Below are 116,298 nucleotides of genomic sequence, written 5' to 3' on the forward strand. Positions count from 1 at the left end.
CTATTTTCTAAGACATAGATCTAGAGGAGAAAAAAATTGATTTTTGAATATATATTTTTTAAAACTAGGTATCACACAAGAGTCTAAGATGTTATTTTTTCCAAGATAACTCTCTCTCATCTATTGGATCTATGCTACAAGGTGTTACAAGAACCATGTACTACAGAGAATCTACTTCCCTTAACTAAGTTGTGCATGTAACCAAATGTGTTTAAACTCCAATTAAATTGTACCACATAGACACTTAAATGTTGTTATAAGATGGGACATCATTCTGGATCACGATTCCATATGAAATCATGTGAAAGATTGCAACATCGACTCATTCACACCAATACCCATCTATTTATAAATAGATGAGTGAAGTTGCGTGTGTGCCCCCAAACAATTGACGTCCACACAAGCCATTTTCACCAAAAAGCACTCCAAAATCCCAAAGTTCATTTTCTTGAACACCCTCACCAAACAACTGATGTCGTCACTATCGTGATTTTTATAGAAGTGATGCAAATTCCATAAAGTACTTCTATTAAAACTAGACCTACCCCAATTGATAAGCTTAAAACTTGGAAATTGGAATTGTTGATTAACTCTTAAGGTTTTATAAAGGTTGTGAATCTAATTTTAAACATGCAAAGATTTGAAGAAAGATTCCAACATCAACACATAAACACTTATACCCATCGTGATTTCAAAACACGTCCGAGAGCAAGATGTATCGTTAGAGTTATCTCGATATCAGGCATGGATGAGACGGACAAACAAATCAACTTTTCAGATGAGATTTAAAACCCTATGTTTATTTTTCTCATTTTGAATTACACGTTTCAAACATATCGAAAAACTCATTCGGTGATGCGAAACATAATTTTAAAATCATGATACCCATTTATTTATTAGATGTGCGTGTGCGCTCGCCCGAAACAAAAGTAAAGTAGTGGGAACACAGAGAGAGTGGGAACATAGAGAGATTAGATTAACACCAATTTAATAGCTTTTGGTGTCCCAAAGAGGAAATCTGGTGTACTACTGGGAGCACAGTTTTTCCCTAAAACAGCATAGGTCCCACCAAATGAGATGCTTTAGGTCAAAAAGCAAGTTAATAAGATGGTGTCCTAACCAATTTGACCAATCATTCAAATGGGCAAAAAGTGGAGGATTTGTTTCATTTGCAGCCTAGGCCCACCAAAATGTAGAGTTTGATCGTTCAAGCTATTAGCAGGATAGCACTTATGATACAACAGGGGTGTTTGGAGAGGGGTTTTCATGTAGAGGATGGGGTAGTTTTACGAAGGATTCTATTGCCACATCAACATTTGCTAAAACCACCCCAATTCGTATTTAAACAATTAAAGAACTAGTATTTGGGGTGGCGTTAGCAAAAGTTAGTGTGGGAATAGAAAAAAGTGCTAATATAAGACTCGAAATTATAGGAAAAAACATAAATTAATTAGAGATCAATACTTATGTTTTAAGGATCAATAATGATTTTCTAGAAATCCATGTTAATTCATCGATGATGAAAATCAGATTTTCTATATTTTATAGGATTTTCGGCAAATATCTCACACCATTTAAATCTGATCAGCCCTAATGGAGGGTCCTGATTAGTTTATAAAACAGTTGACTGAAAATTCTCATGATTGGTCAAAGATAATTAAGAGAGAGAGAGAGAGAGAGTTATGAAGGATAAACAAAAGAAAAGATGATGTATTCGTGCATCTTTGATAATACTGTACAACAACCGCTAAATACATGAGCGAATGGCTCAGATCTTCTCAAGGACGGAAAAACCCCTCCAATCAAGCCTCATCATCTCGATTCTCGATGATCTATCAAAATTGGGTCCGGCTCGGCTGAGGCTGAGGCTGAGGCTGAGCGATTTGAGTAGATGAAGAGCGTCGGCTATTGAGAGAGAATAAAACAGCGAAGGAGTTAACCAAACCAATCACAATCCCAGCTTTCACTTGACCCCTCTTTGGAATCGGACGGCCATAAATCTTTTGTTGATTTCCACCGTTGATTGTCATCCTCCTCTCAAACGCCATATCTTCTTTGTTGTTCCTCTTTTTCTTTACCGAAACAAAGCGATACGATACGATACGATGGAGAGAGTAAATGTTGTGAAATGCGGTGGTGATGACTGATGAGTGAGTAAAGGTTTATATAGAGGGAGAGGTCATAAATTGCCCTTGTAATTTGTCAAAATTAAATGCAATGCCACTGGATTTCGACGCATAGTGGAGGGTCAGGTTGTAATTTAAGGTGCAAAGTAGGGTTTTTATAATAAAGAACTTAAAGGATCACGTGGGTATTTTGCCTCCTTTATCGAGGAGCTTTGGCGTTGGTGGCGACACTCAGCAGACGTCAGCACCACTTTTAAAACAGTTGTAATTTCGAACTGGATCAGACCAAATGGGTGTTAATGAACGTGATCACCATGACTTTTAAGTGTTTTAGAAAGCATATAATATGGCTATCTTATTTAAATATTAAAAATAAACTATTATTATAATAAATAAATAATCAAACTTCAATTTTTTTTTTTTTTCAAAAGAAAATTGAACTTTTCTATTCCACTTTTTACCATATTCAAATAAATAAAAAATATTCTCAACTATAATATGCTAATTTTTTTCAAATAATTTTTTTTTTTTTTTTTATAATGAAAGTTGGCGATTAGTGGCCAAAGAATAGAGTGGGTACAATTGGGAGAATACGGCAATAGTAATAATATTTAGAAATATCAACGATGATGACGTAGAGTTTTTTTTTAGAGCATTTTATGTTAATAGTACTTATCATATTCATTTTTATTGAAATTTTGATCTTATTCAAATAGAAACTTAGTTGTTGTATGTACAATTTTATATCCCTAGTTAACACTTTGTTTCTTTTGGGTGATGGGGTTCCAAGCCTGACTAGCAAAGGTGAGGCAACTAATCTCTTAGGGCACCATATCTCATCCAAATCCCCTGGGTACATTTAATACCCCCTCAAACTACACATATCAGATAAGTAGGATAAAATCCTTGTGTGTGGCAAACGAGAGGACTTGTACTCAAGACCTGTGCCTAGTTAACACTTATGGTAGTAAGTTGACAAAATAAGATTCTTCATCAAACGTAGAGTCCCAACATTTGGGATTAGGAAATGATTAACTCTCAAAGTGTCAAGAACAAGATTGAGAGTGAGAGCAACACACTCCTAAAAAAAGATTCAATCACTTGGGATGAAATACAACTAAAATATCATTTTTTTTCCACTTTTGCCAATTTAACATATCTCTCTTTGTATGGTTTGTGGTGTATTTCATATCCCTAAGGGATTTGGGTGAGATTCTTGTTTGTAATTCGAAATACATTAAAAATTCGATAAATGAAAAATATACGGCATATGCTTCAGTCATGTATTATCCATCTCATTTAAAAAATTCGAGAACCAAAAATTCGGTAATATGATAATGGTGTTAATAGTGATGGTGATGTTAACGGTAATGGTGAAGGTGATGATATAGTGGTGATGGTAATAATGATGGAGGTGATAATGAGAGCATTGAGGTTATTGTTCCGTTGGTTATAAAAGAAGACTAAAGTCAAAGGGTAAATCATCAATTTGAAAAAATAAGGTGCAATCTCAAATAAATGTAGAGGGTAATGCCATTGATTTTTTTTAAGATAAAGGGACATTTGTCAGGTAAAAAGTTGGATTCTTCCAAAATTTTGAAGCGTGGCCACTTCAAAGTCGACTTGTGTTACACGTCACAATTTACAAGTTTACACTTTGCAAACATACAACGAGTTACAGTAGCATTTTTTTTCCATTGAGTTTTATGAAAATTCGTAAAATTCATTAAAAAACACATGTTATTCTTTTTTAATTTAAAATGCATGAATTATTTAGAATAGTTCAATAATCCAAAGAATAATACTTTCTATTAAAAAAATGAAAATTTCATTAATTTTCTAGAATTAAATGGGAGATTGCTAACAAGGGGTGAGATACGAAGCTCGTAGGCTACTTGCATCATCCCTACTAGTCGGGCCTACAGGTTTAAAATACAAAATCCAACTATTGAGATAAATCATACATGCCCCTGAATCCATGATACATAAAATATAATATTTGAAGTGAATGCATCTAGACTTCCTACCTTGTGGAAGTGAGGTGAATGAATTTAACTTTAATATTATATTTTACGATATTTAAAGTTATAGTTAGCAATTAGGGTCATCACTCATTCGCATATTAAATCATTTTTTCCCCAAATTTGGCAGCTTTTGTTTGCGGCCCATATTGTGGATTTTGGCTCTTGTAGAATTTGGATTACAATCGAATTGGAATATTTGACTCAATTCCCATTCTTTAACTAGGTTTGGGATATATTGTAATGTAAATGGGGAACTACACTTGGAGTTTGGAGAGAATGCTTATAATATTTATAATGAAAAATCAAAACCATTCAAGTAATGCTTAAAGGGGTAATTCAAAGTTAACCTCTTTCAACTCAGTCTACAATTACAACGGTGATTCCTTCACTCTTTTGTGCAGTGGTGCACCAGTGTGTTACCAACCAAAAATCCTCCAATGCTTAAAAGTCATTTCCTCTAAAAACAATTTTTCCTATCTATAAGTTTATCCCTTTCCTAACTTGGAGGGATTTGAATCTCCTTTCCTCAGATCGAGAGGATCAATTAACGGAAAATCCTTATAAAAATGGAAACAATCTCTTTTGAAGAGAGTGTGATTGACTCAATTAACCACTCATAAATTTTCAGGATTTTCTCCTGATCTCAATTCGAAGAAAGAGTAAGACCCCTAGACCTTTTCTATCATGCTCTGTGCTTAGGATTAGGGGTGCACATTATATCGGGTAAATCCAAGAACCGAACCAATCTAAAGTCTTTTGGATTGGATTAGTTCGGATTGAGCATGGTTTGGTTCGGGTATAGAATGTTAAAAAAAAATCGATTGATTTGGTTCGGTTCTGGATTAGGGATATAATATAATCAAACCAATTTTTATATTTATTATAATATATTAACTTTCTTGCTTTATTTTCTAATTTCTTCATTATTTTTTATTTTAATGTGTTATGCGTGATGCTTTGTTTAATATTTATTTTGCTTAATTTTAAGTTTTAATTATTTTAATTTTACTATTGAAAATAATAAGTATGGGAATCGAGAACTGGGAATCGATTCAAACCATTCTGAACCCAAGTTTATTTGGATTGATTCAGTTCTATAGGGTAATTGGATTGATTTAATTCCAAATTTTTAGAACCGATTATGTTTGGTTCGATTTCAATTTTGCGACAAATCCGAAACATGTGCACCCCTACTTAGGATAGAGCATGTACTCAGTTCTCCTCAAGTTAGACTAGGCTAGATGCGAGTTTGATTACCACTGACTTGAGCTAGATTTCTTTCTACTCAACCTTCATTCTTTCCTAGATCTGGACATCTCTAAGGTCCAAATTGAATTCTACTTTTATTCTATAAAGTGTCAAAATGTCCAAAGAAGCTATTTTAACAAAGAAGTTTTCTAAATCCCAAAATTGATTTCCTTCAACACCCCTACCAAACATTTCAATGTCACTATCATGATTTTGATTGAGGTGATTCAAAGATGTAGTTATATTGAAAGTAGAGGTACACAAAATCAACTTAGACATGGAACCATTGTGTTTCCTAAAGATTTTGAATCTAATTCCATGTGTGAAATATTGCAGCATCAACCCATTTACACCTATATATATATGCCCATTTAGAGAATTTCTATTAACACAACAACTTTCACTTGTAACAAATCAATTTACATATAAACAAGGGAAATTTTTGTAAAATTATCAAAAAGTAATAAACCGGCAGTCCAATCATTGATTTTCAAGTAGACAAAATTACTACCTCAAAAATCAACGGTTGGATCACCAAATTTTTCTATAATAGTCAAATTTAAATTTTTTTTTCTCCAATTTATGCTCCAACGACCACATTTTCCACATCACTCCATGAAAAATTTCACAATAAATAACGTATTCATTCCCATTTTACACAATTTTGCAAGCAATTTTACTAATACTCTCTAATTTCTTTTAATTGTAGGTATATTCTTTTCAAATGTTTTGTAAGAAAAAAATTATATTTTGAGATGGCTACTCATAGAATTACTGTATGCCGGTATGAAGGCTATTGCAAAGATCTGATATAAATTGGTGATAATACTCGAATTTTAATAGTAACGTCAGATATTACATTATCCAAGCTACATATGATGATTGCTTCAAATTACGAGATTAAAATAATTTTTATATTGAACTCAGTTGTTGCAATTCTCATTCAAATTTAATTAATATTTTTAATCAATCTACTTGATATATATTAGAAGTGAATGAAAACTGTCTATATATTTATTTATGTGGTCCATGCTAAAAATTCTTATGGTTCAAAAAATGTTGAAATGGTACAATCGATTTAATATTATGACAATATGAAGGACTTTGTGGGAGCGTTGATGGGACATACATTGGGAGGGAATGCGTTCCAACAATGAATCAACTTTGATATTTAAGTTGAAAAGGTATAGCGCAAAATGTAATGGTTGCATATTTTTTCTATATGTTCTTTACGTATGTCGTTGCTGATTGGAAGGATAAGCAAATGACTTGAATATGTTCTTGAAAACCATTAATAGTTCCAATTCAGGATTTTCTCACCCTTCTGCAAGTTGGTATTCAAAATTTTACTTCTAAACACATATCCAATTATACATCATGAATTTAAAGTACTAAAAATATTATTTTTTATTTGTAAGGAAATATTACTTGATTGACTTTGGCTACCTATTGATGAATGGGTACATGACTCCATATAGGGGGTGTCTGTTACTATTTACAAGACTTCTAAAAGGGTGCATAATAGAAAGGGAAGAAAGAGCTATTTAATCATCTTCATTCCTTGTTGGGTAATGTCATGGAAATGTGTTTTGGGATATTAAAGGTAAGATAGGCAATTCTTAAGGATATACACTCATACTCAATTGATACATAAAGGACATCGTTATTGCTTGCATGAGGTTTCATAACTTCATTCGAAATGAATTTTTGATAGATGTTGAGTTTGTTCGATACAATGAAGAATATTATATAGATGGAATTATGTCTAGAACAATAAACGAACTTGAACGCATGAGACATTCACAATGGGAAGAACATAAAGAAATAGAACACAGGAAATAAGTCATGGTTGAAATAATACAATAACTTTATGATCAACATGATTTAATTATATAATCGTATGAGTTAAATGATACTACTGTAAACAATTTATGTGGTTGTTTAAGTATGGATGTATTTTTCTACTATATGAACATGTTTGTTTATTTTTATGACGATCATGGTTTATTTTTTTGACAATTATAGTTTATTTTGTTGTTAGATATTTTCTTTTCATTTTACATTTGTTGATATGATTATTACAATTTATTAAGACTTTTTATTACTTGTGTGGATGAGAGATGTGATTGCATACTTCCAACAAAAAAGGTAACATAGGTAGACAATTTTATTTATTTTAAAATAAAATATATAATTTTTTTCAATTACAAAATCATAAAAATGATTTCTTATGAATTGATGAAGACGAAAAGATTAATCATGATGATGATAATTACACAAAAAAAAAAAAAATACAAAACCTAATCTTTTAACATGGGATTGATTTTTATATGAATCAATGGGATGCAATATAGTGTATTTTATGGTGATATTGATTTTGTTATCTATTATAATTGTTATGTTTTTTATTAGGTAGTTGTATGATTATGAAACATATTTCTTTGCATTAAGAATACAGTTGGTTGTTCTTGTTACAGTTATTTATGATGGGTTGTAGGTTTAAGAAATCGTTACATAGTTGTGTGATTGTATCTATGATGATACAAGTTATTTTTACTATATTATAGTTGTTATATTTTTTTTAATGTCCAATTTTTATAGGAGGTTTTGTTGAATTTTTGTAAAAAAGAATTGAATATATTTTGAGTTTAAAACGATAATATAACATTTTGTGGATTAAAACAATAACTGTTACTTTTTAGAGGATAATTAGTTGAGTTATAATATTAAAAATAATAACCGATACTTATAAGGTCATTCTGGTCATTTTACCAGAATCTAAAATAGTTCTCAAACACAAAACTCGCTTAAAGTATTTCTGATAGTACTTCTCAAAACTTGCATCCAAACCCAAAACACTTATCCAACTCTTTCACACAATACTTCTAAGAGTACTTCTTTTATAAACACTTTTGGTTCATGCATGCAAACAGGGTCTAAGGTAGTAGGTGGTGAGAGCCCAATTTTTCCTTAAAACAACATAGGTCCCACTTAAGATATGCTTTTGGTCAAAAAAGTTGATAAGATGGTGCCCTAACCAATTTGACCAATCATACAAATAGTGAAAAGGTAGAGGATTTGTTCATTTGCAGCCTAGGCCCACCAAAATGTTGAGTTCGACTTGAAGTGGGTCAGTAAAACCCTCACAACATGACACATGGTCAGTACATCCCTATATTTCCACTAATATTTAGGATACCTAATTGAAGATGCACATGTAATCCAAAAAAGAGGGTTCTATCGAAATTTTGAAGCAGCTTGTAAGGCTACAATTTGACCAATCATTCAAATAGTGAAAAGATGGAGGATTTGTTCATTTGCAGCCTAGGCCCACCAAAATGTTGAGTTTGACTCTTCAGGATATTATTGAGTTCGACTTTGAAGCGGGATAGTAAAACCCTCACAACATGACATGTGGTCAATACATACCTCTATTTCCACTAATATTAGGATACCTAATTGGAGATACACATGTAATTCAAAAAAGAGGGTTCTACCAAAATTTTGAAGCAGCTTGTAAGACTGCAATTTTATTTTATTTTTTTTTTTGGGCGGGGGGGCTAAACGGTCATTTCTGGCATAGTTAACTTGGATTTGACCCCGGGTTCAGTAAAAGAAATGTGGGACTCAAATCGGATTGGGCGCAGACATAAATATTGACCAACTCAATTTGTCCTAACCCGAACTTAATATGATTATAATTTAAAAATATTTCTTATCTTATTTTCTTTCACATTCATAATTTACATTTGAATATGTATGCTTTTGTTTATCTATATATCCAAATTAATTTGTGAATATTTTCATTTGACAAATAATTATTTTTGTTATTGATGATTTGTTTTAAGTGTAATTCTATATTGTCACATAATGATTATATTACAACTTTAAACTCTCTTTTTTTCTTTAAAAATTATAATTATTAATAAAATGATTATTTTAGTTAATCTTATTATTTTTCTTCTCTCTTTAAATTAACTTATAATTTTATGTATATAAATTTTTGAAAAACAATTTTTTTTTAAATAACTAAAAAATATAAGTTCTTTTAGAGGCCACTTATCCTTATATAAACCCTAATCAGTACTGAATTACCTAATATTAATGAGGAGTGTATTATGCTACAATGGGGGGTGTTTGGAGAGGGGTTCTCATGTGAAAGATAGGGATAATTTTATAAATTACAAAATGACTTTTTTTAACCTAAAATCATGTCTGAAGTTCTCAACAAATATTAGACTTAGATTATTGGGGAAAAAAACCTAAATTTCGTAGAAATCAATACTTATGTTTTAAAGATCAATAATGATTTTCTAGAAATCCATGTTAATTCATTCACGATGTAATCAGATTTTCCAAATTCTACAATTAAGGGTTAGTTAGAAAAGTAAAGTTAAGTAATTTTTTTTTTTTTCGAAATCTAAATTCCTTCAAATTTGTTCACAAATCCCAACAAAGAAGTCAAGAACTTTATGATCTAATTTTAAAAATTCAGATTGCGAATAATTAAGATGATTTTGGGCCAATATATCACACCATTTAAATCTAATCAGCCCTAATGAAGGGTCCTGATTAGTTTATAGAACCGTTGACTGAAAATAATCATGATTGGTCAAAGATAATTAAGAGAGAGAGAGTTTTGAAGATAAACAAAAGAAAAGATGATGTATTCGTGCATCTTTGATAATACTGTACAACAACCGCTAAATACATGAGCGAACGGCTCAGATTTTCTCAAGGACGGAAAAACCCCTCCAATCAAGCCTCATCATCTCGATTCTCGATGATCTATCAAAATTGAGTCCGGCTCGGCTGAGGCTGAGCGATTTGAGTAGACGAAGAGCGTCGGCTGTTGAGAGAGAATAAAACAGCGAAGGAGTTAACCAAACCAATCACAATCCCAGCTTTCACTTGACCTCTCTTTGGAATCGGACGGCCATAAATCCTTTGTTGATTTCCACCGTTGATAGTCATCCTTCTCTCAAACGCCATATCTTCTTTGTTGTTCCTCTTTTTCTTTCTCGAAACAAAGCGATACGACACGATACGATGGAGACAGGAAATGTGGTGAGATGTGGTGGTGATGACTGATGAGTGAGTAAAGGTTTATATAGAGGGTAGGGTAATAAACTGCCCTTGTTATTTATCAAAATTAAATGCAATGCCACTGGATTTCGACGCATAGTGTAGGGTTAGGTTGTAATTTGAGTTGCAAAGTAGGGTTTTTATAATAAAGAACTTAAAAAATCACGTGGGCATTTTGGCTCCTTTATTGAGAGTTTTGGTTTTGGTGGCCTCACTCATGACCCATCAGCCGCCATCACCACTTTTAAAACGGTTCGAATTTCGATTTGGATCAGACCGAATCTGTTAAGGAATATGATTTCGATTTTTTTAAGTGTCTTAGAAAAAAGCATATAATATGACCTTCTTTCTATATTAAAAATATATATTTATAATAATAAATGAATAAAAAGATTGGGTCAAGATGAAATGTTAGAATCCTCTATTTTAAAACTTAAAAATGAAATATCACTATAAAATAAATCATTTCTTTATAAATAACTTGCACACTTAGACAAATTATACCTTTTTGGTTAACATGGTTATTTGAACTTTCGTTCAACTAGTGAGATCGGGTGAGTCAAGGCCTGGATCAGGGCATATGGTCCCTGTCCCGGGCACATGCAACACATGCACATCACATGTACTAGGTAAGTGAGGGTACACCTTTGCAAGTGGTCTCGAGATATCACTGCTCATATATTAATACTTAGCAATAATGAATATTTAATATATTTTCTAACCAATGAAAGTTTCTTGAACTAGTGTACATTTGAAAAAAATATAGATCAAGATTTATTATGAAAGAACAACTAAGTTGGTGGTAAGTTGATAAAATGTGATTCTTCATCGAAAGTAGGTTCTTAACTTTTGGGATTTGGGATCCAATATTCTAAAAGGATTAACTCACAAAGCAACATGGCAAGATTGAGAAGGGAAGCGACACACTCCTAAGAGAAGATTCAATCACTAAGGATGAAATATATCTAAAATATATTTCTTTTCTTTTTTCATTATTGCCTATCTAACATATCTCTCATTGATTAAAAATTCTATTATTTATGAACAAATGAATGTGATTAAGTAGGACTACTATGGTAAATTGTAAATTATTAAATCAAGGAATGTTGAGCATAGTGGTCAAGACATCTCTTTAAAAAAAAGGAGGTCTTGAATTCAATCCCTCTCTTTGATCATCTAGAAGGATTTATCTCGACTTACTTGATATGTATAATTTGTGGGGTATTGCATCTTTTCAAGTGTTTCGTCTCAACTAATCGAGCCTTCAGTTCGAACATTCCATTAAAAAAAAAAGAGAGAAATGTGACTCAAATAACAACACGTGATCCACAAATCAAACTATTATACATTACACCTCAAGAGGTTACATCATAACTGAATTTCCACGGTCAAGAGATAGCATGTTATCTCTTACAGTGACGAGTCCCACTGTGTCACTCTCACTCAGATATTTGAAGCACGCTTAGGGTGAATGCATCTAGGCTTCCCATCTTTCATAAGTGCATGAATGAATTTAACTTTAATATTATATTTTATAATATTTAAAGTTATAGTTAGCAGTTAAGGTCCCCACTCATTCACCTATTAAATAATATTTTTTTCCCCAATTGGGGCAGCTTTTTCTGACTCAATTGCCCATCCTTTAATCAAGTTTGGGATATACTGTAATGTAAATTTGGAACTACACTTGGGAGTTTTGAGGAAATGCTTATAATATTTATGTTGAAAAATCAAAACTATTCAAATAATGTTTGTAGGGGTAATTCAAAGTTTACCACTATCAAAAACTCGGTCAATCAAAAATCTTCTCTTCTATGACTCTTTTTCCTATTTATAGGTGTATCCCTTTCCTTAATCATTTCTAATTTGGAGGATTTTGAATCTCCTTTCCTTTAATCGTGAGGATCAATTAAGAGAAAAATTTTATAAAAATTAAAAAATTCTCTTTTCGAAAGAAGATGATTGACCTAGTTAATCACTTTTTGATTCTCGGGATTCTCTCACGATCTCGGATTGGAGAAGAGTAAGACCAACTCCATTTTAACCTTCTTTGCTCTACTCTATTATTTTCAACGCTCAACGTAGAGCATGTGCTCAGCTTTACTCAAGTTGGATTGAGTTGGATGAAACTTTGGGTACCATTGCTCTTTCCTGAATCTGGACACATCTAAGGTCTAGATTGAATTCTACTTTTATAGGCAAATGTCCAAATAAACTATTTTAAATCCCAAAATTCATTTCCTACCAAACATTCAATGTCACTATCATATGGATTTTATTAAGGTGATTCAAAGGGTACTTATAGTGAAAGTAAAGCAACACCAAATCAACTTAGACCTTTTCTAAAGAGTATGAATCTAATTCCAATTGTGTGAAATATTGAAACATCAACCCATTTACACTTATATGTAGGGTGAAATCTCCACTTTGTGCGTTGAATATGACAAAGTTCCGATTTTTATATATTGTTCATTTTAATTTTCAAAACATGCTTTTATAGTGAATTCGTCAGTCAATCTTATAATCAACGAATTCATTAATAAATTACTAGCAATTTCCCCTTATTAGTGATCTCACTGGTGATTTATCAACGAATTCGTTGCTTATAAAAGTGTCCAATTTGTCATATGTATCCATTTAGAGAAGTTCTATTGACTCACCAACTTTAGCTTGTAACACACCAATTTACATATAAACAATCATTCCATATTTCCATTTCAAAAGGATCGATGTGTCATAAGTAAAAGTTGAAGTGCCAATAGAATCTCTCCTTAGTAAGTAGACGGACATATTAAATAGAAGGAGAGATTAGATTTAATATCTTGTAGGTCAAAAAGCAAGTTGATAAGATGGTATCTAAACGAATTTGACCAATCATCATGAAGAAACATTAAATTCATGATGCGATCAGGAGCTTCATATTACAATTCTAAATCTTCAGATTGTGGGTGATTAAGATGATTTTGGGCCACTACATCACACCATTTAAATCTAATCAGCCTGAATGAAGGGTCCTGATTAGTTTATAAAATCATTGACTGAAAATTCTCATGATTGGTCAAAGATAAGTTAAAGAGAGAATAGAATTATGAAGGAAAAACAAAAGAAATGATAATGTATTCCTGGATCTTTAACAGTACTGTACAACAACCGCAAAATACAAGAACAAACGACTCAGATCTTCTCAAGGACGGCAACACACATCCAATCCAATCCAAGCTCATCATCTCTATAATCTATCAAAATTGGGACCGACTCGGCTAAGACTGAGCCTGAGTCTGAGCGATGTGATTGGAAGAAGAGCGTCGCCTGTTGAGAGAGAAGAAAACAGCGAAAGACTGAACCAAGCCGATTACAATCCCAGCTGTCACTTGACCCCTCTTTGGAATCGGACGGCCATAAATCCTCTGTTGATTTCCACCGTTGATTGTCATGAACCTCCTCTCAAACGCCATCTCTTCTCTGTTGTTCCTGTTTTTCTTTCTCAGACAGTAAAAGGTGCTGATGAGGTGTTGTGGTGAGTGGTGATGACTCAGGAGGGAGTAAAGGCTTATATAAAGGAAAGGCTTATAAATTGCCCTTGTTATTTGTTAGAATTAAATGTAATGCCACTGGATTACGAAGAATGGTGGAGGGTCAGGATTGTAATTTGAGTTCCAAAGTAGGGTTCGCATAATAAAAAACTTAAAGGATCACGTGGGAATTGTGTCTCGTTTATCGAGGTGCTTTCATGTTGGTGGCCACAACTGCCAGCACTACTTTTTAAAACGATTCGATGATTTTCAAGTGCTTTAAAAAGACTTACTATTCCTCACCAACTTATACTAACGCCACGCCAACTGTATGCAATTCTTTTATGATTTACACATAAATTGGTGTGGCATTAGTAAAATTTGATGTGGCAATAGCGGCTCTCTTAAAAAAAAACATATGATACGACTGTGTAATATACATATTTAAAAAAAAATAAAAATCAATCTTTCAAAAAAAAAAATAAAAAATTCTTAAAATTACTATTAGCACCTCAACTTTTACTTATTACATTTGTGAAGGATACAACACCGAGCTAATCAATGATAGCCACATGTTATATCAATTAGAGCAATAAAGGTAGAAGGGAGGAAAATTAGTTGGGGTCAAAGAGAATCACCCAAGGATTCAAGATTATACCGAAATACAAGAAATATATTTTCTCTCGACTTAAAGACTAATATTAAGGGAGAAAGGGGTTGGTCTAAGAATCCTAAAGATTGATATGGGATAAGTCAACCAGAAAAGATACGCTTTGAGATTTGACTTTCTTCTACGACAAAATATAATATTAAGACTAATTTGATCGTTGGAGAGATTGTATTGTAAGTCCCCCCCTCTCTCTTGGAAATCTGATGAAGCACTTATTCAAGGTGTCCCAATAAAACTCTGAAACCCTCAGATAGAGCAATTTTGTGTTTCTATAACACTCCAATTAAAAATAAAGGAAATAGTGAATAGTTGAGAATAAGTAAATAAATGGGGTGCCAATAAAAGTTCCCATTTCTTCTTCTTGCTAGATTTCTATTTTTTGAGTTTATGATTTTATATAAATATAATCATAATTGAAATTGCTCGAATGAGGGTTATAATGTTGAGATTATTATTTGAGCCAAAGCCTTGTATTATTTGAAAAGTGTGTTTTAATCTTTAATTGGAGTGTATTAAATAGTTTAGGAAATTGGGTTGTAATAAGTTAAAAGTTAGCTCTCAATTTTTTTTTATCAAATAAAAATTGAATTTTTTTGTCTCACCTTTATATATCATAGTGAAAATTGGGATGTTTCATTCTCCCCTGCAAGTGTCTTCTTTATCAAAGTGTTCTCAATTTTAGTGCTCGGAAGAATGTGATTAGATTCGACAAACCAATCATAAAAATTAAGATAAGATCATCTATAATCCATTATCGATCACATTTCATAGGTTGGGGGAATAATATTATATAGTTTGAAAACAATCACATTTCTTACATCTTGGATTGATTTGAGAGAGAATTTGTTAATTAAAAAAATATGATTCATACAAAATCCAATTATTGGAATAGAACACGAGTCTCACGTGGCATATTCAATCGACTCTCATGACGTGACATGTGTTAAAATCATAGATCTGTACTCCTCGAGATACATAACTCTTCTAATCATTACTCATAAAACATGCATTCTAGGATACATCACATATCTAGATGTTACATCACGACTAATCCACTATAGTATTTTGTATTTCAATAGTCAAGATAGCAATGTTATCTCTTATCCTAAAGTCTGCTACTCTGACTCAAATACTTGAAACACATTGAATATATCTAGACTTCAAAACTTGCATAAGTGCATGAATGAATTTAACTTTAATGTTATATTTTATTATAATTAAAGTAATAGTTGGCACTTAGGGATCACCACTCATTCACATATTTAATCATAATCTTTGTCCACTAGTTAAAAAGCTGATCAAGAAATTTAAATAAATTGGGTCCCACATGCAGTGTACCAAGTCAAGTCATATCGCACCAAGACTTCTAAAACGTGGGAAATTGAGACTAGAACTCTTTATTTTTTTTTAATGGTTGAGAATCTTATACTCCATATATATCTGTAAAGATTTGAAAGCCACAACCACTACTGATATCTCCATCCACACCTTTATTTAATAATATTGAAATAGATGAGTGAAAACATATCTAGTGGGGGGTATAACTTGGAATAAAGAGACAAAAACTTATTACCCTTTTTTTTTTTTTTTGTCTTTTAATCTCTAAAACAGGAAACTTTGGTGAACTCCTCGGAACAAAACTACTCCCCAAGAGGTGATAGGTCCAACTAATTAAGGGGGACTTTTAGGTCAAAAGTCAAGTCCATAATGGTTTAGACTATTGACCAAGAATAATTATTTTTTGACGCCTCCCCTATGACATATGCTCTCATACATCCCCTGACGTACCATGTGCTGGGATCATACATATTCTTTGTTGGGGTAAATAATTGCACATATTTATAGAGATGTGATGTTGTGTATCCCGTGAAATAAGATTTGTGATTCTAACCCGTGTCATGTCAGGGAGTGTAGGGCAAAGGGGTAATTACAAAAGCACGTCCCTTTTACTAATCATCTGACATAAGCCCCCGTACGCTTCGTGACATGGTATGGACGAGAGTCACATATGTTTTTCCTCTATAGTTCTAGCACACGCCATGCCAAGGGGCATCGAAAAATCATTATTCATCAAATAGAGATACAAACATGTAATGAAGAAAATGTTGAATGACCATAAATTTCTTATATCTTTATATTTTAACGGAAATATAAGATATTAAATTATATTTATAGAAAATTCCTTTGGAATGTTGAATGGGAAGAAAAACTAAGAAGATTGAGGTCAAGGAGAGATACAAATACCTTTTCATTGAAAGAGAAGATGGAGACAAGAATAGGTATGTTTGGATATGATAATTATAGCAGATTCTTGTGAATCATGAAAAAACACATGATGCCAATCATTTAAATTATATAATAAATACAAAATCTAAAAGGAAAGATTTATCTTCGAGACAAGTATATGAAGGTTTGTGTTATCAAGATAAGTATAAATCTTAATTGTTGGATTTAGTAATTAGACGGTTGGGATCATGGGCTTTCTCATGAGTCATTAGAACCCCTACCAATAATAATAACAATAATAACCCATCCTAGACCGTCTTAAGGATTTTAATAATTTTGTTGTAAGATTATATTGTTGTGGGTATATCAATTCTCGAAAAAAAATTGTGTACATCAAGGGTGTTTCATCTCACAAAAAAGCTATTAATGTTGGAAAATTTTGGTTTTGTCATCAATTCCCTAATTAACAGATTCCCTGACGAGCTTGATCGTTATAAGACCTCATATTTATGTTAAGAAATCAAGTCAAGAGATAGAGCGAGAATTTGTCAAAGGTTTGTCATCGAAACTGAAAACTATGAAACTTTGTTTAATAAAGTTGATTTTCTAATACTTGTGAGAATCATTTATGTGGGGGACCATATTTGTTACGCCACACGATAGGGACATGTGTAATGAAAGTAGAAACTAAGATTCAACTTAACTAACTTCTACAAACCTATAGACTGAGAAGAATGTCACTAAAATTAGGATCAAAACCGTGAGGAGCATGAGCACAGAAGAATAGAAGGTCACATTTTGTCTTAGGAGTACGGTATCGACCGAGAGCATCTAAATAATAGGATAGAAAATTCAAGAAGATGAAGAACCTAAGAACTACCTACAGACAAACCGAACAATCATTTTTTACATAAGCCGAGCTCAGGATATAATCTGCAAGCACACCAATAAATTAGGCGCAAAATGCACAGACGAAACCCGAGATAAACACTCAAGGCCAAACATGTTAAAGATAAGCTCAAAAAAGATTTGAATGTTCTTGACAAGACGCTATAAGTCAAACATATTTTTCTCCACATTTAATAACTGCAACACTTATATGCTAAGTCCAATCCTAAAGACAGATGATGGGCTCTTTGCGCATAGCAATTGAGTAAGCCTCAAATAGCCTGATTCGTAGATGAATATCTGGATTAATGACATAACAACACTTGTTTGTAGAATTCGTCTATACATACTGTAGATGCATGAATGGCTCTACACTTTCCTTCTCTTTCAGCTTGGGGGACCTGCAAAACAGCCCACTCCGACGATCAAGTTAGTCAAATTGATCAGTGTAATGTGTTTAGAGAAGGAGAATTCGAACCTCTTTTACTCATAGTTTTCTTCCTTATATAGGCGTTCAACTTGATCGTTTTCTGCGCCACCCCTTGAGGTGACTTGGGGTAGTTAGCTTACTCCCTGACATGTCAGCTGCAGGAGTTGTTGCAACTGCCCTATCACTTCTGAGAAAGTCAGAGTTGGTCTGACATGACGTGGGTTGTTAGAAAACTGGCTGTCTATTGCAGGCTCATCTGTCAAACCTGTCATACCGACCTACGAGCTGATGGCACAGCTCCGAGCTTTGAATACATGCATTCGTCGGGGTTAATAAACCGAGCAAGAGTCGTGGTTTGTTCGACCTCAAAATCATTATCCTTGGCCCTTTATTCGAGCCACGTGTCCGTGCTCAAGAATTTCCCCCCACAATACCCCCTCCCGAGGGCTCGGGCAGCATGATCGGGTACTCGGGAATACTAATAATTAATTAGGAAACTGACACGTGGGTGTCTCTCATTGGGTCTCAGCTAAGATTAATGATATCTTTATGGCAAATCGTCACTTTGCCTTTTCACTTTTCGAGGGCGGCGGTCGGTCGGGCTGTTATCGTAGTGTGCGTCCTGTCTGTTGGTTTAAACGGCGCAATTATTGCATAGAGTACACGTGGCGCCCGGTGAGTGGCTTCGATTCGCGTGCAATGGGGCGAACGGTCACATTGGGTTTCTCAGCGTTTAATGCCTCATTATTGACCTGAGAAAACCCTGTCCGTTGATCCTAAGCGCACATCTCGAGGCTCTCCTTGCCTATAAATATCCCCCTTACCTCTTATTTTCATTTTCACTTTCACTCTCCCTGCTGTTACTCTGCCCATTTGCCCCCTCGCGCGATCCCTACCTTTGCCAGTGCCTCCGCCGCGCCCTTGCTGTGCCATTCAGTCGCCTGAGGTGCCCGGTTGTTCGAAGTGCAAGGTCAAAGGAAGGTAACGGAAAAAACAGAGGCACCTCTCCTCTTCCTTCTCCCTCCTCCCTCTCCTTTCTCTATATACTCAAATGGCCAAGGGAAAATCCCACGCACCTGCTCGCCCTCCTCTAGAGGTGGTTAGGGACACATTTGGTGTCCCAGCCAGCGTAGGCATGTCCTACGTGGACGAGGCCTCGTCCCTCAGGTACCACAATAGTACACTGGGGGCAATTCAGGGCAGGTCTTAGAGTCCCTCTCAGCAGATTGACTCGGGAAGTCCTGAATTTCTATAGGAGGGTTCCCGGACAAATGAGTGGAAATTTCTTCCGACTCATTAGCGCCTGCGAGCACATGAACAGCAGGCTGGAGGATGGCCTCCAGCTCGGGCTATGGGACATAAGGGCCCAATTCGTCCTGAAGAAGTGCCCGAACAAACCGGGCTTCTTCTACCTATCTAAAAGGAGAGGGAAGCCGTCCTTGGTTGATCTTCCCGACTCGGACAAGGAATGGTTCTTGTTTCCAATTCGGATATCCGGAGGATGGGAGAGCGTTCCTGGTGACGAGCTTCCCTCTCTGGCCCACCCTTCGTTCAACCCCCAAGGTGAACTTTCCACTTTAATTCCCTTTTCTTCGCCCTTTCAATTTCTTCTTCTTTTTTTTTTTTTTTGGTAACTAACTTCAACTTTTCTCGTTTCCACAGCTTCGAGTAAAGACAAATTCCCGAGTGATTCGGTGGTGATCGCCCACCTGCTATCGAATCCCAAGCTTTACAGCTACGCCACAGCCTTCCTACCGCCATCCATCCATCTTTCGAGCATGGCTCTTCAGTCGAAGCGCCCTCCACCAGTCCTCGCCTCCGACTCTGAGGAGGAAGTTGCCGAGGTTCCCCCAACAATAACAACCTCGACTCCCGGGGTAAGACGCGCCGATCCTGAGGAGGAAGAAGAGGAAGACCACCAACCTCTTCTGAAGAGGTTAAGGAGGGGACCCCGTTCTCCTGCCCCAATGTTCCAGCTGCCCCCTCCTCCAGCTCAGGAGGAGACCCGCCATCCAGCCGAGCCATCCCAGGCGTCCTCGGCTGGATCGGTTCAGAGGGGGGTCGCGCATCCTTCCCCCTGGGTAGTCCAACCCACAGTCAGGGGTAGGCCGGTGTCGGACAAAGATTCAGCCTTATCCGACCCGGCCATAGCAAGGGCAATCTTTGATGCGTCCGCGCTACCGCGGGACGTGGAGAAAGTCCGCAAGAGTTTTGCCGGTGATTCGGCAAAATTCTCGAACGACGCATTCCGAGCTTTGGCAGTGGTAAGCTTTTCATCTTTTTCCTTTATTTTCCTTGGTTCGACACTTATTTCCAGTTTGTTCCTCCATCTAACCCTTTTCTCCTCCTTATCAGGCGCAACACGCCGTGGCCAAGCTCGTGGAATCCCGCGATGCTTCCGTGGACAGCCTTAGGTCCGCGGAAGGTCGTCTTCTTCAGCTACAGGCTGAAAAGGATGCGGCTGCGGCCAATTCCCAGAAGCTCCAATCAAGCTTGGATAGCGCACTATCCGAGCTGGAGCAGAATAAAGATAAGCTAGCTCTGGCGGAGGGGAAGATCTCTTCTCTGGAAGAGCTGGTGAAGGCGAAGGAGGCAGAGCAGGAGAGAGCACTTCAAGATCAGCTCAACTCCCTCCAGGCCCAGCTGGACTCTTCGAAGGAAGCCTGAGAAGCAACTTATAATAAGCTAAAGGCGAAGCTGAAGAAAGCCGAGGCCGCTGCAAAGAGGCCGAAGGTGATCCCAGAAGCCACGCCATCCGCTGCTCCCGAGCCGAGTCCCGAAGTCACAGCTGCACCAGTTGACATCCAAGCCCCCGAAGATGCCGTGGTAGCAATGGAAGCAGTCAAATAGTTTTCCTTTTTCCTTCTTTGCAGCATAATTTTGTAACTCCATATGTAATCTCAATATATATAAATATATATCTTTCGTTGACTCTTGTGCCTCCTTTTTTGCTTTCTCTCTTCTGTTTGTCTTGTTGAGGTTTATTGCTTAAGAAACAAACGAATTAATTAACTATACTTAGCTCCTTAGGCTCATCATTTGTCCAAAACAGAGGTCGTTTCTTGATCGTAGCATTTTAGCATGGGCTTGATGCCAGCAAAGATCCGGGATTCCGACTCTAAATCAGGCTCCTTATTTCGGACCTAGTTTTTAGTTTCAGATGAACCCCTCAGCTAGGATTGGCTATTTGTTGAAGTGTCGAGGCTTCGTCCTTGGACCAATTCCTCTGTTGGGCTCGGCTCCTATGGAGGGGCCGAGGCTTTTCCTTAGACCAACTCCCCAGTTGGGCTTGGTCCCCGTGATGGGACCAAGGCTTTTCCTTCAAACCAACTCCTCAGTTGGGCTCGGCTCCTATGGAGGGGCCGAGGCTTTTCCTTAGACCAACTTCCCAGTTGGGCTTGGTCCCCGTGGTGGGACCAAGGCTTTTCCTTCAAACCAACTCCTCAGTTGGGCTCGGCTCCTATGGAGGGGCCGAGGCTTTTCCTTAGACCAACTCCCCAGTTGGGTTTGGTCTCCGTGGTGGGACCAAGGCTTTTCCTTCAAACCAACTCCTCAGTTGGGCTCGGCTCCTATGAAGGGGCCGAGGCTTTTCCTTAGATAGCAGGGCTGTTGAGCAAAGATGACTTTATTGATAGTATTTCTTTAAATTGAATACATTCCATGGTGATTGAATTTCATCACCGGTCGGAGTCTCCAAGTAGTAAGCGCCGTTTTCCCCGACTTTTCGCACAATATACGGTCCTTTCCAGTTGCAGCCGAGCTTCCCACTATTAATTTCCTTGGTATTAGAAAATACCTTTCGTAACACCATATCGCCGAACCTGAGTTCCCTACGATGTACCTTCCGGTCATAAGACCTCTTCAACACCTGCTGGTACCGTGCCAATCTCTCTATGACTCTTTCCCGTGTTTCATCCAACCAATCCAAATTCCGAGCCACCATTTCATCATTGACCTCCGTCTCTGCCACTTGTGACCTCGTGGTGGGAACCTGTATCTCGGTTGGAATAACAGCTTCCGTACCATAGGCTAGCGCGAACGGAGTGAAACCAGTCGCCCTTCTTGCCGTGGTTCGATACGCCCACAGGACGCTGTGTAGCTCGTCTACCCATCTTCCCTTATGTTCAGCCAGCTTCTTCTTCAGGTTCGCGATGATTGTCTTGTTCGATGCTTCAGCTTGGCCATTTCCTTGTGGGTATCTTGGCGACGATTGCAGAGAACGGATTCCGTATTCTTTGAAGTATGATTGCACGCGGTTGCCCTTGAACTGAGTTCCATTGTCAGAGATCAACGCATAAGGGATCCCGAATCGCGTTATGATGTGCTCCCATGTGAATTTGATAACTTCTTCCTCCCGGATCCGTGTAAGGGGAACAGCTTCCACCCATTTAGTAAAATAATCTGTAGCCACTAGGATGAATAGCTTGCCCCCCTTTCCCCGAGGTAGAGGTCCCACAATGTCCATTCCCCATATCGAGAATGGCCAGGGTGATTTCATAGGATGGAGCTCACTGGCTGGCTGCAGATGCATGGGAGCATGTTTTTGGCATTGATCACAGATCTTTACATACTTCTTACAGTCTTCCTGCATCCTCGGCCAGAAATAACCCTGACTGATAACCTTATTGGCGAGCGACCGTCCTCCCGAATGATTGCCACAGATTCCCTCTTGGATTTCCGCCATTGTGAGCTCGGACTCTTCCTTAGTAAGACACTTAAGAAGTGGCCCCCCGAAGGACATTCTATACAACTCCTCCCCAACGAGAGTGTACTTGCTGACCTGCCGAAGTAACTTTCTGGCCTCCCCTCTGTCTTCTGGCAGTACCTTTGAGCGCAGATACTGAGTAAATTCTTCTATCCATCCCGACGTTCTATCGGCCTGTACGCACTCCCTCTCCACATGTTCGATGCTTGCTTTAGGTAGGTATTCCACCGGTAAAGACCGTCCCTCCGTCTCTCCTAGCATTGAGGCAATGTAAGCCAATGAATCTGCATGCCTGTTCTCATCCCTGGGTATCTGGCATATCTCCACTTGGTCGAACTTCTCAATCTCTCGTTTAACTGAGATCAGGTATCTCGCCATGCGTTCATCCTTTGCTTCAAATTTCCTGTTGCATTGGTTGGCTATAAGTTGGGAGTCGGTGCATAGTTTTACCCGGCCGATTTTCAACTCGCTCGCCATTCTTAGCCTGTGGATGACTGCCTCGTACTCCGCTTCATTATTCGATGCCCCATACCCGAGTTTGACTATCTTTTCCAGTCTATCGTTGCTCGGTGTTACAATTACTATTCCAACCCCCGAGCCTGAGTAGTTCGATGACCCATCGACAAAAATTCTCCATCCTGCCTGCTTGTCCCATAGCTCTACTTCTTCCGTCCCTTCATCCTCGTTCTCCAACTTTTCCCAGTTCGGATCCTCGACCGGGAAGTCCGCAAGGAAATCTGCCAATACCTGCCCCTTTATCGCTGTCCGGGATTCAAATTGTAAGTCGTACTCTCCGAGGATTACGGCCCACCTCGCAATCCTCCGTGACTTTTCGGATCTGTGCATCATCTCTTTCAGCGGGGTGTCCGTCACGACTCGGATGCGGTGCGAGAGGAAGTAAGGCCTGAGCTTGTGCGCCGAGTAAACGAGCGACAATCCTACTTTCTCCGTCCTGGTGTACTTAACCTCCGATATTCCCAATGTTTTGCTGACGTAATAAATAGGATATTCCCGTCCCATTTCAACTTTAAAGAGAACTGAGCTTACTGACGATGAACTGGCCGCCAGATAAATCCCCAGCTCCTCTCCTTCTTCCGGGGAGCTAAGGATCGGCGGCTGCCCCAAATACTTCTTTAGGTCGCTGAAGGCTGCCTCGCACTCCGTACTCCATGTGAAATTCTTCTCCTTTTGCAACAACGCGAAGAGCGGGCGGCATCGATCGGATACCCTGGAGATAAACCTATTTAGCGCAGCTATTCTCCCTGCCAACTTCTATACCTGCTTCTGGTTAGAGGGGCTCGGCATTTCTACCAACACCCGAATTTGGTCTGGGTTGGCCTCAATGCCTCTCCTGATGATAATGTGCCCGAGGAATTTCCCAGAAGAGACAGCGAAGACACATTTCTTCGGATTCAGCTTCATTTTGAAACTCCTCAACCGATCAAACGTCTGCTTGAGGTCTTCCAGATGATCCGCTGCTCGCTTGCTTTTTACCAATAAATCGTCGATATATACCTCCACGATCTTCCCGATCAATCCTTCGAACATTTTCGTCACGAGTCTCTGGTAAGTTGCCCCAACATTTCTCAAGCCGAACGGCATAACCTTAAAGCAAAACAATCCTTGCTCGGTGATGAATGATGTTCGTTCCTGGTCCTCCATTGCTAGGGGGATCTGGTTATACCCCGAGTATCCGTCCATAAAGGACATTCTCTAATGTCCAGCAGTGGCGTCGACCAACCTGTCGATCCTTGACAGCGGAAAATTGTCCTTTGGGCACGCCTTATTCAGGTTTGTGAAGTCAATGCACACTCTCACCCTTCCATCCTTCTTCGGCACTGCTACTATGTTCGCTATCCATTCTGGGTACTCTACTTCTCTGATAAACCCGGCCTTTAAGAGTTTCTCGATTTTCTCATTTACCCCCTGCCTAAGGCGCGGAGATAGCCTCCTCGGCCTCTGTCTAACAGGTCGAAAGCTTTCATCGACATTTAATCTATGGCACGCTACCGTTGGGTCTATCCCGGGCATGTCCTCCAATGACCATGCGAATACGTCCTTGTTTGTCCTCAGGAGTTGGAGTAATGCTGTCTTCTCCTCCTACAACATTGTGGTGCCAATACTAACTAACTGTCCTCCATTATCGCCGAGGTCCACGGCTTCGACTTCTTCAACTGTTACCCGCTGCTCTCGCTGCGGCTGCTTCTGTAATTGCTACGAAGCTTCACCAACAGTTGGAAGTACCTTTCTCTTCTTCAGGGGGACGGCCTCGGGCCCGCTGTCTTGCTTCAAAGCCAGGTGAAAACACCTCTGCGCCATCTCCTGGTCACCCCTAATTTCCATCATTCCTTCCTTTCCCGGGAAACGAATGACTTGATGATAGGTCGACGGGACCGCCTTCATCTCGTGTATCCACCTTCGCCCCAGGATCGCGTTGTAGGCCGAATCCGCATATATTACCACGAATCTCGTCATCACCACTTTTGACCCTGCGGTGATCGGGAGCGTGATTTCTCCTACCGGGATGCTCGGGGCACCGTTGAACCCATAGACGAGGGTCGACGTTGGCTCCAAACTACCTGAAACCCCCATTCTCTTAGCCGCGCTTAGGAAGAGAATGTCCACCGCGCTTCCCGAATCCACGAGTATTCTACGGAGCTCGACGTTTCCTACTGGGAATGCGATTACTAAAGCGTCCTGATGGGGCCCTGCCGTCCCCCTTAGGTCGCTATCCGTGAATACGATTGCCCGCGGATCTGCTCCGTGGTTCGCCGCTCCAACTGCCCGTGCTCCTGATGCCACACTATTAACCCCGACCATATGTCGGATCTTTTTTACCTTCTCTCGAATCTCCCGCCTAGACGGCACTTCGGCCCCTAATAATCCTGTGATGGTATGAACTATCCTACGCTCTTCCGTCTCTCGACGAACTCCTTTAGTTGTCCTTCTTTGCTCGGGCTTTCGTTCGGTTCTATCGGTAATCTCCCCTCTTTTCCTTCCTCCCGCGGAGACATAACCTTTGAGCTTCCCTGCCTCGATCATATCCTGGATGATATGGCGCAGCCTGTAACAGTCCTCAGTAGGGTGATCCTCAGCCTCATGATACTCGCAATACGATTTGCCGGGTTTCCCCTTATACCCCCGTGGTGGCTGGACGAAGTTGGGTTCCCCCCTTATTTGCCTCAGTATCACGGATAGTTTTTCATTGAGTGGGGTATACACCCGGCCTCTCTTCCACCATGATTGCTCGTTCGAATCTCTCCGCCTTTTCTTGCTTCCTTCCCCTCCGAGGTGTGCCGGCAACTTTGCAGCGTCCACTCCCCCTTCACTATTGGCCACTGTTTGAGCGCTTCGTCTCCTGCCCTTTACCGATTCTTCCACCAGGATGTACTTTTCCACCTTCGTATACAGATCTTCCAAACGAGTCGGGTCAGACTTGATCAAGGACTTATGCAACCGTGTTCCCGGGATGACCGCAGCGATATACGCCGCGCAGGCAGTTGCCTCGTCCATGCCTTCTACATCCAGGGCTCTTGTTCGAAAGCGAGTTACGAACGATCTAATACTTTCCCCAGACTCTTGTCGAAGGTTAAATAGAGTGTTAACTCCGACCTTCTTCCTTCGCAGGTGCACAAACTGCCCAACGAACGTTTCTTCCAGCTCGGAAAAGTTCGTAATGGACCCAGCTGGTAAGGCCTGGAACCACATCATGGCCCCGAGCCTCAAGGTTGATGGAAACAGCTTGCAGAGCAATGGATCATCGTTCTGGTACAGCACCATTTGACTTCTGTAGTGCAGTATATGGTCCATGGGATCTCGCGTCCCGTCATAAGTTTCAAACTTTGGCATGTGGAACGACCTGGGTGGTTCTGACTTCATTATCGCCGGCGAGAATGGTGTCCCTTTGAATTCCCGAATTGCGTTCCTTACCTTTTGTGCGGGGTCCTTTCCGCGGGCGAATTCCTCATCCCTTCTTCTGAGCATTTCCTCCACTTCCCTCATCGTCATCGTTTCTTTAACTTCGGAGCTTCCTTGCTGCGTTTTTACTGCTGCTGAATCTTCAGTCCAATCTACCTCCGTTCTTGCCGCTCGAACAGGATGATCGCTACTTTGCCCTGCACCCAAGCCTTCCTCGGTCTCCGCACGCTCACCTAGCCTTTGCCTGAGCTCTTCGTTTTCCCTCTTTATAGTTAATATCTCATCATTTTGTTTATCTAACCCCCTGCGCATTTCCTCCCTCATCTCCGTGAGTAAGTTGTACATTGCAAGCATTGGGTCCGACGCGTTTGGGGGTGAGTCCGCTGGTAGTGGATTTGATGGCTCTCCACAATTTTCGCCTCTAGCTCTTCCCATCTTGGTCATTTTTCTCCTTGTAAGCTTCCCACAGACGGCGCCAAATTGTAGATGCACGAAATGGCTCTACACATTCCTTCTCTTTCAGCTCGGGGGACCTGCAAAACAGCCCACTCCGACGATCAAGTTAGCCAAATTGATCAGTGTAATGTGTTTAGAGAAGGAGAATTCGAACCTCTTTTACTCATAGTTTTCTTCCTTATATAGGCGTTCAACTTGATCGTTTTCTGCGCCACCCCTTGAGGTGACTTGGGGTAGTTAGCTTACTCCCTGACATGTCAGCTGCAGGAGTTGTTGCAACTGCCCTATCACTTCTAAGAAAGTCAGAGTTGGTCTGACATGACGTGGGTTGTTAGAACTGGCTGTCTATTGCAGGCTCATCTGTCAGACCTGTCATACCGACCTACGAGCTGATGGCACAGCTCCGAGCTTTGAATACATGCATTCGTCGGGGTTAATAAACCGAGCAAGAGTCGTGGTTTGTCCGACCTCAAAATCATTATCCTTGGCCCTTTATTCGAGCCACGTGTCCGTGCTCAAGAATTTCCCCCCACACATACTAAGTTGAAGACATTAGATTGGGGGATGGGAATGTTGGGTTGGCAAGATAATCACGAGTTAGAAATATAAGACTCTGTAACTATACTGTTCAACATCTTCCTCGCATTCGTAAGTTTGTTCATTCTTTCATAAGACTATACTAACAAGATCATGGTGGCAGACCCCACAACAGGTCTCTACCCTTCTTTAGCCTCACATCTTCTATCTTGTAAGAGCCTCGAAGTAGTGAAAAAGATCCAAATTGTTGTTAGTAAAAAGAAGAAGTTGAGAAAGTGAAGTAAAATTTGACATAAAAATTATTTAGCCAATTTATCATCAACAATTGAGAAAAATTGGTTTGAGAAGAGACGAGGAAGTCCTAAGTTATCATAGGAAGATAATGGATCAATGAACCGAAACAGGAAAAAAGAAGAATGCAGTTCAAAGCCAAGTTTTTTGACGTATGGAGCCATCTAACCTGCAGGCGATCAAGGACGAGGAGTCGAGTTGCTGCCAAAAAAGAAACCCCAATCATTCCTACTTGAAGCTGAAGTGAATCCAGACTCGGCCGAAAGAGAAAGATGAAGATCAAGGGCGAAAACTAAAGCCACCAACCAGGGAAGTCGGTCATGGTGTAGAAGTACGCGCAAGAAGAGGCACCTTGAGTCATCAACCAATGTGAACAACAACCCTCTACCCGAGGTATACAAGACTAAAAGACTTCCGAGAAGGTTTGAAGGCAACATCAAAAGAGTAGAAGAAAAATTCAAAAATGAGAATCTTTCCAAGACAATCTAAAACAAGCTCGACCACCTCTCCACTCACAACCAACCAAGAAGACATCAGAAGAGCAGAAGAAAGTCAAAGTTTGTCCATCCAAAGGAAAAGACCAGAAAGTCAAGATTGAGCTCATCATCTGAGAGCTATACACATCTCGAGGAGTTGAAAGCCTAAAAACCTACAATTTAGCTTTTATGATATTTTCTTCTTTCCCTTTTCTTTCAAGAAAATAGGCTTTTAGATATAAAATTTCCCACAGGTTGAAGATAGAAATGTGGCTAATTTATTAACACATGCATCGAAAATCGATAAATTTCCAAAATGATGCACTATTCAAATTAATTCCAAAAATGGTATTTTACCTTTTTCAAAAATACATTTTTTTACCAAAACAATAAAAAATAAATTGATTAATTCCCAAAACGGTGCACTATCAAATTAATTCCAAAAAATGGTATTTTACCATTTTCGAAAATAAGTTTTTACCAAAATGATAAAATATAAAATTAGCAATGTTTTATACAAATTTCATTCCGAAAATACCCTTATATTTTGGGTATGAAAAAGGGTATTTTCGGTATGAAATTTTTTAAAAACATTTTCATTTTTTTTTTTTTTGGCTGTTCTGGTAAAAAAAATTTATTCTTCTGAAAACAATAGATTACCATTTTTGGAATTAATTTTACTAGTGCACTATTTTGATAATTAATCCATTTTCGTGCTCTGTTTTGGTAATATCCCCTAGAAACATTCTATTATTCCTTTCAAAACAATAATAATAATAATATTCTATCATTGAATTGTTACTCGAGTTATAGTATTTTGTTAGCTATATTTCATTTCGGAGTAGAACTTAATTTCTTATCTTATCAAGTACGTCATATGGACATCTTGATTGAGAAAGTGTATGTTTCAATCTTGAGATGCATTCCACCAATCTCATGCTATGCAAATTCTTATTTACAACTATTCATTGCTTAATGTACAAATCTCAATTCCCCTCAAGCCCGTTTTTGGCTTATTGTGGGCATTCCCACCCTTCAGGTGAGACTACACCGCTCCCTCGGCAAGTCCTACATGCAATCGGTTGAGTTGAAGGTTTACCGAAGGAATTCATTGTTTCGTGGGGTTTCAAACACTTGACCTACCCTTCTTGAGGAGCTTATCAAGACTCAGCTTGCCACTAGACTTGTGGGAAAATAGGTGTTTTACCAAAATGGTCAAAGTGTTTCGGCAAAATTGCAAATTTGTCTTAGAGCAACTTCCCATTTTGGTAAAAATAAATAAATGCAAAAAAGGTTTTATGACTCTTCTATAAATATTTTAAAAAAATGATGGGGCCAGTAACTTTGGCCTCATACATAACTGATAACTGTTTTTATACTTTCCCCGCAAAACTCGTTCCTTAACTATTACATCTATTTATAAAATCATATAAAGTTATATATACACATACGGTTCTGACAACTGACGTCCCCCTATGATGTATGCATGTATCCCGAGGCAACTGATCTACGATTCTGTGAGGGCGTAGGGGGACATATGTCAAAGGGGGCGTCAGAAAATCATTATTCTTTTTTCAATCTATAGATGAATTTGTAGTAAAATAGATCCATTAAAGGATATCTATTATTAAAGTTGGCTTTTTTTACACATTTTACTTGTAAAGAGAATTTTAAAAAATAAAAAAACACTTGTAATTTTTATATAATTAAATAGATTATTTTGAATGCATGTTAAAGTTCTTTTGTAATTTATAAATATTTTTCAAGGTGGATTTTCATCAACAATACTTAGCAGGATATCTATTTTGATTTAAAATTCTAATAATTATTTTAATAATTTTATTTAAAGTTTCCCAAACTTCAATTTCCTCATAAGATGTGATGGTTACAACCTTGATCTTGTGCGTGCAAAAGAGGGATGGACTCCTAGTTTTCCAGCCCATTAAATTTTACCTGGGCTGTGGGCTTAATCTCACTCTATCCGGCCTTTAATAGAATATTAAGTATTTTCAAGTCCATTTCAATAATGGGTTTTGTTTTTTCAATCTTTCCGATGCTTCTCTTCCATGTTTTACAAAAGATAAAGATCGAGTTCAGCAGCAGTCCTATGGGCCTGCATGCTTCAAAGCCAGACTCTCCCATTACTTTGTTGGTTTGGCCCAACACATTTTAAAGGAAAATGATGGACTGCCTTCGTTGGACACTGTGTTCAACACTGCATTGACGTGGCAGTGCATAGTGCATAGAGAACCGTTGATTCTTTTGACTTGTATCTTGAGGAAATAAATCTATGGTTATTTGTCCACTGCCACGTCAAGGCAGTGTTGAACGTAATGTTGAATAGGACCGGATATGAGTGTGTTCATATCCATATCCAAATATCCAAATTTTTTATCCGAATTCATATCCGGATCTGAACTGATTTGGATCATACTAGTTAAGATCATATACAAATCCTTTTACTTTTATTAAAATCATATTTATTAATCTAGGTCGGTCGAGTTGAAAAATGTCAAACCGTTTAAGATTATTTTAAATAAAATTGTTAAAATGTGACTAAATGGTGACTTAAACTCAAGACCTCTCCAATTTAAAGAGAGACCTTGACCACTACAACCAAACGTTATTGATAGATGAAAAATGATTTAAAAATATAAGAATATATCTTACAAAGTAATATATCATTCGGATCTTGACACATATATAGGGATGGAACTGTATCCGACCCAAATCCAACTCGGGTCAAGGGATATCAACCCATATCCGAATCATATTTTAATTTGGATATATTTGATGAAACCAAGCCCTCTAAATTCAGATTCAGATTTCGAATAAAATCCATACCATTTTAAGTCTTAGTGTCCAACAAAGGCAGTGGTGTATCATGGCTCCATTTTAAAATGTACTTCCCACATTGCTCCCTTTATATGCCATTTCCCTTCGTTATTCAGGTCTAACAAGTCACAAATTGCATCTCACAGTGTTACTCTAACTTGGAGGCTCAAATCAAATAAGTTGCTAAAATTACCTCCTACATACTTTTGAGGAGTGCTGATTTTCTAAATCAATCTAGCAGAATAACTAAAAAACTCACTGAAATGACATGTGCAAGAACTGTAGATTTTTTTTTTTCCATAAAGATACATAATTATACATGTTTATGGAGATATACAGTTGTGTATCCCGAGAAAAATCTATGATTCTTACACATGCCACGTCAGTGAGTTTTTGAGTTATTCTATCAAAGTTGAGTTAAAAAATTATTACACAAGGTCTGTCAAGTGTCCAAATCTCAAACATGTCAAATATAGGCAAGCTTCGCGGCAGCAATAATTATAACACAGCCTTATCTCAAGTTTAAAAGTCTTTTCTTATTGAGAGTGAGCCTTTCTCTCATCCCTGAACTAAAAACCATTATTTAAAAACTCAAAAACTCAACTTTGACTTTGATCTAGACAAGGTTGAGTCAAGTTGGCAACTCAAGAGTCTACTCAAATGAATCAAATAAAAACAAAATCCAATTGAGTAGAATCGACTCGTGTATTTATTGCACTTCAACGTGTGTCCTAAGCGCAGACATTAACAATGCCCATTTTAAAATTGGGTTGGGATCCGTAGACTCATGAAACATGAACTCATATGTTCACACACAAACTTGATCGTGTATATGTGAGATCCAACGGTTGGCATAAAAGATATATCCAGCGGATATATTATGAATCTCTAAGATACATCTGAACCGTTGGATCTCACAGATACACAATCGAGATTGTATGTGAACATATGAGTTCAATTTCATGAGTCTACGGATCCCAACCCTTTAAAATTATGTCAAAACCAACTCTGTTTTAGATGTTTTCCTAGGAGCAATGAAACTGTGAAATTCATTTCCCCATGACCATGAACATAACTATTTTATTTAATAGGACTAGTTTTCTGGTCTTAAACTGGAATTCTAGCAAGTTTCCTCACAATTCCATCCAACATGTGGCAAATTTTTTAAATATGTAATAAAATAATTTAATTTTTAAAATTTTAAAATAATATTTATTGGCTGCTGTACAGTCAGTGAAATAACATTAAATATACATAGCTTAACTAACTTTTTAATCCAGTTTAATACTATGTGTTATACAAATGTGAAATTTAATATATTATTAGTAGAGATATTCCCAAACCCACCCATGAGTTGCCTAAGTGGTAAGGGCGAGCACATGAAGTGTGGGTTTGGCGTACGTCACGGGTTCGATTCCCCTCTTGGATTTTCTCATGATTTAATTGGGGGACGATGGCGGTGGGTTGCTATTGTAGTCCTCCCAGAGATTAGTCGTGGTGCGCGCAAATTAGCCCGGACACTCGGTTAGCACAAGAAAAAAAAAAAAGATATTCCCAAATCCTAATGCCTTCTTCAATGGAGCATATGTGAATCATCAATTTCATATTCCACAAATTTTATAGTTTATGGTTTCGAAATTGACTCAGGATCATACGGTGTTCCGTTCCTATAAAATAAGGTGTAGGTAAGCTTAACTAGCTTGGTCAATTTGACTAGTCAAGCAGCCCGGAAGTCTCAAGACCGATAAGAATATAATTCTCGATAGAATTGAATATGGCAAAATAATATTCATATCACGGATACTAAACTATGGAACAAATACTGAGATTACGACAACAAATTAGTATTATTAAATCATAAGCATGATTCATTCTCGAAGGATAAGACATTAGCAATCTTTTATAGAAATGCACAACGAATTTTGATAATAGGTCCCTCTTACCTAATTTTATTTAAAAATTTCATTTAGTTCTTCATTTGGTACTCTTTTTTGGGTGCCATCTTTTGTTTTTTTTCTCATTCTTAATTTAATAACAGTCCTTTCTTTTTCTTTAAAAAGTTATTTGGCATCATCTCTCAATATCAAATTGGTTTTCTATAGAAATTGAATATGGTCCACAATGAGATAAGTACAAGTGGTCTATTTCTAAGAATCAATCTGAAAGGAAGGAAATTGAATTGTAATTAACTAATTATGAAGGGTAGGTAGCACCCTATGAAATAGTTAGGTGGGTCAGCGGGTCGGGTCATGAACCATTTGGGGTGGGGCAACCTAGTTTTTTGTTTTACAGCAATTTTAGACTTAAGTGGGAGATTATTATAGCATCAAATAATAATCAAATTGATAAGACTCGAGGAGTGTTAATCCCACGACTTAAGTTTAATACCCATGGAACCCACCTTCAACTCTCTCTCGATCGCTTACTCCTTTGCTTGCCTTAAGAGGGTGTCAATGGATTGGATCTGGATCGGATAGTAGTTGATTTGGTACCAATCCGATATGGATCAAATAAGATCCAGAATTAATCCAATAATCATTGAATCGGACCGAACCTGAATTAATTTACAAAATCAAAATAACATTCATATATTTAAATGAATATACAATATAATTTATATACTTTCTAATAAAATATTTAATATGATAAACAAATTCATTTGCCCAACTTGTTTTAGGTAATTGGTGATTTCAGTTCGATTCTACATATACCCAGAATTGAAATTTTAATAAAACATCAATTTTGAATCTATCAATTTCATCTCCAAGTATGAAACTCGAGTAACATAATCAACCCTAAAATAGCCCTTATCTATTAGGTACTCAATAAAATAGACTATTATTTTTTAATGAAAAATAAATAAACATGTAATTTCTCATTTGATAGTCAAAACAAATGAATTCTTCAAGTAAATCAAACTTTTGAAAATAAAAGCTAAGAAAACTAGGATATGGAATATTTATTTATACTTAAAATTGAGAATAAATAGAAAATACAATCAAATGGTTGTATAAAGATAAAGTAATATTGTAGACATCTTAATTTGCACAAACCCATTAGAAAAAGCATAAATTTTTAAAATATCAAGTTGATTTTAATTAAGAGTTTAAAACCCTTCAACAGATCCACAATGCATAATACTTATTATTTAACACATTTCTTCATGTATACATGTATCATATTTTATTAGAAAAAAGTTGTACTATTTTTCTTCATCTTGAAAAAAAATCATCAAATGACTACAACATCACAGCTTCATAAATTATAAATTCAATTTTCAAAACTCCATTATCTATGAGTAGAATAAAAATTTGTAAGAACTTTTGCTAATGATGAATTATTTATCTTCAATATTGATGTAATTTTTTTCCTGTAGAATGTAACAAGTTGGGATAGGATCATTTTTTTCTAAAAGAAAAAAATAAGCAATTTTTTAGATTGGAGTGTAATCGGTTCTAAGTGATGTGTAACTAGTTGATCCTTTATTTTGAACTATCTTTTTGATTAATATTTAACAAGACTACCAAATGTTCTAATGATTAATTTACAAAATAAAACAAAGAATAATGATTTCCCTTTCTGACATACGCCTCCATTATAGAATCATAGATCATTGCCTCAGGATATGTAGAATCATAAATCTTTTTTGTGTATTCCAAGGGAAATGATCTACGGTTATGTATTGGGGGCATACATCAGAAAGAGGAAAGGGGGAGGGCGGTGTCAGTTACGAAGAATCAAATCGAAAGAGTATTTGATCCAAATTGGTAGATCCAAAATCAGATAATGGGCCAAGTGTGTACCTATTCACATACTTACACTAAAGACACGTGACCCCATCCCATTTTGATATAATTGGGTCAATAATTGGAGGCAAGCCATTGACCCATATCTCCCCACAATTGTATAATAATCTTTCTTAAATTCAATTGTGAGGCTGAGATGAGAAGAGAAACAATCTCAGCCATAGGTTTGATAGAGTCTCTATATTATAACATTGTTATTGAACATATAAGAACCTGGTTTTCTTGGTCATGTGTCAACAATGACGGAAAAGTAAATGAAAGGGGGATGAGTTTAGACTTTAGATCTTGATATTTTGGGTGGAGCACCTAATCTTGGAAACAGCAATATAGAGAGGATTTATTAATGCCTTTATTTTGTGCCACAAACGCAGCATCACAGCTCCCACTCCCACATAACTTGATTAATGGTAGAAGAAAACTTTCATCCAAACATGCTGGAATTCCTCTCTTTTCAATCTCTGTTAAATGCCCCTTAAAATCTTCATTTTTTAGGAAATTGGGTTTTTCAGGAATTCCTCTCTCTGGGTGTCACCATAGATTTTCTTCTCCATCTGTTATGGAGAAAGAAAAGGTGGGGCTTGGGCTTGGACTTGGACCCTCTAATTCTGAGAAATATTCTACAGAATTGGATGTAGCTGTTAGAGTCGTCCAGATGGCGTGTTCTCTGTGTCAGAGAGTGCAGGAGAGCTTGGTTTCTAAGAGCAACGATCAGGTTAAATCGAAGGATGATGATTCTCCTGTTACAGTGGCAGGTAATTGAATTTCTCGAATTGGGTTCTTGTTTTTTTTTCGTCGTTATGTTTTGAATTTGGTGTTTGATAATGGGTTGATCTTGGTTTTGCAAAATTGGATTTTTTTTTTGGGGGGGGGGGGGGGGGGGGGGGGGGGGGTGGGGGGCTGCTCTTGAGTGATGGTTAGTGTTGTCTTTGCTTGATTTAACTTTTTCGGAGGAATAGTTTGATCTAATTTTTTGGGTGGGGAAGGGTGTGAGAGATGATATTTAATGGCATAATTCTTTTTTACTTGTCTTTTTTGGGTTTGAATTTAATATTTTAGTGGTTTTTTTTTTTTTTTGCTTGGGAGTTGGAATGATTTCAGTTGAATTTGTGGATTTTGTTGGGAGATGACTCAATTGGGTTGTATTGTGTCTTAATATGATGTATTCACCAAGTAGTGGTGAAATGGGATTCATGTTACCAACCCCAAATGGTGGGATAAGCCGCATGATGATGTAATATTTATTTTAATTTATTTTATATTTGGTTGATTTCAGTTAGACTAGTGGTGAGATAGAATTCGTGTCGCCAACTCCAAATAGTACGATAAGGTGCATGGTGATCCACTACTTTTTTTCTTCAAGTTTATATCGAGTTGGTTATTGTTTGGTTGAATTCAGACTAGTGGATTTCTTTGGGAGATGGCTGAATTGGATTATATTATGTGTTTTAGTAATATTTATTTGAGATGGGATGTCTACAACCCCAAATAATGGGATAAGGCGCATGATGACGCAATGGTTTTTCTATAGAATTTAATGGGAACTTGAATTGATAATTAGGAACCTTTTATCTCCGATGAATGATAAGTAAGAGTACATGATTGATTTCGGGAAGACAGTAATAGTAATCGAGGCAGGTAGTGAGAATGTAAGCAGTTCCTTGAGGATGATATTTTTGAGTGGGAGCTGATGATTTTATCATTTAAGTCATGGAAGAGAGTTAATAGAAGAACCGTGATATAGAACTATTCATGGTAAATTATGCACTTTTTTCTTCGAATATTTTATAAATTATTATAAAAACATGAGACAATTTGCTTATTAAGTGATAAGAAAATCTGATGGAACATTTGTTTAATATCATATATGCTTTTCAACTATTTTGAAATCTGCTCAACACAATGGTGTATAATAAATTAGTGGAAAATAGGAATATTGTTTCTGATATCCTTCTTCTATCTTCTATCATATATTCTTCTTGGAGAAGGGTTGTGGATGTAATGCAAGTATGATGGGTGGTTCATTGAAAGACAGGAGTGGTTGTTCCACCATGTAGTTCAACAGTTTTATTTGTGATTTAGTGTTTAGACCATGAGCTTGTACCAGGGCTATTTGTTTTCCGTCTAAAACCAAAAGGACAAAAAGGTAGAAAAAGAAAGAAAGAAAGAAACAACATTGTGAGCAGGAGTTTATGTGGCTAGAGATTGAGTCAAGATTTAAATTAGAATTTTGGAGTGATGTGTTTGGAGTCCAAGGGCTTTAAAATAAGTAGAACCAAGACCGAATATGTGGAGTGTGACTTTAATATTAACACCCATGAAGAGGAATGTCTAGTACAAATTGATGATTTGGAAATACCCCAAAGCAACCATTTTTGTTATCTCAGGTCTATTTTATATAAGGATGGGGAGATTGATGATGATGTTGCTCATAGAATTAGAGTTGGATGGTTAAAGTGGAGGTGGTCTTTTGGAGTGCTATGCATGGTTTTAAAACTTGTTTTGACGTCTCGTCTCATCCATGAATGAGACTGAGTTGTTTCAAACAAGTTTTCCAATACGTTTGAGTCGTCTTGTTCAACAATGACAAAAATGAACTGTGGTTTTAAACCTCATCCGATGCGTTTGACTTTTCTATCCGTCCCCTTAGTGGACGATACCGAGTCAGACGAGTCATTCGGTCTCGGACGAGATTTGAAACCATGGTGCTATGTGCTTGATACAAACCAAACAAATTAAACGAAATTTTTTATATGACTACAATAATACTAGGCATGCTTTATGGAGCTGAATGTTGGGCAATCAAAAAGCATCATGTTATTAGATTGAGCGTAATAGAGATGAGAGTGTTGATATGGATGAGTTGAAAGATTGAGGAAGATAAAATTAGAAATAAACACATTTACGAAAAATGTAGGAATATAGATCCAACATGTGATAAATTAAGAGAAAATCATTTGAGATGGTTGGAAATGTTCAACGAAGGTCAATTATAACAGATTGAGAGAATGACCTAAAAGAATGTGGATTGAGGTGGTGAAAACTGATATGAACACCCTTTCAATAACAAAATATGTGGATTTAGACAAAATTGAATGGAAGAAAAAGATTCGTTCAGCCAACCCCAACTCTTTAATATAAGGCTTTGATGACGATGGCGATGACGATCGTTATTGCTTCTATAGAAAAGTAGTCCCGGATTCAGAGATTTATTATGACAGGCATGAAGACCATTTCTGTTTTCAAGTTCTTTGAGAAAAAATGACAAATTGAGAGAGGGAAGTGTTCTGAGCGACACTAAAATATTGGAGAAGGAATTGTGGATTTTTATTGGCTTCTGTGCCAGTTTGTGGTACCTGAATTGCTCATACTGAAATATTCATTGTTGTTTGAATATCACTATATCAGACTATTGGTGTAAAAACATGGGAAAGCATGTCTAGATAAAGAAACATACATTAACCATGAATTATAACCATTTAAGGTCCCTGCCGTTATATCATTATATATGTCTATGCTCCATGTTTGATTGGCTAATTTTCTTAATTTATTGCATAACAGACTGGAGTGTGCAAGCAACTGTTAGCTGGGTACTGTCGAAGTGCTTTGGTAGCAGAAATGTATCAATTATTGCTGAAGAAGATGTTCAAACCCTTTCAGGGGCTGATGCAGTTGGCCTATTAGAAGCTGTGGTCAAGACTGTGAATGAGTGCCTAGCCGAAGCACCAAATTTTGGACTTAATGGTCCAGAAAGATCCCTTGAGACATCAGAGGTTCTTGAGGCCATCAGCCGATGCAACTCAACCGGGGGTCGTACGGGAAGGCATTGGGTTCTTGATCCCGTTGATGGAACATTGGGATTCGTACGTGGGGACCAATATGCTGTGGCTCTAGCCATGATAGAGGACGGAGAAGTTGTCCTTGGAGTTCTTGGGTGCCCTAATTATCCAATGAGGAAGGAATGGCTAAATTATCACCATCGATATTATCGGATAATGTCGAAGTTGTCCGTACCTGCATCTGAATCATGGGACAAAGGTTGCGTGATGTATGCGAATAAAGGTAGCGGGAAGGCGTGGATGCAGCCACTAGTCCACAACAATAGTAAGTTTTTGTGGCCAAACTCGGCGAGAGCGATTAGTGTATCATCTATTGATGATCCAGCACTAGCAACATTCTGTGAACCAGTTGAAAAGGCCAATTCAAGTCACTCCTTCACAGCTGGGCTGGCACATAGCGTTGGGCTTAGGTGCATTTACTCATCCCCTTATTCTGAGACTTTTCTATGCTTTCTATTGAGGGCTGCTATTGGCACCCCAACTTTTACTTCTTGCACCCCAATTTCTTTAATTATTTATCACAACCCAATTAATGATTAAAACACACCATTCAAACATTACAAAGGTTTTGGCTCAAATTATTATCTCAACATTACAAGAGATTATAACACTCTTTCAAGCAATTTTATTAGTTGTTTACAATTATGATTTGGCTCATATAAAATCTTAAACCCAAAAAATAGATATATAGCGAAAAAACAAGATCGAGCTTCTATTGGTACACCAACTTTTTAAATGCAGTTCAAGAAAATAGAGTCCGAAAAATGAGAAAAATTAAAATTGTTTTAGTTGCAAGTTGCAACTTGTTTAGGCCTACAGAATAGAAGAAATAGGTTTGAGGTAGGGAGGGAGGGAGTGAAAAAAGGAATAAATATTGGGTTGCTTTTGCTGATTTTTTTTTTTTTTTTTAAATTGCATTCTTCTCTTCTACAAATTGGACACTCGTGTTACTGTCTAGTCATTCAGCTTCCATATTCTGGCTAAATATAGAAGATGTGACACAATGAGAACAAAGGATTTGGGGTCAGCCAAGTGAATCCTATTCCTTCATTCTACTATGTCAAGAGCCAAGTCTTCTGTTATTGGAAGTGAGAAAGATATAATACATGATAAGTATGATAGTTCATTCTAAAGAAAACCCCAAGGGGTTGGCCTAGTGGCAAGCCGAACCTTGATAAGCTCCTCAGGAAGGGTAGGTCAAGTGTTCAAAACCCCACGAAGCAATGAACTCCTTGGGGACACCCTCTGGGGTCCGGTTGACGCTCGACTCAACCAGTTGCACGTAGGACTTTCTGAAGGGGTGGTGCACGTGACCGTGGGATTAGACTCACTTGGAAAATTAGAAAAAAATTACCGAAAAGTTCGGAAATATTATAAAAATACTTAGCATTGTTCAGCTACCCAGCTCAGTTTTCATACAATTTGATAATATGTGAAGGGTTTTGTTAATGTGTGCCCTAAGGTGCATTAAATACACCTTGGCAATAAGCATTTGAGGATATTTTTGGTAAGAAAAAAAATTGAGGGTATTTTTGTAGGAAATTAATTTTCTAAGGTGTATTTAATGCAATTTAACGTGTGTGCCCTTAAGGCACATGTTAACAAAACCCATATAGAATATAACAGGGAAACAGTTATGCTTCATCCATGTTATCTTGAATCACTTAAAACAAGCTGGCACTGCATGGTTTTAGTGAATCTATATATTTAAAATAATCCTCACCCTTTTCACCCCAATGGCAGAAAACGACCATTGCGCGTATACAGCATGGTGAAGTACGCGGCTATAGCTCGAGGGGATGCTGAAATATTTATGAAATTTGCCAGGGCAGGATACAAAGAGAAAATATGGGATCATGCAGCAGGTGTTCTTATTATACATGAGGCTGGCGGTGTGGTGACTGATGCCGGGGGGCGCCCTCTGGACTTCTCAAAGGGTATGTTCCTAGAAGGTCTTGATCGGGGCATAATTGCTTGCTCTGGAGCAATTTTACATGAAAAGATCATCAAGGCTGTTGATGCTAGCTGGGACTCCTCTAGTCTCTGAGTTTTTTGTGTGATACCAATGCATCGATGGCGGACATGGCATCTCTATCAATTGCTCGGGTAAGGATATCATAATAATGAGTCCTACCCATAGTCAATGAATTCACTTGTAACTGAGAATTCATTTCATTTTTTTGGCCTACCAAGACAAAATGTATGTGACTCAGCTTGTCTAAAATATACTGGACCTTGGCATATAAATAAATTAGCTCAATTTTTTCCAATATTCCATTACTTATCTACATCAACAATGTCTTGGTCGAGTGATAGCATTTTCTCAATGAAAGGAAATGCAACGAACATCATTATCCTAGGAGAGAAACAAGAGTCTTCCAAGGAGTGGAGGCCTCATCTCAAGAGGGATTCTTGGGCTGTTAATTTTTTTGGAGCAAACTTTTTTGGGAGTTTAAAGGTGTATTTTTTAATTATAAAAAAGGTGCATTTTTTTACGAGTTTGTCTTTAGATGGGAGTCTGTGTGCCCAGTTAGTTTTTTCCTCTTTTTTTTTCTATTACCTAGGTTGGTCATCTTGACTGCCTGCAGTACATTCTTTCCTTCTTTTTTGAAATAAAATTATACTTAAATAAAAATAAAAATAAATCTAATGAAGCTTTATGAAATAAATAGTTCTTCACATATATTAAATATTTTAAAAACGAAAATGACCCCCGTCTGAATTACTAACTCGCCAGTGTCAGGTTTGTATAGCCGGGCAAGTTGATTCTTAGTCACGAGTTGTTCAACCATGGTATAATAATATGGCTTTCTTGTTTCCTTCATTTTCTTTTCTTCTACTTTTTGTGGCTCAACATTATTTTTGAACTCCCAAAACATTTTGCAGGAGAAGAAAGTTGCTGATGGAGGCCAATAGTATCTTTCTCCCGGTTTCAGACTCTTCATTACAAAGAGTGATACAGAGATGACCTACCAGTTTGTGTTACTACAATGGGTTTGGCTCATCTTTTCTAGAAAGAAGTGTTCTACTTATTCGATGTGCTCCCCAACTCACGAGCATGTCATTTCCTTATAAAAATTGTTTGATTCTTCATAAATGGCATGTCCATCTTCAATAATATATTTACCATTGAATTTATATATACATACATACATAAATTGTCAATACATTGCTGACCATAATCAATTGCATTACTGAATGAATACTGATCTTATAAGCAGTTCTTATTGTTTATGATATGACTTAGTGGTGTCTACTTCCAACCCATGAACATGTATACATTTGGACACTTATGAATTCATGCAAATTCTATGTGATTCATGTAAAACTGAATATATTGAAAGAAAACTGCTAAACTATACATGCTAATTTTATATGTTCAGTCTAATTAATCACTTTCACCTCAAACAGTTTCACATAAAATGCTAATTTTATATGACTCATGAAAATTCATGCTAATTTCTTTTTGGTAACCTCATTCAACTCTTTCTCTTTGGAGGTGTTGGAAATTATCAAGCTCTGTTGAGGACAATCCTTGTCCTGTTGCCTTGGTTTGGCCATCTTTTATACCTTCAAAGATTTCCTTCTTCTTGTGGCTAGTAGCCTTGGATAAATTTTTGACTCATGATCATCTTAGAGCTAGGGGTGTGGTCCTTGTGGACTTTTTTTCTCTTTGTAAGTTCAACAGGGAGTCAGTTAACCACCTCCTCGTCCATTGCGGGGTGGCTTGTTGGGTTTGGTCTCATTTCCTTTCCTTATTCAGCATTTTTTGGTGTGCCCCTAGCTCTGTCCGTTTGTTGCTTGACTCTTGGAGGTCCATGGCCTTTGTAGGATTCTTTGGAATTTTATCCCACCGGCTATCTGTTGGGGTTTGTGGAAACAAAGAAATGGGCAAACCTTTGAAGAGAATGAGTTGTCTCTTCAGAAAATCATTTTTAGCATTGTGGGTTTATTATTTTACCGGTGTAAGCAATTTCATGTGTTTAGGGCATTCTAGTTCGAAGACTTTTTGTTTAGGTGGGAGCTGATTTGTTGTGGGTGATTCCCTTTTCGGGTGGGGCTGAGTTTTTTTGTTTGTTCTTTCTGTTTTGCTTGCTTCTTTGTTTGCTTTGTTTTTTTCCTCTCGATTTTCTATAAAATTTTGCTTATCAAAAAAAAAAAAAAACTCAAGCTTCTCTGGCTGCCAAAGAAAGGATTCTATGGAAGATTATCCCCAATGCCATTTGTTGGGGCCTTCAGAGAGAAAGGAATAGGTGTACCTTTGAAGAGAAAGAAAACTCATTTCAAGATCAAATTTTAAGTATAAACAATTTAGGGAGTTAGAAGAGTTGTTTTTGAGGATTTTTTATTCAAATGGAAAACTATTTGTATTGAGAGTGATTAGTCTGTATTTCATCCTTTAGGACTCCTTGCCCTCGTTTTCAATAAAATTTTCACTTACCAAAAATGACAAAAAAAAAAAAAAGAGGGAGAGAAGAAACCAAAGGCTTCATGAGGGGAGGCCAAGGAAATGGGCTAGCCAAGTCTATAAGAACTCAAAAAAATCAAACACCCCATTTAGAAGGAGAAAAATACGTAGGATTTTAACAAACTACTAATATCATCACCACTGACCCTCTCATGACGCTATCGCCCACATACTGAATCTTGTCATTTCCTCTATTTCTATTGATTCCATGGAACTTCTTTTTCTTCGACAAAGTCTACTTTAGGGAAAACAGTTGATAGGTATTGCAATTAGGTCCATTTAGTGAAGGTGAAGAGCTTATAATTATCCTTATCCAATTTTGATATTGAAACTAAACTCTTCCTTTTTATCCCAACACTTGTTTGACATTTTTGAGTGCTTGAATGGTCCTATCCAACTTTTTCAACCACGCCCTCCAAACCAAACCCACTACAGCTTCTTTATTTGTAGAGTCATATCAGATTGACACTCCCATCCTTCACAAGAACTTAATCAAGACCTATGTGAGAGAGCACTTTTGTTGTGTTGGATTTTGTCTTTCATAATTGTTTATTTTCCAGTTTTGGCATCAATGTTGTAGTGTCCATTGATATCCTCTCAGACCTTAATTTTCTACTTTTCTCTTGTATAGTGTGGCTTGTGGTCCCTTCCTCTTTGGTTTTCTGAGCTATGACTTGTTACAATAATGCTGAAGTGACCTCAACCTCACATCGCACACCCTGACGTGAAAGTGTATGGGAACCATAGATGATTTTCCTCGAGATACGATGAAAAAAAGCATCCACTTTCACGTCAGGATGTGCAATATGTGGTCCAGTCTTGAGGTCACTCTAACAAGACTCGACTTGTTATGGTTTTTGGAATCTGATAATACCTGTGACGTCGATTCAATTTGGTCGACTATCAAAAATCAAGAAAAATGAGGGATTTTAACGAAGTCGCTCCATATTTTTTTGAATGTTCAAGGATCAATTTCTCAGAACTAATACCTTTTACAATTTATTTTGCATTACTTCGGGTACAAAGGTCAGGAGTTACTGTTTTATGAACGCAATTTTGGGATCAGCTTCGTACCCATTGAGGTATTGAATCGAGTTTGAACCAATCGATCCAATCTGTCTTATTAGAGTCAAACTAGTTCGATATTAATTGATGAGATGGAACATTTAGATTTAAATTTTTTTTTAATTATAATCTGAATTAAAAGATGTTATTTGATATATAAAGTTCAATTAATCTAGATCGAACACATGGCACTACAATCTCATTAAGGATTGTATATGTAATTCATGATTCTCCATCATTATCAATGGGGAACTTGTGGAGGCTTTAAGTTTTGAGAGGACTTCGTCAAGGTGATCCTTTATCACCGACCCTTTTAATTTTGGCCGAGGAGGTGTTGAGTAAACAAATTAATAAGGTCATGGGTGTCATGTCCTTCCCACTTGGTTTTCGTTAGTGATATATTACTTAAAAGACCTTGGCGAAGGGCTTTCTTTCTAGTTAGTTTGTAAGTTTTGGGTTGTTGCTTGATAGTCTATTTAGTAAATTTTTTATTTCTTAATAGTCTCTTGACCTCATCTTAGGTTATAATATTTTTCAAATATCCAAACTACCTATTTTTCATTTTTTTCACTTACTTGGGTTTTTCAATGGCGAGTCCAATTATTTCCTACAATTTTTTATTGTGAATGACGAATGAAAATGATATACTTCTAATTTTTAACATTTAGATGTATTTTTGTTTCAACGATTTATAATAGAAAATGAAGAACTAAGTTGAGATTCAAAAAAATTTATACAGTTTTGAAGTCACGACTTTTTATTTATTGTCGAGTTCAACATTTTTATTATCGAGCTTATCAATTTTTATTTATTGTCGAGTTCAATATTTTTTATTGTTGAGTTCAATAATTAGAGAAAAAATATATATCAAACTTGACAACAAAAATGTTGAACTCGACTATAAAAAGTGATGAGCTCTACGCTAGTAAAATCCACCCGTTTTCATTTTTTGAGTTTTTTCTATTAGACTACATGAAAATATCGATTAAAAACTTGACATAACGATTTGTGTAGATGATTTCAAATCAATATAATCATCCTTGATCGATTTTCATCCAAAAACGAAATAAAAAATTTGGAAAAATCCTAACTTTTTTATATACATATTCAAAATACTTGAAAATTGTTTCTTCTTCCTTCTCAAAACCTTTCCATCAAAATGAAATCTCCAAAACTCGATTAAAATGCTGAAAATTCAATTTTTTGGACGAAAATGATAAGTTTGAATTGTTATGTAGTTTTAGCATTTCAATCGTGAGAATTGTAGAGAGTAAGATTCAAGAATTAATTAAAAATAAATATTTTACTAAATAATCCATTAAAAGAAGCACTAAAACTTAGGAATTAATCAGAAACAAATTACGTCGTAACAGTTCTTCAGTAAATTTGCCTTTTCTGGTGATTACGAGAAGCATCAGGCCAATCGATCAATATTGAGAAAAGTAAATTCCACGGTAAGAGAAGTTTTGTAACTATGGCATGCATGGGAGACACTGAGGAAAAATAAATGGTGTTGGACTACGTGGGGGTATGAAAGTAAATTCGGAGGGGGGGGTGGTTTGAATTGGAATGAAAAACATAACGGTAAAATTACATTTTGACTCTCTATGATTTGGCATAATTTCATTTTGACCTCTTAATATTTGATTAATTATACTTACCCTTCTTTCCTAGACGGGTAAAAATTTAGATTTATTTTACTATTTTACCCTCTTATTTTACATTATTTTTTTACCTCTTATTTTACATTATTTTTTATAAGAAAAAGTAAATTTTAAAACAATAATGAAAAAAGAATAACATTTTAAAAAATAGATAAAATGATCTTTGTGAAAGGATAAAATTATCTTTTATTTAGATCGTCCATTTGCACCATCAACGTGCATCCCGATGCATACACGTGATATTATTTGAAGAATATTTTATCTTATTAAGGAAGAATTCCAATGTAAAAAGAATTTTCCTATTTTTTATGTAATTGTTAATTTAGATAAGGAATAATATAGTCAATGATGACCTAATTAAGGTTAGGATCTTTCTTAGGATTTTTCTATTTAAAGGCCTTGGGGCCATTGTAAAAAGGGAAAAAGGAGGGAGGACGAGACTATGTAACCATTACATTTATAATGAAATGGTTCTCCGAACCTGTAGACGTAGGCACGTTTGCTGAACCACGTAAAAAATCTTTGTCTTCCCTATTTTTCTATATTTTTATTATTATTTCGTGATTGAGGTCGATTTATCACAAAATCGAACTTTACAATCTTTATAAAAAGAATTTAATTATTAAATTGAAGGGTAAGTAAATCCCTTGGATAATTATAAGTAGGGGTGCACATGATTTGGATTTGTGACAAAATCGAAATCGAATCAAATATGATCGGTTCTAAAAATTTAAAATCGAACCAATCTAATTACCTTATAGAATCGAACCAATCTCAACCTTAATTCGAATCGATTCTCGGTTCTCATACTTATTATTTTTAAATAATAAAATTAAAATAGTTAAAACTTAAAACTAAGCAAAATAAATATTAAATAAAATATCACGCATAAACAAAGCATCAACTTATTTATTATTTTGAGATTATATATATATATTATAATAAGTATAAAAATTAGTTCGATTCTCAGACTGGATTGGTTCTATTATACTCTTATCCGAAATTGAACCAAATCAATCATTTTTCTTTACAATCCATACCCGAACCAAATCATACTCAATCCAAACCAATCTGATTCAAAAGACTTCGGATTGGTTTAATTCTTAAATGTACCCGATCCAATGTGCACCCCTAATTATAAGGAAGGTAAGTGCAATTATTAAATTATGAGGGTGAAGATGGAATTATGTCAAATTACAAGAGTCAAAGTGAAATTTACCCAAGAAATAATGGAGGTGGTGGTACGTGTCTTGCTATCGTGTGCATCTGTCCTCCATTTAAGATGAGTGAGGGAGGGTGGAGCCTTTTGACTTTGTTGTTTTAAAAACGCGTGCTCTCTGTCTCACCATTCTTTGTGGAATATGGAGTTGTAGAGAGAGAGGGCTTTATAAATGTACACGTGGTCCATTCAACCATTGATCACAAGCTGTTTAACTCTTCTATTGGTGGGAATCTATTTTAATGGGGTTATGAGTTATTATAAATACAATCTCACTATCAAGTTAGTACAAAATTGATAAAGTTTAAAGATAATTTGAAGACTCATACTCGAATGACCTCAAAATTAGATCTCATATCGCATATCTTGACGTGAAAGTGAAAATGACCAATACATGCTTTTTCACTATTATTTCGAAGAAAGAATTTATGATTTCCATACAATTTCATATTAGGGTGTGCGATGTGAGGTCCAATCTAGATGTCGACATTGAAGTATCGCATAATTTTTATTCGTTAGTCCTATATCACTACTTTTACCACATGAAGATTAGTCGATAGAAAATTTTGCTAAATAATATAATATATTATATAGAAATTATGTATCTTTATCTTTATCAATTATATTTATATTATTTTTAAAAATATATATCTATAGGTTATGTGTTTGATACCCAATATGAGTAATATTTTCTCAGGATCACCCACGAGGGCGTTTCCTCAATTATCTGGTGTGTATGATGTGCAGATGTTGCCCATGCTCAAGAGAGGGTACCATATGCCTTGGTCATATCCTTGGCTCATCTAGTCATCCTAATTGGACGTAAGTCCTGACGCCTCCGTCATCGAGGAAAAAAAAGCATTACTTCAACTAAAAATAGTGGTGCATGATTCGTTCGAGATTTTGTAAAAAAAATTCTACACATTAATCGGTTACACCATCATATATTCATTCCTTGTGGTGTATGTAATCGTCGTTTTGACCTTTAAACATTAACGTTCACTTCTTCAAGATCATTTTAGAACTTGCATAGAAAAAGAGATCGGGAGGTTACTCTCTCCCGATTATGAGATTATTGAAGATTGATCTTCCACTGGGAACTAGTCCGCTGTTTAGTTGTAGTAGTTCGGGTTATTGGGGAATATTTTCCTAATCTGACATATTGTGTGATACATCATTAATTTGGAGAGTTAAGAACCGGAAGATTTGGGTCGGCAAGTAATGAGTTATGGGTAGGGAAAGTGAGGGAGAAAAAGATCTCTGATTGGACGCGTGTAAACATCACATTAAATGTACAACTTCACAATCCGAGAAACATATTATGGCAGAATAAAGAGAGATTATTAAAAAACTTTTTATTGAGATCAGCCTGTCGGACTCATAAGTGGTGATGTGTACGGCAATGACCGACCCACATGGACGCCATACTCGAAATTACCTCTCGTATATACCCTCCAAAAATAATTTGCTACCCTATCCTGTACTACCGCCGATGTACCAATGTGTACTACTAAGAATGTTATTGGATACTCAAATAACCCACTCTAATCCAAACCTCTGATTCCTCTATTCTAGGTTTACATAAATTGATGAGGATTTTTTTATTTTATTTTTAAACCAAGAGAACAATTTGGATAGAGTACTGATTTTCTTACGCAATCTAACTGAATAACTCAAAAACTCACTTACGTGACGTAGATTTTTTTTCCCTTGGGTTACACAATTGCACCATGGGGATGTGAGTTTTGTATCTAAGGGAAAAATCTATGATTCTTACATATGCTATGTTAATGAGTTTATGAGTTAGTCTGTCTAAGTTGAGTTAGAAAATCATTACACATTAGGATAACAGGCTTTGATGGGGTATGATTTGACCAATTGCCAGCCATACATACAATGTATATATACCTTAATAATAGTAATAGATTAATTACACTTTCACCCTCACCCCCTTGATTTTTGATATAATTCCATGTTGGCCCTTAATATTTTGACAATTACAACTATCTCTCCTATAATTGTGTAATTGATCCCGTTACAAGGGTGGAATCACGATTTTGCCTATGTGGAGGGTAACTAAAAGAAGATTTTTTTTTTTTTGTGAGGGTAATTAAAAGTAAAAAAAAAAAAAAATTTGTGGGGACAACTTAGAGCGGAAAAAATATTTTTTGGAGGTAATAGTGATGAATTTTTTATCTATCACTAATATACATTGCACTAACTCATTAATTCAAAGACTTTGAAAATTCTTGTGAAGACAAGTGCCCTACTGTAAATTAAAGTAAGATTTATTATTTTGAAACTTATGTGCTAAGCTGATGAACCAATGGCATGAAGTCATGTATATTAAATGAGCAAAAGTGATTGGTCAATGAGAGAAAATTTTAGAAGAAAATTTGGGACAATTTAAGTGTTTTCAACTCAGGACATTGGATCATCAACTTAGCATATAATTTACTTTCGAAGATATTTTATTTTTTTTAAATATTATTATTTATAAATAAAAATATCCATTTGAAAATATATGTTCATCCATAGAGTGTGAATGCTTAGATGAGAATATTTTTAGGATTTTAAATTTTAAGTTTTTTATTATAAAATAAAATAAGAGGGTAAAATAACATGTGAAAGGGGGTAAGTGTAATTGTCAAAATGTAAAGGGTCAAAATGGAATTATGCCTAACAATAGGGGTGAAAGTGTAATTTACCCAAAAAAAAAATATAAAATAGCAAATTAATTGTACTCAACTAAACACTGACAATTTGGCGCTTCTCAACTGCTTTCCAACTCTTCTCTCCTTAAATGCTTTTTTCTCTTTTCAATCCTCAATCCTCAATCCTCGTCACCACCCCCACACCTCTACTTAAAACCCACTCACCATCTCTTCAACCCATTCTCCAACTCAACCAAAAAAAAAAAACCAGACATGAATACCATCAGCGGTTTTCTCATAGTGGTTTTACTCTCCACATCCATTATCTCCACCTTTGCTCGTCCTGACTCCTCCAAAGCTTTCCAAACAGAACTAAAAGGAAAATCAAACAACAACAATAACAACAAGGGTGGTGGTAACGATGGTGGGATAGGCGCTTATTTCGGTCCAGGAGGCGGTTTTGGAATACCAGGTTTGGGTAACGGTTTCGGTGGTGGTGGTTATGGTGGTGGGTACGGTGGTCCTACCGGAGGGTATTCCAAAGGTGGTATCATAAGGCCGACAATGGTGTGTAAGGAAAAGGGTCCGTGCTTTAAGAAGAAACTGACGTGTCCGGCGAAGTGTTTCAGTTCCTACAGTCGGTCCGGGAAGAATTACGGTGGTGGTGGTGGTGGCGGTGGTTGCACCATCGACTGCAAGAAGAAGTGCGTGGCTTATTGTTAAATAAATGGGTGGTTTTCCGGTTGCCGGTAAACCGGGTGGAGGAATTTTACTATTATTAGATGGTTTTTTATTTCCTTTTTTGGTAAAAATGGTAAAAGTGTGCTTTGGATGACTTTATTTGACAGGGAGAGCACGCTTTTTATGTAGTTATTATATATGAGTTATAAATAACATTATGGGGGTATGGGAGTTTTATGGGGTATTTTGGGAAATATGTTTTTTAAATATTATTTTCGATTTTTGTTTTTGTTTTTATATATCTATAAATGAATAAAATTTTATATTTCTAATTTGCTGTAATTAACACACAAAATTTTTGGCCCACTTACGCATGAACAATGGCCTAACTGTCGATGGCCTTCCATAACATAGTCGACATAAGTTGTCATAACGTACAGCTAAAATTCACTTACATGCAAGTCACATGGTTTGTTAACGCGTGCACTAAGGGCACACATTAAAATGCAATAAATACATCTAGAAAATTGAATTTCATATCAAAAATACCCTCATGACAAAAAAATTTTATTACAATACCCTCAGATGCTTATTTCCAAAGTGTATTTATGGCATTTTAACATTAACAAAATCCATCATTTATAAATTTGGGATTTTATGAGTTAAAATTGTATTTGATTTGGATCAAATACATGACACCTTGATATGGATGTTAAAATGGAGATTAGAAATTTCTCTCATTTGTGTCAAATAGAAATGTATTGAGATGTATTTTAATGGGATATGATTTAATATTGAAAATGAGAGGATATGTTGTTTTCGTTGGTGGGAGAATGATCCAAGCTCAAAATCGATCTCATGAATATCAAATATGAATAACCTCTAAGATCAAGTGGAAAGTTAAAAGTCAAGAAACTATAAGGATTTTTCTAAGAAATGGATCTTACTTAATCATCAAAGAATTTCTCGATACCTGCTACATCAATACTTGACAATGTCGAAGAAGATGATTGATATCAAATGTAAAGTTTTGATGATCTCGAGGTGTTGGAAGGATAAAAAAGTTCACCACATGGATGATGGACATCATGCTCAATAAATTACCCAATATTAATCAACGAACTTTCGGCACAATGACCAAGGCCTCTCTCCGAAAAGGAAGAGATCGTGAGTTCAAGCTCTCTCATTGATCAACTCTAGGGATTTATCCATGTTTACCTAATACGTGTGATTTGTAGGTTATTGCATGTAGTTGGGGGCAATTTGAGCAAGATATAATGCTTATCTGCTAAGTGTGATTTGTGGGGTATCACATGTACCCGAGGGATTTGGGTACATGTATTTGGGTGAGATATGATATCTAAGAGGTGCCTTGCCTTTGCTAGTCTAGTCGGGCTTAGTACTCTGGAACCCCCCAACATCAACAAAAACGAAAAAAAAAAAAAATTTATCCAATATTTTAAAATTTCATTTAAAAATATTTGTGACATTTTATAAAGGGTTTCGTTGACATGTGCTCTGAGGGCCCACGTTAAGTTGCATTAAATACACTTTAAAATTGAATTTCCTACCAAAACAACCTCAAAAGATTTTTTTAAATAAAAATACCCCTAACTACTTATTTCCAATATGTATTTAATGCTAAATAAACAAAACCCTTCCATTAATTAAGAAAGGATTGACATTGTGTGACTCATTAAGAAAGACTCATGAAAATGCACACAAGCGTAACCGTTTAAACACAAAATCCAACGATCAAGAATTATATGTAATCCCATAACACACACATCATAAATATACATATCCCAAGGATAAACCCCAACCACTGGATTTTGAATTTACACGATCGGGATCATCTATTTTTTAACGAGTCACCAACCCTGCCCCATAAATGGCTTGAAATGGGGAAGAAATTAAAAGATGGGTTGGTAAGGAAATCTTACACTAATAAATAGACACAATAAAGTTGAGAAGTTCAGCTAACCCATCACTTCCCCATGCTTCAATCGTACCAAAAGAGATTAAATGCATGTTTTCTGATCTCTTCCTTTTCTTAATAACTATAATGAACAAATTTAATTGGACTACCTAAAATTCCCATTTCTTTTTCAGCACTACTTTATTATTAATTAGACAAATCAACCCACATTAGCTTAAGGACTCATTTGGGCAGCAATCCTTCCAACTGAAGTGCTTTTATAAAATGACTTCCCGTGGATTCAGCTACTATAAGAATCGTGATTGTAAAACTGGATATTTGGTGAAATGTTCAAGAAGTATTTTTTTTTAGAGTATAATTTTAGAGAATGACTATTGTCGCACCAATAATCTCACTTTATTGACTTTTCTCTTCTTCTTTTCTAATAATTTTCCTTCAATTTTATTCTTTTTTTCAATTTTTTTTCAAGAATACCCTTTCAACTTAATTGTCTTTCCTCCTCATCCTCTCTTTCGATAGTACCCTTTTTTTTTAAAGCTTATATTTAAATTTAAAATTGCTTTTGACCACCTTTATAACACACCATGATGTCTTAACCAAGTGGGGTAGAGAGAATATGATAATATAGTTTAATCCCAACATGGAATGTGTGTAGATGAGATAAAAGTTAAGCGACTACTTGGTGCAAAATGCATATTATGGATAAAAAGTACATATTATACATGTCAATCTTAGAAGAGAACACCAAAAAAGCTCATGTTAGTGGGTAAATCTGACCTAGTTAGAGCAACTCCAACGGACTCTTTACGTGTCCGAGATGAAGACTTGGCATATGTAGGGAGAGTACTTTGCTCGTTATTAATAAAATTAGAATATGAAAATACTTCCCTTACTACCCTAGTAAGATTTCAATTCTTACTATGGATCGTTGGGCTCATATGAATTATCACATTGACAATCGTACATAACATCCTTCTAGATTTTATGGAAAAAATTTTATTAAAAAAAATTAAAAAAATTATGAGCTTGATCCTAGGTGTTGAAATGGATGGCTACCGAATTCCCAAAATTTAAAATTAAAATTCAACAGTGAAAAATAATGGTGTTTTTTTTTTTTCAAACTTTTTAGAATTTCGTTCTCTAAAAGCATATGGCATCGGATCATGTTTTTGGATTCCAAAATGTGAAGTCAAAACTCTTATAAGGATTTAAGCTAATTTTCAACAAATGAAAATTTTGTTGAGTTTGTTAGAGTACTCAACAATTTTTAGGTTAGTTTAAACAAAATTTGTCGGATTTTGACAAAATATGCTCTTTATTTCAAAGAGCATTGTTAGAGATGCTCTTAATCTATCAAATGCTAGCATGCTAAGTTGGGTTCAAAACCCATCTTCACCTTCAAATTACTAATCACAAACTTGCTTGCTTTAAGAAGCAAAAGAAAAGAAAAAAAGCCTCACCCTAGAAAATGTCTTGGCCAAGACACCAAATAATAGAAATTTTATTGAAGCCTAATAAATAACAAATCCCCTGTTTAGTTCCCCGTTACACTAGATTGCCAGTCTCAAGCCCAGATAAAGGAAAAGAGCTACGGTAGATTAGCAAACATTTTAAAAATCCACTACCATACCATATAACATGAAGGCTAATAACAATTTCCGTTAAAAGAAATCTTCAAATTGAAGATCCTAAAAGAGAGGAGAACCCATAATAATACAAATAGAGAAAGTGAAAGCAGATATGAACTTATTATCAATAACAGAAGACTTGACTTTGGACAGAGGAATGGAAGAAACAAATGACCCAAATCTTTAGGATAAGACTTTGTTGTTGTCGTTGGTTGTTATCTTTGATGATAATCATAGGAGGGTTCATAGAATGTTGGAGAACGATATAGCAGTTCAAAGAGTAAAAAAAAGAATTAAAAGGGCATTAATATTCAGAGCCAAACACGACAATTTCCAAGGATGAAAAAAATGACTAATTTATTTTTCCATAAAATCAAATTACAGGCAAACCAACATCAAAAGAATGGCTATAAAAAGACAGAAGCCTCTCCAATACAAAAAATCACAGTTCAGTATGTCTGCTTCTGACTAATAATACCCAATGAAGCAGCCAAAAAAAATTAAGAATGAAATTAACTATGCTACATTTGTGACAAAACTCTGTTGTGCCAAGATATGTCAAACCCAACTAGTATCATCCATAATGTTGGTAGCACATCATATTGCTGCCCTTATGGCTTCTCTAGTGGCCTCACGCTTTATCTCTGCAGCTTTGCCGCTACCTCGGAAGTACACGTATACTTGCTGCATTCCCCAAGCGACAACAAATATGGCTTAAAAAATAAAAATAAAAAGAGAGAAACATAAACACATAAGCATGCACATAAACACAAGTAAATTATGGACCTGAATAACCCAAATGCTGATCAGTGATTCAAGGCAGAAAAATCCAAATCCAATTAAGTAGAAGATCTGTAAGAAAATAGGAAGTTAGCAAATCAAATGGGCAACAATTCACGATAAAAATGTACATATATTTCTCTCTTCATCCAAAGATAAAACAGTATGAGAGCTACTCACTCCCATGGGGCCGACATCTCCATTTTGTACCACAAGGCAGTCTACTTTTGTGCTTAGGCAAACTAAGAATCAACTTGATTGGTGATTTCTAGCCATTGTATTTGAGCATTTTACCCATTATTGACTTACAACCCACACATGGCCAGGCCAACCAAGCTGTTTTCTGTTTTATGGTTTTCTCTAACCCCTCTTAAGCAAATTCTTTCAACCCAACCCTCAAAGCCAAGAGTCATGAGATATTGAAATCCCGATGGAAAACCCATGCCAAACATTCATGATCTCAGTGGATCAAGAGAATGGGACATGTGGCATTGAGAGATGTATCAAAATTTTGAAGCTTTGTCGAATAAAACAGAAACTTTTCTCTTGAAAAAAGCTTATGTTACTTCACTCGATTACTTTTATCGTATAAAATTAAATGTCTTTCTATATTTCCTAATTCAATAAAATCCAAATCTAAATTTATATTACTAAGCCAAGTGACCTCCCCATAGTTATTTGGTTCTCAAAGTGAAAAGTTACCCCAATCAAAGCATCAAATACACAATTACACCTGTAAAATGAAGGTTGCATGAACCATTCTTGACTTTATTGTTGTGTGTCATATCTGTGGCCCCTAATATTATACACCAATACAGTGTAATAAAAGCATAAAACTTACCCCAACTAAAGCATTATCACTGATAGCATCTATTGCAGGCAGTATACCTCTGTTCCATCAGATCACAAAAGACAAATATCATTAGGAGTAGTGAGTATTGAACCATGGTCCCTTAATTGAATAAATAAATAAATTACTTCCCACTCCCAAGAAATTATTTGTGTCATCAGCATTAACATGCCTTATCCAAGCATTGACTTTGCAATGATTATGCCAAATTGAAGCATTGTTCAAGCAGACGTAATTACGTGTCAGCGGAAAAAAAAAAAAAAACAGAAACGATCCCTCCCTCCCCATTATCATAATCTTTGAAGAACTTTACTATATAGAAATAGGACTCAGCATTGGAACAAGAAACAGGGGAAATCTAATTACAATTTCCTATCCTACACGCCAAATAGTTTTAGAACATAAACTTACGTCATTGATTTCCCTTCGAAAAAGATTGGAGGAGCCACCGCAGAAACGATGCAAAAGCCAATGTGAATCTGTAGTAAGAAGACAGAAAAGGAAGTGAGGCATTTCCCATGACCCTTAAATGTAGATAGCAGAATGCTTCATTGTGAATTAAAAAAATAAAAAATAAAATAAAAAGGTATAATATTTATTAATAAACAAAGAAGTCCGATGGTTGAGGTGACCATAACAATCTATCTAGTGCTGAAAATGCACTTAATTAACTGGGTGGCTTATAATTTGAATCCCAACTAAATAGCAAGTCCTCAAAAAACCGAAACTTATAATAATAATAACTTACCAAGTAAAACAGGAAGAACCACCCAAACTTTAGAGCACTATCGGTCCTGAAAAACAATGAAGAAATAAATTAAGCCAATAACCATAACCACAGTCCATAAATGACTAATCATACAAGGTATAAAAGCAGGATTATGTCTCTGTTGTGGATGCATGGAAGGTTCAATATGTCCAAAATCAAAATGATCAGATTATGGGGTGATACCTCATGGCACGATAAAGAGGGCGATACCACAACACATAGGCTCCAGGAACCCCACATATAAAGTAGATTATAGCTTGGAGCCATATTTTTACACCTTCAGCATAAGAAATAGAAGATCAATATCACATAATACAAAAAAGGGATCCACCCAACCAGGCATCGAGTGGTATAGTGAAGAACAATATGGATTAAAATGCAGTAAGGGAAATATAAAGTAGAGTAGTTTAACTTGTAAGCTAACCTTCTCCTTTAATCCAGGCTGTGGTAACTGCTATGATATTCCAAAGAAGACACACCACCAACCCTGCACCAAGTCTAAAATTAACTACAATACCCTCATAAGAATGATAATTATATAAAATTGCACAAATAAAATACATGAAAGTGATATATCTAACCAGTCTATCAATTATAAAAAGAATAATGATTTTCTGACACCCCCCTCTGATACACGCCCCCTGACGTGGCATGTGCTAGAACCATAAATTCTTTTCATCGGGATACAAAACTGCAAATATTTATGGGTATGTACAGTTGTGTATCCCAAGGGAAAAAAATCTATGGTTCTAGCCCATGCCACATCAGGGGGCATGTATGGGTGCATGTGTCAGAGGGGGAGTCACAAAATCACAACTCTTATAAAAATAATGCTCATGTGGAAGCCATAAGGTATTGGGAAAAATATTACAAGGAGATTGCAATACCCAAAAAAGATGTAAATGCATACTGGAATTTTTTTTGCATGTGAATCATAATCCAGAAATTACAAAATAACCCCAATATCACATCAATTTATGAGGTAAGCATAACGTACCTAACAAAGTTGTAAATGCAACATATTGCAGCCTTTGTAGATGGATTGGTATTTCATTTGCAATATCATGGTGAATAAGGGGAAGAAACGGAGGCCAGTTTTTGTCCTCTATAACGATTCCAGCTACAAAGATAAAAAGGAGGGAAAAAAACCTCAAAATCGTAGATTACATGGCAATACCAACCTAGTTGATTAGTTAAAAATGAAGGTCTAAAATATTATTTTGATGCAATGTTTCGGTCAAGAGTAAATTGAAACGGTCTCAACCGAAACAACCATGAAATATTCAATGTTTTGGGGGTCAATTCACGTCTGCTCTGAGCTGAAATCAGAATGTTCCGCTGAAACACTACAAAATGGTACAAAATTTTGAATCATAGTAAAAAAAAATTACAAATATTTAAAGATTAAGTTCAAAATATAGTGGAGAAATACCTTGTGCAACAGCATCTTCCCTCCGTTTCAGTTCCTGAATAGCATACCATCAAAAAGACTAATGTGATAAATTCATTACTTCGAGAAAGACAGGCTAAACAACATGGAAAACAAAGAGTAATATGAGGAACACATGAACTTGTCAATTGTGTCAAGATGATCTATGAATGAGGCGTGTCAAGAAATGTGCAAGTACTGCTAATGTACCTGCTCCCTTTTCTTCAATTCAGCCTCCTTTGCTTGGAGTTCCTTCTCCTTCTTCTTAAAATCCTAAATTTTAACAAAGTATCATTGAGAAACTGAACTTCATGCTTACAAGGAATATACATTTTTTTTTTTTTTTTGATATTGTGGGTATCCCCATGCTTCAGGTGGGACTAATCCCACGGTCACACGCACCGGCCCCTTGGAAAGTCCTACATGCAATAGGATGAGTCAAGGGTCCACTGGACCCTGGAGGGTGACCCCAAGAAATTCATAGCTTCGTACTCTTCCTGAGGAGCTTATCAAGGCTCAGACCCCTTGGGGGTTTACAAAGAGTATACATATCAATATGCTTACAAAGAATATAAGCGAGTAGTTATACCTTCGTTGCATCTAGACGAATTTCAATTGGTGCACCACGGTCATAGTTGAAATCAGCAGGTTCAGGAGGAAGAGGTGAAAGCCTTGAGTCTTTGGCAGAAGGAACACTCCTGGGATTCTGGAAATCTCACCATGTTAATAGTATGTCCGATGATGTAAAGAAATATACCATATAAGGGAGTAGATATGCCCCATGCAATGATGGCATAGGCAGGAAAACCTATTAAAATTAACAAAAACATGCCTCTAGAAAATAGTATTCACCTACCACAGAAGTGCACAAAGAAATGATGCTAAAATTGGTTTAAAACAAACAATTGAATGACTAATAGTATGGTTTTCAGAGAAAAATGTCAAAAAGCTTGGAAGGTATTAAGTTGTGCTTAAATACTAATAATTTGACAATACTAAGACAACAAAAAGAGAAGCAAGAAATTGTGGTTGCAATAAAGAAGATCCAAACTAGGATTGTTAAGACAACCCATTAGGCATGGTTGTTGAGGTAAGAATTTTGGTATCTCAAATTATGATTTTTGCGAGTCCTTGATACATGTCATGATTCGAAGTCTCAGATGATCACCAAAGAAAGATAACATAAATCTTTAATTTAATTAACTTGTTACCTTGGTTTTTTTTTAACCTAAAAAGAAAAGGAATTGTCTATGGGTTAGGATCCTTTGACTCCTGAGAATGACTAATGAAAAAATACATGATCCCAACACTTTAAATGCAAAATCCAATGGTTGAGATTTATCCTTGGGATAAGTATCCCAGAGATTTGTGTTATCATGATACTCCTAAATGTCAACCATTGGATTTTGTGTTTAAAGGTTTGGGATCATGTGTTTTTTTCATGAGTCATTCTTAGGAGTCAATAGATCCTAACCCTATATATATGAGAATGCTAATAAATGTATTTATTAGGTAAAAGACTAACATATCCTTCTCTTTTTCACTAAAAAACAAAATGAGGAGGGGTATTATTGGAATGTAAATTTGGTGGACAATGCTAACGTCTTCATGAGGTCTTGGACGTTAGCATTCCCCCATATGTATACATAGAGTCACTACGTCATAATTCGTCAAAAACGACTGCCCTTACAGTCGCAAATGGAGTCGTTTTAAAAGGAGTGGTTTTTAAAAAACGACTGTCCTTAGCAGTCGGGAAAAAAACGACTGTAAAATGAGGATATAGCGACGGTCAGTGACCGTCGCTATAGGGTATTTTTTTTTTAAAAAAAAATTTATTTTACACCTACCCCCTCACATGTTGCTGAATATTGGAGATACCCCTATACTTTGAAATTGATGACCTAGAACCCAACTAACAACATGAAAAGACCCAAATACCCCTCGTCTTTTAACTTTCATAACACTAACTATTTTCTAACTACCAATTATGCAAATGTAACTACCAATCCAAATTCTAATCTACAATTTAAAATTATCGAGAATCCCTTATCAGGATAAATCTCAAATGCGTTCTTCAAGTCCAACTCAACTATGTCCAAATCAAGTGTCTTTATGTAGGCTTCGGCTCTCTAGAAAAACGCTTTTACATTGCTAGGTTCAAGCTTCAATACCTGTTTTGAAACAAGTGAAGTAAATAAAACAAATTTATTAAAAGAAAATAACTTTGACGTGGACCAATCAAATGGAAATGCAATCAAGATTACCATTGAGCACAGCTTAGCGGCTTCACTAAACTCCTTCAACTTAAGTTTGCAGGCAGCATTGAAAAACTTCCCCGGTTGCTTCTACTCTTCATTGAAAGTGCTATCGAACTCTACATATTTTGCAGCTTAACCGAAGCAATCATGGAAACCATCTTGCACAATACATTGGAAAATATAAAGGGAATTGTAGAAAGACTATCAACTCACATTGAAAAGATTTCATGAAATCAAACAACCAACAACATTGTAGAAAGACACAATGGATAAGTAACTCTTGCAATGGAACTAAATAGACCATCAAAATAACAAAGACTATCAAAAGATTACCTTCAACTCTTTTTGAATCAACAACCGTATTCTCCTCTCCCAGCAAAAATTTCAAGTCCACCTGAAACGTAGTTCAACAAGTACATCAAAACAAATTCATCTTTTAACATGCATATTTACACAATACAATCAGCAACACAAAATTAGGAAAAATCAAATGGCATTAGGTGCACATGACCGATTTCAATACAATGCAAGTAAAAACTTTGCATCTATTAAAAAAACTGATGTATCAATTTTCAAAGAATTTGTATACCGAATCAAAGTAGTAACTAGGCATCTTATAAATCTTCAGAAAGATCTCCTTTGGAATGTCCATTTTGAAACTGTTCTAAACTCTATGAATAGACTGTTGAATTGAAGATATTAACCAGTGAAGATATGTATTGCTGATTTCTATTGAAATTAATTGATTGCTAATGCAAGGAACTAAAACGGTGTGTTGCCTGGAACTGCAAGAAGACAAATGGAATGCTTTGTAAAGAAATAAAAAGTCAGGGAAAACAAAATAGATTTACTAAGTTAAAGCATACATCTCCAATTTAATTCAGATTTAGTTGCCAAATCAATCAATCAAGCTAACAAGTAATAATTGGTTTAACATCTTAAAAAACAGAATAGAAACACTCACATGGATTATCAAGACTAGGCAATTGACCATTGGGATTTTATTACTATTCTGCATGGAAAACAAATAGACACTCATTCAATAAAGCATTAATTCAAGGCATTTATACACGGTTTCAATGTCTACGTACATGTTTTGGTCGCTCGGCTATCAGTAGCCATTAATAGCACAAATCAACAATCTCCAACTTAATCAAACTGGAAAAAAAAATTCCTTTAATCAATAAATCTTGGTTGAAGATGCGATACCTTTCCAAAAGACTGCCCATACCCGGAATAACCGTATCTGTATTCAAGAGCATTCAAACAGAAAAACTACAGATCAAATTTCAGAAGTAGTTTGAATTCAAAATGCTTACTTTTTGTTTTTTACATGATTTCTACCATTGTAAGCAAAATATCATTAAGTTTCATCCAACCACCATACATAAATTTCTCAACAATACTCCAAGGCATAAGGCAGTCTAATCCTATATACCAAGGCATATCTCACCATCACCTCAACACCAAGGCCTCCTACAATAACATATCGAAGCTAAAGATGACGACATGGTAGAAATTCAAAGCTTTATCCTAAAAAAAATTTAGGATCATCCAAATGAATAGTAATGCAAGCAATATGAAATAACTCTTCTAATTTGAAACAAGACCCCCCTTTAATCAGTCATCAAAAAGGGAAATCACAAAACCAATAAATAATTAGTGAATTATTTGCATACAAATACAAACCAGGTTGATTGGGCTTGTTTCTCAGCAAGTCAGGGTTGTACTCATAGTTAATAAGATGAAGCTACATCAAACTCTAAGAATTTTATAAATGAGCAAAAGAACTAAAGCACAACAAGGAACTAGATTTATTAAATGTAGGGTTTTTTCTTGAGAGGGGTGCTGTCCTTATATCTAGTTAGGTAAAATTGTATATAAATTTCTCCCTAATTCCTCACAATTCCAATTTTAAAGTGTTATGGAGATAAAACCCTGAATTATGGTGTTTGCAATCCATTTCTTGAACACATAGCAGTACAGTTGTAAGTGCAACTGAAAAACATGCAAATTGTAGGAAAGTGATTGATTGCTTATTTGTGATTAGTATCAGGGTTTCATTAGTAAAAGGAGCAAAGTGAGATACTAAAAATGTGGAAACAGCAAAATGAAACAATAGAAACCACTAACTAGCACCTCCTAACAACGATTCCTACTTTTTAAAAAAAATGCTCAAATAAAGAGACCCCCTAAGCACCTCGTGGTGCTGGACACAAAGAAAACCACTTATTGAAACAATTCATGAATCATGCCTTCAAACATAAATTTTTTGTTTAAATGTTGAATAAAAATCTTAAATATTTTGCTTAAAGAAAAAAGGAAAAGAAAAGAAATTGGAAGTCCAACTATGGACACGAGAATTTCCCAAAAAGAGTGCACCTTTCCTTCAGAGACTATTTTGTTTCTCTCTTTCAGATTCTCCAACATAAGGAAAACAGGGTAAAAGACCATTAAATTCTTTTACCTGATTGAAAGTTTTTTCATCATTATTTTACCTATTGGTGATGAAGCAAAATTTTCCACGTCAACAACCAGCATATTGGGCTGCAAGGTAGTGAATTTTACATGAGAAGCAAGTTCCCAGTGAATGCACATATTTTAAAACCAATAACTTCAAAAGAATGAAGTGATAACTTTTCAACAATAGAAGAGGCAAAAATTAATGTGCATGTTGAGCTGCAAGGTAGTGAATTGTGATTGTGATTTCTACTCATCGAACATGGATTTAACATGAAAATGTGCATTAACTGGATCTAAAGAAATTTAAGGTGTATGGGACAAATCCACCAGAACTAACCTGAATAAGTGTTTGTTCAAATGCAGCAGCCATAAGACTATCCTGCTCAAAGGAAAAAAGAAAAGAATAAATAACTAAGGAAAAAAAAAATGCACAACTGCCCAGTAGTTCAATAGGAACAATTGAAATAAGGCTCATGCGTCAAGTAAAGAAAACGTATTTCAAAAGATTTGAATTGCATTATAAAAGGCATTTTAAGCATTGAATGAAATAATACTTCAAGAGGTCATGATAAGAATGTTTCAAAAGATCTTTGCAAGGAAAATATTCTCTAAAACGTAAACCTCAACCTTCTAATCCATTTTTCAAAATAGAGAGCCTTTGAGGTAATTCTCCGTAGTTTATATTATTCTTTACATTGATTTTGGACTTGAACTCGTTTGTTTTCTCAATAATCACTGCAACCTACTTTCTCTTGTGCTTTAGATTTGTCCTAAATTCCTTCTACCATGATATCAATTTTCAATAATAAAAAGTATTTGAAAACTCTCACACAAACATATTTATTTATCTACTGTTCTAATATTAAAAGTGATATTAGCCCATGTTACAGTATTTTTCCCATTCCCATTCCTTAGGATTCTTACGGAAAGCACATACAGAACAAAGAGATTGCAACATATGGTTGATGATAGGCTTCACTGTCATCTGAAAATAGGGTGGTTCAACAAAGCAAATACGCAAAAGCTCAAGGAAAGGCCATTCACAAGAAACTTCACACTGTCCAAGACCTTCAAGTGAGAAGTATACGACCCTAAAGTTAACAAATAGAAAGTTGTAACTCAAGTTTCCTCCCATATCTCTTTACAAGTAAATCGATTTCTCTGTTTAATAGTAAGAACAAGATTTATTGCCCAGAACATAAATCATTAGTTTAAAAAACGGCCCATAGCTCATAATGCAAGATGTTTTTAGGTGTTTATCCAGTTGTTACTACTCATATTGGGTTCCCCAAATGGTTTCTAAGCATAAATCCAATGTTTGCTTCACCAAGGGGAAGATGCACACCGGTGCTTAATCACCAAGTATACTACATAATGTCACCAATGATTAAGGACCACAGATACTAAGCACTCACATCTTTTGGAGTTGAGGTGCCACCATACCACATGCCTCGTGATAAACACTAGGTATGCTACATAATGACACCAATGCTTGAGAGCTTATGCAATGGCATAGAACACCATACTAACCCATATAAGGAGGAGAAGGCACAGTAGTAGGAGTAGGTCTCAAGCAAACAAACCCATTGATTTCTCAATCGACTAACATTTTCTGAAAGACAATGCCACTCTGCTCTACTTAATTATATATCACTTTCCTTTCCAAAATGGACATGGGCATGATGGTGATTTCTTCTAAATATAGAAAATTGGCCACTCCACCCCCACATTGCATATTTAGGTAAAAGAGTCACTAATAAAATGTGATGTGGCCCCACCTCTAAAATAATTTATAGTTATCCTACTCATGAGCATGTCATTGGAAAATTATTTATAATGATTAGCATGTTAAGCAGTCTCACTGAATTCCTTATTACTAACTAAAATATTTCATTAATTTCTATATAATGAAAATCATCCACTGTTTTTCATTTAATGCAACATACAAGTTAAAGTAGCAAGGTGTAAAAAAATGGGATGATGAAAAAATGAAAAGTAGTTGAGTCCTTACATTCATGGTTAGAATCTAGCTGCACATTTCCTTCTTTAAAGTAAGGGGCTCTCACCTGAAACGAACCAAATTAGCTGGCTGGTCTTAGTTTAGGCACAACAACATATGTGTTACAAAAACACACTCAAAGGACCTAATAAAAGCCACACAATCTAATTGATCATTTAATAACTACTACCATTTACTATTATGATCAATCCAAAAAACACCAAGAAAATTAGGGCCTTCAACATATAATGGAAGTGAAATCAATAGAGCAGAATTTGATGCAATCAAGAAAACTTTGAAGTTTGTTCAAGCTTTGGAGTTCTTAAAGAACAACTCACCAACCAATGAAAAATATTTTGTTACACCTCTAGCAATATCAACCAAGAGCTTTTGCTGAAACAGGGAAAGATTGAAATCTTGCCAATAAAAAGGAAGATCTGTAAACAAGGTGGGTCTATCAAAACTTGGTTAAAAATAAACACTTCTGGAACTCTAGTCCTACAATGTGCAAATCAAAAGTTTCTATAAAAAGGGAGGTCTATAGACAAGGTGCATTTATTTTTTTAATCAGTAAAAGGGGAATTTTAATACAAAGAGGGGCAACAAATAGCATAATCTAAATATAATTCAAATATGTGATAATTCTCACCCAACTAACAATATTGGAACATTTTGGTATGCTTATGAGAATTAAAAAATATTTATAAACTAATACATGTTCTAATCCTCAGTCTAAAGAACAAATGTACTTTCATTTAGAAAATTGTTTAAAATAATATTAAGATTTTCTCAGATATTAAATAACAAATAAAAAAAAACATTTTAAAGTAAAATTGGATGGCAAAATTATCTTTGTGTTCGACATTGTATCCAACATGGAAAATTCTTATAAAATGGAGTTTCATTGCTAGATAGCCAAATCTCATATTTTACATCAAAATAAGAAATGAAAAATGATAATTTTCTTTTCTAGATTTGGTGAATCAGAAACAAACTAAGCACCAAAAACATAAAAAGAATCAGAAATTCTACTAATTCACTCTATCCACTCTATTCCAAAAAAAAGCTCCACTATTCTATTTGACTTGAACTATGTTATTTCTTGTTTTTTTACCACCTATTTTAGTCTCTGATGATTGAAGAATAAATACAAGATAAACAAAAAAAATCCAAATTCATGGTTTGTAAACCTACTCCCCCATGTTACTTAAATTTAGAAGAAAGTGATGGTGTGCTAGCAAATACAGAAGAACCGTGTCAAGAAACCTAAACAATTTGCATCTCAAAACCCTATAGAGTTGAAATCGAATGGATCTAACAAGTGAGGAAAATCTAAGGGTACTTGAGATAGATCATACCTTGAAGAGTGAGGAGCACCCTAGCAGAAACTCAGCTTCCAATCTTATAGAGATGGAAACCCAAAAAGTTGAAATCCGCTTCGTCTGAGAGAGATCGAAACCCTTGAGAATTGAAATCCTATTTCGTCTGAGACAAAATTTGAAAGAGATCGAAAAATTAGAGAGTTCAATCCGATTGTGTGTGAGAGATCGAAACCCTAGAGTGTTCAAATCCGATTGCGATTGGGTCTGAGAGATATCGAAGTATGAGTCAAGATAAAATGAAATAAAACCCTAGAGAGTCGAGTGAGAGAGAAGGTAATTCGTGATGATAAGCTGTGGAGAGAGAGAAAGTGTGTGTGTGTATGTGCGTGCAAACCCTAGAGTGGGAGAGAACGAGAGGCAAGGACGAGAGATAGAGAGTGTCGTTCTTCTCCCAAATCGGGGAAGAAATTGTTACTTATTTTAGAGTGGCTATTGGCACCCCAACTTTTACTTATTACTGTACGTAATTATGTAGAAACGACGGTTAAACGACAGTTAAAAACTGTCGCAATTAACGACAGCTTTTAGCAGTCGTTTTTGCCGCAATTCCTGCGTCGCGAAAAGTGCAATATGACGTAGTGAGTAATGATTAAATGACTCCCCAACGTGACAAACTCAATCAACTCCACTGACATGACATGTGCTAAAACCGTAGATTTGTACTCCTTGGGATGCACAACTGCACATCTCCATAAATATGTGTAGTTATGTATCTCAACGAGTGCAGATCTACGGTTCTAGCACATGTCACGTTAGGGGAGTCGATTGAGTATGCCACGTGGGGGAGTCATCCAAGGATTGGATAAAATAATTTATAAAATTGAAAGACAACAATTCCACAAAAATTCCATAAATTTCAGAGTCCCACCTTACCTCCTTTCCAAACAGGGTTCATTTATACAACTAATCTTTTACTTAAATAATTTAAATAAAAAATAAATAAAAAGATTATTTTTCAGCCCATTTGTCTAAATTTTGGGAACAATTAAATTCATAAATCAGAAGAAAATTTTCAGATAAGTAAGAAAAACTTTCTAAAGCAATTAGAAGATCCATCCATGATTCTCATTATTCATTAATGAAACAAATTAGAATCAAACAATCTCACCCATTACATTTAATCAAACTAATATCACATTAGCACCTAAAACAACATTGTTCAAACCAGAAATCTAAGTTGCATTATTATATTTCATTAGATCCAATAATTCAGGAAACCAAACATATTAATGCACCATAAAACAACGAAACATAGATCAAACAAACCACCAAAAAACCTTATAATTACAAAGTTCTTTAAATTATTTCTCGAATTAAAGGTTCAAAACCGAACAAAATTTAAAATTTTTGAAGAAAGAGATTAATGTAGATCGAGAAGACCAACTCACAGCGAATGGATTGACTTCCTCTTCGGCAAAAGGATTGCTATCTTGATGTCCAGCCATGATGAGAGAGAGAGAGAGAGAGAGAGAGAGAGAGAGAGAGAGAAAGAGAGAATGTTTTTGAGTCAGATTAGCCTTCGTGACCTTTGTAGACAAACATACAAATTGCCGGGTCGGGGAGAGCTTTTCGTTTCTTCGTACTTTTTACGACATTTTGACACGAAGATTCTCTGCTGTTTTTGTTTGAGCCCGACTAGCCTTACTACTTTAGTAAGGATTTTAACTTTACTAAGGGTCTTGTGCTCACCTTGTGGCATCTAAAACCATGTTCTGATGCTTCAGGGTTGTAGAGGACAAAATTCTATAAAGAAAAGTATTTTTTTTCCAGAAAATATTGTTTTTCACTGTTGAATTTCAATTTTAAGTATGGGAGTTACGTGGAAGTTCGGTAGCCCTCATTTCTTTAGCAAAGAAATTTTTTATTTGATCAAAATTTTCCTTTTCTTTTTTTTTTCTTTGTTGAAACTCTGTGGTGTTTGGATTGCTGTGGTGGTAATCCATTTGAGCAAAACGAGTCTTAGTAAGTCCTAAAATCTTACTATGTTAGTAAGGAAAGTGTATTTATAAAAATATAATTCCTAGGGATACGTTCCTGGGACTCTCTAACATCCCTACGGTAGTATTGATGGAAGAATATCAACCCATGGTGTCAGGCATGCATTTTCCATGGAATTATGAAGGTACATCTACATGGTGTATTTTTTTTAGGGGCTTGTTTAGGGCACATGTTATGAAGCATTAAATACACCTCCAAACTTTATTTTGAGGGTACTTTTGATAGAAGAAAAAAATTGAGGGCCTTTTAAGTAGTAAATCTTTTTTGAGGTGTATTTAAAGCATCTTAACATGTGCCCTTGGCCACATGTTAACAAGGCCCATTCCCAAGAATACCCTCAAAATGCTTATTTCCAACTAGTATTCAATACAGTTTAACATGTGCCAATGGTAAGCATATTAACGAAAGAAAACACTTTCCTTGCCAATTTAGTAATATTTGAGCCCTAGAGTTCAAATGAATTAACGGATTTACAATAGGTCAGTTGGTAAAGTCTTTGAGTGATGATACCAGAGACCTGGGTTCAAATCCTAAGAGCACCGACTTATTGAACTCACTAAAAATTGGCTTATTAATAATAATAAATAAATAAAAGTTTTTAGCTTCACATTCTTATAATCCTATACAAAATTCTAACCTTTTAAATTATTTTTGATAATTTTTAGAAAATTAGTATTTTTAAAAAATAATAACGAATGATAATTATTTAGAAAAAAAATTATAAATATTACAAATTTTCAAAATTCAAACACACAATAACCACAATAAAATCCTTTGTTTTGTATGCTAAAAAACGCAATATAAAATACAATTCATATTCAAATGTAAGAAATATATGTTTGTGAAGATTGCTAAGAGCATCCTTAATGGATGTGTTGTGTCAAACCCACCAATTTTACTTGTTTTAAGTATTCCAAGGGACTAGTTAAAGTGTGTGTTAAATATGTCAAAAGTTAAGAATCAAGTTAACAATGACCCACCTTTTAACCAGTCACATCAGCAAGTTAAGCCTCATAAATTTTCAATTCAATTGACTTTTATTATAAATAAATAAAAATAAAAATAAAATAAAAAGTAGATGTTAGATTTAAAATTTAGACAAATTTATCAAAACATATACAACATTTAGAATATGTAAATTGAAGAGGGGAACAAATTTGTTTGTTAGCATGTGTTAAAGGTATCTTACAAGACACTTTTTAACATCTCCATTGGAGATGCTCTAACATCCCATTAAGGTATTGAAAGCTAGCATCTCATTCCAAATAATTTTATAATCTTCAATATGTTTGAAATGGTAACATACACACATTTATTTCATAAAGTATATCTATTAAGTAATTTTTTTTTTTTTTTGATAACCGGGTATGCATGTTTGGGCTTTGCCCATTCCATAAACCATGGTCTCAGGGCAAATGGAATGCCCGCACATCACACGCACCATGTAACTGAGGGTGAGCTCTCGCGGGTGGCCCCTGAAGAATTAATGCTCATATCGGATATCGAACTCACAACCTACGGACATTAATCACTTATCAGTCTGAAATTGTCATTCAACCAACCCCTCAAGATTCATTAAGTGAATTGAACTAACACAACTTAAGCGAATCGATAAACAACTTACCTCATCCTACTCTTAGTGTTCATTTTTATTTTTTATCAGATGAGTTAATAATCAGTTCAACCAGTAGTTGCCGGGGGAAACTGATAGCTACTTTATGTTCAAAGCACGACCATCATAAAAAAAAAATTTATTTTAAAGAAATAAAGAGAGCTTCTATTGCCACACTAACCTTTTACTTACAGACCCCTAATATATATTATAATTCTATGGTAATTTACATATGAATTGTGTGCAGTTAGCCAAAGTTGGTATGTTGGTGAGGCGATAGACTCTCTCCAAATGAAAAAAGAACAATAAAATTTAAAGAGATCTACCAAGCAGACCAGTCTGTTACAATTTTATTTCAAAAACTCCCTTGCTCTACTCTGGCAAACCTTACTTTATGAATCAGACTAACGGCTAATTTTATAGGATTTCAAATCTTACTGAGGGTTGTTGAGCTCACATGGATTATCAAATGGGCAATCCAACACAAACAGACTATATTTTATGAAAAAAAATCAGATTCAAAACAAAAAAAATTAAAAATACATTTTCAGCTTGATTAAATCTGTTAAAAATGAAGGGACATCGAACTCCCAAATTTAAAATTAAAGTTCTAAGACTTTTTCCTCTACTACGCTACAGCATCAAATCATGTTTGTGAATGCCAAAAAATTGATGTGGTTAGATGCAGTCTAAGGCTTGTGACTAATAAATTAACAGCCTCAATTTCAATTTTGTGTTGTGGATCACCACTCCGAGGTTTGTTCGGGATAACAAACACGATAAAGTAGGGTTGGCTGTGTAACAAACTTGATAAAATAAGCTTCCCATGGAGTCGTCAGAATTCCAAGGGAGTTTTTATAATAAAAATCCAACAGTTGGGTCTCTTGGGTATCTCTCTCTCTGACATTTACAGATTTTTTTTTTTTTTTTTTTTTTAATTTAAAACGGGAGCAGAAATCAAACTCCTGGGGGAGACATGCTAGATGAATGATTGAATGTTGTACCACAATGTACGGACAAGTATTTTTCTGAAATTATAGGTCCAAACTCCAAACACGTTTTAAAAGTTTTGATCCAATATTTGCATATGCCCCCTTTATTTATTTATTTTTACCAAAAAAAAAAAACATCATACCATTACTATCATGATTTTACCTTTCCTGAAAAAGAAAAAAAAAATCATTTGCTTGAAGAATTTCAGAGTGGGCAATAAGAAAAGAAGGCTTCCTGCCTAAATAATGAATTAAATTATGTGGAATTAAAAGGATTCTCAACAAACTGAATAAGAAGGATAAGTGGGGTAGGAGACTACAACAACATTGAAGTGAGAAAATGAATTAATAATACATGGTGTTAATAAATGTCAAAGATGATGTGTTCTTCTTCTTTTAAATGGATCAACCCAGTCTCTGTCTTTTCTAGCAGCCTCTTCCCACCGCTTTCGAAACATTTGAAGCTCCATTGTCGATTGCCTCCTTACCTGCCCATATTGAATCCATTGTTTGTCAAATAAAAATTTTAAAATAATAATAATCTAGGGCTCAATTTGAGTAGCTCTTAGGAGATCAATTAAGTCAAATATCAACACTGTTATGAGTCATAATCATCCAACATAAACACATTCTTCGATCATATGAAAGGGACAGCATATTATGAAACTCGCTCCTATCTGAAAAGGATTGAGATTATGTGAAATTCCTGGATATGAATTGATCTTGTGAGTATCTTAATCACATCATCTAATCATAATGAATAAACATGATTCGGTGCATCTATATACACCGTAATACAATACGACCTACTGATTCTCTAACACTAACTATTATGATGTTCTCAGCCTATGTTTCACATAATTAGTGCTTGACTTTGGATCAGAGATATGGTGAACCAAGCTCACATGTCCAAGATCTAAGAACTCTTGAAGGAAGATGACTTAGCTCAATAAGGAGTAATGACACAAGATTAGAGTCTCGATAATCTCACCTCAGACCGCACATTGACTGCTGCTACACCTCGTCTCTGAAGACCATGAGTTACAATAAAAACAATTTAATTCGAAATTAAGGACTAGTACAATTGATTTCTTAGGCTGAAAATGTAAATCACATAATTAATGAGTGTGATTTGTACCTGCATGGACTCTTCTTGAGGGTCATCTTTAGATGCCTGCATGTGGAAGCATAAGAAGTGTTTACAACATGGAAATAGAAAGAATGATGCTTGAATCAGAAATGAAATGCAAATATAAACAAATTTAAGAAACGAAAAGATAATATCCCCATCAACTATTAGAACCTTAATGCAATTCTTGAAAGATGAATATGGGTTATCCAAATTGAGTACGAAAATACAGGCAAGTTGTTTGAAATTTATGAAGAATTAACACTGCTAGCACACTCCCCTTCATCATCCATTTCAAGAACAATACTTTAGAACAACATATTTTTTTGTAGTTAATCAGTTTGGCCAGGGACCAGGCATCAACTCTGTTATAAGCATACACCTGAATCAAAAACTTCTTATATCTCTACTTCTCGAAATAACACAAAGTCAACATGTCTCGTAAGATTTTAACTAAATTACATCTTAGAATACTGTCAGGACCATATCTGATCAGTATCAAAACCTAGTCTGTCTTGGTATCACAAAGCAAATACATATTGTGAGAATTTAGGAACTTCATCAGGTACTAGAGTTCCATTGGTGTTTAACTGGTGCCCATATTTGGGATTTGTCAATTTATACCCAAACCCTACCTTCTCTATTTCTTCCACAATAGCAGAAGATCCATTCTTAAATTTGCCAAAATAGTCTAATTTCTCCCACAATTTTTATTAACTTGAAATCAAGTTCATTGTCAAAGTTACCAGGTTGAAAATCTCATGTATCGGACAATTCCATATAAAATTGCCTCATTTCTGGAGAATTGAAAATTTGTGATAAAATTCATAACCAGGTATTGGAAGTAAGCACATTTTCTGGTTGTGGACAAAAGAAAAAAAATAAAATTAATAATTCAAGCAAAATATTAGAACTTAGAATAGAAAGGCATTGACCTTTCTTGGAGACGATCCCCCCAAAGTTTGTACACCTTGATGGACAATGTATTCACTATCAATAACCCCCACCTTCTTTGTTCGGTCACCCTGTAAATGCAGGGTACTGATTAGTGTATCCACAACCAAATAACATTTCTTATTATGTAACTAGAAAAAGTTACAAGATGTACACAAAAAAGCAATAAAAAATTTGCATATGTAGCCCTAAAAATAGTTTTAATCGATTGCCCGTACCATACCAGAAACAGGGCAGACACTAAATAATATGCAAGATACCTCTGATCAAAATAAAGTGAAGATGTGATGCATCTACAAGTACAACGTTCAGAATGACAGCATTCACGTATCTAAATGCAATGAGATCCTACAATTTCTACATCAAAAAGGAGAAAAGGATACTGAGCTGTGACTTCCCCCTACACACCACTAAAAGGCACAGATGTTTTTTTTTTTTTTTTTTTTTGGGTAAAGCAAACAATTTTATTAAGAAAAATATTGTCTTGTCAATCCACTTCATCTCCTGATTGATAAATCAATCTATCTTCCCGTCCCCCTTAACCGTAAATAGGGCAGTAGATTGATTAAAAAATACACTCCAAATGGTCAGTCACTCAAAGGCCTGTTCGGGAAGACCTTAAAATGATCCGGAAAGGTTTTCCCGCCTGACTGGAGAAGGACAGATAGTTTGAATCCCCATTCCTGCTCGTCTGCTCGATCCCAGCTCGCCTGCTTGCTTTTTGAATGGAAGAAAATCCGAGTCACCGACCCGAACCACTATTCCTTTCCGAAGGAATAGAGTAAGGTCCGCCAAAAAAAATCAAAAAATCGATCTTTTTAGCTCAAAGTTTTAGCTCAAAAAGGTTCCGGAGCCAGAGGGGGAGGTGGTTTGTTTGGCTTAAGGCACTCTTATCAGATCTTGGTAAAACAAATACAGATCAAGCAAGAAGCAGCAAACGTCGAAGGTTCATGAAACCAGCAAGCACAACGGTGGCCAAGATGGTCACACAACAACAAAGAGAAAAAAGGAAAACAGGAAAACAAAACACCATTCTCTACAGAAAAGCTCCCATCTAAACAAAAGATCTTCAAAAGAAGTCCCTATAAACTCAAGAAACTGCTTTGCCCAAAATAATATCAGCCCCTATTTGTTGGGGCATCTGATTGGAACGGAACGGTGGGGTGTTCGCTGGGAAGGAGCACTCTTTGTAGAAGAGACACAGATGTTAATAGGGGAGAGAGAGAGAGAGAGAGAGAGTTGTTCTTGAAACATAATAAATCTCTAACAAGCTAACAGATTGTCGTCTGAAAAATATAAGTCACAAAAACAAGGACAAACAGTTTCTGCCCAATATATGTTGGTGTCTTCAAATAGGCATACGTGAAGATAGTCCATAAATTATAACAAGTAAACATGTCCAGAAGAAATAGTTCAATATATATAGATTATAGACAACACACACACACACACCACATTACATAAGTCAAGTGTTACACTGTTACTCACTACTTAAAATTGTTCAAGCAGAACATATTTAACTACATCTCACCTGAGCACAATAGCCAAGTTTCATATCCATTCCCCATCCATGAACAAGATCATTCTGCACAATTCATAACAAAATAAACATGGAATGTGACTCCAAGTCCAAAAGATATAAAAGTGGCCTATGACATAAATATGCAAGGAAATACATTCATTTGCAGGCACGAATAAACAAAACTAATATCAGTCCATTAGGAATGGGGTACAGATAATCTGAAGGGTAGCAAAGAAGAGCTCCAACTGATGAGGTAAGACAAAATTTGTTAAAAGACTGCAGTTTTAGCGCATAGAAGCACATGAGACAGCGAATCTCCATTATCAGTTAAGTAGCCAATGCAATTTAAGGATATAGATTTGGACTGCAAACCTTGTTCCTTCCCTTTTTTGGTAATCAGGCTAGGAAAGAACCAACCACTTCACATTTGAGACGTAACACTCAGAACAATTCATGTGGTTTAGCACAATCCATTCACCATAGTCATACATAAAGTAAGAAGTTAGCAACACGTTATATAAGACCAGAATGGACCAAAGAAGTGTACCTGGATAAGATGCCAAGCACAACGCCACGCAGATCTCGAAAATACTGGAGCCATCCCCTCCACCCATCTATAAATGCAATATAAAATAAATAATAGAAGTGTCAAAGTTATATACTATGGAAATATGAAAGGAAACGTTGTGGCAGACATTTGGCAAGCAAATGCAAGATAGAGTAGATCGCTTCTTTAATAGTTAAGCTTCTTCATCATGCTGTTCGCAGCTTGATGAGGCAACAGGAGAATTCAGGTGTATATCCAAAGATATTTATTAACTAATTCAATAAAAGAACTGCAAAAGAAAAATCTAAATGATATTTAAATATAAAAACATACCCAGTGCATGGTGGTCCCTCGCTAGCATCTGAACACTTAACACTTCCTCGACTCTCATAGATTCTTCTGCGTAATATATTTTAAAATAAGTAATGCAATTCTTTACATGCAGAAATCTGCGCCAATAATTCTGTTAAACAGACCCAATTCACCTGTGGACCTTCTTTGTTTTCTTGCGGATTGTGATTCTGTGATGTATTTCTAAAGAATTAGGATCTAAAGCTGGCTGAGAAATCTCCAGTCCTTCTGATTTCATTATTGCCAAGTATCTGCAAGAGAAACCCTTCAAATGAACCAAAACTACTCTCCAACAGAATACAGATAATAATTTCCAAAACTAAGAAATGGAAGAAAGGTGTATCAAATTGTTGAGTTCACCACACAAGACCAGACAACACTATATAAAATATTCTTACTTTTTTGTTAAGCTAATATTGGGTCATTCTAGCCACAATGCAGTCAGAACAGTAAGAATCACTTATACAATATACCCGATTTATTTCCTAAATGCAGATGAGCTCAAATTGGGTTTTATTACAAATCTAGATTCCATGGAAATATTTAGTTAACAAGATTACGGAGTTAACAAAGAGTTTTGAAGAGGTGATTTTTAAGCATCATTGGAGAGAAACCAATCAATGTGCAGATTATTTATCCAAGCTGGGTTTAGATTCCTCAAATGTAATTAGATGGGTAGATATTGATAATGTGTCTTTAGATCTAAAATATCTTATTGAAAGAGACAGAACATGTACTTTTTAAAGATTTTGTAATATAGGGTGAGAAGCCATCAACCTCAAGGCTTACTCGTCAGGAAAAAAAACCATATCTAGCATGGAGAGAGAAGAATACGACAGATGATGGTGTTTCAGACAGAGGGGTGGGGGAGCTTGAACTATGGATGTATGAGTATCTACTCCTTAATCATGATGAATCAGTAATTTACCAATTCTAGAATACTCCTATCCTACAATTTGTTATACTGTAACAGTCCTATAAAATTTTCACACCAAGACCACACACTTTAGAAAAAGACAACACCTCAACGTGAGAAAGTAATGAACATCCCCACCATACCTTCCTGGGTTGAAATTCTCAACTCCCAAATCTTCATCCCAGATAAATATGTAATCATATATGGACACAATATCGGGATGTAGAAAACGTTTTGCAAACCACCTGAAACAGAAAAAAATATGCCATATAAGATCAGAAAAATATTATTTCCAGTAAACCCAGACGTAAAGCACCCATTGGGGGACTGTAGAACCATCAAGTACTGGATGCCACCCACTATGTGTAATTTGTGCTACGGGTTAAGTTAGATTCCTTACCATTTTGTTTGGTTATGAGCAACTATATGTATGGCCTTGTTATTCCACTCCAGATCCCGCCACCCATCCACATTGCAATCATAGTGGAATAGAATAACAGTAAAATTTTCTGAAAAAAACTGAATTATCTGAGATTAGATGAATGTTCGACTCAAAACACGTGCATAACATAAATAAAACCAATACCTTTTGGATAATGGCATCAACATTGTCCTTCTGCTTAATACCAGCTGAAATTGCCAGTAGATTCCGATGAGCCGAAACATCAACCTGAAAAGTAAAAGCTGCACACAGCATTAATAAACATAGCTTATCCGTCATCAACCAGAAAAACACACCTTGAAATGGTTGTGGAAATAGAAGATCGAAAATTCTAAGGGAACCCATTGGTAGACGATAAGGACATCTGCCCATGCCATACCAGAGTGGAGGGTTCGGAGTCTTCGGGGACGTGCCATTTAATGGAGTTCCATGAATGAAACAGAATAGTCCAATGATGGGAACAAGCCAATCAATCACATTCTTCTGGATAATAGAAAATAAAGCAAAGAGGCCGGAAACAAGTCTACACAATAGACCATCTGATCATCCAATTGGGCCCTAGCCCTCCAGCCAATGAGAGAAAAATTCGCATGCCAAAAAAATAAACACTTCAAACAAAATCTAACCTTCAAACTTGAGCTACTTGTCAACCATAAAGGCCTTAGTTCCAAATCTGAAGTAACTTGAGCTATACCACGAGGTAAATATTTCATCTTGACAGAAGTCTTGTGAGGTTCCTAGAAGATAGCAAAGGAGACCTCTTAAGGAAAGCAATGAAGGTAAAAGAGTAATAGTATATTCAATCAGATGGTTAAACAAAAGCATTTGAGAAGTTCTGGACAGATATGTAAACCAATTCTTACCTTTACTGTGTCAAAGGGCTGCAATCTATCATCCATCTGATAAGTTCAGAGAACTTCGTTAGTTTGCTAACCACAGACCCAAGTTCAATAAAGCAATAAAACGTATAAACAGTTAATGACACATAAATTTTTCTTTGATTGATAGTTGATGACATATAAATCAGTCATACTTATTGGTAACCCTAAAAACAGTCTACCAAAATCATAATGGTCCATATGGAAATGTGCAGGAGTGTGTTCCACATAGGAGATGTTATACAGCAAAGATCAGCCAAATTGGACAATCCTACACATCCAAATTATCCATTTCCATTTTTTTTTACAAAACCATGTGACATTTCATTTGACTGATCAAAAGAATTTCATAGGTAATATGATTAGGAAAATTACAAGTTTACATTAGTACTAGAATATCTCCTCAGTGGGACTATGGCCCATCCTGACAGTCCTTACTGACCTTAAGATTTTCTTACAATATAAAATGCAAAAGATTTCCACTCTCCCCAAGATTTTCCCATATAATAGAAAATGCAAATATCCATATACCTTTGTACGTTGATGCTGATAATTTGTGGTTCTGTACACAATGAACAACATGGTTGTACATAAAATTCCCATAAACGACAGTGGTTTCATCTTTAACCCATACGCTCCCTGCAATCCCCCCACTTACAGTTAGAAATACTAGAAATTACATCAAACTCCATAAATATATACTTCCTCTCAACTTATCAGAAACACATAAAAAGAAAGGGAAAATGGTAATAAATGACCAATAAAAAAGGATTAATATGATATCTAAACAAAATCAATCTTACCCCATCCAAAAAGACACTTCTACTTTTCGACAACCATCTGCATGATTTTGATGCCGTCATAGAAAACAAGGGTACCTACTTAAATCTCATAACAAACTGAGATCACTGGAACATCAGGCATAGTTTTGAGGATTCACGAACAATGGTGCCTCATTGATCTGTCCAAGAAAATAAAGTATGAATCTAGACACAAAATACTTTAAAAAAAAATTAGAAAATGAAAGAGAAAAAAACTAATTTGGAATTTGATCCCAATACCAAATTCGGGGGGGGGGGGGGGGGGGGGGGGGGGCGGGGGGGAGAGATGGCAAAAAAAAAGAAGGAAGAAATCAAATCATTGAAGAGAGATTGAGTCCACTAAATTTCAGAACACGTTCACACCGAACATTTAAAAAAATTGAGATGAATTCATCACAGATGATCATCATATCAAATGTGATAAAGGGAAAAAAAAATAGGTGCAAATATAATAGAGAAATTAGTTTATGTAAGAACCCATGACTCTAAAAGTTTATAAAGAACAGCCAAGCCTTCACTGGCAAGAGGACAACTGTCTTCGGATACATTGAAACTGAAAAATAAAGTTTCCTCTGCTTCAAGTCTTCTTTTCTCACCTTTAAAGTCTAAACACAAATGCAATTCTCAGATATGAAAATACGAAGGTAAAAAAAACAAGGAATCTTAAAATCTGATTTCAATGTTTAAAAAGCAGAGAACAAAGGACTAAAGTGCACATAAAACCCCCCAACACAAAAGCAGCAAAAACCACCAAATTCAACATCAATGATCAAACAAAAATGATTCCCCAAAAAATATAATCAACGGAGTTAAATCTACAGAGGCCCACCAATGGCTTGGGGCAACCCCAGAGGCCCAAATGCCTTACATTTAACCTAAATTTATTTGGGGTTTCTGTAGCAGATGTTTTCTCAGCAGCAATTGTTCTCAATTTCGCCCCTTTTCTTCTCTATTAAAAAAACATAGAGCTGAACAAATGTAACTAAATTGTTCTAACAGAAACCAAGCCTGGAATCTCTAATCTCAGCTAATAAGTGACAATTCATGCTGGAAATGAGCTAAAATAATTAGAAAACATATATGCATTGGGGAAAAAAAGAATCCTTGAGAACTGAGAACCAATTCGACAGATTTTCCAGACAAATGAACCTGGAAAGTACGAAAAACATAGAAAACTCTCAAAAAGAATGATTTTGGGATAGTTTTTTGGGATCTATGCAGAAATCCTTCTTTCAAACTAAAATCTCAGCTTCTTTACCACAAATTAAAAACAAAAATCAACTAAAAAATGGATCTCTGGCTGATTCAACGAAAATACCTAACTCGAAATCGCAATCTCTGCTCTTCTTCCGATCAATCCGCTGCATGTTCTTGGATTTCTCAGAAAAAAAACTTACGATACTTCACTGTTCAAGAAAATCGAAGTTCAGAGAGAAAGAGAAGGAGAATAGAACCTTAAGAAATCTAAATCACGAACTTTACCTCTTCGAACAAAAAAGATAGGGGAAACGATTGAAATCTGCAAAAGAGACACTCTTGGATAGATTTGGGCAAGAAATTGTCAATCTTCAACTATTTTCCAGCTAAATTGCTGCTTTTTTGAGCTATTTTGAGGAAATCAGATCGATTAGATCGAAGAAAGAGACTGAAATTGAAAAAAAAAAAACAAAAACAAACGAAGAAAAGCGAGCCAAAAAAAAGAGAGGAAAGACCGAAAGAGTGCGAAATGTTGAAACACACGACGAGTGTCTGAAGCGCCACGTTTAATACGCTCCGTCGCACCGACGAATTTGACAACGTGTCCTCATTTTCATCGAAAAAACCTCCCCACCTCACTAACTACTCATTTTTTGGGTTTTTTTTTTTTTTTTTTTTATATATTATAAATAAAATCATTTAATAGCTCTCTTAGATCTTAATTTGTTACAACTATCGATCATGTACTACATGAAGTACTCCAAGATCCACGTGGCATTATTTCTGCTAACTGACCTGACCCACATAACAGAATGGGCAAGAAGCTAAAGGTCTGAAATTATCAGTTAGGAAAAAATTTAGGTTTATATATCCACCAAATATCTATTGATCTCTCCATTTTGATACAAAGAAGGGAGCCGGAACGGTATCCCATTCCTAACCAGGGTCAGGTGGCATCTCATTTTATGCCAAGTTGCATTTAGGGGACCCACTGACCGCATGGAATGAGATACCGTTCCGGATCTCTACTCTTTTGATATTTAAAGGAGTCCTTGGCACCAAATTCTGAGCAGGGGTGTCAATGGGTACGTATTTAATTAGACCTAAAATCAAAATTAGTAGTATGACTTTCAATCCCTTTTTCATTGGAACTCGTAACGGTCTAGTCTGTAAGAATGAATTGATTGGAACTGGTGGAAATTAAGTATTGAAACCATTTATAAAAAATAAAAATAAAAAAATTGACAGTTAATTCCATTGATTTGAGAACCAGAACCGAAATCAATAGAAATCAAATTCAAGAAAAATTAATGGTCTATTTTTATTATTAATTATATAAAATTAACTATCCCAATTGTACAACTTTCAATTTGAGAATTTGATGAGGGGATCTAGACTCACCTGTCCACGTTTTCGTGAATATGTACTTGAGATATTATTGTTTTCAAATGACAAGTTTTAATCTACATCTTCAAACTTTTTAGATCCAATTTTCTTCAACTTTTAAACCTCAAAAATAAGATAGAATTTTTGGTGAAATAAATTATAAAAATAGATTTTTGAATAGAAAAATTAGAGATTTTCATCTGAGTTGAAGATGATAGAATACATACAAATTTAAAAGGTTAAAAGTAACTTACTCTCGATGTTTAAAGCTTGAAGACGGTGAGCTTCTAGGGAGAATGATGAAGGCTCTTAACTTGAGGTTGAAGATAAGGATAATTTTATTTTAGTCCATCTTTATTGAGTAGACAAAGGCTAAGACGGTTTGGGTGGGCGTGCATCCATAAAAAAAGACAAGTATTTCACATGTTAACAAAAGCTTCGAGAGAAATGTCTAAATCACCCATTGGAGGACCACTCATTTTTGTGGAAGATTTTTATCATTTAAAGAGCGATTGAGATGGAAAGGTAATCCATGGGATTCGTCAACTATATTGCTCTTACGATATCTACATCGACGCTTATCTTATTGTAGTTAGTTGTTTTGTGGATATTTTCGATGTTGTTAAAACTTTGACAACTCTTCATACATCACTTTCTCAAGACCTAATCGTCATAATCAAAGACTAAGAGACGATGATTACATTACAATCTCAATTGAATAATGTTGAATTGGCCTCAAGATTGGACCTCACATCGCACATCCTGACATGAAAGTGGATATAAATCAAAGATGCTTTTTCACTCATATCTCAAGAAAAAGTATTTATGATTCTAATATACTTTTACGTCAAGGTGTGCGATGTAAGGTTGAATCTTGAGGTCACTCTAACATGACTCATCAATCATTCCATTGTATTTATCGATGCATATATTTTGTTACAATATCAATTTGCCAAGTGTATGATTGGGATTGGCTTTGGTGGGAATAAAAAAAAAAAAGAGACTTGGGATTGAAGACTCCAACTTTTATTTTAAATTTTAATTTGTTTGTCCATATTTTCAAGGTTAAGTGGGGAAGGTTTAGATTCCAAAGTCGTTCAACAACCAAGAAAAAAAAAAATATTATTAATAATAACGTTAGTTTTAAATAAGCGATCATTATGGTAAGCCCCCACAAGGGCCTGAATTGCTGAAGTGAAACCAAACTGGGATTTTGTAGAACTGTAAACCCGTGTCTGGTTTCACACGTGTTGTCCAAATCAAGCGTGTTATTTCTGACTGTCCATACATGCGTGTCCTTGGCATCGGAATTTGTTATTGAACCGAAAATATGCCTACTGACTCGACCGTGGTCGGACCTGGTCAGACCGGTTAGAGAAATTCTATTGGCCGACCAACATTTACTTATAACACATCAATTTTACTTTATAAATCACACACCAACTAAATTAAGAGTCGTGATAATATGACACTCTTATTTTGGACGCCCCCATCACTGAACAGTAGATCATTTGTCTCGGGATATCGTAATAAAATATTTATGGACACTTTTATTTTAGACGCCCCCATCACTGAATAATAGATCATTTGTCTCAGGATACGTAATTAAATATTTATGGTTATGTGTATCTGAGTTTAACTTTGAAAAAACCCTCTTCAATACAAAACACATGGCATTTTGAATTTATTTCACGCCCTTACAATTCCGCCAAAATTTGAAATGTCTCCTTGAAAATGTCACGTGTAATCTGATAGAGAGGGTTTCTTCAAAATTTTAAAGTTTTTTTATGCATCCCAAGGCAAATGATCTACAATTATGTGACGGGGGAGTCTGCAAAAAAGAGCGTCAAATCATCATTAGTCATAAATTAATGAGGGGACTTGTTGATTTGTGTGTGCCCCAAGAGCATATGTTAACAAAAAATATTTTCAACATGTATAAGAAAAAATATTTTGAAATTATTTTTGGTAGGAGTTTCAATTTTCAACATGTATTTAATGCACCTAACTGTGTGGACCCAGGGCATATGTTAACAAAACCCATTAATGAGACACTAATTTTCTCATGTCTTAGGGTTGTCTTCTTTGGGAATTTCTTAAGAAAATCTAAGAAAAGAAAATTTAAATGAAACCTGAAAGAAAAGAAAAGTTAATCAACAACTCTACAATAAATCTAAGCCATGTTGAAATAACTTTAGCGGGGACACCTTAACGAGGTGGCATATGCATGTCCGTAGATGCATTTTACTCGTATCTTAGAGAAAACGAATCTACAGGCGTACACGCACCACCACATCAAGATGTCCCCCACTAAGGTCACTCTAGTATTAATCTTTCTAAAATATTAAAAAAGACGAAAATAACAAAATTACAAACTAAAAGATGAAATATTGTAATAAAACACCATAATTGCTTGTGACGAATCATATTATCTATTTTTCTTCTTAGTCAAAGTCATTGAGAAAGTTATGAGTTATAAAACAATTTGAAGTTCAAAAATCGCAAAATCAAGTTCAGTGATTTTAATCCTTCATTTTTATTCTTCTTAATCTATTTTCTTTATGATAAGTTCTTACTTTGACACGGAATGAGGATTCAGTTTTCTACACACACAAAAAAAAAAAGAAAAAACTTTTGGTTGCATTTATTGGAAAAATAAGTAGGATTCTCAATGGGTGGGTTCAGGCCAGACTTTATTTAACCCTAATCCGACCCTAAAGAGGTAGGCTCTCCCTAAATCAGCCCTATACCCTTATCATGCCTAAGTCGACTAAGCCCTGGTCGGGTCCTGACAGACTCTGGTTGATTTAGGTCAAATAAAAATGTCTAGAATTCAATTTAATATTTTTTGTGTGTTGAAGATTATCCTATTGAATTTTCAAATAATATCTTATTAACATAGAATTGTAGTAAAAAGATGAGAGCTAAATTATAATTATATAACATATTTTACTTTTATTAGAATAATATTTATCTAATTAATATTTTATGAATGTTTCTAAAATATATAATAACAGATCAGTACCCACGGCCTAGCTTAATTTTGGATTCTAGAAAAAAGGCATGAAGACTTAGGCCCAGTCCAACCTGGATTTGACAGGTTGAAAATTATTACGACCAGCCGTACTTTTGCAAGCTCAATGTGAAGGCCCTAATCCTTTATTTTAAACATTAAAAAGCATTTTGAAAAGAAAAGAAAAATAAAATTTCACTATAAATTATTGAGAAAACGCAACATTGACACACTATCAAAGGGGGTAAGTCTAATCTTGAAATTTTATAAAAGGGTAAACCTATTATCACAAATTTTATGAAGGAAATATCTAAAATACCCTTATTTCTGTGATTTGAGCACCTTACTATTTTAAATTCAATGATTTTAAAGTTTGTCTGAGACCGAGATGTGTCGTCCAAGTTTTCTCGGTATCTAAGTATAAACGAGACGGACAAGTCAATTTTTTGGACGTGATTTATAACCCAACGATCATTTTTAAAATTTTTTTGATCGAGAGGTCTCAAATGTATCGAAAAACTCGTCGAGACGAGTCGGTATCCGGCATGGACGAGACGAGACGCGCAACCGAGTTTTAAAACCGTGACTTCTAAACCCTCTTCATTGACTTGAGAAGCTCCCTTCCCCCACCTCGCCAACGCCACTGCTGAGTGACCCAATACCCAACACCACCACCCGAACGCGTGTCGTTTTCTTCCCCACTAGGACCATCACCTCCATGTAAGTTCTCTTAATTTTCGTTGTTGATGGAAGTTTTACTATTTATTGAATATATATGTGTGTATAACAAGGTTTTTCATTTTTTTTTAATGTGATTTTATAGAAATTTTTTTTTTTTTCTACTTGTTTAACGAATCGATTGTTGATAAAATAGAAATTGGTAGAAATTTATCATTTTCTTTGATGGAGTTACATGCTTTAATAGAGGTTTGGTGTTATACACACCAAGTGTTTGATGAAAGGCCTCACCTTTTAAGGTTTCCTCCGTTTTTTTGGGTTTTCAACGATTGAGAAAATGAAATAGGGAAAAAATGAGAGGAATGAGGAGAGAATGAAATGGTTGCCGAAAAATAAACTATTTCCGGTGATATTTTCCGGAGATGGTTGGAGTTTTGTTGGTAGGGACACCCTCCATGACCTGGTTCGAAATTGGAGAATGGAGAGATGAGGAGAAGAGAGAAACATGGTTTTAAAACTCGTTTTGGATGAGTTTTCGGATAAGTTTGAGTTGTCTCGTTCAAAAATGAGAAAAATGAACTATAGTTTTAAATCTTGTCCGATACGTTTGACTTGTCTATCCATCTCGTTGGTGGATGATACCGAGACGTATTGGACGAGTTGTCTTGGTCTTGGACGAGATTTAAAACCATAGAGAGAAAGAGATGGGGTGCTCTAATCAGGGTAAAACTAAGTTAAAAAAAAATAGAGTTTCAATAGTTCGTGGGTGCCCTTATCAATACGGTGGACGCCTTTAAACCCTTTTGTTTATAGAGCCAGGAAACGGAGAGAGGGTGAGGGAGAAGGCTCGAGGGTGAGAACTAAGAAAGAAAGTAAGTTATTAGTATCAAGCTTTTATTTGTGTGGGTTTTGATGGATTTCTTTTAATTTCCATTTTTTACGTATTTTGTTTAGAATAATTGGGTTTATTTATTTATTTTTAGTTAATAATATTTTGAACATATTTGTTAAAGGAGATAAAAATTCTTTGGTGATTTTAGTGTAAATTAGGTGTTTGTAAAATTGACAGGCTTAGCAAAGTTGCTGTTTTGGGTTGGTGGAAAAATATTAAATGACCCAATTGAGTTTGAAGGACTGCACATTAGGAGTCAGATTAGTAAGTTGACTTACAATACTTGTGTAGGAACACTGTGATTGAAATAAAATCTACTGTGATTAAAGTTAATTTTTTTTTAAGAAAGATCAATTGGGGATTTCAGATTTTAAAAATATATTGTGTTATTCATTTTTTTATTTGATTATTTGATTTAGTCTTTTGGAAGATTATGATGTCATGTGAAAGTGAGTGTGGATGTCATTTACAGTGGTAGTAGTGATTCTGAAACTATTGGGTTAGTTTAGAAAGCAGATGTCGTGTTCAAGTTGGGATTTTACTAGATTGGTGGTTCGGACTTTTTAAGGATTCATGTTGGGGTTGTTGTTATTGATTCATGTGTTAGATACTTCAATGCTAAAGTTGATTTTGGGAAATTACAAGTTTATAACTTATAAATTGAGATGGGTACAATTTAAAGAATGCATGAGGATGGTGTCTTGGTAATGTTAGCTAATGAAGTTAGAGCATGTTATGTTGTTAGATTGTTAGTACATAAACTGTAAAATAAGTGTATTGTAAAGATTTGTAAGTTTTATTAATAAAATTAATTTTTATTTTATTTTTTTAGAAGGAATTGAGCAGGAAAAAGGAGAAGGCGTCCATTTTGCCGTTGTGTCTGCAGCGTTTTACTTTAGGTAAGTGATCTTCCTTATTTTAGGATTATATAATACTAAATTCCTTTAATAGGTTGTAATTTTAAAGAATCTGCCTTAACTTTGGTAGGCTTTAATGAGTTTTTATTCCTAATAGAAGTTACATGGGTAATGGCCTGTACTCGTGCCTCGTGTTACCACCCTATTTTGGCGAAGCCCAACCCAAAGTTGGGTGAGCTTGTTGGGGCTCATATTGGGCCATCAATTTTCCTTATCAATTATTTCTCCATCCATGTTCAAGCTCTTACCCTTCTTACCTAGACACTAGAAAGGTCCCTATTCCCTTCTCATCTTCTATTGTTCCCTTTCATTTGAACCCTAACTCTCTTTTTCATCCTCTGTTGATCAACAAAAGAAGAGCTGTACTTCCAAGGATAAAAAAGCAAGAGATAAGGTTATTTTTCTACAAGTATAAATCCTTAGCTTGCTTTTCTATGATAGAGAAACACATAGGAGGCGTTCTTCGATCTCACTCACAACAGGTATTTTTTTCCCCTTTTTTAGGGGTGGGGGGGGGGGGATTTTATAGTTTAGGGTAAAAGCTACAGATCCATAATGAAAGGTTTGTTAAATGTTTTTTAAGACTTTTTTAGAACAGCCATTTTTGCATATTTCTACGCTTTAGCTTTGTACACTTAATTGACTGTTAATTTTTTTTTTCATTCAAAACTGTCTCTACCTGCAATTAATGCATCAAATATTCCATTTCAAGTACTCAATACTTGAACTATGGCCCAAAGATCATATCATTGTATGATTCAAACCTGGGCTTAAAGGGTCACCATTGTAATGGAGTAATAGTTCCTGGTGCTACTGTTTTATGGTAAAATAAAGACATTGCATAACAATGGTGGGATCCACTGATATGATTACATAACATTTGGAATTTGGAACCAGTTTTGAGATTTTTGAAAAATTCCCAGTTAATACTGTTATTGGAATTGGGAATTGTTATTGTTAGTTTCAAAATGAAAAATGCCTAAATGGTGTTCTTAGGTAATCTTTTGGCTATCATTATTTTCGAAAATAATAGCCATTATAAACGGTAAAAAAGAACAACGCTATTTACAGGCATTGGAATGGATATTTGGTGTTACCATTGTAATGGCCTTTATTGTTTCACCATTATGACGACCATTAGTTTAAACCATTATTTTAATAACCTATTGTATGTATGAATTTTTTTCGTATGATAAATAGACTTGTTTCATCGTTTGTTTCATTGTAAATGTAGTATTACATAGGATGCAATGTAATAAGGTGAACTGTGCTACACCTTTTCATTTAAGATTAGATTTAAATAACTAAAAGATTGATTTAGATTATGATGATGATTAGGATAGATTACATTCTAGATCTGGAATGATTCACTTTTGTTCTTTAATGTTTTCTATTTAAACCCTATGAGGGCTCATTGTAATTCAATCCAAGAGAATCAATCCAATCTCATTCTTCTTCGTGGTATCAGAGCGGGTGATCCAATGACATGTGCTCCACTAATCGTTGATTTTGGTATGTCGTTCATTCGCCAGCTGTGGTAGCACTGTCGACGGATCATCACATTGGACCACTACATTCAAAAGATCCATTCAATTTCATCACCCACTGTACCACCATCAACCCCTTTGCACACAACATAAACCATCTCCATCCCTCTAAACTCTATCCACCTTTGCTGCCATCTCTGCCCCAAAACCACCATTACGATCCTTGCAAACCGCTACACGTTGTCAAGAGCATCAAGAACTTATCAATATATTATACTTTTTCAAAAAAAAAAAAAAGAGCATCAAGAACTTATCCGTCTTGGTAGTTCTTCGAACACCTCCAAAAGAGAAGTTGAGAGAGGAAGTCGGAAATTGTATTTGAAGATGTTCATTGTGATTTTTTTCTAGATCTAGTTCTAGATTGAGAAAAAGAATATGTCCACCGTTCTAATAGGCATTTCTCCAAACACGTTATCTCTATGTGCATCTTGCTTTTTTTCTTAACTTGACTTGCACCCTCATCACCTCTATTCTCTCTGTCAAGACGGCTTTTGCAATTGATGTGTTTTAGAGATGAATACTGAAACAAGAGATGCTATTGGTTTGCTTTATAACAACCCCATTGAAGTTATCCCATTCATCATCATCACAATTTGTGGATATTTTCAAAGCCCCAAGACAAGCCATTCATTCAATTAACCCGTCAGTCAAAGTTTGGCCCATGAGCCCATGTGATTGAGCTTGTTAGTCTTTTTTGGATCCAAAACATTAAAAAAAAAAAAAAATCTTATGGGTCTACCCAAAGCATCTTTTGTCCAAAGAGCTTCTGAATCCAAAGTGATCAAGCTCCTCTTGGTCCAAGAACCTATGAATCTTTCATGATCAAGTCTTTTTTAATCACATTTTGAGCCTCTGAATCTTTCTTGATCAAGATTCATCATGGCCCACAGAGGCCCAATCTCACATTTTCGGATTAAAATCCGCCAGGTTTCGGTCTAGCCTAAACTGATCATAGCCCAATCGAGTTGAGCTATTTGCTCCTTATTTCCTATCGACAGTCAATCACTTTAGAATTGTCATTTGGGTGACGACACAATTGGTAGCAACAGTTTCTCAACTGATCACCGGTTTTGGTTTTCAGTTCTTGTAATCTATTCTAATCTAAATCAATCTTTTAGTTATTCAAATCTAATCCTAAATGATAGGGTGTAGCAAAATACACCTTATTACATTGCATCCTATGTAATACTCTAATATTAAATGTGCTAGAGCCATTTGGTGTGCATTCTTTTATCAGTTTGGTATTAGTTGGATTTTGCCCAGGATTGGGATTTTCCATATTTGGTACACAACTGGCCTCACTCATAGATGGGGATCGCTATAGGGGATTCTTCTTTTTGCAGTGTTTTAAGGAATCTAGAAGGAACTACACCTGAGAGACTTGATGGCAAAGAAGAGGATGTTATGCTCGTATACTTATCGTTAAAGCTTTTATGGATTAGTAGTCTAGGATTTACCAAAAGTTTAGGGGCGATTTCTCCTTTGAAGACTTTGTCTTCAGATGGAATTTGATCAATCATAGGAGGGAGTAGTTGGTAGTACTGTTTTTCTTTTATTTTTCCCAGGTATTTTTTTTATGGGTGAGCTGGACTTGAAACCATGACCTCGAAGTTGCTTTGCAATGTGTCAAACCAACTGAGCTATGGGTCTAAGCCCTTCAAGGTAGTTCATCTCAACCTCCTAGATAAATTGCTTCTTTTTTTTTTTCCTTATAATAAATTTATACTGCCCAAAAAGTGATAAATAGGAATGCCACTAAATAGTTTTGCTGCTAGGTTTGTGTAGTTTCTTCTTTTGTATAAGACCTTAAACTGATATGCATGAATATGATATTTTTCTAACTTATTATTTTTGGGTATTTAATAAATTTTGACCATCATGTTTTGTTGTCTCTTTATGTTGGTTTATTCTTTTTTTCTTTCTCCAGATAGTATGAATGACTTTCAATGGAATCTATGGTCTGATAGTTATAATACATTCCAGAACGTGTGATTGAATTGAATGTGTCAGAACACTTTTGATGACTGTCATAATGTCGAGATTTTTTTACTTTGCAATCTGTTTTCATCTTTCATTCAATGCTAAAGATTTTTCTCAACCCATAGTTGCTTCTTTGGCTCATAAACTCATGGAGCCCACATGGAGATCCCAACTCTGTAGTTGAGACAGGGTTTGTTGTTGTGTTACTTTACTCAAAAGAGGATATGATACCTAATTTGCGATGTTAGACATTAAAAAAATTTGAAGCTGTTTTTGTTTGATGTCATATTGTGTTCATTGGATTTGAGCCCAAGCTGAGGAATTTACTCACCTGTGCTTTTGGTTTCCTGTTTCATTATCATCATCTATGCCTTGTTCTAATATTTTGAGGTTGACAACATGAATCTTATGTTGCCATTTAACCCTATTTATAGCCACATATGTTAAGGTTTCTTGTAAAGTTTCTACTTTTCCTTTTACCTGAACCCTACTTTTTTTTTTGGTTATGAGTTTCAGGGTTTCTTCTCTTTGTTTACTGCCTCTAAAATCCCCAATCACTTGCTCTTGTCCTTTTCTTTCTTTTCGATGAAGCAAATGATTGCTCTAGGTTTTGAGGGATCGGCCAATAAGATTGGCGTTGGTGTTGTAACCCTTGATGGCAACATCTTGTCAAACCCACGCCACACCTACATCACCCCTCCAGGCCATGGCTTCCTCCCTCGAGAGACTGCTCAACACCACCTTCACCATGTACTCCCACTCATCAAATCTGCTCTCAAAGATGCCCAGATCACTTCTGATGCAATTGACTGTCTCTGCTATACCAAGGGCCCTGGCATGGGTGCTCCTCTTCAGGTTGCTGCTGTTGTCGTTCGTATCCTTTCCCAATTATGGAAGAAACCCATTGTTGCTGTTAACCATTGTGTCGCACACATAGAGATGGGGAGAATTGTCACCGGGGCTGATGATCCTGTTGTTTTGTACGTTAGTGGTGGAAACACACAAGTTATTGCATATAGTGAGGGCCGGTATCGTATCTTCGGGGAGACTATCGACATTGCCGTTGGAAATTGCTTGGATCGCTTCGCTAGGGTTCTAACACTCTCGAACGATCCCAGCCCAGGTTACAACATCGAACAACTCGCAAAGAAAGGAGAACAATTTCTGGATCTTCCTTACGTTGTCAAAGGTATGGATGTTTCTTTTAGTGGGATATTGAGCTATATCGAGGCCACTGCCGTGGAGAAGCTCAAAAGCAATGAATGCACCCCCGCAGATTTGTGTTACTCGTTGCAGGAAACTGTGTTTGCAATGCTTGTCGAGATTACGGAACGTGCCATGGCACACTGTGACACGAAAGATGTGCTTATTGTTGGGGGTGTGGGGTGCAATGAGCGGTTGCAAGAAATGATGAGAATAATGTGTTCTGAGAGGGGTGGGAGGCTGTTTGCGACTGATGACAGGTACTGTATTGATAATGGTGCAATGATTGCGTACACCGGCCTCTTAGCTTACGCCCATGGCATGACGACCCCACTAGAGGAATCTACGTTCACTCAGAGGTTCCGTACTGATGAAGTGCAAGCAATATGGAGAGAGAAGATGGATGCAACTTCTCCGAATGGTAGTTCGTGAGGATCTTTACAGAGAACAAATATCCAATTACACAATACGTGAAAATTCATGAGGGTCTCCGTAATTGTTTTGCTTGAGATATTGTTCTAGAAGAGCATTATAGAATCATATTTATCATAGTTGCAACTAAATCAGTTTAGATGTTTAATATTTGATCTACTCATGACTAGATTCCCATTATAGCAAGAAAGTAGTCAATTATTGATGTTTTGTGAGAATCATTTAAGATATAAGATGAAAATAACTTACAGGATCATGTTTAGTTACTCAAGGAGGCCCATCTCACGGAGAGTCGGATCAATCTTGATTTATATCTTATTTGTTCCACTTTGCAAAGTTATAATCTGCTTTGAAGCTTATATAGTCAGGACATGTTCATGTGTCATCAACTTTGTTATTTTTCTTTCTTTTACGTTGTTTATTATAATTCAATAGTTTATTAGTGATTTACCTTCTCTTTTCACGATATTTGGGTCTTGATCTGTTTAATGTAAACTTTGCAAGATCGTCGTGACGATGCCTCTCTCACATTCCTATGGTTTTCAAAAAATTTACAAAAATGGAGAAATAATATTTTTTATTTTTTGGAGCAACTATTTTCTTCAAAATGACAAATTAATTTTCTTTTATACCCTAGTTATTGAAAAAATAAAATAAAATGAAAGATGACCAAGATTTTATTGATATTCACTAAAACAACTAGTCATAATAAACGGACTTGAAAAAAACCACTCGAAATTCACTCACTTGATGTGGCATGTGCATAGAATTAGGGGTGCAACTTGGTCTGGTTCAAATCGAGAATTGAACCAAACCGATAGTTTTGAGGTGGTTGGTTTGTTCAGTTTGGAACAAGTTGTGGTTCAATTTCGGGTTACGAAAAATATGGATCATTGATTTGGTTCGGCTCTTAGTTCAAGCTTATATAGAATCAAACCAAACCAAGAATCGAACCCTATGCAATATATATATATATATATATATATATAAATAAATAATAATTATTATTATTATGAATTATTTTAGGAGTTAGGACACAAATTAGTATTTTTTGTAGATTAACTAATGACTTTTTATGGATAGATTAGTGATTATTGTATGAAATTTTATGTTTATTATATATTTGTTTTTTCATTAAAAAATATTATTAACAATTTATAAAATATTGGCAATCTGTAGAATCTAACCGAACTGAACCAAATTGGCTTTAGTTTGGCTTGGGTTGGTTTGGTTCCAATAGAATTTAGTTCGGTTATAATTCTTATTTAGTCGAACTGACTTATGTCGGTCTGATTCCAATTTGACCTCAAACCGAGTTAGTTTATCATTACTCAAACAAGTAAACAATGGTGTTGAGTGGTGTTTCACAAATGAAAAATTGCTACAAGGGCATTGGTCAAGTGATGAAGAATATAAGATAAATATTTCATAATTTTAAGTTAAAATAAGGCTGTTTGCATTCATTAAATTAACTATTAATTACGGTAGAATCCTATTGTTTTCAGAAAAATGTTGTTAATATGGCATTTTACATTTTTGTAAATATTTCTAAAGGGGAGCATTCGGAGACCCTAAAAAGAGCCAAACATTTTTCAATAAGTGAGTTAGAAGTTTCGGAATGGGCTGATTTTTTATGAAGATGATCTCTATGGTAAGGAGGAGATCAACCTCATAAAAAATCAGCCCTTTCTGAAACTTCTAATCCTAATTTACAAGTTGAAGAATCGTGAATCATTAATTATTTTTAAATTAATTTTGATGGGGTTAGAAATTTTAAAATAGACTGATTATTTGTGAGGATGATTTCCTACCCCAGAAATCCTCCTCTCAAAATATTAGCTCATTCTAAAACTTTTAGCCCATATATTGAAAAATGTTTGCCTCAATATTTGATTCTTTTCGGGGCCTCTGAACGCTTCTCATTTTTAAAACCTTAATTGATCCCATACGTAATTCAAAAAAAAAAAAAGTCAATCTTAATTGCCATCCAAAGACACCTTCAACTTGCCATCTAATTAAGGGTTTTTTATGCTCTTGATGACTTCACTTAAGACAAGTTCCTCTGGTTTGAAACTCTTTCGATGGACTTTAGAAGTTTCAAATGCATATAAATATTTCTAAAATCTATACACTTGTAATTAAAAAATCCAAATGAAGACCTAGACAAAAGGCATAAAGGGTCAACACAAATGCAAAAAACAAAATTTACTTGCTCTATCACAAATAGTCAAAATAAAATAAAACTAAGTCAATTTAGATCTACCTTAATATCACTGGTTCATTTTCTATCAAATAAGAGTCGATCCGCAAAATGTACTTTCAGTTAATTGTCTCATATAAAATTAGCAAATTTACCTAAACATCGACTCCAAATTGATAAAAATTTAAAACGGTGCAATGTTGAAATTAATTCCGAGAACGACAATATACCTTTTTTGAAATAAGTTAAAATGAATAGTATTTCAATTATTATTTTTATTGAAAATACATTGTATGATGTAATAGTACAGTGTCAACAAGTTGTCAACACTATTTAAAATAATATTCTGATCTAATTTCGACAAGACCTTGTCAATACCGTACAAAATCAAATTTTGATACAATGTTTTGTTGACACTATTTAAAATAATATCCTAACCTAAAAAAAGGGTATTTTCAGTATGAAAATTACCAAAACACTATTCATTTTATATTTTGCAGACTTGGTAATTTTTTTTTTTTTTTTTTTATAATTTATTGTTTTGGGAATTAGTCGATTTTGATATTCCATTTTGAGAATTTTTTCTGAAAAATTTATATTTATCATTTTTTTTTTCCTTTACCTCTAATAGTTATTGAACAAATTTAAAAGCTTTAAAATAGGGTGGTGGTACCCCTAACTGTGTTCAAAACATCTCCCTGTGCACAATTACCAACCCACTAAGCAGTGCCAAGTCACCTAAATAGAAGAAAAAATAAATAAATTTGTGGTACTTTTTTTTTTGACAAGGAAGTTTATATGGTACTTTTTGAGATGTTCTAGCTTGATTTTTATATTGTGTTTGATATTGACTTCTTCTATCCTAATCCATTAATAGAAGTGGATTTACAACAAACATATATCTACATTTCTTGGGTTTGACCAGAAAGTTATTCTATTAAACTCTATATATAATTGTCAAAGAAACAAATAAAAAAAACCTAATAAATATAGGTAAAATGTTTGGCTTTAAAACTATTTATTAGTATTTAGATATTGTTACTTTGAAGCTTTCTATAGGTTACAAACAATTAATTACTATAAGTCAATGTTATGATCTGATCTAAAAGTATCTATGATGGATTAGTTGGCTTAATGGGATATATTACCCTATCAAATTACAACCAAATCTCTTTTCTGACGTTTTCTTAGATTTGATCAGATGCCTACAAATATTTTATTAAAAAAATCATTTTTGCATGAATTTTTTTTTTCAAAAAATTGATTTTCGAAAGAATTTTTTTTTGAGTCGTGATTTTCAGATGCCCCCTGACTGGGTATGAGCTAGAACCATAAAATTTTCCCTTGCGATATACTACTTTACATCCCCATAAATATGTGCAATTGTGTATCTCGAGAAAAAGAATCTATGATTCTGATGCATCAAGGGGTGTGTGTTAGAGGGGGGCGTTACAAAATCATTTTTTTTTCTTGGCAATCATAGCACCATGATACTTCTTGCCACTAGATTTTTTCCTCCTAAAAAAATCCCTACATATTGAATTATCTAGATATAATAGGACATACAATTTTTATTTTTAATAGGAAAAATACAAGATTCTTTAAATCAAATGTTCAGCTTATATTTTCGAGCATACTTTTATGACAAACAATGAGATTAAAAGAGGTACTATAGCTATTTTTTATGCCAATTTTTGCCATCTCAATGAAATTGTTTATTGTTTAAAATAAAATTATCGTTGTTCACACAAAAAAACAAAACCAATGTCATCATCCCATTACATGAGTATCATGAGTCCCATTTATAAGAATACAAAATATTTAGATAAGGGGTTATTAATTAAGTTCTATGTAAACTCCAAGGGGTTGCCCAGTGGCAAGCCAAGCCTTCATAAGCTCCTTAGGAAGAGTAGGTCAATTATTCAAAATCCCACAAAGCAATAAATTCCTTGGGGTCATCCTCCAGAGTCTGATTGACCCTCGAAAACTGATTAATGGCATATAAGTTTTATAAAATTAAAGAAAAATCAAATCAATTATGAAAAATGATTAAATCTGATAACACAATGATTCACTAATAAAGTTGAAAATTTTGTGTGTACCATAGTAGATTTGATTTGAGATCCACCAAGTGACACCTTCAATCATTCCAAATTACAGACTCTTATCAATTGATGGGAGAGGTTTCTTTTTATTTTAAACAATACTCCACTCCACTCCACTCCACGACAATATGATAATTTGATTTGATTTCATCATTAATTGTTTTGTTCTTAATGGAGAGTTAATTTAACCCTCAAGTATTTGTTCTCATGCCCTACCATCAACTCAAGTTTCTAGGCATTGGGTCAATATGAGCTACATTTCAAGATCAAATTGATCATTATAGCTGAAAGTTAAGATGCAAAACTAGATTGTATAATAGAGAAACAACAAAATTCTATCAACAGACGTGTAGATACAAAAACTTGCACTATCTTGAAATTTAGGACAACATATCGTAATCTCTGCATTATGTGCTCATATGTATTCAATAGACCTGAAGATGCAAAAACTTGCACTACTTTGGGGTCTAGGATAATATATCGTGATCTCTGTCTCATGTGCTCATATATGTGCTTGTAACACAATTTTTCTGACACCCAATTCAAATTAGTCAAATGAAAGTAGTGGAATAATAATTTGAGAGGGTCAAAAATCATACTTTTTGGTGTCTCTTACCATATATTTATAGAAGTGAAACCCTACGATCCCTTTAAATGTTATTTACCAATTTGATCCTTATCCAATAGGTGGATCTTGTTCAGAATGAATCCAATCAAGATCATATCTTTGTTCAACAAATTTTTTTCCCTTATCAAGAGCCTAACCAATTATAACTTCGTTTGATCCCAACTTTTTAGGGATCCGAGTTGATCAGATGCTTCAAAATGCATTGTTGTTATACCTGAGCCCAAACTCTCGCTTCAGATTACATTTGAGTACCTAAGATCACTTGAAATCGGTTAAACTAGTTCAAATCTCCAAGGTTTAATTGAATCCTTAAGTACCACATGTCACACCCCCCCCCCCCCCACTGACATTTGCCCGTCACAAAATCATGATCATTTTGCCTCGGGATATGTAGAATAATAAATCTTTTTCTTGCGTATCCCAAGCCAAATGATCTACGATTCTGTTATTGTTACAGGGGTGTATGTTAGAGTCGGGCTTGAGACTATCACAAATTTTTTATGGATCTTGTAAGGGCACACCTTGAAGTGCAATAAATACATTTTGAAAATTTGATTTTGTATAAAAATACCCTTAAAAGTTTTTTTTTACAAAAATACCTTCGTAGTCCAATTTCCAAAGTGTATTTATCGCACTTTAACAAAACCCTTTTTTTATTATAAATTATTATTTCCGTCGGCAGGACAGTGGATCAAAATTCCTCTAAGTGGCCACGTCATCGCTGATTCTTCGTCCCTCGTAGTCGTTTACGCCAATTTCCTGGTTCTTTGTTCAGTGGGACCCACAATCCCTCTTCTCGAGACCGTTAATTACGGGCGTTTCTTTTATCTTAAATTCCTAAAAGAACCCTGAGCTTCTAAATAATTGTTGGAACACAACGTCGATTTTAGAAACACGTGGCAGAAAAGATAGGGGTAATCCAGTCTTTTAAATTCTCATTTCGTAATTATTAACAGAATCTATGGTCATTTTCGTCAGAGAAAAAATAATAGAATCTTAGTGGCTTTTCCGAAAATATCTATAATTAAACTAAATATTCTACTACGATGACCGATTACCTGATTTTCCGGAACAGAACTAGAGCGGATCAGACCTGACGTTGACTACAACTGTGAGGATGTTTACCTGTTAAACCTGGATTCTGTACGGCATTTTGGGAAAATCAAATTCCATGAATAATGGGTACAGGATACTCTTGATATTGAATATTTAAAAATTTCATCAAAATCCTTTTTATTTTTTAATAATAATAATTTATTTAAATTATATATAAATATAAATATTTTTAAATAAATTATTTTTAATTAAATAAAATGATTTATCTTATTCCAGAAGAGATGACATAAACGAGTCAACTCGACATAAGTAAGGGATGAGACCTAATGAAATGTTGAATTCTAAAAGCAAATAAATAAAAATATTATTTTAAAAATTATCTAATTTTAATTAATTTTTTCTTGTAATTTTGTGATGATAATTAATTTTTTGATAAAAAATATTATAATTGTATTAATATATAAATATAATCATGAAAATGTACATATTTTATTTCTCATCTCTTTTGAGATGGGATGATTCAAACGAGTTAACTCGGTACCTATGTGGAGATGGAATATGTCAATTATAAAAATCAATGAATCTTTAAGAAGAAATGACTCAGACGAGTCAACTCGGTAGTAGTGTGGGGAGTTTGTCAACCAAATGTTACTCCAAACATGGATAGATTAGTGGGTCCAAAAAGACTGCTAAGCAGGAAGTAAAGGTAATGAGGAGTTAGATATCTATCCAACACATAGGAGTACAGGATACCCTCTTTCACTCATAAATGACCCTACAAAAGCGGGAAATAGTTTGTAAATATTAAAGCATATTTTAATTCGAGGGATAATTATGTCTTTTCCAATTTCGTTTTACTAAATTTCCGTGAATTTCACGATGTCTACTTGTTGAACAGGTCATCAGGTAAGAATTTACAGACGAACTCTTATATATAACCAGATAAGAATATGGAACTCTCTCTCGTTCACCTTCCCAATCTTTCCTAAATTCTTTAATGGCGATTTACAGCAAAAACCCAATTATAGCTCTTTGGATTCAAAGATCATTCGCGTGAAGTTGCAATTAAATGCTCCAAAACTCTTGATCTCTGCAGATTCCCAAGCTTCTTCGCCATCTGAATTCATTACTGTAAGTAAGACTGCTAAACTACAAAATATAAACTCTTATTTCAGCTTTCTTAAATAATCTAACCTTTTTAATGCTTTAATTAATTATGTAAAAATTGCAGATTTTGAGCTAAACAACTACAAATCAAATCTCAAAGCTCATCAAGATTCGATTTTTAGTTTAAAAATGGGGAAAACAGGGAGAGATTGGACTCAGATCTACGCGATCTACGGAATGGACGAATGGCAAACCCTAATTTTTCTCTTAATTCAAGCTCTCTTCTTCTCTTTTCTCTCTCTCTTCTTTCTTCTCTACTTCAATCCAATCTGCTCTACCTTCAATTCTCTCTTCCCTTCTCTCTCCTCCAAAGCTCCTCACTTCATCGTCGGATTCACCGGATCCTTCACCGCTATCTCTTCCATCTGTCTCTTCTTCGCCGCCGGCAACATTTTCTACTCCTCAATTTCTCTCCACTGGGACATGGCTCAACGTATGATAAACGTGGTCAACGATTGGTCAACGGTCAAGACCGCACTGGACGTCGGATGCGGTCGTGGTATCCTCCTCAATGCAGTTGCTCTGCAATTAAAAAAGGAAGGAAGTTCAGGACACGTGGTTGGTTTAGATCGAAAGAAGAAAGCTACAGTAGAGACGCTACGGACGGCTGGGATTGAAGGAGTTCAAGAGTACGTGACGTGTAGAGAGGGAGATGTTCGTTGTCTGCCTTTCGCAGATAATTACTTTGATGTTGTTGTTTCGGGTATGTTTTTTCATACTGTTGGGAAGGAATTTGGGCATCGAACGGCTGCGGCTGCAGCGGAGAGGATGAAGGGTTTAGGAGAGGTGGTTAGGGTTTTAAAGAATGGTGGGGTTGGGATCGTGTGGGATTTGGTGCACGTGCCAGAGTATGTACAGAGGTTGCAGGAGCTAAGGATGGAGGATATTCGTGTCTCTGAGCGTGTAACGGCTTTCATGGTGAGTAGTCATATCGTATCGTTTCGGAAACCATGTCAGCATTTTGTGGGCCCAGGTGGTGAGGTCAGATTGGACTGGAGATGCAGCAATATATGCTAATGTGAGAAAAATTCAAAATTACCTTTAACTAAAGAACACCATAATCCATATATTTTTGTTTTTTTTATTTCTTTAAGATGAGAGAGGAAAAATGATTAATTTTAGTTGTATAGTTGGCACTTTTGCTATGTGATAACAAAATAATATTTGGGTGTTCAACATTTATACTGAAATGTGGTGTGATAGAGTCATCGGGACTATCGTTGATGGTTGATCTTGATTGGTTGCTAATTAGTAATGATTGGGGTTAGGGAGGAGCCAGGATTTTCATTTAATGGGGGTAAACTTATAGTTAATTGAAGAGGGAGAGGGCAAAATTTGGAGGAACACGAGGGAGTGGAGGCAACATGGTCAAATGGGACATGTCAGTAGTTAAAAATGTAAAGATATCTCAAATTTAAGCATAAATTCAAGGTCATCTAAAAGGCCCAAAAAATTTGAGTGGGGGCAATTGCCCTCAATGACTCCTTACTAGCTCCTCCCCTGATTAGGGTTATTGGAAAAAAAAAAAAAAAAAACTAACGAATAATATTGTAGTAACCTCAAGATTGTGTCTCATATTGCATTTTCCTAACACGGAAGCGTGTAGGAAAGTGGTATGTGAGATACAATCTTGAGGTCATTCTTTCTGAGGATTGGTGAAACATATCACCTAATCGAATAAAGTGAACAAGTTGTCGGAACTTCAACAACGAGTTCTTGGGTTAGATACGGACGGATGCACTTGATGTTTGGGCAATTGCATAGTATCAAAAATGCCTATTCTAGGTTTTACCCACTCATTGGGGGAGTTTATAAACAAATAAAGATCCCTGGTGCACAAAAGATGCCTGTACGATTGTTGAATTTCATCTTCTTTTTTCGTGTGCTTCTTCTTGTTGTTTTTCATCTCTTTCTTTGTCCCAATCGTGCAAGATAGGAGAACCATTCATTATGTTATATCATCAGGGTAATGATCCACCAACCTACTAGTGCCTTTGGTGAGGCACAAGCCGGAGGGCTTGCTTCTATTGGACCTGGAATTGCAGGCCAAGCTGTAGAAGGCATTGTGAGACAACTTTCTTGACTCAAAACTAGCACCTTAGCCATCTAAGATCATCCTACGTTACTTTCTTGGTTTCTCCTATTGTTTCTTTCTTAGTTATCGAAAATCATGAAAAGGATTTCTGACCCTTATAGTGGAGGGGGCGCCATGGGAATTGTTGTCGGTTCTATCTGTAATTCCTCGACCCATTCCGTGGCGTGGTGCTTTTTGAACTGTCAAAATGTTCTACAGGACAAAAAAAAAAAAAAAAAGATATTTAGGTCGGTTGAAGTTAATGGGATTTTTTGAGAGAATCATTTGTCTAATTTTACAATTTTACAATTTTTTTTTTTTTACTAATGATTTCTAACCCAAAATTTTTTTACTTGGTCTATACTCGACTAATGTGAAAAAAGGTACATAGCCGTTGATCTTTTCCTTGTGTATCTCAAAGAAAAATATCTATGGTTATGTGGCCTTGCCATGTCAGCTGAATATAGACCGTTTTTTCCTTCCAAATTTATCAGACTTAAAGTAAATATATCTGCTAATCCTGTTTCTTTCAAAAGGTAAAAGTTTGATTTGAAATGGAGAAGAATACCATCCATTTTATCATGTTTGGCGGTGGATCTGGATTTCAAATTGATATATACTTGTTTGGCTCACTCCCTTTTTGTTAGTGGGTCTGGCCAAAATCGGAAAAAACTGATGTGAGATGTTAAAAATATTATTAAAGAACAATGAGCATCTTTTTTTTTCTGAGATTATATTTGTCCCCCACACTCCAATTTACAATGAAATTTGATTGCAAATAGAATAATCTACAAAACTTAGCACTATTATAGGACTACAACTAGGTGGGTGGGCCGAGTTCAACTTGGGCTCAACTTGATTAATGGGTGAGTCTATCCAAACCCCCTCGTTGGCCACCCACATGGATTTTTCCTTCTTTGCCTGTCTGGAACCTCCGTCATCAATATACATATTAATTATATATTTTTTTATTAAGATATAAATTTTTATTTTTATTAATTGTATTTCTTGTTTAAGATATAAAATTTCTTAGCTAATTAAATAAAATTAGGCTAATTCATCAACTCGTCCAACTCGTCCAATACTATCTAACTCTGTTTAACCCAAGTTTAACCTTACTTTACAAGTTCAAGCTCGGGTTGAGCGAGTTACCCTGGCACTACCTTCCATCGGAAAAAACTTTGAAGTTCAAATTTTTTAGGAATCCTCTCCCTTGAATTACATCTGGCATTTCCAAGGAGCTATTCCATATTTTGAAAGAAATGTAGGGGTGTAAAATAAATTCAAAATGTGTCTTGTAATGAGGAGGGTTCTTTCAAAAATTTGAAATGGCCTGTCCACCCAACCGACCCAGATTGCAGCTCTGACTATTATAGATGATCTTAAAAATATAAAAATAAATGGACAGATATGTTTAGTGTTAGACACTTATAAACATGGGTTTAAATCTTGTCCGATTTGTCTCGGTATCATACACCAAGAGACGAGTTGATAAGTTGTCTCAAAGACATGGTTTGTTCTAATTCTAAGGCATTTTTAAAAATCTCGTCCAAGATGATGACTCAAATAAATCGGATATCTCGTCCGACATGAAATGCCAAAACAAATTTTAAAACCATGCTCATAAATATAATGCGTAAATAGTCAAGAGTTGCACACATCCTTTAAATGTGACTAATGATTATCCTGTTAAATACTCAAGTCTCTACTCTATGCCTAAATGTTTATCTACAATTTTAGCTTAGGTTTCGTGCACAAGCCCACCTTTTGATCACTTCTTAATCATGACATGGACACACCTTCGCATAAGTGTCTGAGACAATGTGTGTGTGCAAAATGCTAATTGTGTCTCATAAATTGCATTATATACGAACAACTGTCATCTATAGCTTTTCACCAAATATATCTTTCTTAAATGAAAGTATAAAATGCATTAAAACACAAACATTTAATGATGAAAATGCATTGACACACCTAGTCAACACATGTGTCATACAAAATGTGAAAAAAAACTTATATTTGATGGTCCAAGGTTGTCGAATTTTTTTTTCGTCGATGGACCAAAACCGTCAAATTAATGAAAGATGGGAGAATTTTGATGACTCTAAGCCGACAAATTGGAGAATATCAAATATTTCAACGGCTATGAGACGTCGAAATTCAGTTTCTAAAATTTGTGCCTTTGACCTGTCGAATTTTCTTGTCAAAATTTTCAGTTTTCACATAGTGATATGAGATTACAAATATAAATGGAGATGTTATTGGGAAATTTATGGATATTTTCACTACCCTACTTAAGAAATGTTAATCAAAATAGAGGATTGATGATGTGGTATAAATTTATGCATCACTCAATATAAGAACTATGGGTTTGAATCAAGGATTTGGGTTCCTATAAGAACTATGGGTTCCGATAACTTATTGGATTAGTTTTGGATCAACTATCTTCCGATCAGATAATGTGTTTGTAATGTATGAATGATTTATATTTATATTGTATATTTTATTTAGACATATGGTGTATATTATATACTTTTATCAAATTGAATCGGATTGGATTAAGATCAATATGAAAATATTGATATTTTATCAATGAAGTCTAATTGATTTCTTATTGGATGTGGCGATAGTCATAAAATTCTCTAATTTATTTAAAAAAATAGGGAAATTCTTCGAATAAGGGACTAGCTGAATAATTCGACGAATTAATTGATAACTTATCGATTGATCACATTTTACCCTTCACCCTCAAATTTTATTTTTTCAACATTCAAATCATAAACATCATTGGAACGTTTTCCGACCATTTCCCCATTTTTTGACGAAACTTTTCCAAAATTATTTAAATTAACCAAATTGAAAGCCCGCCGAATAGTTATTGAATCCAAAATTATTGAATGTCGTCACTCTCTCAACGTATTTGTGCATCCAATCTTGACGTTGTATGCCAATTTTCTTCGCTCTAGCCCCTCGGTGTCGACCACTGGCTAAGCAACAACCTCTCTCTCTCCCTCTCAAACAGTGATTTTCTGTTCAGAGGAAAGGGCTTCAGTCCAAGCCCAAAGTGTGACCATTAAATGGGCTTTATTAAACCTCGCCCTGTATCATCTTGGGCTGAGATCCATAGACTCACCTTGCTGTCGGCCCAAAAGAGTTAGGTCTGATCCAAAAGGTTAGACGTTTTATTTTGACCCCTCATCTCCTATCCTATGGCTATAGATGGGTGGTTCTTGAACCAAATTGAGAGAGAGAGATGAATTCTCGACTTCTATCTCTGATTCGATCCTTCAAATCCTCTCAATTCCACCAACCCCAATTTTCTCTGCGAACCCTTTGTTCTTCATCTCTCCAATCCACCAAATCCGAATCTCCACGAACCCTAACAGGTCTCAGAGAACGTCTTGCACTCGAATCTCCTTCTCTCTCAGACTTCACACGTCTTCGAGACGACGATGAGTACTCTGTGGAGGTTGGAACGAAGAAGAAACCCCTCCCCAAACCCAAATGGATGAAGGAGTCGGTCCCTGGAGGATCTAAGTACGCAAAGATCAAGAAAAAGCTCAGAGATTTGAACCTTCACACGGTTTGTGAAGAGGCTCGGTGCCCTAATTTGGGGGAATGTTGGTCTGGTGGAGAGACTGGAACGGCCACTGCCACGATCATGATTCTTGGAGACACTTGTACTCGAGGTTGCAGGTCTGTGGTTGATTATCATGTTTAAAAGCTTTAAATTTGAGTAAATTTGGGTTTTTTTTGTTTTGTTTGATTTTATATAATTTCTAGAGTTTTATGAATTTAAATTATACTATCTGTAAATTAGTGATTTGTTAATGTTATTAAATTAGAACCATAAAGGAAGTTGCGTTTGATTCAAACATGGAATTAGTTATGTTTTGGGATCCACCCAAATCCAAAGCTGCCGTATTTAGCAACTTTTTAGTGATTTTTTTGTTATTTAAGCAGATGGGTTAAGCTTGATCTGCTAATAGGAGTTATATTTTACGTCATAACGATGTAACGTATATATATATATATATATATATATATATATATATATATTTATGGGCATATTTGATATTCTTAAATCACATACTATTGAATTTAAATAACACTATCTGTAAATTAGTAATTGGGAGGCTTTAATTTCTGTAATTTGTTAATTTTAGTAAATTAGAATCACAAAAGGGAGTTTGGTTTGATTCAAACATGAATTTCTTATATTTTGGGATCCATCCAAAGTCCAAGCTGCCATCTTTGGAAACTTTCTAGTGATTTTTTGTTTTTTGTTTTTTAAATTTTAAGCAGAATAGTTAAGCTTGATCTGCTAATAGGAGTTTTATTTTATGTCGTAATGATGGAAATCATATATATTTATGGGCATATTTGAAAGTTCTTAATTATGATATTCTGCAAATGTTGTCTTTCAGATTCTGCAATGTGAAGACTTCACGCACTCCTCCTCCACCCGATCCAAATGAACCCTCTAATGTAGCTGAGGCAATTTCGTCGTGGGGTCTGGATTATGTGGTGATTACAAGTGTTGATCGAGATGATTTACCTGATCAAGGAAGTGGTCATTTTGCAGAGACAGTGCAGAAGTTGAAGATATTGAAACCAAATATACTAATAGAAGCTCTTGGTATGAATTCTTTATCATAGTTTCTGTTTTTCCTATATTGGAGGCTTAGTTGGTAAAACCTATTGAAGTAATCTGGCAATTTTCGGGCTCTTCGCGGTCCTATATATACATTGTGATTCTGTTTTTAATATGGATTATTTCATCAAGTTATAATTTTTATTTTAAATGTTTTAGGATCATAAAGTTTCCTTCAAGTTCTCCTTCTAACCTTGTTTGCATTTATGGTCATTGTGTAGTACCTGATTTCCGAGGAGACTCTGTCTGTGTAGAAATTGTCTCGAAGTCTGGTTTAGATGTTTTTGCTCATAATATTGAGACAGTTGAAGAGCTTCAGAGTGTGGTACGGGATCATCGTGCTAATTTCAAGCAATCTATAGAAGTTCTAAAGATGGCCAAAGATTATGCTCCTGAGGGTACACTTACAAAGACATCTATAATGTTGGGATGCGGGGAAACACCTGATCAAGTGGTGAGAACAATGGAGAAGGTGAAGGATGCGGGGGTTGATGTCATGACATTTGGTCAGTATATGAGACCATCAAAGCGCCATATGCCGGTGTCTGAATATATAACTCCTGAAGCTTTTGAGAAGTATCAAACTATTGGCATGGACATGGTATACTTCAACCCTTTCGGTTTAATATATACTGATCTTGGCAAATAGTTTTATTTGCCCGTGTTTGATCCTTTTTTTTGGCTGTCTTTTTTCTTGTTGTTTCATTGATTTAAATTAATAACCACCACTTCTTCTACCCCTGTATTAGTAGCTCTTTTTTTTTTTAAATATTATTATTCTTTTAATCCTTAGATATTCATATAGATGGTTAGTCAGTAGAATATGTGATTGAGTGGTCAGACCAACTGTAACAATCTTAAAGCTAGAAAAACACTTGAATAACTTCTGATTTATGATATACTTTGCAGTTATTGCTCAATCGATAGTCACTCTCTTGTTGTTATTCAGATTTAATTTTCTCAATCGATAGTCACTCTCTTGTTGTTATTCAACTTTAGTTTTCTCACTTGTCACCATAGATTAAATTATTATCTTTTATGGATACTTATTGGACAATTATACGGTACTTTTGGGCAGTAGGTGCAAATTTTCACCATTATGTAGATTTTTGGCTTATCAAAGCATGAAATTTTCCGCAACCATTGTATTCATTTATGTTGGTTATTCCAAGTAAGCTGAAATCATTAGTGCTGTGTCTAGAATATTTACAAAGTATCTGTATCAACCCATTGTCAGTTTTTTTCATGACATGTCATTTTTTATGTCTCAATTTTCCATTATTGACCAAGCTTAAATATACATCCTACAACTTAATTCCTCAATCTAGCCTTATCTTAACATCTGGCATCTCTTTATAACCAGTTTTTCTCTGATTCTATTGTTACTTAAGAGAGGCTCTCAGAATGTTTTGACACCTCTGTTAGTGATTTGGCACCTTCCCCTCCCCCCTCCCCCTCTTCAGGTATGTGTTTAAGCCGTTGCCCAAACCCATTGTTTCGTTCCTCTATCCCTAAACCATTGGAAGTGGCCAAGTTAATTTATTGCTTGAAGTATAATGAATCTGAAGCAACATTTAAAATCTTGTCTGAAGGCAATGTTTCAATGAAGAGAAAAATCGATACTGTCTTGTCCGAAACATTCCAATACATTCCGAACATTCAATGTTTCGGGTTTAATGTTTCGTATCGGTCTCAACCAATACATTTCGATATTTTGGCCATCATCTGATGTATGCGTAGAAAATTCATGTTTGATGGATCCGTGACTTTCTTCGTTTCCTATAAAAATGGTTTCTTAGGTAACTGCCTGTTAACACATCGGCCTTGGTTATTAGACTTGTTTTTTTCCTTCTACTAAGTATACACCATTTATGTGGTTCAATTGTACTTGCACCATCTCAATATAATTCTGTTTCTTGAACATAGATGGACTAATCATTTACATGGGCACACAATGGATCCTACCATCTTATTGGACTTATTATTCTGTGGGATTATTGCCTTTATATTATGAGTATGTAAAACGATATTTGGATTCACTAATTGGTGGGCCTCTCCTTGTCTAATACCGTGAATTGAATATCAGTTTTATATCGCAATTATTACCATCCAATAGTAACTTTCTTGGACTGTCTCACACAGAGTGGTAATTCAATAGAACCGATAAAAAAAGTGGTAATTCAATAGAACACAAGTTATCCAATAATTTGCATATTGGCATGACTGCCCTTCCTAGTTTAACTTAACAAGCATATGTAAACATAAGCTACATCTATTCCAACACTATCATCGGTAAGAGGGAAGAAATGTTATAAATAAATAAACCAGAAGCATGATTTACAACTGAGTTAACATGTTTCACTTCCTTTTGGTCCTTAATATATTTTCATCAACTGCTCAGTTTAGTTTTACTTTTTTAAATAAACCTCACAAAATGTTTGTGTCAATCTTCGTTTACTTTATACTTTTTGGGTGCTGTGCAGGGATTTCGATACATAGCATCTGGTCCCATGGTGAGGTCCTCATACAAGGCCGGTGAGTTCTACATCAAATCTATGATTGAGGCGGATCGAGGCATGTCTTCTTCTCCTATTTCAGTCTCCTGAGGGAAGAGGTTCTTTTTTAATACCATAAATCTATGGTGATCTCTACTTATTGTTTACTCACTCTTTGTTCTCGTTGTATATCCAAGTCAATGTAATTCTTACCTTGCATTCTTTTCCATCTTTATTGAGAAATGCTTACTTTATATCAATCATATCTAGATTTTCTTTCTTTTCTGTGCAATTTTTTTTTTTTTTAGTTACGGAAAAAAATAAATTCTGTTGCTATATGTATTGAACATTAATATGTTAGAATAATAATAAATAATTCAAAATCTATAACCATTATTTATGTGCATTCTTTTTTGCGTGTTAAAATCAATGTACATGTATAAAACATGATCGAATGGCACATGGATGTAGAGTATAAAATTTGAATGAACTTAAAAAAAAAAAAATAGCATTTTTTCATTGTTGGTCAACTTATTATATGTTTGGGAGTTCAGTGGCCATCCATTTATGAACTCTTTTAGCATTTTTTAAAATCTAATTTAAATTATGGATCGTAGATGGCTGAGCTGTCATCTGGGCCAATGTTGTAGACTAGGTGGTCCGAATTAGGACCTTGGTCTAGTAATTTACAGTCTTAATTCATGAAAGTTCTTTAATATAGTCAGTAATGTTAGAATGTTGTGATTTTGATGACAATGATCTTCGTGCTAAGAATTACTCAATGAACGTTGAATCGTTCAAACTGTAATCTTTTCGGCAATGATGATAATTTGCCATCGCTTTGGGCATTTCCATCTGATCAGATATCGCATGTATGCTGTGACAACCATCGCCCCTATATAAAAGGACAATGCTGTTTTGACCATGTGATCATAGAATATTGAGTCGTGATTTTCAGACTCGAGTTTTTACACTTGGTCTGACGTGGCAAGGGCATAGAACCGCCGATCGTTTTCATCAGGATTCTTCAGGATACACAAGTAAAAAATCAAGGGTTCTATGCATTGTCACATTAGACCGAATGAAAATACTCGAGTCCGAAAAGCATTAGCCATATGTCATCTTTCAGATTGGGTCCATCTCTCTATCGACTTGTATCTAAAAATTAGCTTTGATTTATATTAATGGAAAGAAAATTCAAATCAAACACAGCTTAAACTAAGTCAATGATGTTAATTTTCATACAAGTAAAATGGTGGATCAAGCACACTTGACAATTTGGATCTTGGGTTCATTGTGAGTATTATTATTGGAGAAAAAACTCCAAACAAATGCAGAAGCTAAAACGTTTTACCTGATTGGAAAATACATTGAAGATTGAAGATAGGGTCAGGCCAATATTGTCAGATTGTATCAATTATTATTATGACATTTAATATTTTTGGTTTTTCTTTCGTACTTGCTTTCTTCTTCTGCTGTTGTTGATGTTGTTGTTGTCGTGCAAATCTTAACTTGAGCAGCAAAGGCATGATCTAGGGGCACGTTTCACAAGGACTACTGCCAAATGTATAATATCGAATGTATTTGATTGAAAAATCCAATTACAACATGTACGAAAAATGAGGCAAGTAATAATTTTAGGAAAAATTTAAAAAAATTACCGGTATTTTTATTTTATTATCCAACCATTATTAATTTGTAAGTATTATCAAATTAATAATATATTTTACAAAAAAGATTAAATTAATTTAAAAAATAAATATCAAATTTTTTTATTTGATTTCATTTAAAAGAGAAGACAAAAATTTCTTTTACAAGTTTTATTACTTTTCATCTTTCATTTTTTTCTTTTTCTTTTTCTTCATTGTGTTTTCTCCATTTTTGTCCCTGTGACATGTGATGATTTTGACGTCATTTTTTCTACATTATTTTTTTTATTTTCTTATATTTTATTCGTGTGACGAAGATTCAGAATATCTTTTTCTTTTTCCTCATTCTTTACTGTATATTTTATTATTGTATAAAGATGTATTAATGAGTTATTAGGTAAAAGACTAATGTGAAAATATTTTTAATTTTTTTCAATCATTAAAGGAATTGAATATGATTTTCGTATTTTTTTTTTTTTCATACAATCTATTATTTTTATCCACATTTTGAATGTAAAGTAATTAATGTCAATTTCATTGAAAATTTAAAATTAATTTAAATTTATTTAAAATTTTAATTATTTGAATAATCATTGATAAAACATCTATAAAAAACACACTTAAGTAGTGAGAAACGTCAATGACATGTTGACAAACATGATTTCAGTGATGGAGATATGTCAACATAATTTTAATAATAAGTTGGTATTATTATTATGTTAAAAAAATAATTATATAAAATAAATATATAATTATAAATATAATATAAATATAAATATATGATGACAAATCTTTGAAAGGTCGAGTGATTTTTTAGGTGTGCGATAAAGTTCTCTTCAAATTACTTTTTCCCTCCATTAAGAGCTGTCCTTTTGTCCTAAAAAGAATAAAAACCAAATCAAAAGCTGCTCCAAGTATACTGCTTCAAACATCGAATAGAACCATTTCAACGAACAACACGTGTACAGTGAACTTTCAGATCATGATTACTCTCACCCAATCATGATTTATCAGGATTAATTTCCACGTGTCTCGATTAAGTGAGAGAGTGCTTCAAATATTTGAAGAGCCCTAACTCCATCAGATTTTTCCCCAAAATGATTTCTCGTAACTGTCTTATCTCATCGTCATCAATAAATTATCACTTTTGTCTCCTTTCTTCCTCTCTTTTCCCACCAATTTCTCTGTAAAACTTTCTCCAAAACCAAACCCATTGCACCAATGTTCCCTCTTGAGTTCAAATCTCTCTCGAATCTCTAAAATTTACACATTAATGGGTTGCTGTGTCAGCAAAACTGACTACCCGCAACACTCAAAATCTCCTCCACGTCATCTTCCGGTACCGGAATCTGACACCTCCCGCTTCAAACCTCTTCTCCCAGTACTTGAAGAGGAGACTGTAAAGGAAGTCCTCTCAGAGACTCGCAAGCCCAAGCCCAAGTCTGAGCCGAAGCTGAAGGAAGAAGAAGAGAAGAAGAAACCCACCACTATACAGTCTCTTCTTCCTCCTTTGATAGAAGAGGAGGAGAAGAAGGAAGTTTCTGTTTCCTCCTTTAATGTAGCTGAAGAGATCTCTGAAGTTTCTGAGATTTGTAGTTTAAGTGAGAGCGTTTCCACTACTACAATTACAGAGAGGAAAGAAGATGAAGTAAGGAGTCGTGAAGATGGAGAAGTACAACAAAGGGTCGAAAGATCTCCGGCTAAAATCCACAGAAAAAGATCGATTCCAGGTGAATTCGCTTCTAGAACTGAGAGAGTACGTAAATCTCCGGCGAGAAAGTCAGAACCCTCTCCAGGTAGAGGAAATAACAATGCCATGAAGTCAGTTTACGGCACGGAAGTGGGTCAGATGGCGATTAGACGGATTTCAGGGAGCAATGGAATCAGGCAAAATCAAGTGGAACGAAGAAGGTCGAGGTCTCCCGTGACACGTACGGAACTCGGTTCAGCTAGACCGGGGTTGGGCCGTAGTCCGTCGAGGAGGGGCGGTCGTTCACCTGGAAGGATACCGGTGGTGGCACCTGAGAGTGGCCGGAAAATAGAAGACAGTAAGATGAAAAAGGTGTCGGCGAACGAATCCCTCGAAAACCCTCTTGTTTCGTTGGAGTGTTTTATCTTTCTGTAGTGTTTTTTAGGGTTTAGTTTAGCTGGAAAATCTCAGGAATCGCCTGAAGGGAAATGTGGGTCAGATGTCAGGATGAAGGATTTGATCGGAATTATATTTTCAGGTGAGATTAAAACAGTGATTTGGGGAATGTTGCTGGTGTACTTTCTTCTTCCTTTTTTTGTCGTTTTGTACACAAAATCAATCGCTACTCGCGGAAAGGAGAATGGAAATTCGTAATAAAGTTGGATATTTTAGGGAGATTATGAATATTTTTATCGGGATCTGCGATCTTGATCATTTTTAGTTTTTTATTTCTTAATTTTAATATTGGAAGTTTTCTAATCCAGACAAGACTCACTATAAAATTAGAGAGATGATATTGACACCCCAACTTTTATTTATTACACACCAATTAAAAATTGAGAAAAATAAGTGAAGGGCAAATTGTAATTTTGTGTGCTAATATGAATATTAATTTTTTTTTAATCCGATGCACTGTTCATTTTAATTCCCAAACACATGTTTTTGAGCTAGTTCCCTAATAGGCATTCTAATTTAACGTGACAATGTCGCTAATAATCACTAATGATCTTGTCAGTAAAAAAATAAGGATATTTGTCTTTAAATTTATTAACGAGATGTCACATTTTTATAAACGAGATCGTTATTTTTTATTAGTAAGATTGTCACTTTAAAGTCAAGGATGTTTGTTTTTTAAATTTTTCGAGGAGATCGTCACTTTAAATTAAAATACCTATCAGCAAAGTCGCTTGGGAACCACTTGGCTGAGTCATGAGTGTGGTTGCTCGTACACACCCCTTTCCGTGATCCGTGAAAATTAAAATAAATAATATACAAGAATCAGAATTTTTGCAAAAGTTGCGCGAAAAAATTTGTAAGTGAATGGTTGAGAACAAGTAAAAGTTGGAGTTGAGATTTTAATTTGAGCCGAACCTTAATAATGTTTGAAGATGTGTTTTAATCTTTAATATTCTCAATGGTTGGTGGGCCTATTGAGAGTGCAACAATGGCATTTTCAGGGATCAAACTCTTTGCATGAAGGAAATAATAAAATTTCAAGGGTGGACACAAAGAAAATGACATATATCCATCTCTAAATGACATGTTGGGATAAGTTTGATTTGAACAGCTCACATTAAACTCCAACTCCTAGGGAAAGTGACTCACATGTGCAATTTTTAAAGATGATAGTTTTGAAGAGTTATCCACATCAAGTTTTGGTAATATAAGGCCACTTTTTTAATTTCATTGAATAAGTTTTGTCAAAATAGATTATATTCTCGAAGGCCCATGTCCGAGGACTAGGAAGCAAAAAAATGGTGGTTACATGCACTCCAAACAACTTGACGTCGATGATGTAAAATGGAGGTACATTCATGTGAAAGTGAGAGACACCACTAACGAAAAGTCGAAAATCATCCAAATCAAATCTCATAGATAAACATTGTACGAGTGTGATTCAACTAGAAGAAGTGATTTTGATGAGACAATCGAATAGAATTGGGGATTCACCATCACTATATAAAAGATAAACTTTTAGAGTCAACGTTATTCATTTTCCTATCATGAACCCCAATACTTTGATGGAGATTTAAATTTAATATGGTTGAAGATTGAAGGAGCTTTGGAGAAGGTTCAATTTGTTTGAAAAATGAGGAGAAAATCATACTCATGTTAGTTTAATTTGCACCACCTCATCATTTTAGTTTAATTTGTTTTGTTGGGCAGACCTCAAACTATAATATACATATTTTCTTCCCAAGTTATAAAAAAAACTCTCTTTAAACCTTATATACCCTCTTTTTTTTAATAAAAAAACAGAGTTACTATTACCACACCAACTTTTACAGACACCACATCAATTGTGTGCAACTCTTTGGATGATTTACACGAGAATTGGTGTGACAACAGTAAAATTTGGTGTGGCCATAGCAGCTCTCTTTTATAATCATTCCTTTTGAAATCAAAATTTCACAAAATCATTTATTTTTAAATGAAGGGAATATTCCTTATTTTCTTTCAATTTGCTTAAAATTACAAAATAATAATCAGTTTCCAATGGTGTTGGGTGTAAAATGTTTATCGTCATTAAAATATAAAAGTGCCTCACATTACAATTGTTGTGATGTTCAATTACAAAGTAATTATCATTTTTATTTATCTTCAAAATATAAAAGTGCACTCTAATGACATTTGTTTGAAAATGTTTTGATAATTTTCAATCCTTTTAAAAAGTTGATTTAGAATTGTGTGAAAAAAAAGAACTTAAATACTAGAGAAATTTTCCAAAACGTGATAAACTTTTGATGAAATTCTGATTTTGACTCACTGTTCATTTTAATATCCCAAAACGTGAACAATAATATCACAAAATTTTAAAGTGACAATGTCACAGGTTTCAAGTAACTATCTCACAAGTTTGCTACTTATAAAACTCAGTTTCACGTTTTGTCTCGTTCAAAATTTTCTAAAATAAACGTAAGATTTTAAATCTCGTTCTAAAAATTGACTTGTGCGTCCGTCTCATTCATGCCTGATATCAAGACGATTCGGACGATACGTCTCGATCTCGGACGAGTTTTGAAACCATAACTTATAGTGAGATCGTCACTATATAAAACAACAAGATTATCACTTTGGAATATATATATCAATGAGATTGTCATTATAAACTTGTGAAATCGTTACTTGAAAAATTTGCAATCTTGTTGTTCATGTGTTTGAGAATTAAAATGAACAACTCCCAAACTTAGAATTGAAATTCAATGATAAAAAATAATTATGTTTTGGGATTTTTATTTTTTTAAATTCATAGAATTTTATTTTCTTCTCTACCAATCTTAAGCATTATATCGTGTTTTTGGATACCACAAGTTGAGCCTTAAGACCCTTATTGACGGTGAAATCCTTACTAACTTAGTAAGGCTAGTTGGAGTCAACTATCTATGTAATTAATTTGTTAAATAATTACAAATGTAGCTATTGATTTGACTTCACATAGTTCAACTTAGAGAGAATGGGCAAGATAGTGACCTGTTATCTAGCCGTTAGGGGTTGAACCATGGTCCTCACAAAAATATGCTATTTTACTAAGTTTCTAGAAATGAGGTTGACATTTACACATACCAAGGTAGGAAAAGAACACAAGAAAAGACAAAAAAAAAAAAAAAAAAAAAATGAAGATTAAAGGTTAATGGCTTTTGGAAATAATTTGAACGTTTGAAATTCAAAGTAACAATTTGTAATTTGTTAGATAAAGTGGCAGGCACTTTGGAAACTTTTAGTCTGCCAACTCAGTATACAAGAGAGAGAATCCCAAACTCTGAAAACTTTTTCTTTTTATAATTAACTCAGAACAATTATAGACACTAGTAGGGCTGCTGGACCGGGCCGGACCATCCGATTAGCCTGACTCAAACCCAAACCTGACCCTAAACATGAAGTGGGCCTAGCCCGGCCTGTAAATTAAATGGACGTAATGGTCCAGGGTCAAAACCCAGCCCTTTGACATACCTAGCCAAGAGTACAAAAATAGAGTCATGTGCATCCAAAGATATGGGCGACAAATGATGAGACACTACTGATGAACAATAACTTGTCTAAACTTATATTCGACAATCCTGATAAAGTCAAATCTTACAGAGATAATATGAAATAATTACGATTTAATGAGTAAAATCAGTTTCAATAAATTTAAGTCTAATAACAATTAATGTATAAAAGGAGAGTTCTAGAATCCCACATTACTCTTCTTTGAAGGTGCCAGTTTGTTAAGTAAAAGTCTACTAGTGTTGACACCACGACCCATTCAATACTATTTAGTATTTACTGTTCACTAACCTTGCTTGCCTAGCAAAACCAAACTCATAGCTCGAGAACAATGACACATGAGGTTATAAAAAAAATCTTCCAAAGCTTTAAGTAAAGATGTGGTATGGATATCTTGAGTTTGGTTCATGATATGGGACATGAGCTATGAGTCCACATGTGTACTTTGTCTAATGATTTATCCAAATGCTTTAATTTGAAACTTATCGAATGGATGGTCGTACCACTTGAGACTCACGTAAACATTAAAGTGGTCGTTGGCCTTTGAAGTATGTAAATAATCTCTTCTTCTCCCCTCTAAAATACACGATGCTAAAAGAAGAAATTAGAGAACATAGAAAAAAAATTCAGCCAGTCTTCATCTTTTTATTTTTTATTTTCAATCAATAAAACGATGAAACCATTCGTTCATCTTGATTTTAGTTTTATTTAATGTGTTTTCTTTAGAATAAATTTTTTATCTTGGTGTTCATAGATCTTTTGTTCAACCGTACAAGTTGAAAAAAAGGATAGATCATTAAATCTTGAGATGTGATCATCACGATCTTATCAACAACTCTTGGAATAACAGAGTGAATCTCAGTATCTAC

At 35.2% G+C, this 116,298-nt stretch overlaps 9 protein-coding genes across 40 annotated transcripts; 6 read left to right on the forward strand and 3 right to left on the reverse strand.

Annotated features, from left to right (window-relative positions):
• Positions 1 to 35,440: 35,440 nt before the first annotated feature.
• Positions 35,441 to 42,308, forward strand: LOC147387509 (3',5'-bisphosphate nucleotidase AHL-like). 3 transcript variants are annotated; one of them, XR_015171295.1, is made up of 5 exons: positions 35,441 to 35,985; positions 38,792 to 39,479; positions 40,813 to 41,175; positions 41,807 to 41,862; positions 41,956 to 42,308. XR_015171295.1 is itself a non-coding variant. In XM_086420919.1 (3 exons), exons 1-3 carry the CDS (start codon positions 35,577 to 35,579, stop codon positions 41,114 to 41,116), a joined length of 1,401 nt encoding a protein of 466 aa, XP_086277045.1. In that variant the 5' UTR covers positions 35,441 to 35,576; the 3' UTR covers positions 41,117 to 41,339. The 3 variants fall into 3 exon arrangements, 1 of the variants encoding a protein (XP_086277045.1); XR_015171294.1 differs by lacking the exon at positions 41,807 to 41,862; XM_086420919.1 differs by lacking the exons at positions 41,807 to 41,862; positions 41,956 to 42,308 and having other exon boundaries at positions 40,813 to 41,339.
• Positions 42,309 to 50,251: 7,943 nt separating this feature from the next.
• On the forward strand, positions 50,252 to 51,152 carry LOC147387510 (uncharacterized). Its single transcript, XM_086421920.1, has one exon. The coding sequence runs from the start codon at positions 50,413 to 50,415 to the stop codon at positions 50,860 to 50,862; it is 450 nt and encodes a 149-aa protein (XP_086278046.1). The 5' UTR covers positions 50,252 to 50,412; the 3' UTR covers positions 50,863 to 51,152.
• A 3,565-nt stretch (positions 51,153 to 54,717) lies between these two features.
• Positions 54,718 to 67,779, reverse strand: LOC147387511 (secretory carrier-associated membrane protein 1-like). Its single transcript, XM_086420649.1, has 12 exons — positions 67,706 to 67,779; positions 58,805 to 58,921; positions 58,426 to 58,488; positions 58,219 to 58,252; positions 57,784 to 57,906; positions 57,211 to 57,273; positions 56,970 to 57,063; positions 56,766 to 56,811; positions 56,429 to 56,496; positions 56,009 to 56,057; positions 55,174 to 55,239; positions 54,718 to 55,071 (listed from the first exon to the last, which is right to left on the reverse strand). Exons 1-12 carry the CDS (start codon positions 67,760 to 67,762, stop codon positions 54,985 to 54,987), a joined length of 867 nt encoding a protein of 288 aa, XP_086276775.1. The 5' UTR covers positions 67,763 to 67,779; the 3' UTR covers positions 54,718 to 54,984.
• Positions 58,930 to 66,707, reverse strand: LOC147387512 (uncharacterized). Of its 19 annotated transcripts, XM_086420651.1 has the most exons (10): positions 66,294 to 66,707; positions 65,274 to 65,372; positions 64,948 to 65,002; positions 63,274 to 63,315; positions 62,941 to 63,020; positions 61,683 to 61,719; positions 61,438 to 61,485; positions 60,807 to 60,867; positions 60,480 to 60,674; positions 58,930 to 60,386 (listed from the first exon to the last, which is right to left on the reverse strand). In XM_086420651.1, the coding sequence occupies exons 3-9, from the start codon at positions 64,951 to 64,953 to the stop codon at positions 60,619 to 60,621; spliced, it is 330 nt and encodes a 109-aa protein (XP_086276777.1). In that variant the 5' UTR covers positions 64,954 to 65,002; positions 65,274 to 65,372; positions 66,294 to 66,707; the 3' UTR covers positions 58,930 to 60,386; positions 60,480 to 60,618. The 19 variants fall into 19 exon arrangements, with proteins under 19 accessions (XP_086276777.1, XP_086276778.1, XP_086276795.1 ...); XM_086420652.1 differs by lacking the exon at positions 65,274 to 65,372 and having other exon boundaries at positions 64,948 to 65,021; XM_086420669.1 differs by lacking the exon at positions 62,941 to 63,020 and having other exon boundaries at positions 66,294 to 66,705.
• Positions 67,780 to 71,137: 3,358 nt separating the features above from the next.
• On the reverse strand, positions 71,138 to 81,462 carry LOC147387513 (uncharacterized). 5 transcript variants are annotated; one of them, XM_086420683.1, is made up of 18 exons: positions 81,317 to 81,447; positions 79,962 to 80,083; positions 79,798 to 79,885; positions 78,462 to 78,619; positions 78,190 to 78,297; positions 77,644 to 77,679; positions 77,407 to 77,517; positions 76,925 to 77,008; positions 76,739 to 76,857; positions 76,482 to 76,583; positions 75,557 to 75,673; positions 75,405 to 75,470; positions 75,072 to 75,138; positions 74,534 to 74,587; positions 72,984 to 73,073; positions 72,058 to 72,093; positions 71,911 to 71,946; positions 71,138 to 71,407 (listed from the first exon to the last, which is right to left on the reverse strand). In XM_086420683.1, exons 4-18 carry the CDS (start codon positions 78,519 to 78,521, stop codon positions 71,291 to 71,293), a joined length of 1,203 nt encoding a protein of 400 aa, XP_086276809.1. In that variant the 5' UTR covers positions 78,522 to 78,619; positions 79,798 to 79,885; positions 79,962 to 80,083; positions 81,317 to 81,447; the 3' UTR covers positions 71,138 to 71,290. The 5 variants fall into 5 exon arrangements, with proteins under 5 accessions (XP_086276809.1, XP_086276811.1, XP_086276808.1 ...); XM_086420685.1 differs by lacking the exon at positions 81,317 to 81,447 and having other exon boundaries at positions 75,405 to 75,467; positions 79,962 to 80,185; XM_086420682.1 differs by lacking the exon at positions 81,317 to 81,447 and having other exon boundaries at positions 79,962 to 80,183.
• A 3,004-nt stretch (positions 81,463 to 84,466) lies between these two features.
• Positions 84,467 to 91,978, forward strand: LOC147387514 (Actin-like ATPase superfamily protein). 7 transcript variants are annotated; one of them, XM_086420512.1, is made up of 3 exons: positions 84,467 to 84,795; positions 86,478 to 86,544; positions 90,681 to 91,978. In XM_086420512.1, the coding sequence occupies exon 3, from the start codon at positions 90,684 to 90,686 to the stop codon at positions 91,722 to 91,724; it is 1,041 nt and encodes a 346-aa protein (XP_086276638.1). In that variant the 5' UTR covers positions 84,467 to 84,795; positions 86,478 to 86,544; positions 90,681 to 90,683; the 3' UTR covers positions 91,725 to 91,978. The 7 variants fall into 7 exon arrangements, with proteins under 7 accessions (XP_086276638.1, XP_086276640.1, XP_086276635.1 ...); XM_086420514.1 differs by having other exon boundaries at positions 86,481 to 86,544; XM_086420509.1 differs by having other exon boundaries at positions 84,468 to 84,795; positions 90,606 to 91,978.
• Positions 91,979 to 98,659: 6,681 nt separating this feature from the next.
• Positions 98,660 to 100,070, forward strand: LOC147387515 (uncharacterized). 2 transcript variants are annotated; one of them, XM_086421952.1, is made up of 2 exons: positions 98,660 to 98,844; positions 98,945 to 100,070. In XM_086421952.1, the coding sequence occupies exon 2, from the start codon at positions 99,010 to 99,012 to the stop codon at positions 99,895 to 99,897; it is 888 nt and encodes a 295-aa protein (XP_086278078.1). In that variant the 5' UTR covers positions 98,660 to 98,844; positions 98,945 to 99,009; the 3' UTR covers positions 99,898 to 100,070. The 2 variants fall into 2 exon arrangements, with proteins under 2 accessions (XP_086278078.1, XP_086278080.1); XM_086421954.1 differs by having other exon boundaries at positions 98,661 to 98,848.
• A 4,087-nt stretch (positions 100,071 to 104,157) lies between these two features.
• On the forward strand, positions 104,158 to 108,382 carry LOC147387516 (lipoic acid synthase 1). The gene is made up of 4 exons (XM_086421133.1): positions 104,158 to 104,650; positions 105,382 to 105,593; positions 105,830 to 106,209; positions 108,092 to 108,382. Exons 1-4 carry the CDS (start codon positions 104,208 to 104,210, stop codon positions 108,212 to 108,214), a joined length of 1,158 nt encoding a protein of 385 aa, XP_086277259.1. The 5' UTR covers positions 104,158 to 104,207; the 3' UTR covers positions 108,215 to 108,382.
• Positions 108,383 to 110,841: 2,459 nt separating this feature from the next.
• LOC147387517 (uncharacterized) lies at positions 110,842 to 112,122 on the forward strand. The gene has a single exon (XM_086420040.1). It carries the CDS (start codon positions 111,026 to 111,028, stop codon positions 111,875 to 111,877), a length of 852 nt encoding a protein of 283 aa, XP_086276166.1. The 5' UTR covers positions 110,842 to 111,025; the 3' UTR covers positions 111,878 to 112,122.
• Positions 112,123 to 116,298: the final 4,176 nt, after the last annotated feature.

Source organism: Akebia trifoliata, chromosome 13, assembly GCF_017979445.1.
Source record: "Akebia trifoliata isolate Shusen 1 chromosome 13, ASM1797944v1, whole genome shotgun sequence".
Taxonomy (NCBI): domain Eukaryota; kingdom Viridiplantae; phylum Streptophyta; class Magnoliopsida; order Ranunculales; family Lardizabalaceae; genus Akebia; species Akebia trifoliata.

Bases quoted from the DNA above. Each gene is read 5' to 3' on its own strand.
- LOC147387509 (XM_086420919.1), top strand. From the start codon at position 35,577: ATGCCTTTATTTTGTGCCACAAACGCAGCATCACAGCTCCCACTCCCA. The intron at 35,986-38,791 runs GTAATTGAATTT...ATTGCATAACAG, and splicing joins TTCTCCTGTTACAGTGGCAG to ACTGGAGTGTGCAAGCAACT. The intron at 39,480-40,812 runs GTGCATTTACTC...CCCCAATGGCAG, and splicing joins GCACATAGCGTTGGGCTTAG to AAAACGACCATTGCGCGTAT.
- LOC147387510 (XM_086421920.1), top strand. From the start codon at position 50,413: ATGAATACCATCAGCGGTTTTCTCATAGTGGTTTTACTCTCCACATCC.
- LOC147387512 (XM_086420652.1), bottom strand. The intron at 61,486-61,682 runs GTATCGCATCTT...TTTTCCATGCAG, and splicing joins ATGGGCAGTCTTTTGGAAAG to AATAGTAATAAAATCCCAAT. The intron at 60,675-60,806 runs GTAATCTTTTGA...GTGAGTTGATAG, and splicing joins TGATTCAAAAAGAGTTGAAG to TCTTTCTACAATTCCCTTTA.
- LOC147387511 (XM_086420649.1), bottom strand. From the start codon at position 67,762: ATGGCTGGACATCAAGATAGCAATCCTTTTGCCGAAGAGGAAGTCAAT. The intron at 58,253-58,425 runs GTACATTAGCAG...TATGCTATTCAG, and splicing joins AATTGAAGAAAAGGGAGCAG to GAACTGAAACGGAGGGAAGA. The intron at 56,812-56,969 runs GTATCACCCCAT...ATTGTTTTTCAG, and splicing joins CCTCTTTATCGTGCCATGAG to GACCGATAGTGCTCTAAAGT.
- LOC147387513 (XM_086420684.1), bottom strand. From the start codon at position 78,521: ATGACGGCATCAAAATCATGCAGATGGTTGTCGAAAAGTAGAAGTGTC. The intron at 76,584-76,738 runs GTAAGGAATCTA...TTTCTGTTTCAG, and splicing joins GCTCATAACCAAACAAAATG to GTGGTTTGCAAAACGTTTTC. The intron at 74,588-75,071 runs GTACACTTCTTT...TGAATTGTGCAG, and splicing joins GTGCTTGGCATCTTATCCAG to AATGATCTTGTTCATGGATG.
- LOC147387514 (XM_086420507.1), top strand. From the start codon at position 89,709: ATGACCTCGAAGTTGCTTTGCAATGTGTCAAACCAACTGAGCTATGGG. The intron at 89,772-90,605 runs GTAGTTCATCTC...TATGAGTTTCAG, and splicing joins ATGGGTCTAAGCCCTTCAAG to GGTTTCTTCTCTTTGTTTAC.
- LOC147387515 (XM_086421952.1), top strand. From the start codon at position 99,010: ATGGGGAAAACAGGGAGAGATTGGACTCAGATCTACGCGATCTACGGA.
- LOC147387516 (XM_086421133.1), top strand. From the start codon at position 104,208: ATGAATTCTCGACTTCTATCTCTGATTCGATCCTTCAAATCCTCTCAA. The intron at 105,594-105,829 runs GTATGAATTCTT...GTCATTGTGTAG, and splicing joins TATACTAATAGAAGCTCTTG to TACCTGATTTCCGAGGAGAC. The intron at 106,210-108,091 runs GTATACTTCAAC...GGTGCTGTGCAG, and splicing joins AAACTATTGGCATGGACATG to GGATTTCGATACATAGCATC.
- LOC147387517 (XM_086420040.1), top strand. From the start codon at position 111,026: ATGGGTTGCTGTGTCAGCAAAACTGACTACCCGCAACACTCAAAATCT.